The following is a 132,341-nucleotide window of genomic DNA, read 5'->3' as shown; positions in this document are numbered from 1 at the left end:
ATGTAAATGTGATACACACAAATATTGCTGAGCTCTTTCCATTAGGAGAGTCAAGAAACAATGACACCTGTGTAGCAAATAACACACCTAAATGCTCAGGTAATGGTTTCTATGACCATTTTCCGCTAAAGGAGACCAACAGAACATGGAAGCCAGCTTGAAGGGCTCCCGCTGGCTCAGTCTGGCACATTTGAACATTAAAATATATATTGATAGTAATGAGTTAAAATTCACTAACGAGAGACCCATGAGTCTATACTGGTTTGAATAAATACTTGTGGAAGAAGAGAAATCCCCTCATTACAGTAGAATGTCAACTGATCAGTAGTGATAGGGTAAGAAAAATCCCCATTTAGCAGTCATTATAATAATTAATTCAGGCCAAACTAACTAATTAAAATTGTTTCAAATTAAAAAGTAATCACACACACACATACACACTGTACTTGAAAAAAAATTAAGTTTAAAAAATATATTTGCATGAGATGGTGTGCCAGGCCTTGCTTGTTCTGGGCTACATCGCAGAACCCCTCAGATACATGGCACTGTCTTTCCCTGCCCTGAATGGTCACAGGCTCCTTTTTAAAATTTTCTTTTCATCGATTTTTGTGGTTCTGCATTCTTTCTTCTGTGTGTCTTGGTTGCTTCTTCAGAAAACAGGTGGGCTGGGCTGGTAGCCGGCTGCGTGGACCTGCACGGCCGGGTCTGAGCGTGTGCGTGCAAGCTGATGCTGGGCATCAATGAGTGGGGGCTTCCTGGGGCCTCCCCTCCCCTTTTCATGATGGTTGTAGAACTGCAAACAGAGTGGACAAGTGAACCTTTTACATGGGGTGCTGTGCAAGGGCACAGGACTGTGGTGTGGTTGGAGCTGGGGGCGAAGGGGGCTGCCAAGGCTCTGTCTTCTTTAAAGTTGGCTTCCAGAGCCTCTGGAGTGTGGCCACTTGGGGTTGAGAACAGGTGTGTGCATGGAGGGGGCTCGGCTGTGAGGCCGCATCTGGACCTCAGTGGAGAAACTTGCTGCCGTGTTGAGTGGCTCCCAAATGCTCACCAGCCAGGAGCCACCTGGCCCAGGGCTCTCAGGTGTGTCTTTTTAGATTGGCATTCATTCCCAGAATACAGCTTTATCACACGGGTCTGGACTTCACTCTTCCCCACCCAGTGGTTGTCGTTGTTCATGCTGACCGGAGGCCATGGTGCTGGTTGCATTGGCTCTACTCTGAGCGGCGAGGGAAAGCCCAAGAGACGGAGCCCAATAGCCCAGGGCATCAGTGTAGAAACAGATGCTGCGATTGGCGAGGGGGTGGCCCTCCAGCCCTGGGGGGAGGGCATCTGGAAGGCAGAGAGGGGTAAGCAAGTGGTTGAGGGGCGAGGGTGCTCCCCACAGCTTCCTCAAGGAGCCTGGCCTGAATAGAAAGCCAGTACTGTGGTGGGATCTGTGTGCTTTCTTCAGAAATACCTCTGGCTTTGGTGCACTCAGAGAGCAAGTGCTAAATTAACATCTTCACCGAGTCTACAGGGAGACAGCGTACGATGGGCAACCAGCTGTGTTGAGAGCAGCTGTCAGGCAGCGGTGATGGATGAAGGTGGGCGATGGGGCCGTCAGCTCTGGTGTTTGCTTGTTCTAAGGCTCAGGAATCTTCCATGAACAGGGCAGCCTCTGCTCGTGGTGGGCCTCCTCCCAGAGCCTGATCAACCCACATATCCCCGGACATCTGAACAACTTAGAAAAGCACATCAGCTCTTTATTCAGCACAGACAACTACCGTGGGGTCTGGGCATTTCAAGGCTGTTGTAAAGGAGGGCGAGGCAAAGACAGAGAGGCAGACAGACAGAGACAATGACGCTTGCCTTCCCAGCAGTGATACGAGCCCTGTAACTGGCTCTGGAGCTGTCCCTCTGCAGCTGGGCCTTGGTCTCTCCATCTGCTACGGAGGTGTTCCCCGTGGTCCATCCACTTCTGACTTGTACCACTGCTTGATTCCAGGCTTAAATATCTCCCCAGACCTGTTCTTTGCATGACTTCGCAGTGAGGAGTTCTTGATCCATTCAGAAACAAGGAGAAACTATTCAATGAATGATTGTAAAAAGTTCTCCTAGAAAGCAAGAACTCCACAAGGCAGATAGGCCTTCTGAATTTGCAAAGAGATATTAATCTTCCGGATAATTCCAGACCAGGATGTGGCTGAGAGATGCTAGTTCTTTGAGGGGGCTGCCTTTACTGCTGCCTACAGCTCCTCCTGGCCCACCCTCCCTGGGTGCACAGCCGAAGGGTTTCCATCGGCCTGGCCTCTGTTGGCTCGGATGCCACAGGGCGTGGCCTCTGTTGGCTCGGATGCCACAGGGCGTGGCACTTGGGAGCCATAGTCAGTTACCTACAGATAATAAATTGGCCACATGCACTAGACCAACTCCCCAGAGTACAGGAAACATAATACCAACCCCTCTCTACTATCACTAACTCAAACTAAGAAACAAACCATGATGCTGAGATTAAAATAATTCCTTTGGAGATCTGCTCATTGCAAAATTTTAGGTAAGTTTATTGACACTGAGCTTTTTTCACTGATGTAGGGGCCTGCTTTGCTCCCAGGCTTAGGGCTTTGAGTCTGAAGGAACTGAGATTTAAACCCAGTCCTGTCTCCCTCTTCCATGTGACTTTGGCTGAGTCATTTAACCTTCTCAGTCCCCTTGTTTACAAAAAGGGGAGAATGGTATCTTTCTCACAGAGTTGCTAGGCTCTGGGCTACTGTTTACTGAGGATTCACTGTCTGTGGGCACGTGTGCCATGTGGTTTAACCTTCCCAGCAACCTCATGGTGTGTGGGTGGGGTGGGGGGGTTATTGTTCCTATTTTATTATTTTTCTTTCTTTATTGATTTTAGAGAGAGAGGAAGGGAGAGAGAGATAGAAACATCGATGAGAGAGAACATCGATTGGCTGCCTCCTGTATGCCCCCCACTGGGGATTGGGCCGACAACCTGGCATGTGCCCTGACCAAGAATCAAACTGGCGACCTCTTGGTGCATGGGTTGATGCTCAACCACTGAGCCACACTGGCCGGGCTATTGTTTTTCTTTTATAGGTAAGTTACAGATTCAGAGAAACTAAGTGACCCACTCAAAAATCACAGCTAGTAGTAAGTGTCACAGCTGGGACTCAAACCCAGATACTGATTCAATTGTCTGCCTTCTTAACCACTGAGGTAATGCCCACCAAGCACCCAATCAGCAATGACTGTGTTTTGCACACAGCAGGTGCTCAGTACAAATGAGGGAGTGAAGAGAGAGCTGTGGACGATGTTTGCAAACCTGACCCTGAAGAGCATCAGGTCTCAAGCATGCAAGCTTGACGACTGTGACCTCGGCATGAAGGCAGCCCGGTAGATGGCGTCCTTGGCGATTGTTCCAAGGCGAGGCTGGGCAGGAGAAGCCCTCTGGGTGCCAGAGCAGTCTCTTCCTCTTCCTCCTGGGTGGGCAGGCATCTCTGCAGTTTGAGCCCGGATCTGGATCCTGGAGGCGGACACAGGTTGCTTAGATTTAAGGGGTAAGTTCAGAGCAGAAAGGAAGCTCTCTTAAAAATGAAGGGCAGCATGAGTGTTGGGGCCAAAGGAGGATGGTTGGGAATTCCTAGTAAAACTTTACAGCTTCCGCCTTTCCCCTCCTCTAAATCTTCCCATGAAAATCATGTGGCTGGGGGCTGTCTCGGCTGAGTGAGGACAGGAGCCACCCATTAGTTCAGCCAGGGGAGGACTTTCTGGCTTCATGGGTGCCTGCCCATGGCCCTGGCGGACAGTGACCTGCTCACGGGGGGCCCCGCTCCAGGCCCATAGGTGATGAGAAGCGGCCACAGGTGCCCACGGGAGCTGGGAGGGCACCTACGCTGCCCTCTAGCCATGCTGGACCACATCTGGGCAGAGGAAGCTCAGCTGTTGTCCCTTTTATGCGTATTGACTTAGTGGAGTGTAAACATGTTAAAAGTTCACTTTCTCCTTTATAGGAGTCTATAAAAAGGCTCTTAAATTGGAGTCCTAGGGCTTCAGCAAGACAAATGTAGAATGGGCCTGAGGGAGGGCGCAGTCCGTCCCTCCGCCTTCAGCACGGAGGTGTGAGCCCATTTAGGATGTGGCTTCAGCTGGCAGCTTGGCACTCTGGCTTGGCCGGCATGACCACAGGGGACTCATGCCAGCAGGCAGAAGGTTCCTTCCGGACGCAGGGTGCCCGAGGCCTGCAGGCTGTTTTGGTGAATCCCTGGTGAGGCCTGGGTGGCCTGCATGGCCCTCAGGGCTGAGAGATTGGGAGCGTTCCCCTGGCCCAGAAACATTTCCCTGGCCCGTGAGGTGCATGAGACCCCGGGGTCTCCAAATAAGGAGGTGCCGGTGAGATGAAGTGCCCCGGGTCCCCAGTATGTGGCCAAGTGAGCCCAGCAATCCTCTCCGGTGACTTGGAGTGGCCTGAGGGGCAGAGGGAGAGAATTCGAGGCCTGGGATGGAGAGGAGGGCACCTAACGTTGCCTCTCTGGTGTCCTGGTTTGGCCTATCGAGCCACAGAGCCCAGGGTGTGCCTTGCCCATGTGAAATGCTCCTTTTAAAGAGTGAATTGGTGCCCGGATGGTGCGGCTCAGTGGTTGAGCTTTGACCCATGCACCAAGAAACTGCCAGTTTGATTCCTGGTCAGGGCACATGCCCAGGTTGTGGGCCTGATCCCCAGTGGGGGGCGTGCAGGAGGCGGCCAGGCAGTGTCCTCTCTCACCGAAGTTTCTGTTTCCCTCCCTCCTTCTCTGAAATCAATGAGGAAAACACTGAAGAGTGACTTGGTGAGCAGGTGCCAGCCCTGTGGGCAAGCCCCTGGGGCACTGTGCTGGCTTTGGGAAACTGCATTTGCTTTACAAGCCTTGGTTTCCCCATCTGTTAAGTTGGGAGGCTGTCCCTGCCCTGCCTGCAAGTCTCTCGAGGTTGTCGCAAGGGTTCAGTGAGAGAGAGGATTTGGGGTGGTGGGAGCGGCATTCTGCAGCCCAGAGGGATCTGCTCAGTAGACGGCGACCTGGCACCGAACCCAGGGCCTGGTGCTCACTGGCTTAATGAACGGCTGATGGATGGACGAGTGAATGAAGGTACTAGGGGTTCTCTCCAAGGGCCTGGCACGTTCGCCCTGTCCTGCTCTCTGTGCCTCGGTGCGGCTTTGAGCAGGAACACGAGGGCTGACACCTGGCGTCCCTGCAGAAGGCCACGTTCCTTCTGAAGGGGTTTGGCAGCACAGCTGTGACCTCCATCCTTCAACTCCCTGTGGTACCTGGCCCAGGGTGGGCCCAGTGAGCAGCTCCCTCTGAGAACTAAAAGTGGGGCCAGGGCAGCCCCAGGGGCCAGCAGCGGCCCTCACAGGCCTGTCCAGGGCATGGAATTCCACACAGCAACCAAGAATTTGAGTGGCCCCCAGCCCAGGCTCAGTCCATCTGAGCTTTCCGGAGAAGAGAAGGTGTTTAAAACCAAGTGAAAGGCAGGGAAGGAGATGGACACCTTCGGGGAAGTACCCCTCCGGGTGCACGTCAGTCAGAGCACAGGACAAGGTCAGACTGCGCTCAGCACCCGAGCGGCAGGCTGGTGTGAAGCCGGAGCTGGTCTTGCCCCTCCAGCTGCCTGGAGTTCCTCAGCCTCCTTGTGTCCATTCTGTTGTGAGTAAAAGGAGACCGGTCACTAATTATAGGGTATTAGAGGGGAGGAGTCAAATACAGTAATGAGTGTGAGGCACCCGCACAGAGCCAGGAGCACACACGTGTTCAGTATGTGGGTTATTGTTTCCACCATCCTGAGCGTCAGTCACGGCCATTGTCACCGCTGGTAGCAGGGTTTTTGCTCCACACACGAGAGCAAGTGGCATGTAAGGCTTGTCTCTCTGAAGGGCTCCATGGGCTGGTGTCTCTCTGAAGGGCTTCATGTGGCTACTGAGCACTTAAAATGTGACTAGTAAAAATGAGAAACTGAATTCTTAATTATATTTACTGTTTTCAAAATCCTCACCTGAGGATATGTTTTTATTGATTTTAGAGAGAGAGGAAAGGAGAAAGAGAGAAACATTGATCGATGCACCCCAGCCTGGAATTGAACCTGCAACCTTTTAGTGCATAGGACGACACTCCAATCAACGGAGCCACCCAGCCAGGGCACTTCCATTTAATTTTAATCTAAATAGCCACATGTGGCTAATGGCTCATACTGGACAGCAGAATTCTAGAAGTTTCCCTCCAAACTGGATCTTGGCCAGCTCCTCTCTGCGCCGTGAGCACCAGGTGGGGAAGGGTGGCTGAGGGCCCCAGCACCCTCGGCGACAGAGGCCGCTCTGGGATGACGCCGGGAGCTGCTAACCCCCTGGCTGGGTCTGCGTGAACTTCATCTGCGTGGAGACGAGCTGGCTAATCTCAAACACTGACTGTAGCTGGATTTCAATTACAGCAGGTCCATGGCTTCTAACCTTGATGAGAATCAGAGAAATAGAAAGGAATAGCTCACATTTTTAAAAACTTATTTTTCTTCTTTATTGATTTTAGAGAGTGAGGAAGGGAGAAGGAGAGAGAGAAACGTCGATGAGAGAGAACATTGACCGGCCGCCTCCTGCATGCCCCCCCTCCCCCCACCACGGGGATCAGGCCCACAACCTGGGCATGTGCCCTGACCAGGAATCGAATTGGCGACCTCTTGGTGCATGGGTCGATGCTCAACCACTGAGCCACACCAGCCAGGCAGGAATAACTCACATTTATTGAGCATCTGTCCCCGACAATGTGCTATTTTACAGACGAGGAGGCACCCTCACGAAGTGGGGTGACATGCCTAACTCTCCATTTCCTACCAATCCCTCCACCCACAAACACAGGACCAGCCGGATCTCATGCTGATGGATGCCAGGGTCACAGGCTGCAGAGCAGGGCTTTTTCAGCCTGGGCCCCTCTCTCTGTCTGGCCTCCTCCATGGTGCTTCCCTGATTATGAGACACCTGCCTCTGTCCTGTCATTTGTTCCTGACAATGAGTGGCTAAGGCAGGGGACACTGCACTTCACAACTGTGGAAATGAGGCTCCGAGGCATCAAAAGACCTGCCCAGATCCCACAGGGCATTGGTCAGTGTCCAGGAGCCAGGACAGTGCTCAGGGCTGCTGTCTCTAAGCCGCCCACGTCTCCTGCCAGCCACGTCCTCCCTGCCTCACGTGGACTTCCTGTGGCCACTCTCTGAGAGGACAGGCCACACCCGCAGGGCACACCCACAAGGACTGGAGGTTGGGCAGGGCCCAGAGGGGGGTGGTCCTGACTCAGTGGGGCGGGGTGTATTGGTGAGGGGCTGACAGTCTTAATAGGCACATTGTCCCCTTGCTGCTGAGAGCGCTGCCCGGCCACTTCCTCACACGCCGCGTGCTGGATGAGCTCATGTCTGAGGCACGGCGGCTGGCCGGCTGCGGGGAGGCGGCCGGCCCACGAGGCCCGGGCGGGCTGGGCCTGGCGGAGTTGTGAAGCGGAACGTTGTAATGAGCGACGCCGGCTGGATTTATGGGGCTGCGCACGTGGGCCTGGCCTTCCTGCGAGGGCCTCCGCATGGGAACACAAACAAGTCCTGGCCCAAGAACGGCGCGACTGGGTCTTAACAAGGGCCCACTAATTACTGGAAGGCCCGGCCAGGTCCCCAGCCCATGGAGGAGCAGAGCTGGGGGTTGGTTCCTGTGTCTGTTTAGGCTTCGCTGGATTCCTCCGCCTCCCAGGAGCCCGGGAGCAGTCTGGGGCGTGCCTTCCCAGCTCTATAGCATTGCTAAGGCACCGATCCTCTCCTCACCTTTCCTCATCTGCAAAATGGGATAATGCAACTGTGGAGGCCCTTGGGAGGCAGCACACCAGAATGCACGAGTTGACCTCAGTCACCCATTCCTGGCTTTGAATCCTGGTCCTGCCAGGTTCTGGCTGTGTGACCTGGACAAGTCACTTCACCTCTCTGATTGAAGCTCCCTCACAAAGAGAGCAGGGATACTGATGTTCATTCTGTGGGGTTGTGGGAGGATCTGATGAGAGACTGCGAGCAGACTCCTTGGTCTGCTGAGTGCTCACACCACTGCTGCTGTTGGTGCTCGACCACAGCTCTGACTGTTGTCACCGTCATTTTCCACCCTAGCATGGAGGTGGCCGATGGTGTGTCAAGGCCCTGTACCACTGTGACTCTGCCCCTGTGCTGTGCTGGTCTAGGCAACAGAGGGTTGCGCACACAACCCATCAGAGGCATGTTAGAAATTGTCAAGGGCCATCTGTCCACCCTTGTGACAACAGGCCTCTTTCTGCTGGTGTAGGAGCTGATGGGACCAGGACGCAGGCCTTGGACTGTGTGGGCAGCAGAACCTGGTCCTCCTAGCCCGGGCTGGGACTGTGAGCAAAAATGTTCTGACTCCGGCTGTGTGTTGCATCACCAGGAGGTGCTGCTAGTAGCCCCCCAAGGACACCTGCCTGTGGCCAATGCCCTTGCCTGTAAAATGTGTGCACCAAGCTCTCTGGCACAGAGACAAGAGCTCGCCAGCTGCCCTAACCCACAGGTCTCTCTTGCAAACATTTCCCAGTTTTTCTTGTTTATTGATACTGTAGATTTAGCCTGTAGCCAGAAAGGTCCCATGTCCACACCCTTTTCCAGTGGAGGGCCAAGGACAGCAGAAGCACCAGATGCCCTGAAAGCCAGGCTGTGGTTAGCAATGTGGCAAGAGGGTGCTGAGCAGGGGCCTCGTGCCAACGTCAGACTTCACTCTGAAGCCTCCGTGTGTGCACATGGAGCCAGCGAGCCAGCGGGACGTCACCCCTGGCTGACTTCTGCGGGGCTGGAGTGTTAGGAATGGCCGCATTCTCTCTAACTTTCCTGCTGCCGTCTGAGTCAGGCACTCTGCCTGGTGCTTGGTCTGCAAGGTCCTGGCAGGCGCAACTTGGCTAGTGATTCATGCAGCCACAGAGAGAGCTCTTCTCCTGCCCAGGCTCTCTGGACGAGGTGCCAAGGGTGCTGCCGAGTGCAAGAACCGTGGGTCCTGGCCTGGTGGAGGGCAGGGTCTCTGCTTGCTCACTGCTGTCTGCCCAGAGGGCTCAGGGAATGTGTGTGAACGAATGACATTGACTGTCTGTGGGGAGACAGCCATGTCAGCACACGACAGCGTCCAGGAGGCACAGTACTATGACGTGGATGTGCAGGGTGCACCAATAGAGGGCACATAGCCTGGACAGCAGGGTCATCGGGGAAGGCTCCCTGGAGGAGGTGGAAGGGAAGTCTCAGAGTGGACACCTGAGGGGTTGGGCAGGACTGCAAGTAAGTGGTGGCAGTATCATGTTCCAGGCTGAGGAACGGACACATGCAAAGGCCTGAAAGCAAGACAAGAATGGCCACACACAGAGATGGGGCGAGTAGAGAGACAGGCGGAAGGGAAGATGCGGCCGGAGAGAAATGACCAGCCTGCCTCGAGCCCCAGGCCTATGAAGACCTCAGAAGGCAGCTTCTGAACTTCCATAAGCCCGGTTTGCTTATCCATTTTATAAACGGAGACACAGCACTTGTGCCGGGCAGTTGTGAGGACTGAACTGCAGTGCGCGTGCGTGTCTCACACACGCGAAGGGCGAGTGGGGTGTGGTGATGGTTTGGGGTGCTGCCCCTGAGAGGCCCTGGGGTGACTGGGGACCCATGAGGAGGCACAGGAGGGTTTAGGCAAGGGCTCCCCGGGAAGAGATGTCCCTGGGGTGTCATCTTAAAAGAAGTCATCAACATTCTATCAGTTGTTTGGATTTGCCCATAATTAAACCCTGGAGGGGCTGTCCGTGCCTGTTGACAAATATATCATAAGCACCTTGGTCAGTGAAGTTCCTCAAAGCAGCCCAGCCCTGGCCCAAGGTGGCATTTCCCTTCGGAGGATGTGCCACGGGGCCAAGGGCAGTCTCTGCTGGGGTGCGGAGGCCGCCGAAGGTGGGAATCTGCAGCCAGGACCTGCATGGGGCCTAATGAGGAGCTGCCAGGGTTCAATTATGCGCCTGGCCTGGGCTCTGTGCTGTCTGACTGACAGCTCATTACCCTGCTGCCATTTTGGGGCCCTGGAATTTAATCTCCCAGACGGGAAGCAAATCAATTTGCCCATCTGCCGCAGCTGTGCCTACGTGCGCTTGGCTCTGATTTATTCTCTGAAGCTTAGGAAGCTTCACCGTTTTTAGGCACAGAAATATCAGGTTTTCCAGCCAGCCTGGCCAGGGCATGCTCATGGAGAAGGTTGAGCCCTGCTGGTCAGCAAGGAGGTGCCAACGGCCTGGCTCAGAGGAAGCTGGGTTCTTGCCCAGGAGGTTGGGCTCGTTGATAGGAAGTTTGTATGTGGGAAAAGGTGGGTGCATGACACCCCATGTTGTTGAGATCAAAGTCACCTGCCCAAGGACTTCTGCCAGCAAGGCACACATGACCAGCTTGCATGTGCCGAGGGCTGCATCATGCTGCGCTGTGGTCATGGCTCTGTTTCTAGTCTTTGGACACAAGATTTGGAGGGTGTTGTTCTGCCCTCCATAAAGTGTGGTCATCACCTGCAGCCAAGGCAGTGACCTTTAATTTGTGACACTGGACAGTCTGCAGGGCAATCTGAAGTTGCTTCTCCAGTGATCACATGACCTAGGGCACATGACCCTGCAGTGGGTGTGGGGCCCCTACAGACTGGAAGGTGGTCCGGGCTCCCCCTCTAAGCATTCTCAAGGAGGCTGTTAGCAGATCCACATTCACAGGGCAAAACACGCCAATGAGAGCATCTCCCAGAAGAAATGTCAGCTGTTTGGTAGGCAACAGAGTTTGGGCTGATTCTGCTCAAGTTGGAAGGATATTACTTTGCATGCCCCTCAGCTGTGCACTCTGCAGACACAGAGGGCTCAGGAGTCTCTTTAGATGTACATGGGTGAATGTGCATGTGTGCTTGTGAACATGAGTGAACGGGTATGTGTGAGCATGGATGTGCATGGGTGTGGGAGGTGTGTATGTGTGCATAAATATGGGTGTGCATGGGAGTGTGTGTACGTGAGCATGCTGTACATATGTACGAGTGTGGGAGGGGTATGTGTGTGAGTATGGGTGTGCATGAGCATGGCTGCGGGAGGGGTGTGTGTGCATGAGCATGGCTGCGGGAGGGGTGTGTGTGCATGAGCATGGCTGCGGGAGGGGTGTGTGTGCATGAGCATGGCAGCGGGAGGGGTGTGTGTGCATGAGCATGGCTGCGGGAGGGGTGTGTGTGCATGAGCATGGCTGCGGGAGGGGTGTGTGTGCATGAGCATGGCTGCGGGAGGGGTGTGTGTGCATGAGCATGGCTGCGGGAGGGGTGTGTGTGCATGAGCATGGCTGCGGGAGGGGTGTGTGTGCATGAGCATGGCTGCGGGAGGGGTGTGTGTGCATGAGCATGGCTGCGGGAGGGGTGTGTGTGCATGAGCATGGCTGTGGGAGGGGTGTGTGTGCATGAGCATGGCTGTGGGAGGGGGGTGGCTGTGCATGAGCATGGCTGCGGGAGGGGTGTGTGTGCATGAGCATGGCTGTGGGAGGGGTGTGTGTGCATGAGCATGGCTGTGGGAGGGGGGTGGCTGTGCATGAGCATGGCTGCGGGAGGGGGGTGGCTGTGCATGAGCATGGCTGCGGGAGGGGTGTGTGTGCATGAGCATGGCTGTGGGAGGGGTGTGTGTGCATGAGCATGGCTGCGGGAGGGGTGTGTGTGCATGAGCATGGCTGCGGGAGGGGTGTGTGTGCATGAGCATGGCTGCGGGAGGGGTGTGTGTGCATGAGCATGGCTGCGGGAGGGGTGTGTGTGCATGAGCATGGCTGCGGGAGGGGTGTGTGTGCATGAGCATGGCTGTGGGAGGGGTGTGTGTGCATGAGCATGGCTGTGGGAGGGGTGTGTGTGCATGAGCATGGCTGTGGGAGGGGTGTGTGTGCATGAGCATGGCTGTGGGAGGGGGGTGGCTGTGCATGAGCATGGCTGCGGGAGGGGGGTGGCTGTGCATGAGCATGGCTGCGGGAGGGGTGTGTGTGCATGAGCATGGCTGCGGGAGGGGTGTGTGTGCATGAGCATGGCTGCGGGAGGGGGGTGGCTGTGCATGAGCATGGCTGCGGGAGGGGTGTGTGTGCATGAGCATGGCTGCGGGAGGGGTGTGTGTGCATGAGCATGGCTGCGGGAGGGGTGTGTGTGCATGAGCATGGCTGCGGGAGGGGTGTGTGTGCATGAGCATGGCTGCGGGAGGGGTGTGTGTGCATGAGCATGGCTGCGGGAGGGGTGTGTGTGCATGAGCATGGCTGCGGGAGGGGTGTGTGTGCATGAGCATGGCTGTGGGAGGGGTGTGTGTGCATGAGCATGGCTGCGGGAGGGGTGTGTGTGCATGAGCATGGCTGCGGGAGGGGTGTGTGTGCATGAGCATGGCTGCGGGAGGGGTGTGTGTGCATGAGCATGGCTGTGGGAGGGGTGTGTGTGCATGAGCATGGCTGTGGGAGGGGTGTGTGTGCATGAGCATGGCTGTGGGAGGGGGGTGGCTGTGCATGAGCATGGCTGCGGGAGGGGTGTGTGTGCATGAGCATGGCTGTGGGAGGGGTGTGTGTGCATGAGCATGGCTGCGGGAGGGGGGTGGCTGTGCATGAGCATGGCTGCGGGAGGGGTGTGTGTGCATGAGCATGGCTGCGGGAGGGGGGTGGCTGTGCATGAGCATGGCTGCGGGAGGGGGGTGGCTGTGCATGAGCATGGCTGTGGGAGGGGTGTGTGTGCATGAGCATGGCTGTGGGAGGGGGGTGGCTGTGCATGAGCATGGCTGTGGGAGGGGGGTGGCTGTGCATGAGCATGGCTGCGGGAGGGGTGTGTGTGCATGAGCATGGCTGCGGGAGGGGTGTGTGTGCATGAGCATGGCTGCGGGAGCGGTGTGTGTGCATGAGCATGGCTGCGGGAGGGGTGTGTGTGCATGAGCATGGCTGTGGGAGGGGTGTGTGTGCATGAGCATGGCTGTGGGAGGGGGGTGGCTGTGCATGAGCATGGCTGCGGGAGGGGTGTGTGTGCATGAGCATGGCTGTGGGAGGGGTGTGTGTGCATGAGCATGGCTGTGGGAGGGGTGTGTGTGCATGAGCATGGCTGTGGGAGGGGTGTGTGTGCATGAGCATGGCTGTGGGAGGGGGGTGGCTGTGCATGAGCATGGCTGCGGGAGGGGTGTGTGTGCATGAGCATGGCTGCGGGAGGGGTGTGTGTGCATGAGCATGGCTGCGGGAGGGGTGTGTGTGCATGAGCATGACTACGGGAGGGGTGTGTGTGCATGAGCATGGCTGTGGGAAGGGTGGGTGTGCATGAGCATGGCTGTGGGAGGGGTGTGTGTGCATGAGCATGGCTGTGGGAGGGGTGTGTGTGCATGAGCATGGCTGTGGGAAGGGTGTGTGTGCATGAGCATGGCTGCGGGAGGGGTGTATGTGCATGAGCATGGCTGTGGGAGGGGGGTGGCTGTGCATGAGCATGGCTGCGGGAGGGGTGTGTGTGCATGAGCATGGCTGTGGGAGGGGTGTGTGTGCATGAGCATGGCTGTGGGAGGGGTGTGTGTGCATGAGCATGGCTGTGGGAGGGGTGTGTGTGCATGAGCATGGCTGTGGGAAGGGTGTGTGTGCATGAGCATGGCTGCGGGAGGGGTGTATGTGCATGAGCATGGCTACGGGAGGGGTGTGTGTGCATGAGCATGGCTGTGGGAAGGGTGGGTGTGCATGAGCATGGCTGCGGGAGGGGTGGCTGTGCATGAGCATGGGTGGGCTGTATATGGGTGGGTATGGGTCTGGGTGTGGGAGTCACTTCGGTGCAAGAAGAGTAAGGAGGAAAGTACCTTCTGTGGAGAGCGTTTCTGAGACTCCTTTTCAGAGTTGACAAAGCAGCCCCGGCCGGGTTGGTTTTTAGGGGTCAGGGGAAGGCCAATCTATTTACACATCTTTGCTGTAAATAGATTGTGTGGTGTATGGAGGGGCGGTGATGGGGGCTGGGATTGAGCAGTTTTATTGCCTTGCCTTTCAGGAGGGTCATGTGATATTATTTTGATATGGGGCCTCCAAAAGCAAACACAACAGGCCAGGTTATAAATAGAAGAAAAGGGGCCTCACCCCTGGCCATGGAGCATTTCCCTTTTTTCAGCCCCTGGCGGGCCCAGAACCCTCCCCACTGCCAGTGCCTGCAGGCTGATCACTCCGAGGCGGCACCAAGGCCAGCTCCTAAGATAACCTTGGCCTGTGGCACCTGGCAGTGAACATTTAACATAGAAGTTGCTAATGAGTAAGCCGGCCAGGCCACCCCCAGCCTCCGATGAGAGAGAGCAGACTGCTCAGGGCAACTGCTGTGCAGCTCCAGTGACAAATCAGGGGCCCAGAGGCGTGCCTGCTGCTGGCACTGACTGGCCGAGCGGCTCTTCCACCCTCTGGGAAAGGCCTGTGCGAGCACAGAGCATCCCGGGGCCCTGGCACTGGGAGGGGTGGCACTGGATGAGAGAGAAATTACTGCCCATCTCCAGTTTCTTTTCTTGTTTTGCCTTCTTTTCTCTGTCAGGGCTAATGAGAGCTGTGACCAAACAGCTACCTGACCCTGAACAGGAGGGAGGATTTCTGCCAGGTAAACAGGTCCACGGGTGGACAGCTCCACACATGCTGGGGACAAGGCTGGGGAGCAGAGGCCAGGACAGTGCGTGAGACCTGGGTTCTCAGACAGGGGAAGCTCCCCCGGCAGGGCTGAGATGCCTGGGTGCCATCTTGCCACGTATCTCCTATCACCTTGCTCTTTTAGTCTAGAACATTCCAACCTTTCCTGCAAAGTCCAGCTCTTGGTTATCTGCTCCAAGAAACCCACCCTGAGCACGCTAGCTGGTGGGCACACTCCCTCCTCTGGGCGCCCATTCAGCAGGACTTCTCTGAGTTCCCATTCTGCTGGACAGAGGCTGTATCTCACCAGTCTTTGTAAGAGGCCCTGATCTGAGGCTGCATTCATAGGAAGACCCAATAAATCCTTGTGGCCACTGGATTGCTTTAAATACACTTTCTGTTTGCCTCTCTTCCAACAGGTTCTGTTTATGCTGCCAGGGCCAACCACACAGGACACCTATCAGTGAATAGACAAGAGGCCCTGCCTAACTGGAGCAAAGGTTAGGGGTGTACACCAAAGGAGAAGCCAGCCCCAGGGTGAGGGAGTGGGAGAGCTGTTTATAGTCAGAGAGCTAGGTTCAAATCCTAGCTCCACCGATAGCTGTGTGATCTTGAAGTTTATGCTTCCCCGTGTTGTCGTTTTTATCTATAAAATAGGGATCGTGTGGCCGACTGCATAGAGCTGCCGTAAGTAGATGAAATGATGGGTGCAGAAGACTGCTGTGTGTATGCGCACACACAGTTGTTACTGTCAGTTTAGTCCTAGTTAGAGCCATGGCGCATGTCAGACCTCGGATGTCCTTCACAGGGGTTCATGGAGGAGCAGTAATCATCTGGATTACTCAGGGCAGAGCCCAGCTGCCGAGGGCAAGGCTTGCCTCTTAGAAGCAAGTGCAGAGTGGAGGCGGGAGGGAGATGCTGTCTGCCTTGTGCCGCGGTGGGATGCCAGGGTTGCATGACCCAAGGTCGGGGCTGGGGGACGGGAACACTGGCAGTGCAGTAGGACGAGTGCCTCGGCTGCATGGTACTCACCACAAGTCTCCTCTGAAACAGCTCAAAGCACAGGGGAGGCAGGCGACAACCTGCAGGCTTCCCCCTCAAAGAATCATTTCATTTTTGGTAAATTCTACTAACTGCAAGCTTGTCTTTTGATTACAGTGAGGCATGTGTGCATTTCAAGTGGTTCCTTGCAGCTACACTAGTTTTTAAAGTAATGAGCTGTTTTCTTTTTCCCATAAACATGAAGCTGACATCAGAGAACAATTTTTGATCCCAGTTTCAAAACGAACTGGGTGGTTTGGAGATGATGGGAATCCCAGGCAGCTGGTTGGCTCTCTCCCTCGGTTTCATTGAAAAGAATTTCTTCAAGGAGCCCACAGCTCAGAGGCACAATGCACATTGGATTATTGAAAGTTTAGAAACATTTAGGTGATTGTGGTGAATAATTCACGCAGACCCTGACCAACGCAATTTATTCTTTTGTGCGAACACCAGGAAGAGCAGAAACTAGCCAGCGTCCTTTTTGTACTTCTCAATCCTTTTGGCGCCATCTAGTGGAGACACGCTAGACACAGGATTTGCTTCCCTGGTGTTCCTTCTCCAGAACTAAGGGAAACCACTCACCTAGAAGCCACTTAAAACCTCAGTGTCATCTGTGTTTCTGCCTCCGAGTTAGAAGTACCACCAAGGGCAAATGGACTCTCTTTTGTTGCTGACTAGAGTACCCCCAGGGCCCTGCATCACAGGTCAGCATCTCTGTGTTTGAATCTGGTGGTCCCTGATTAGTAGTGTCACTTCTGATACACAGGCTAGTCACTTCACCTCTCCTGGCCTCTGTGTACTCAGCTGTGAAATGGCTCCAATAACAGGACCTGTCCTGTGGGGTTATCACAAAGACAAGATGAAGGGATGCCCATGAGGGACTCAACACAGTCCAGGGATGCAGTAAAATACCAGATTTCTAATGAAGACATAGATATATGTAATCTAATCCCAGAAAAGATCTTGGTAAAAACATTTTTAAGTCTTAGCACCTTGCATTTAGGAGAAACCTGGGAAATCATCTTTCAGGTTTGAGTTAGAAGTAGTCCAAGAATATTTTTTACATTGATTTTTAGAGAGAGTGGAAGGGAGGGAGGGAGGGAGGGAGGGAGGGAGAGAGAGACATACACACTAATGTGAGAGAGACATGACCGGGGCCATGGATCAAACTGCAACCCAGGTATATGCCCTTGACCAGGAATCAAACCTGTGACCCTTTGGTCTGTGGGTCAATGCTGTAACCACTGAGCCACACCAGCCAGGGCAGGAGTAGTAGCCTTTTCACTGACGAGGTCGGTTGTGTTGAGTTCCTCAGGCACAGTCTGGACAGGAAAATGACCCTTTGCACACCCCCGGCATGTTTGGAAGCAGGCATGTTTCTTTCTAAACAGACAGAAGCAGTCTTCTGTGCATTTTGGGCAAATCTAGATGAAGGCAAACGTACATTTTGAAGCAGACTGTTTTGCTGAGTTTAGGTAATAGAGTTGAGCTACTCTGGACTCTTTCTCCACAACCCACATCCCTAAACACCCACAGCTGGGGGAAGGCATGCACAAGCACATCTTCGGGATCTTGGTGGTGGCACCTTGCCCTTGGAAAGCTCCTGACACCAGGGACCCCGACCTATAGGAATAACAGGCCCAGCACAGCTGTGGCAGAGGTCTTGAGGCTGCTGTAACCCCATCTGGCAAGTGGCCAGGGGCACTGGGCTCAGCCATGAGCCAGAGACGGGCAGGAGTGGGTGGGTGGCAGCAGAGAGCTGGGCTCCTAGTCTGAACACCTGGACCCTGGTACCAGCCTCCCACTTGCCACCCTTTCAGTGTATCTGCTTCCTCACCCCTGAAATGGGGATAACACCACTGCCCGTGACCCAAGGATGAAAGGAGAGACTTCACATGAACTCCCTCTACCAGCCGTTAGGGACGCCCCTTCCTCCACCCTGCCCCCACCGCAGTGGCCACTGAGATGTTGCCTGGGGGTGGGCTGCTCCTCTCAAGACCCCATCCTGTGATGAGAAAAGCAGACTTCGGGCCCAAGGGCATAATAACTTGAAACATGCCAAACAACAGTTTAACATTTTACTAAATCAACTCACACAAATTCCAAATTGCAAATATAATTAAGGACAACAGATTCTGCTCTGCCTTTTAAATCTTTCATTTTGAAATCCATCATTAAGACAACAAGTAAACAAAAATTAAGTCTGCGGCACAGTCATGATTCTTCTTCTTGAGGGGAGAAAAGGAACATCGTAGTAAAAAGAACGCCACTGGTGTACAGTAAAGCACCACGACACACGGTTACACACGGGCTTCCTGGCCCCGCCCCGTGGCGGACACGGCTCTCCCTGCTGTCTGCGTCAAGCAGGAGTTCATTAAAATAAAACAATAAAATCTCCTAGGTTACACTAAAGTCAGACACAGTCTGGAACACAGTGCTTAACAACAGTAATGCCAACTATCAGTGCTAACGTAAAAACATTTTAGAAGATCGAAAACAATTAAACTGGAAACCAAAACCTTATTTTCCCTAGATGAGCAAAATTGAAAATGAAAGGGTTCCCGCCTCCCAGAAGGAGTGAAGGGTATTTTTTCTTTTCTTTTCTTTCTTTCTTTCTTTCAAATTGGAGGCAGGGGGACGATGCGGCCAGTTGTAGTTCTTCAGCCTAGTTGGTGTCCAGCTTGGCCATTTCCTGCACGTAGATGCCTATACTCTCACTGTCGAAAAGCACGAAATACACTGTTTTGATGGAAGAGGACATCGTTGACACAAAGTAATTGGAAATGGCCTTCAGAATCAGCTGAGCTGCTGTCTGCTTCGGGAAACCGTTCCTGTCAGACAGAGAACGAGGGTTCAGCACTAGGGAGACCACAGCGGGACTGGGACCTCTGCTGCCCACCCCCCTCCACCCTCCAGGATGCCTCGTGTTGGGCCCTGTGGCTGCTCGTGCGCAGGCAGGATCAGAGGAGGCAAGGACAAGTGGGCGCAGAGCTGCGACCCGCAGGGCAGTCTCTGCGCGGGAGGAATGCCAGAGGTCTTCTGAGAAGCAGTGAGCTAGTGGGCAGGGTCTGGGTTCTGTTCTGTAGTGTGCATTAAGCCCCCCAAGGCAGTGGGGGCCCCCGTGTTTCCTTTCCCAGCATCACTGTGACTAGCATGTGGCTTGCGACACAGTCCAGGCACTCAAGGTCTGCCTGTGGCTTTCAGCCCCCGAGGACGACTGGAGGCTGGAGCTTCTCCAGGAAGCTCTTGCCTCCATCCACACAAGTAGATAGGTCATGCCCTTCACACTGGCCACTAGGTTCACGGGTGCTGGGCTGCTGACTAGGAACCTGCTCCTAGCACACAGTAGCCTGTGCCACCCCTAAGGGCCAGGGCATCAGGGAGCTGTGGGTGCAGGGAAACAACTCTGGGCAAGTGGGTTCTTCAACTCCAGGAACAGCATCCAAGTCCCCAAGCCAGACTGGTGTGAATCCACATGCATTTCCACTGAAAGTAAATGTCATGTGGCAATTTGGGGGGAGGGGGGAGGCAGAACTTAATCAAGGATTGAAATCGGGGTCCTTGCTTTATGGGAGTTGAGGCTGTTTTTGGTCAACACTGCAGATGCAGGGCCCAGGGCCCTGGGGGGCAGTGGCAGTAATGTAGCAACTAGCGTAGTCTAGAGGAAGGAACACGTTGGAGCCTTTGGTCCTGGATTCACATCCCTTACCCTGGTGTGTGAAGGATACTGAGAGTAAGAGTGTGGGGCTGGTTTTCATGAGGATTTCTCTGTTCATCAGCAGATCTAGTCTTCAATCTGCCTGGGCCTATGGATCTGCTGGTACCCACAGTGCTGGGCCAGCTTCCAGTTTAAGCTGAATGCTCCCTCAGACTGGGTACCTGCCACCAGGTGAGACTTTCCTGGAGCACTCCTAGCCTCACCCACTGAGTGACCCCCTCAGCTGCTTCCCTTGGGGAGTCACACTCATGCTACAGTCAGTGCTTGGAGCATTTTGGATGCACAGGAGAAAACCATTCTTGTGACTTGCTTTTATTCAAACAGGGCTTCATCCAGCTTGATGACAGAACCCTAGTAACTTCTGGGTGCTTTAGGGGTGACACTTATTCTTACAAGACAGAGGCCTCACCCACTGCATGCTCCCAGTGTCACCCAGTCAGAGCTCCTCCACACACAGGTGGCTGCCCTCAGCCACGAGGCACACCGCAACAGCCGGCACACGACTGCGGTGGGACGGGTCGGAGGCTGCACAGACCGAGCTGTTCGGGCACAGTGTCAGACAGGCACAGCTTTCCCTCGAGACCCTGGGGACTCTCTACCACCAGAGTCAGGTGACCAACAGCTGGGCTGGGATGAAGGGTGGTGGGGACAGCGCAGGAAGTGAGGAGAGGTGGGCACCCCATGTGGCATGTCATTTCCCCTCATCCTTCCCCACTCCGGGATTGTCAAGCTGAAGCTGTTCTCTCCATACCTGGCACAGGTGCCTTGCCTATTCTCACAGGAGTCGAGCACAGGGGACAGGTTTTCTGGAACAAAACCCATGGTGGGGCCCTGGTGGGGCTCAGCAGTTAGAGCGTCGGCCTGCGGTCCAGAGAGACCCGGGTTCAGTTCCTGCTAAGGGCATGTACCTCGGTTGCAGTTTGTCCCTGGCCCTGGTTGGGTCGTGTGGGTGGCAACCACTCGATGTGTCCCTTTCACGTCGATGTTTCTCTTTCTCTCCCTCCCACTCTATCCGAACAACAACAACAACAAAAAAAAAAAGGAAAAATGTCCTCAGTTGAGGATAAAAAAAAAACAAAACCCATGGTGGGCAGTCACCTCAGCCTTCTGTGTTTGGGGAGTATCTCTGTGGTGAGCGTGTTCTCAGGGGCATGCGTGCAAATGAGTGTTATGGGGAGCCCAACTCCCCCCTGTGGAGTACATGGGAGTATAGGGGCTTCCCTCCCTAACCCAGCCCCACTCCTGACAGGGGGCCCAGGCCAGCTTTTGGGGGGCGGTGTGCAGACACAAGGTCACAGCGTCATTGGAATAAGGGCTCATTTTAAGTGTCTCACAAACAGCAAATGTTTATTTTCCTGCTGTAAATACAGCTGTTGCCTGAAGGCCTGGTCAGATGACAGTGATCCCGTTAGTTCATCCTGGTGAGAAAAGCCTGAGGAAGAGGCAGCCAGTGGCCAGACAGGAGTGGGGTGTGTCCGGAGGCTGCAGCAGCACAGGAGCTCGGCCCATCCTGGAAGCAGCCTGTGCTGGTCCCAGGTCTCTGAGGCCTTTGGACCCGCCCTAGCTGTCTGTGGACACGGCCTGGCGGGTGGCTAGGGGAGCTGTGAGGCACTGCTCTCTGCACTGGAAGCCCAAGACCATGCTCCCCAGCTCCACGCTCCCTAGTGAGGGTGCCCTCCTGCCTCATACCTGCACAGGTGAGCTGGCTGAAGTGAGGGCCTGTGGACCTGCCCTGAGGAGCAGTCTGGTGTGTGGCCTCTGGTGTCCACTGATAAGGTCTCCCTGGGGCAACACACACATGCCAATCCCCCCGCCTGTACCCAGAACTTGCAGACAGACTTTCTCCTACAGCTTTCTATTCCTCTGCCTGGGACCCTTGGGAAGGGCTGTGCAACTCTCAGCAAGGAGATGCCTTTCCTGTCCCCTCTGTCAATGGTCTTCAACATCAGCCCATCAGCCCGTGTCAGGATGGAGGGGGGCCTATGGAGATGAAGGTTGCTGGGCTCTGCCCAGCAGGTGTGGAGACCACCCTCCGGGAGCCACTGTTCCACCCGGAGCCAGCATGGACTTTACTACTGAGCTCGCAGGGTGGGCCAAAAGGCGAAAAGCCTGCAAATGGGGAGACAGGAAGGGTCAAAGGATGTAGAGGCACAGTGCCCACACCTGCACGCCCTACTATCAGGGGAGTGTGGGCTGGTCTGGCCTTGTTCTTCAGGGTGGCTGTTGGGGGACTGTGAGTCTGACTTGTTTGCAGGAAACGTCCTGTCGATGAACCTGTTCCTCTGCTACAGAGCCGCAGCCCAGGAAGAATCCCAGCAGTGGACACTGCCTGCCAGGGATGGAGGTGCAGCTTTCCCAACATTTTCAGGCGAGGCCCCAAACTGCTTCCCAGCGGCCACAGTTAGTGTGTGTAACAAATGGAGTGTGCACGTAGATGTCCTCAGAGTGCTTCACACAGAGCCCTGCGCCCTCGAGCTGGGACAGCTGTGGCACATGGCTGGCCTGGAGCCACACAGGGTTTGAGCTTGGGCCCTGTCTCTGGGCCTTGTTGCCCCGTCTGGCGAAGGGGGCTCAGTAATCTAGGAGGCTGTGAGGACTGAACACGATGATGCACCGAGTCCTTGATCAATAGTGATCTCTGTCAAGGGGGGCGGGGGGTGTCTTGAAGGTCTTTCTAAAGGCACGCAGTAGAAAACTGCCTCCCCACCAGGCCCTGGGACAGCTGTGACTGGGTGACCGCTGCTGTCACTGTAGTTACCCTGTGCTGAAAATGTGGCATCAGGCCCCCAGAGAGCTGCCGTCCAGGTCTACGATACCAGTCCTCTGGGAGGGCTGCTGGCCGTGCCTGCTGGCACGCCAAGGCAGGGCCAGGGCCCAGGCAGGGCTCCCTGATGTGGCACTGCCCAGCTTCCGAGAGCTGCTCGCCTACAGCGTCTCCCTCCCAGGCCTGCTGCCTCTGGGACAGTTGCTCTGTCCTCTGCCGCATGTCTGCCTTCTGGGTGAGGCCCGATGCCACCTCCTCTGAAACACAGCAGAGCAAGTGAGAACACGGGCTTACAGCCCAGGGTCAGACCCAGGTCTGAATCTGACTTGACAGGGGTGTTGGCCTCTTTAAGCAATAGTCTTCTCTACTGGAAAACAGGTACCTCAATGGTACACATGGTGATGACCATGATGGCGGTGATGACCATGATGGCGGTGATGTGGACGCCGCTGCCCCCGAGAGGCACCCCTTCATCTTCCCCCTCAGCCTGACCCAGCAGCTGTGGCTCCGGCATGTGTCTTAGGTTCTCTGCGGCCGAGTGCTTCACACCCTGCACAGAGCTGACCTTAACTCGGACCTTTTTTTCTTGGCCTCGCCTTGAGCAGACTAAGGAGAGATGTCCGAGCTTCCCCTGAAGTCCCTCCCGCTATGTCCGAGACAGCCTTTCCTACGTGTCTTGGAGCCTTAGTTCCCCTAGACTGGGACAAGGGGACCCCATGGGCTCTGTCTGGTGCCCTCTGGGGTCAGCCTGCTCAGTGATGGCTGGGGACACACTGGCTGCTCATCTCACCATCCCATCTGGACGGCAGACACTTGGGTTTGTAGGCCACTTCACAGAAGACCCCGCTCCTTGTGTCGGGCGTCACCAAGGACCCCTGCTCCTGGTGGGCTTACCCTCCAGGGCTGGGCAAGGCAGGCCCAGGGGAATCCAGGCCCAGAGCTGTGTTGAGCAGGCCAATCAGGCACCTGTGGGGAGAGGCTGTACCTGGGGTAAATCCACATGGATTCCTGGGTGAGACAGACTGGGAGCTTGCCCTTGAAGGCTGGGCAGGAGAAACGTGAATTTTAGATGGAATCTAGTCTTCTTGCTGGGCCAGTCCACCTGTCTACTTGTCTTAGCTATTTGGGAGATGGTAGATCTGTAAATCTTGAAAGCTTGGATGATGTGGGGAAAATGTCACCCTGTGTGGACACTCTTCTGCTAGGATTAGGTGTCTCTCACACTGAGATCCCGAGTCCCCCCATTTTTCCATGTTCTGTCTGGCTTTGAGTAACTGCCTATGTGAAGTTGCCCCAGCCAGAGGCCACTCCAGGCAGAGGTAAAGACCAGGCCATCAGGGTCCTCAGCTAGGAGCAGGAGATGATGGGGCCTCTGTCCCCCAAAGCTAGAGAGTGGCCCAGGCAGCACAACCCCACGAGTCCTTTACCTTCTCTCACTCCAGGACTCATGTGATTGGGATTAACAAGTAATTCTTCCTAATTCAGTTGGTTTCTGTCCTTTATATTTCTCCTCTGAGGCTCATGCCTGAGCAGGTCAGGGGATTCCCAGTGGTGAGACCCACTCACACAGAGGGCAGGCCGTGGGGCAACTCCAGCAGGTCGCGAGGAGGTGGGTCTGTGGACCAATGGGGCCAGGAGGCAGGGGCTCCGCGTGCCTAACACCACGAGCACTGCAACCAACGGCCTCCAGGCAGTGTGGCCCCACCAGGTGCCATCTGTGTGACTGCACGTGAGTGACTTAACCCTGCAAAGCTCCCGTTCTTGGCCTGTGAGTGGAATGAATGGAAACAGTGCGCACCTTGCAGGCTGTTGTGAGAATGCAGGGAAGGGTTAGCACAGTGCCCAGGGCTCCGTGAATACCATAAACAGTAGCTTGAAAAGACAAACTGGCTTTCCTTTCAGGCTCATAAACCTAAGGAGAGTTTAATCAAAGCCCCAAACTAGCTATTCCCTACAGATTGCCCCTCCGGAAAGGGGTCGCTCCCTAATGTCAAACAGAGCTGAGGGAGTGGAGGGATCCATAAATATTGTGACCAAATGCCCAAGGACAGGATGTCCAGATGCCAGAGGTGGCTTCCCGAGGCTGGGATTACACCCCTAGCTCTCATTTATATCCAGTGGCTTTGAGATTGGTCTGGGGGCTGATGGGCTGGAGGAAGGGAGTATAGGTCATTGTCATCCTCCATCTGCCTGGGACACTGGGCCCAGGTTGAGAGAAAGTGAGCCCACTTTACCAACATGTTTGCATTTATATTATTTTAATTCCAACATGAATTTTATGCCAGAGACACTGGATGCTACAAACAAGCTGTTTTATTTCCCCTCCTAAAACCCACTGTGATTACTGGCCGGCTCTGGGGTAATCCCATTCTTCACTCATGAAAGAGAGGGCGGCTGTGTGCACGGTGCTGTGGGGCAGGTCTGCCTGGCAGATGTGGCCGGGCGGCTGTGCACATGTGCTTACCTTAGGAATTCCACCCTCTTAAAAGCTTTCAATTGATTATTTCTTAAAACTTTTACTCCATGAAAAATGTAAATAAGTTTGTAATAACAGATGCTCTTTTATGAGAATTACTTTTATGCTTCAATTAGAAATTTCCCAATAGCCATATGAAAGAACATGAAATTATTACCTCCAATAATGGCTCCTATTGCTTCTCTCTCCAGAAGCACCTTTCATCAGAGTAGATCAAAGTGCCTCTGAAGCACTAATTAACTGAACCTCAGAACTGCCTGTAAGGAAGGGCAGTCCTCATAGCCTCGTTGATAAGGCAGGCTAGGGACAGAGAGGGTGATTCATTTACTGAAGGTCACACAGCAGTGCAGTGTCAAAGAACAGATCTTCTGTGGAAGGTGGGAAGGTTGGAGAAGCTGGCTGTTTATGCTCTGATACAAAAACATTTTGTGTAAAAAAAAAAAATAAGGTCTGAATTGACGCTGGTACCTGATGGCAGCCGACTGCCTCTGCAGAGCCCTGACTTCCTTTGCTCAATGCCCAGCCAAACAGCAAACCTTCCAGAGCCTTCGCCTCTGCAGGGAGGACCCTGGTGACGTGGGTTCTCAAGGCCCTCTCCCTCATTTCCAGAGCAGGCCTAGGATGCCACGTGATGGGTTACTATACCTGTTTTTCAGAGTAGGGATTTGGACTCAGAGTAGGGGTCAATTTATGTACCATTACTCAGGTGGTCAGTGGCGAAGCCAGAACTCGATTCCAGACCTGACCCCACCCCAGAGTGTAGTGTTGCTCTGAGAGCAGGAACCTGATGACCACTTGCTGGCATGTGGGGTGTACAACCTGGGAGGTGGGGTGGTTTGGTTGTTGCTACCATGCCTGCACCATCAGCTGTTCAAGAATGACACCCTTCTGGTGCTGGCTCTCTGAGTTGTGTGACGTCTGAGGGGCAGTTGTGCTGCTGCTCACAGCCTCGGTGAGCCACCTGGGGATAAGGCGGGGCTGGGAGGAGGGGTAGGCCCACCCTGTTTCACTCTCAGAAGCTGCCACTCAGTTCCATCAGGCCCTGTGACCTCCAGGGCAATGAGGCAGAGCAAGCAGGGCTGGGAGGTGAAGGACTCTTGAGAAAAGATAGAAAGCTTTGCCCAGAGTGCTGTGGTTTGGGGACAAAACTGTAACAGCCAGACTGGCTCTGGGAGGGCACTCCTTCAATCAGATCCCTGTACCCACACCTACTCTGTCCTCCCACCCACCTCAGTCTTCGTGTCCTCCACGAGTCACTCTGTGAGCCACCGTCTCTGACGGCCCCTGTACGCTCTGAGGTTACCCTCTATGATGACACCTGCTATCCGAACAGAAGTTCTATATTGTCCTCAGCCTTCCTCTCTCACTGTCCCTCACCAGTACTCGATATCTGTATTCTTCCCCATTTCTTACTTCTGTTGCCCTAGATTACAGCCAGTGCTTGAAAGCAGCCTCGGGTGACCTTGTACATAGTCAGAGCGCCACAATGATGGGCTAAATATGTGGAGAAATACACCCATGACTGCCATGGTAACAAGTTGGTGCCCTTACCTGCCACTGCCAATGGAGGGAAATGCAATGGACTTCAGCTTCTTATCATCTGCCAGGGCCAAGCAGTTCTTCACTGTCTTTTCCAGAAGCTCCTCACACTTGTCTGCACCCCAGACCGGACTGTTACAGTGGATCACAAACTTGGCGGGGAGGCCATGTCCTGCACTGACAGCAGCTGGAGGGGACAAGACAGGAACAGTGAGTTTGGCACGCGGCAAAGTGCACAGCACTGGACGCCAAACACAGACCTACTCTCCAGCTACAGCGCATCTTCCCGGGCCTTCTGCAGGCCCGTGTCCAGGGAGTGCTGCAGCTGCCTGCCAAGCTGGGATTCCAACTAAGCTCGAGCTGGGAATTGCTCATCCGTTAGTGTTCTCACTGGGGGAGGCCAAGCCAAGACCCAGCCTTGGAAAGCTGGCACTGGCTGCATCACCACCAGGAATTCTAGCCAAGATTGTAGTAAGCCCTTCCTCCACCGTCCCAGAAGGCAGAGCTTAACCATCTAACTTGACCAACTGTGTCTGAATGTCTGCAGCCTCAAAGTAATTGCCCTTAGGGTCTTGAACCCCTTTTCGTCTGCATATATAATTAGAATGTACCTGTAAGGGTCCCAGACACAGTTCAGGAAAACTTATGAGGAAAGCAACCTAACTAGCAGGGCTGCTGCCCTATTCTTCTCCCTGACTATTAAGTTTTGACAGAATTAGGCTGTTTCTAGGATGGAACTATTTTCTTTTGCGTGAAGAGGGGCCTCTTTCCAGCTACACATTTCCACAACAAACCTGCTCTCTATCTCTGCCCCTTGTCAGATCCAGACACCAGCCTTGGGTCTGCTACCCATCAGGAAATGGAACAAGCCAGCCGGTGTCTCCCAGCACACGTTTCAGGATTCCTGTCCCCACAGATGCAATGCAGAGAAGGTGGTTCTAGGTCCCAAGGGCTGGTGAGCGCTGCCTGCTGTGCTTCTGCACAGGAGCACATGCGTCCCCACACCGCATGGCAGAAAGACAGCCACACCTGGGGGTTTGATCGAGTGTTTCCTGAACCAATTCTGTGAGGCATGCATCAGCACCATCCAAGGGGTATGGGTTGTTAGGTTGTGTCACTAGTAGATACTGGAAAATAGTGAATTGTGGGTTGGGCCTGACAGTGCAATAGAAACGGCTCTGAACCAAGAGGCACGGGTGTGTTTGTGTCTTGGCGCTACTAACTGGGCTGAAGTGTTGACCTACAGAAACCTCAGATGGGGTGTTTCATTGGTCTGTCCACGTGAGACGTCACAGCTAAATTACCGCTGGAGAGAAACATGTTAACAATGATTATCTTTGGACAGTGGGGCAGGGGTATGTTTTATCTTTCTAATTTAAAACCTTTCCTAAAAAATTTTTTTTTTTTCATTAATCTTTACCTGAGGATATTTTTCCATTGATTTGTAGACAGAGTAGGAAGGAGGGACGGGGACAGAGAAACACTGATGTGAGAGACACACTGACTGGTTACCTCCCACACAACCCCGACCAGCTGAGGATGGAACCTGCAACCCAGGCATGTGCCCCTGAAAGACCCTTCAGGCCATAGGCTGACGCTCTGACCACTGAGTAAAACTGAATCTTAAAATCAAGAACAAAGTGTGTTTTTGTTATTAAAACAAGCAAATATACTTTTAGCCATGCTAAATGTAGTGGGTTTGCTGAGTCTGGAGCAGGCAGCACCCGTGGGAGGGCCCAGGCTGGTTCGGAGAAGTGCCGGGATGGGGCTGCGGAAAGGCCCGGCCCAGCCGCGCGGGTGGTGCTGTGTGTGCCCTCCCTTGTTTCCGGTAGAGCTTGATAACTGTGCCCCCACGCAATGCCATGTCCCTTGTAAGCAAAACAACTGGCAGAACAGAGGTGAAGGCACAAAGCAGCAGAGGGACTGACACCCTCTTATCCCTACCAGCCCCAGGACCAGCCCAGGCTGGCAGGTCATATGCAGTCACTGGGGAAAAAGGGATATGACTGCTAGACCTCTGAGAAAGGACTTGTGTGGACACAGTGATTGTTGATGCCAGTATTTAATTAAGATTCATTTTAAAAACAGGACTTGAAGACAAAAGGGGCACTGAGGACCATCTGGTGAGAGGGGAAACCAGAACCCAAAAGAGAAAGGGAACGGCCTCCCCTTGTACAGCTACGGGCTGAGCCAGGCCTTCGGGAGGCCTTCCATCTACCTGCAATTCCAAAATCCAGGCTGGCAACAGTGGCAGGTACTCTGCCTCCAAAGTTCCTAGCACTGCTTCCCCCCACATCAGACGCCCCCTGTATCAGGAAAGGTGTCACTGGCGGTGAGAAACGTGCATTTATATTTTCCCATTAAAAACACAGATGGCTGACTAACTTGCATCTCTCAACAGCAGTTTTGCAGATGGCTTGGTAGCACTCTCTCTAATTCTCAGATCTTCACTTTGCCAAACTTGGCTTCTATAATTCCTTAAAATTTGACATCAAGCTATTTTAAGTAATAAAGAAAAAACAATGGGCAGGCAATTTTCACAACTCTTAAGCTCCCCTGACAATTTGCATGTGACAAAGTCTAAGCTGTAAAGCCAACGGGCTTCCCCAACTCCATCTCAGACACGCGTGTGTACTGACTCCCAAGCTGTCTCATAAAATGGTCTCCCTGAATCTGCATGGCCACCCAAACATGCCCAAGCCCCTGACCTTACCTCCAGCTACTTCCAAGGGCCCGTTCTTTTTCCGGAGTTCCAGAACAGCTTCCACAAACTCCTTGCCACCTTTCTTCTCCAGCGTGTTTCCTAGACAAGGACAGGGCAAGCTCAGGTTGCCATTCGGATGCCTCAGGGCACACACAGACACTTAGCATGTCAGGCGACTACATACTTTATGTGATCTGACCAGCTAATTTTCATATGGCTGCAAAACAGGAGCTAAGCCTCCGCTGAGTCACAAGAGTGAGATTCAGAAGGGGTTCACCATCGACCAGTTACCACTCTGGCACGCAAACCCTTATTTGGGGATGACTAAGGAGATCCTGGACGAGCCAGAGATGTGAGAGAAATGAGAGATGCCTGCTCTTTGTGAGCACGCCTCTCCTACGTGCTTTTTGTTGGCGCGAGAAACCAGATGGCTTCCAAGGCTGATACCTCCCCTGAATTTTCTTCTCTATCTCTGGGGAGAACCCCCAAATAAGGAGGTTTTAGAAGAAGCAGACCATGCTTCCATCAGCAAGCTCCCTCTTGGCAGCAGGCCCAGAAGAACGCGTTCCGATTTGGCCACCTTTGGACCAGCATTATTGCCATGCTTAGTTCCTATTTTGCAGCTTTGATGTATGTGAATACAAAAAAAAAAAAAAAAAAGAATGGCCTCAGACAGAATTTCCTTAATCACACTTATGACTTAGAGTCATTTCAGGTAAAGGAGAGAGCAACATCAGAAGCAGAGCTTAGAGATGAACGTGTGCTATGTAAAAGTCTGGAGAGGAGGATGACATGCTGTTCAGGATCAGAAGCTTTTCTTTTATCCAATAGGGGCGGAAGCACTTTTTCTTGTGCATTAGGGTACTTGATAATTAATCAGTTTGTGCTATGAAAGCCAAGCTCTCAAACAAGATCCCAACACCAATAAGGTCTGTGAGTTAAATGTCTCGTGTGGGATAGCAAGCAGCCAGAATGGGGTCTCGGTCTTCCTTAAGCTCTGATTCCTCAGTTTTGTACATTTTAAAGTACTTTTCCTCACAAGAGGACAAAATACTCCCCTTAAGATTCACCATTTGTCTTGGAAAATTCAAAGCACATCTCACGCATTCTGGGGGTCGGTCAGGGTGCATCAGAATGCACCAGCCCAAATTCTCTCTGGGTTTGCCCTGGAATGACTAGGGCTGATTTTCTTAAAGAAATATGCCTCATTTGAATACTTGTTCTGGAGGGGTGAACTAACCCCAGGAGGTGTCTAAAAGGAAAATCAGGTGTCTTATGGGCACTGTCACCAATAAGACCACCCCAGGGTTAATGGCAGACACTGACTAGGAAGTCTGGGGTGTGTAAACGAACGTGACCAGCAGGCTGTCACCCATGGGAGCTCTCAGCTGTCTAGGAGGAGGCCTGGCTTTCAGAGAGATTAACTGTGGATCCTTGAAGTGGGATCCAGCGTCCCTCCTCATTAGCCCAGACGTCCCCCAAGCCTTCCCGTTTTGGAAAGCTGTGAAGTAGGCGTCAGAGGTGGCAACTGCTGTGTGTTTCTGACAAAGCTCAGCATCAGAGACAGTGGCTGAACGGGCTTGAGGGAGCAGGTTTGGCCCTGTGGCTCAAGACCCCACCCACCAAGAAGTGGAGGCTTTGAGGATACAACCCAGGTGAGGGAGGCTCGCTTACAGGTTCACCTGAAATATCCATGCAACTGAGATAAATGAATCCACTGGTCCCAAATGCTGCTGCCTGGCTGTACCTGGGCTAGCCTTCCTTCCCAACCCAGTCTCCTGCTCGAGGGAGAGAACAAATGCGCTCTAGGCAGGACTATTGCAGGTCCTCACTCTCCATCCTATCTGCTCTTTGGAGAGAGCTGAGAAATTTGGAAGGGAAAATAAAATCAGTACTGTATTCATTAATACTACCAACTCCTTTCTAAAATACAAAATATTTCTTAAGAAAATGGGCTGATTTACTATTAAAGGTGTTTTATCTTAGGAAGAGTGTTTACTTTAAAATTTTTACTTGTAATTAAATCTTACTTTAATTAGAAGTGAAATTTGCAAGTTAAAATACACTTAATGCCCAAACTTAAAAACGGAACCCTAGATTGCAGGCAATCCACCCGTCAGGACTCAACTCCTACACACACACGTATGCACATGTTCATGTAGACACACAGGTACTTTTTAACAAGAAACAGGCCCATTGCAGCTATATTGTCAACACTCTTAATGTAAGACTCTTGCTTTTTAGGCTTAACTTCAGGGTTAATCATAAAGCAATTGGCTTATTTGCCCCCAAGCATAAACATGTGTTACTCCCATGAGAACAAGAACATTATTTCATGCTTAGAAAGCAGGCATAAGTATCAGTGTTCAAAACAGCCTAAGCGAAAATTTAGGCTTGGACAAATGTCAGGCTAAGCCTGTGGTCTATTTCACTGTTAGAAAGAACTTTGATGGGTCAAGTTAATCACTGGGGCTAAGCATTCCTGCACTCGCATTCCTTCTTCCAGCAGTCTTGGGGCTCAGGAGTTCACACCAAATGTGAGAAGTGGAGTGATTACATCCTAGCTTCCTCATTTCCCCTCTCACACATCAAAGTGGGAGCTGGAACCAATTGAGAGCACACATGAATCTGGTTGATCATTGGTTTGGTATTATAAAGGAAATCTGGGTTCAGTACTAGTTTGGACTGGTTCGCTGAGAAAAAGCACTGAGGTGGCTTTCAAAGACCTGGGTTTGGATCCTGGCACAGTCTTTCCTCCTCAGGCCTCAGCCAGGCAGGATGTCTGGACCTTCTGAGGTTCTTTTCCAGCTGTGACAGTGTCAGTGAGTGACATGACCTTGGGCAAGCTCTTGAACCCTAGTTACTTACATGTCACTGTGGCTACCATGTGTTTCCTCTGTGCGTATCAGTAGGCTGAGGACAAGCAGGCAGAGTGGAAAGGATTGCCACTGTCATTGTTTAGGAAGGGCTGGGGTGGGGTGACAGCTGACAGCCTGTGACCTTCTCAAAGCCTCCAGCTCTACCCCCGGTGTGGCTCATCCTGCTGAGCAAAGAGCTTTCACTGCCCAGCGGGTCAGCAACTCTCCTCTCCCCAGGCCAAGGCGAGATCCTTCTACCAAGGAAGTTTCATAATTTCCATTTCACTAAAAGTCCTGGATGGCAGGATGAGCCCAGGCCTTAGTCACTCCTGGCTGAAAGGTAAGTTCTTAGCTGCTTATTTCTTTTCCTCCAAATAAGTATTTCCCTCCCACCAAGTATTCATTTGGTTAAGAAAGAAGTATCTCTTTCCTAAGCTGCCTGACTTAGGAGCTCTTAAACTACTCCAACATCTTGTCAAAGGGAAGTTTAATTACCTACAGCCTGGTTTCATTTTGGCCTGCCGACTTGGCGAATCCTGACTTTCTGTCCAGTTTGTCTTTCCATCCATGTCAGAAATTCAAAACGCCCAGGAGAGCAATTAGCCCAAAGCACAGTGGCTAGGGCAGACTGTGACCAGCAAGGCTGACACGAGACAGCTGGACCGCCAGACTGCTACACTGCTGCACCTCATGTCCAGGACACTGACTAACACCGAGCCTCCCACGTCCTCCAGGATGACCTCACCTCTGCCCTTACTAGAAACATCTCCATCCTCTCTGGAAGCTGGTGTTAGAATCTACACTCAGAATGCTCCTCTCGGGACCAATACATCTACTGTAAAATCACACGAGAGTGAGACCAGAGGCCAGCACCAATCATGAGCCAGGCACAAAACACGGTGCTTTGCTTACTATGTTATTTAACATAATTCTCATTCTGCCACTATTTTTAAGATCGGGAAACTGAGGCATCAAGGAGTTGAGTGATGTGCCCAGGCCCCAGAACCAGAAATGGCGAGGTTAGGAGCCAAGCCCCTGAGCCTGCTCCAAAGGTGCTGCCGCTTTTCTGCCATCCTGCTGATGCCTCAGTGCATTTTCAAAGCAGGGCACTATCTGAGCCACTGTGGCAGCAAGTCGGCAGCGGGAGGCTTGGCACCCAAGTGCTCTCTGCCTCACCCCACCCTCAGCTATTCAGCACCAGAACCAACTGAGGATGTGTGTCAGCTGCTGGGGAGAGGACGGGGCCTTCAGGGTCTAGGAGAGTGTTTCTCAAGACATCACATCAGAATGAGGTGAGAACCCCTGAGGAGAGGAGAGTGTTCTGGAACTGCCCCAGTGGGGACCTCAGCCTTTAAGGCCATTTTCAGCAATAAGTGTTCTTCTGACACAGAGAGAACGGGGGCAGGGGGAGGCCTGTGCACAGCCGTTCCTGTGTGTCTGGTCCACACAGGGCACAGAAGTGGTCTTGGATGCCCATTAGCCAATCTGGTTGCACTGCCCTTGCAGCTGAAGTCATGTGTGAACCCAGTCTCCGTCAAAGCTGGCCTCGTGAAGCGAATGAAGAAATGAGGTTGCTGAACCAGTTTCCAAACCAGAAGCGTGCCCGTCTGCGAGCTGCATGATGCACCTGGCTGACAGCTAGCTGTACTTCTCATGTTCACGACCCAGGGATGGGAGACCTTGGGAAGGTCAGGACAGCTGGAAGTGTGAAATGAATGCAGCCCTGCATAGCTGTCAAAGGATCAAGCTGTCTGCGGCGGCCGACTGACCATGCACACACACACTCGGCAGCACCCAGCTAGGCATTACCTACTTCACCACCGGTGTAGAAGTCAGTGTTTGTCGGGTGAACGACAGCATCACTGTCAATCGAGGCAATGTCAGCCTGTACAACTTGCAACTATAACAGGTAAACAAATGTATATCAACTGTGTTGGACCGAGACCCACGCACAGGCACATTCACTAACGCCCCATGGCAGGGCTGGCCTACCTGGTCGATTCCAACATAGGAGCCCAAGGGGCACAGTCCACGAAGTGTGCGCACATGTGGATGGGGGTGAGGAGGAGGAATATCAAATGTGACATGTTGAAATTAAACATTTGAATGACAAGTCCCCAAAAGAGAGAAACACACACATGAGATCATTTCAAAGGTTAAAAGAAATAACAAAACAACGAATGCCCCATTTCACTTCGCAAAAGCCTGTATAACTGGAACCCCACTGAAAAGGCTACTGAAACATGGCATCTGTTTTTTAAAAAGTGGACTGTCAGGCCAGCCAAAACAATAAGTTTCTCCATTTTATCAGCAGCAGTCAACTTTCCGGGTTTGGTATTCATTCTTGTGACATTCACCAGTTTGTCTACCTTCAAAGGACATCTCTTGAAAACGGAGAAAACAGTATAGGTGTGTATGTATAAAGGACTGCCTTTATTGTTCCCCTTCAATGAGTAAAAATAGTTTTCTAGGTCTACCTCTTCTTCTGGGTAATCTTATTTTATGCATTAGTACATGTAACAGGATAGGATCTCTGCTTTTTATAGCTTGTGGCTTTTTTTTTTAAGAGTGTATCTGATAAGGCAGTTGGAAAACAAGTTCGAGCAGGGCATTCTTGAGTCCCAGTTCACATGTCTTCAGCCCACTACCAGTTTCTGTGGGTGGGGCCTGAGCAATGGAACAAGCATCTCTCCCAGCTAGAAAACCTGCTTTCTTACAAGCACCCCAAAGTGGGAGCTGAAGGCACACACAATGCACACAAGACCGCATAAGGCACAATGCTCCTTGGTGTGGACGTACACTAGCCTGCTGCCCCTGGCAAGGCTCACGGCTGAGAAGGCAGGAGCTTTATGGGGCCCCTGAGCTGACAGCTCCTCTGTGCCATGATGAAGCCACAGCATGGGACACTTGAGGGGTCATTCTCAGCCGGCTCTGAACCCTCCACCCTCCTGAGCAGAGACCTGTGGCTGCGTGGAGGAGGGCAGAACTTTCCCCGTAGGAACTTGCTCGGATAGAGATATTGTCCTTCTATTTAATATCATCTTCTAGCCAAATAGTTTGTGATTGTAGCACTCAGCCATATACTGTTTTCTGTTGTAAAAAAAATTGAAGTGACAAAAGGCGGTAAATTCACTGGTGGATTAAAGACAGTTTAATTTTGTACTGATGCAGTTTGTCTCCCTTTTCAGGTGCTTTCAAGCTTTGTTTGAATGTCATTTCTAATTAAGGCTTAAATGGAGAAACTATCATTTTGTAGTTACCTGAGATTTTTCTGTTCTAAAAAAAAAAAAAACAACAAAAGAAAAACCACATTAAAAAAAAAATCCCCCCCAAGTAACCAGCAGTCAGTATGATCATTATGGAAGAGAATTTAGATGGCAATATATTTACAATCAAGGGGAGAACACAGCCAATCGCACTTAATGAAACACCATCAGAGCATTCCCATTTGGAACGGCTCGCAGGAAGTGGACATTCAGTGTCCACACTCACACGTTCATCTTGGATTTGGGAATTTGGCTTGACCATCGAAATGTGAAAAGATGAAGAGTCTAAATTCTGGGTTCCATAACTTTTCATCTGACAGCTGGTGGCACCAAACCCCATCCCCAATTACCTAGGTCATCTTTAAGGTCAATGTCAGCATTGGTAGGATTGATTATGGCCTCCACCTCAAAGCCGGCTAAATTACTGATTTCACTGTGAATAAGGTTCAGCTGAAAAGAAAAGCATGAGGTGGGAAATAACAGGACAGCCGGGAAGTCACAGAGAAGTGAGCCTTGGGACACAGATGAAAGGCAGTGAACACACTTCAAGGGCACTGGGCACGCAGGGGAACAGGGAGTTACTGGCTAAAACAAATCCATTTCAAATGTCACTCAGGATGCTGAAAGGAAGCAAGCTAGCCTGAGATTTCAGAACCTGTTGGGTGATGCTTAGGGTAAAAGAGAGGCATAAGCCATATCGGACTGGTGGATCCACTTCCCATTAACAGAACTTGTGATCTAGGGGCCAAAGAAAAGCAGCTGTCAGGACCTAGAAGCAGAGTCCTCAGTGCTGGGTGGAGGTGCTGTATGTGGCTGTCCTCCTCCAAGCACTGTGGTGATACGGAAGTCCTGGCAAGTCTGGGCAAACCCCTAGCAGCTCTGCCATTCTCCTCCAAGTGGCCATGGGTCTTTATGGCTGTCCCCATCACCATAACTCATGGCTGGCTGGCTCTCCTGGTGGCGAGGGAGAATGGTCTGTTGCGCGGTAACAGCTAATTTGACATGTCCATTAGATGTAATGATGAAGGCTGGTGAAACCCAGAAAGAAGACAGCGGTTCTCCAGGAAGACAGTGTGTCTTTTAAATGGTCTTCACCTTGTTGGCCAGGTTACTCTGAGGCCCAACGGGCCGAGCATTTTCCTTGGGTGAGTTTTATGAGTAGCCAACCTACTGGCTCTTTCTTAAGAGTTGCTGACTGTCCCCTTCCCCACTGTTACTGTGTTGCCATAGAAAACTCAGCATGAGAGGAACCCCAAATTCTAGATTCAGCAGTGAAAGGGGCAAAGGGAATTACAGTAGCTGGCTCAGGACTACTATCCTGCATATCCTCTTCCTCTTCCTGTTCTTAGGTACAAGTGCCTGCTGCAAAGCTAGCTCATGGTGGGTGGGTGAGTGGGTATGTAAGTAAGATGCTCATTTTTCAGTGACATAAGTTCCTAACAGCTGCAGCAAAGATCAATGCCTAAGAGCCCCCAAAGTAGCTGATGCCCCAGGCTGGCTGAGTCTAGGCCAGGAGAGCTAGCTACAGCCCGAAGGGCCCAGCAGGGCAGGAGTCTTTGACCAGGCTCTCACTCCAGTGACACTTGACAGGAGGGAGACTCTCGGCAATTGAGCTCCAAGTCACTGAATTTCTGGGGCCAAACATTTTGCTGAAAACGAAACCAAACAAAATACCTGAAATTCTATAAGCATCAGAAATATAAATCCACACTGCTGATTCCCAGAAGCAGTCAGTAGATTCTCAAAAAAGGGGCCAGCTTAGACTACAAGTCAACATCCTTTGTGAGAAAGCAGTTGTGGAAGTAAATTTGGTCATATGGCCAAAGAAGGACTCTGGCTGGGCCCTGACACAAGGCAGTGGTCTGAAATTTTAATTTGGGCTCAAAAAGAAAAACAGGAACAAAATTTCTCCACTTGGACTTTCCATGGTATGGTACCCAGGGTGATTTAGGGGCCACCCCATTCCTGGAACCAAAGGAAGCCCACTGAGGGTGATATCACACAGCTAAGTTCTCAGAAGCCCAGGGCCCTGGCAGCAGGACAGAGGGACAAGCACCAGGGCCAGGCACTCAATGCTGCACTCAGGTATGGGTGGACTCAGGGTAAAGTGAGTAAACATTTAGGATTCACGACAAGGTAAGAGGTTTGATTATGATATCATGTCAGTATTACATTTGACATTAAGCAAATGCTATTTATAAAAACTCAAATTAAGCCAAACACTCCATCCCCTCCATCAAAAAAACCCACACTGTGAAAGTGGCAGGGGGTTTCTAAGGGGAGGAGGAGGAGAAAAAACAAACACTTCACTTGGTATGGTATGGATGAGTATACATCTACGAAATTTCTTTTTCTGTTTGTTTTTAAAATAGTACATGTTCATATCCTCAAATCCTCACACTATTTTTTCCTAAGCATATAGATGCTTCTGGATTTGTATTCAGAAATGCCTCACTGGAAAATCAGCTATTTCCATGAGCTCCGACTCAACTTGCCGGGCAGACCCCAGTAGCCTGTCTCTGACACTGCCTGGGGAAGCATCCCTTTGTCTCAGGGAACGGGTCCCTGGGGAAACTGGAGGGCTTCATGGCTTTGCTGAAGCAAGGCAGTGGTTGCAAATAGAACTCAAGTTCTTCGGAGAATTCCCAGTGCACTCCGACTCGCCTTCCCTCCTGACCAGCAGCAGCCCTGCTCTTGGGAGCACAGAGTACTGCATTTCATGGAGTCACTACACCCAGCATCGAAGATTCCTAGCTAATCAGGGTGCTAGTTCACACACCACACCTTGATTTTCCAACTAGGCTGTGCTATGCACTAGGCTCAGCAAAGTCCTTAGGGGCTAAGCCACAAGACAGTTTTGCTGTTATTAAATGTGTGTGTGTGTGTGTGTGTGTGTGTGTGTGTGTGTATTTTAAATCCTCTTAAATATTAAGCATGTGCTTGGGAGAGAGGATGGTGTGTGTGGGTGTTTGCCTGGAAGAGGACAGACTTTCAGGCACTATGGAAAGATTATGGGGTAATCAGCTGGGCTGGGGCAGGCTGGACCAGTGGGCAACATCCAATGGTGAGATCTCATGAACAAATACAGTAGCTCCCCTAGACAGAAGAAAACTCATAGACATGGGGTACAAATGGGCCATGTATGCATGTCTGAAAATTCTGCATGTCCAGTGGACACACATGAATAGGCTAGGTAGGGGCAGGACAGATGTCCAGTCCTAGGAGCCCACCCCACCACCACCCAGGGTCACATCCAACTGGGCCTCTCAAAGGGGCAGGTGGCTGTCTGAAGCACATGACAGAGCACTGGCACTTGTGAGCTGGTAAGTCAGATTTCTGGAGTATTGTAAGAATTCCCAAGTTTAGTCTGATTTTCTGGGAGGGAAGAGGTCATTAATTATTTTAGAATTTAAATAAAGAGATAATTCTTTGTCTCAGCATTAAGGACAGAAAACTGTTTTAAACCATAGCATGGGGAATTTAAAATATCTGTGAAGATTTCTGGCCACTGGAGAGAGTCACCAAAAGGTATTGCCAGTTATAGAGCAGAAGGGGGTCCCACTGTGGAGTTGGGAGGAGGGGACTTAACCAAGTGTCCTTCAAGATCTCTTCCACAACTGGGACCTTATTGCCCTAACCTCCGTGGCTCTGCTGTAGCCACCTCTAATGCTCACAGCTCTCAGTCTTCCCTCCAAGTATTTATGCCCACTTTAACCCCTGTGCTCTGCTCATGCTGTGAATTTGTCAGAGGATAAGCTCCTTGAAGGCAGAGAGAGGTTGCCTGCTGCCCCAAGTGCCATACAGTGCCCAAGACAGTGCTCAGGTTTCTGCAGGCACACAGAGTTGGAATTCAGCACCCAACATCATGACATAACTCTGAGATGAAATGAACATCCCCTTCCCTTAAAGCAGGGCTAATGGAAATGCCTGCCTTGGACCTGAGGTGGCCAGAGCCTACCTGGCCATCCTGAAAGGGAGGTTGGCATCCACTATTCAGAAAATGTCAGGAAGTGGCCTGCCTTTGACAGGGAAGGAGCTGGTGGCATGGAGCCCCTGGATAGACACCCAAGATGCCTTGACATGACCTACGTGGCTACAGGAAATAGTACAATCCACCCCCCCCCCTTTTTTTTTACATAGTAAGATCAGAAATTCAATTTTAGAAAATCAAAGTGATTGTTAAAGATTATATGGGTGGCATGTTTAGTCTAGACTGTAATTGTCAATTTTGGGTGTCTCTCCATCACAATGGACAAGAAAGAAGAAGGCTGGTCTTCTTTCCCTGTGCTAGTCACATGAAATGCAACTGTCTTTCTGTCCCCAAAGTCTGCTTAAACTAAGGAAAAAGGAAGGGGCAATGTCTTCCATAGAACTGCTTCTAAATTCCTCATGGAGATCCATGTTTTCCTGTGGCCCACTCTCGGGCTCACTCTCCTACCCCTGCCCCTGGGATGAAAGGACTACTTCCTCTGGTCTATGCTGTCCACCTACACACATCCCGGCCTGAGTTTCCCCAGAAGCCTCAGGTCTAGTGGTGGCATCTGGTGTGTTTCAGGCTAGAATGTGTCACACAAAGATCAGGACACATGTGGGCACTGCTGGAGACCCAGGAGCTGAGTCACCACTCTTCATGGCTTCATCAGTTTCCTAAACTGTCTCAGAAGCCAACTGCCAGCCACAATGTAGAAAGGGTTAACAGCCCTTTCTTCCTCATTACTGCTTCAAGAGCGCCTTCTCTCCTTACAGTTTTCCAGCCCCAGGAGTAGAGTGCTTGATGTGAGGGAGAAAGCCCATGGAACCCACCCCTGCCCGTGTGGCCTACGCGCTGCAGCAGCCATGCCGATAGCTATGGCCGGGGTGGGTTCCATGGGTTTCCAGATCTCTAAAGCATCAGGTCTTTATATCTCTAGAAAGGGGCTGCAAATCTCCACTGAACAACAAAAGAAAAACTTTTAGCTGGTTCAGATTCACAGCACTGTTTTCTCTTTGAAAACAGTTCAACAATGTGTGTGAACATTGGGTAAAATCATAAAAGTAGTAAGGACGATGACTTCTGAGACTTCAGTATGTGAAACTCCTCATCAATAACAATTAGATCCCAGCCTCCAAACCCCAGCTGGCTTCCCCTGTGGGTAGCTTAGCAACCACATCTTACACAGCTGCAGGGAGCACAGTATCACCTTTCTCCACCGTAGCTTGCTCACAATAGTCAAGCCTTGGTTTAATTGCCACAGGAGGAAAAATAAGACTCATAGGACAGGGGGTACCCTAGAGTCATTGTTCTCAAGTACCCTTTTTGAAACATATCCTAAAATCCAAGTCAAAATTAATGTTTGTAATAACATTTTAACATGCTATTGCATAAAATGCTATTGTGCTTTGTGTAAACGTTCAAGTCAGTTTTGTGACTCTTGCCTCTTTTGCGCTATACGCTGTGACTTTCACCTGACAGTAATAGCCAACAAAGGGCCAAAAGTACTGCTTCAAAATAATGCTCTAAATGAGAAGTTCTCCACCTCCTCCTGCAGGGAGGGGCACCGCGGTCCAGGAAGGGTTGCTAGCACACGTTTCCAACACTGGTGCAAGGCTGACTGGAAGTGCCACTTTATTCTGTGACACCACATTTTGGGGGGACAGTTTACTCTGCTAAAGGGCATCTGTGGTGGAGTTGGGGGTCCCTTGTCCTGGATGTGGGAGTCTTGAGTCATTAAGCACATTTAATATAAAAGGCAGTCTCATGGTGTTTTGTTCTCATCACTAACACTTGAGAAAGAAGCAGTGGTCGTCTGGTTCTGCACTCAGCCCCTTCTCTTATAGTTGACCATTCTACACTGAGCCAGCTGAACCAATCCTTTTAGGGTCTCTCTTCAAAAGTCAAGCTATCAAACAGGAATATTAGTTTCATTTGTCAAACCTACATCTTCCATTTTCCTCCATATCTCCATTTACAGATGACATGTCTATAAATAATTACAGAGTATCGATACTTTATAGCTTTTGGACCTCTCCCCAGCCCTGAGTTGGGTACAGTCAGTATAAGCTGATTTGTACTTTTTGGTACTTTTGTGCCTGAGGCCTGAGACCAGGTGTGCCCAGATGGAGGAGAAGATGACACTGCTTGGTCACAAGGAGCTAGCAGGCTGTCTATAGCCTTTGCTGCCTCCTTTCCAGGGCTCATGTGCAGCAGAGCCCAGACAAGACCCTGATTCCAAGACCCAGAAGGGCATCTCCATTTGTAGGGCTGAATGCTGCAATTCTGGAAATATTTGAGTTCATCTAGCAAAGGATGTGGCAAGTTCTGACCTGAGGTTGGCTTTGGGATAGTCGACAGGAGGTAGCAGCCCAAGTGTCCATCAACAGATCAGTGGATAAAACAGCTATGGTACATTTACACAATGGAATACTACTTGGCCATAAAAAGGAAGAAAAATTTTGCCCTTTACAACAGCAGGGATGGATGGGGAGAACATTATGCTGAAATAAGCCAGTCAGAGAGAGACAATCACCATATGATCTCACTCATATATGGAATTTAATGAACAAACTGAACTAACAAGCAGAATACAGACACTCATAAATAGAGAGCAGGCAGACAGCTCTGCTGGGGGGAGTGCTGAGTGGGGTGGAGGAATTGAGAAAAAAAAGAGAGAGAAAAAACGAATGGACACGGACAATAGTATGGTGATTGCAGGTGAAGGTGGAAGAGGGTATGGGGGGATAAACGGTGATAGAAAAAGAAAAAAACAAAGAGAAGAACATGGGAAAAGGAGAGGGGTCAGGGTACCCAAGGGTTGTATGGGGGAAGGAGTGAGGGAGAGGGTACCTCCAGGGGCTGAACTATCCTACCTGCTCACCAGGCTTCCAAGTCCTGGCTAGCTGTCTGGATCAGAGAGCTGAAGTGCACATGAGCTAGTCCTAAGTAACAGGGGTTTTCACGCTTCCATTCAAACCAGAGCAATCTGGATGACAGGTCACATTAACTTTCAATATATTACCCAAAGGATGTGCAAGGAGACCCAGGTGGTTGCCTTCACTGCTGAGTTAAAATTTTTTAAATAAAAAATATTTTAAACAAAAACTTTCAAAGCCCCAGACCTTAAGATGACAACTAGTGCTACTTATTTTTTCCTTTAAAAAATGCATACAAAATACAGATAATGGTTATAAAATATAAGCTGAAAAGGTTATTTGCTGGAACACAGCGTCCACCACAGGAACTGCACCATGAGAGCTGAGTGCACTTAGTGACAGGAGGGGAAGGGAAGAAGGAGCACTGGCAATGAATGACGTGAGCAGGAGGACTGTGTCACTGAGATGCAAAAGAAAATTGACAGTAAGGTTTTAAAAATGATGCAGCTTCAGAAACAAGTTGTTAACCACATTCAAACTAAACACAATTTAATAAAAGGCCAAATTCATGCTTTTAATTTTTTTAAATGTAGGATTTAACGAAGAAAAATTTAATTCCCTCTCTCTCCACCCCCTTTTTAGTGTTAATAGAGAAAGATTAATTAACTCTTATTCTCAAGTCTTAGAAACCTATGCATCATTTTTATTTGCAACAGCACTAAATCATCTTTTACAAAACCATGGCAACCTGGCAAAGTTGCATCTCTGGGGCAGCTGAAAATATATTGCCCTTGGTTAACAACACCAAACAATTGGTTCAAGGAGTTGTCAGGTAGCTCTGTGTACCCCTTACGTACCTCTAGAAACAATCCCACCCTCTAGATCAAGGCCTCTACCTTCAGTGCCCACCATAGCCAGTGGGCTGCCTGCTAGAGCTTTTATGTTCCAAGACCCAGTTTTAACTTCTGGCTATTTACGTGGCCAGAGCTATATAACGACCAGGTTATCCCACATAAGCAGTTCCTTCCGAAGACTAACCCAGGTGTCCCGACACCCCCAAAGGAACCTCTCCCTCTTCTTTACCACCAGCTTCTCTTCTGCCTGCCAGTCTCCTCCCAGCAATCCTGCCATGGTCTTCCCGAGGCCACTCTGAAAGACCCCCACCCCCATTCTCTCCACCCACACCCACAGAACAGGAGTGGCCTCTGGGAATACCCAGGCCTTCCTGCCAGTGGAGGTGGCCTGCTCCCTTTTCCCAGGGCCTGAGAGCAGACAAAGGCCACATGTTTGCCTACCTTCTGGCCAAGGAAGAGGCTCTTGGTGGAGAGAACCGTGAAGCCGTCGGCGGGCGTGCCCTCGGTCGTGCTGTCAGCACTGGCTGCCTTGCTGACTTCTCCCTGCTTCTTCTTGCACAAAAGAAGAGTCAGTATGTAGCCTGCGCAGGCAGAGACTGCATGAATCTGGGTTTTTCTAACAAAAGGGCAGATCACAGGCCATGCTTATAATACTCAAAAGAAAATAGGAAACTAAACCACCAGCACATCTCAGCTTTTCTCAAAGTGGGGGCTGCAGGCTTATTTTGAAGTCCAAGAATTCAATGAAAAATGTTAAATTTTATTTTTAGCACTTTATAATCTAAAAAAAAATTTGGCTAGTCAAAGGCAAAGCTTAACTGTGATAATTTAGAACAAAACCATTTTCATAGGTTTAGACCAACTAACGATCTCTTAATTAAGGGTCTTCACTTTCTAGATGCTAGTACACTATTCAAGTTTGAGGAGTAAAAACAAATTGTTCTAGGTCATGAGTTCTAAAAGAGCCAAAAAGCAGACCAAGGACCCTAATCTTCCAATGCTCCCTAGCCCAGGAGGTAAGACTTTCCCCAATTCTCCTTCATTAAAACCAGCCTTGGAGAAGGATCCATATGGTAGCTTTGGGTGAACCCTGGAGATACCCCCCACCCCTCGTAGTGGGCGTGGATCTTGACATGTTCACCATCATTCAAAATGAAATATGTGTACCCTGGGGTTACCAAAGCCTTTCCAGGGGTGTGTTGCATGGAGAGGTTTTATCAGTTTCCAGATCCTCAACTTTCTTTTTTTTTTTTTTTTTAATCCTCACCCAAGGACATTCTTCCATCTTTTGTTCAGGTAGAGTGGGAGGGAGAGAGAGGAACAGAGAGAGAGAAACATCGACGTGAAAGGGACACATCGAGTGGCTGCCATCCTCACGACCAACCAGGGTCGGGGACAAACCGCAACTGAGGTACGTGCCCTTAGGGGAAACTGAACCCGGGTCTCTCGGGACCGCAGGCCAATGCTCCAACCACTGAGCCAAACTGACCAGGGTTAGATCCCCAACTTTCAAATGTACTGTTCCTAAAACTAAGCTGCCCAAAGAGAGAGCTATGCCTGTGGTCAAGGTTTCAAGTTGGGTCTCCTTGCACCACCAACCTTCTCCCAGTTCCCAGACTAACCAGTAGCATGGTACACCCCTGGAGAAGGAATGCATGTCATTATATATTTTGGTTAAGGACATAAAAATGAATATTTTGAGTCAGTTGGGGATTTTCTGCATTCAGATTATTGTAGAGTGAGGATACAGGGAACAATGGCAATTTTTGTTTAGACATTAAACCTTTTCCTTTCCCCTAATTATTATTAAAAAAAGTACATCACTCCGAGGGAGGGTCCAGTGGGAACAAATTAATAAAGTAGAATTTCTCTGCTTTAGTCACATCCAGTTCTCACAATCGTCAGATTGAGGCTCAATTCCACCCACTTACATGCCAACAGCAATAAAGGCTCAACTACTACAACTGGAGGGCATATGAAACCCACACAAGGGACACCTGGCTCAGGTGCCCCTGGGCCCCACAGGACAACTACTATATCAGGCCACTCTGCCAAGACTGGGAGGTGTAGCAGATCTACTTAACACAGAAACAAACAAAGGAAGCAGCCAATATGAGAAGACAAAGAAATATGTCAAATGAAAAAACAGGAAAAAAACTCCAGAAAAAGAGCTAAATAAAATGAAGGCAAGCAACCTACCAGATATAGAGTTCAAAACACTGGTTGTAAGGATGTTTAAAGAACTTAGGAGAAATATATACGAATTCAGTGAAAACTTACACAAAGAGATAGAAACCATAAAAAAAGAACCAGTTAGAAATGAGGAATACAATAACCAAAATGAAAACTCCATTAGATGATCTTGGCTGGTTTGGTTCAGCTGTTAAGAGCATTGGCCCTAACCCTTTGTTTCACAAGTTTGATTCCAGTCAAGGGCATGTACCTGGGTTGCAGGTTGGATCCCCAGTCCCAGTAGGGGTCATGCGGGAGGCAACCAATTGATGTGTGTCTTTCATATCGATGTTTTCTCTCTCTCCCCCCCGCCACCCCTCCCTCTCTACCTAAAAATCAATAAAAAAATATCCTTGGTTGAGTATTTAAAAAAATGAGGATAGTTTAAGGGACAACATCAAGCATACCAACATTTGCATCACAGGGGTACCTGAAGGAGAAGAGAGAGAACAAGAAATTGAAAAACCTATGTGAGAAGGAGGGGGTCAATGGGGGAAAAGGGGGACTTCTGTAATACTTTAAACAATAAAATAAAGAAAGAAATAAAAACCTATGTGAAAAAAATAATGACTGAAAACTTCCCTAACCTGGTGAAGAAAACAAACATACAAGTCCAGGAAGTGCAGAGTCCCAAACAAGGTGAACCCAAAGAGGCCCACACCAAGACATACCATGATTAAAATGCCAAAGGTTAAAGACACAGAGAGAATCTTAAAAGCGCAAGAGAAAAGCAGTTAGTGATATACAAGGGAGCTCCCATTAGACTGTTACCTGATTTCTTAACAGAAATTTTGCAGGCCAGAAGGGATTGGCACAAAATATACAAAGTCGTGAAAAGCAAGGACCTACAACCAAGATCACTCTATCCAACAAGGCTATCATTTAGAATTGAGAGAGTACAGAGTTTCCTAGACAAAACAAAACAAAACAAAACAAAACAAAACAAAACAAAACAAAACAAAACAAAACAACAACTAAGAGTCCATCACCACTAAATGAGTATTACAAGAAATGTTAAAAAGACTTCTTTAAAAAGATAAAAAATATGAATAACAAAATACAGGAAAGAAAAATCTTCGCAAGAGCAAACATAATAAAAACAGTGGATCAACCAACTATAAAGCTAGTACAAAGACTAAAAGGCAAAAATAGGAAGATCATGTGTAATTACAACAAAGTAAGAGATATACACACACACACAACGTAAAAAATAATGAAAAGAACATACACATGGAGGGGGTAAGTACAAATTGTGGTGCTTATAGATTGTGTTTAAACTTAAACAACCAACAACTTAAAATAGACTGCTATAAACATAGCTTTTTATATAGGAAGCACATGGTAACCACAAACCAAAAATCCACAAGAGATTAAAAAAAGAGAGGAAGACAGGAATCCACACACAACACTATAGAAAGTCATCAGCACACAACAGAAGAGAACAAAAGAATGAAAAGGGAACAGAGAACTTCAAAAACAATAAAATGACAATAACTACCTACTTATCAATTATTATTTAAATATACATGGGCTAAATGTTCTAATCAAAACACATACGTAGGGTAGCCAAATGGATAAAAAGACAAGACCCATGCATATGCTGCCTACAAGAGACCCACACAGAGTGAAAGGGATTAAAAAAGGTATTTCATGCAAATGAAAATGAAAAATCAAGGTGGGCTAGCAATACTTCTATCAGACAAAATTGACTTTAAAACAAGGGCTCTAACAAGAGACAAAGAAGGGCATTTCATAACGATAAAGGGATTAATCGAAAAAGAGGACGTAATTCTCATAAACATTTATGCACTCAACCTAGGAGCACTTATATATAAATAAAGCAAATATGGATGAACATAAAGGGAGAGATTGATAGTAACACAGTCTTAGTAGGGGGCGTTGGTACCCTATTGACATCAATGGACAGATCATCCAGACAGAAAATCAACAAGGAAACAGTAACCTTAAAAGACTCATTAGACCAGGTGGGCAATTGATATTTTTAGGATATTTCACTCAAAAGCAGCAATATATACAATATATATAGTTAAGTTTTCTTAACTATATATAGAACATTTTCCAAGATAGACCACGTGTTAGGCCACAAAACAAGCCTCAGTAAATTTAAGAAGACTGAAATCATATCAAGCATCTTCTCTGATCACAATGGTATGAAACTAGATATCAATTACAAGAAGAAAACAAAAGCACACAAACACATGGAGGTTAAATAACATGCTACTAAAAAATGAACAGGTTAACCACGAGATCAAGGAAGAAATCAAAAGATACCTTGATACAAATGAAAATGAAAACACAATGGCCCCAAAATTTATGGGCCACGGCCAATGCAGTTCTAAGAGGGAAAGGCCTACCTCAAGAATTAAGGAAAATCTCAAATAAATAATCTAATCTTACACCTAAAGGAACCAGAAAAAGTACAACAAACAAAGCAAAAAGTGAGTAGAAGGAAGGAAATAATAAAGATCAGAGTAGAAATAAATGAAATAGAGTCTTAAAAAATAATGGAAAAGATCACTGAAACTAAGAGCTGGTTCTTTAAAAAGATAAAATTGATAAACCTTTAGCCAAACTCATCAAGAAAAAGAAAGAAAGGGCCCAAATATATAAAACCAGAAATAAAAGAGGAGAAGTAACATCCAACACCACAGAAATATAAACGATGATAAGGTAATACCACAAATAATTATATGCTAAGAAACTAGACAACCTAAAAGAAAAGGATAAATTCCTAGAAACATACAATCTTCCAAGGCTGAAATAGGAAGAAACAGAAAATCTGAACAGACCAATAACTGCTAAAGAAACTGAATCAGTAATAAATAAACAAAACTCCCGACAAACAAAAGCCCTGGACTAGGTTGCTTCACAGGTGAATTTTACCAAACACTCAAAAAAGTATATGTATAATTCTCAAATTATTCAAAACATATTCAAGAGGGGGGAAGGGCCCTGGCCAGTTTGGCCCAGTGGTTAGAGCGTCAGCCTGCAGTCCAGAGAGACCCGGGTTTGGTTCCTGCTAAGGGCATGTACTTCGGTTGCAGTTTGTCCCTGGCCCTGGTTGGTCGTGTGGGTGGCAGCCATTCGATGTGTCCCTTTCACGTCGATCTCTCTCTCTCTCTCTCTCTTTCTCTCTCTCTCCATCTCACTCTATCTGAACAAAAAATGGAAAAAAAGTGTCCTCGGGTGAGGATAAAAAAAAAAAAGAGGGGGGAAGGTTCCCAAAGTCATTTTACAAGGCCAGTGTTACCCTGATACCAAAACTGGACAGACACATTCGAAAGAAACTGGATCATTTTTTTACACCACATACAAGAATAAACTCTAAATGGATGAAAGACTTAAATGTGAGACCCCAAACCATAAAACTTCTAGAAGAAACTGTAACCTATAAACTCTTTGACACTGTTCTTAGCAATATATTTTTTAACATGTCTCCTCAGGCAAGGGAAACAAAAGAAAAAATAAATAAATGGGACTACATAAAACTAAAGAGTTTTGTACAGTAAAGGAAAGCATCACAAAATGAAAGGACAACCTACTGAATGGTAGAAGATATTTGCCAATGATATAAGGAACTCATACAATTTAACACCAAAAAACCCCTAACAATCCAATTAAAAAATAGGCAGAGGATCTGAATAGCTATTTCTCCAAAGAGGAATGGCCAACAGACATGAAAAGATATTCAACATCACTAATCATCAAAGAAGTGCAAATTAAAACCACAATGAGATATCACCTCATACCTGTCAGAAACGCTATCACTGAAAATCCACAAACAACAGTGTTGGCGAGGAGAAAAGGGAGCCTTGTACATTGTAGGTTGGATTGTAAATTGGTGCAGCCACTGAAGAAAACAGTATAGAGGAACTTCAAAAAAAATTAAAACTAGAACTACTATATGACCCAGCAATTCCACTTCTGGGAAGAAATCCAAAACACTAATTCAAAAAGATATATGCTCCCTATGTTCACTGCAGCATTATTTACAATAGCCAAGATATGGAAGCAACCCAAGTGTCTATCAACAGATGACTGGATAAAGAAGATGTGTTACATATATACAAAGAAATATTGCTCAACCATAAAAAAAAAAAAAAGAAATCTTGGACATTTGCAACAACATGAATGAACATAAAGGGTATTATGCTAAGTGAAACAAGTCAGACACAAAAAGAAAAATACCATATAATTTCACTTATACGTAGAATCTAAAAAACAGAATAAAGAAATAAATGAGCCCTGGCCGGTTTGGTTCAGTGTTGGAGTGTTGGCCCTCGGACTAGAGGGTTCCGGGTTTGGTTCCCGCTAAGGGCATGTACCTCGGTTGCAGTATGTCCCCAGCCCTGGTTGGGGTTGTGTGGGTGGCAACCATTCAATGTGTCCCTTTCAGGTCAATGTTTCTCTTTCTCTCTCTCTTTCCCTCCCACTCTATCTGAACAAAAAAATGGAAAAATGTCCTCGGGTGAGGATAAAAAAAAAAAAGAAAAATGAAACAAACAAACTCATAGATACAGAGAACAATTTGATGGTTGTCCGTTGGGAGCAGGGGTAAAGGGATGGGTGAAAATGCTGAAGGTGCTAAGAAGCACAAATAGTCAGTTATAAAAACAAGTCATAGGGATGTAAAGTATAGCATAGGGAATATAGTCAGTAATATTTTAATAATGATGTATGGTGTTAGATGGCTACCAAACTTCTCTGGATCATCATTTCATAAGTTATATAAACGTCTAATCACTACACTGTACACCTGAAACTAATATAATATTGTATGTCAACTGTAATTGAAAATTCTTTTTAAAAGGAAGTAGGGGGTGCGCTGGCCCATGGTTAGAGCATTGGCTCAAGCACAGATGGGTCATGGGTTTGATTCATAGTCAAGGGAACATACCTGTTCAATTTCAGGTTCAATTGCCAGCCCTGGTCGGGGTGCATGTGGGAGGCAACCAGTTAATGTCTCTCTCTCACATCGATGCTTCTCTCTCTAACCCTCCCTCCCTCTCTTCCAATCTCTCTTAAAAAATATCAGTGGAAAAAATATCCTAGGGTGAGGAGTAAAAAAAGAAAGTAGGAGGTGAATAATATTACAGATGGCCATGCCTTCCTGCAGGATGAATCTGAACTCAGGGCTGTACCCTATCAATTTGCCCATTTAGAATTAAAATTAATTAACACGTTAACATTTTTACTTATATTGAAAAATAGGTCTAATTTTGCTGAATTCTTTAACAATGAGGACACTTTGGCATGTAGGTCATATGGTTAACCTGGGACATTTTCCATAAATTAAATGAGCTAAGTCAGAAGCTCCAAAGTTTTCATATAAACGATTGGGCAAAAAGTATTTTATCAAGAAATATAGTACCGTAGTAGCAAAGATATATTAAAGTTATTACTAGGTTGGTTTTCCTAATACTTTGAGTGTATCACATTTGACATGTGAAAGAGAAATAGGTATAATCAACAATTACATGGTTAAGTCTTGGTAAAACTTTTCTGATATACTTCCCAGGAAATAAGAAAGGGAAAGGCTGAATGACAAATCCTTTTGCAAGTCAGATGTTTCTAATTCTATGCTTTCAACAAAACTGAAGAAAGACCAAATTGAGTTAACAGCTGATAGATCATTAAAGAACAGATTGATGGAGTTTAGTTAACCGTAATGTACCAATGCTGGTTTCTTAGCTGTGACAGGGTTATGTAAGATGTTAACAAGGAAACTGGGTGAGGGACATTCAGAAACTCTCTATACTGTCTTTGTAACTTTTCTGTAATTTAAAACGATTCTAAAATAAAACGTTTATTAAAACAAATTGATGACAGATTACTATGTGATTGTTGGCATGTAACTCAGAGAGTTCAGAGGATTGAGTGGTGTTGCTATTACAAAATCTTTTCCATTCCTATTAAATTATTTTTGTGAATAAGATTTTCCAGGCACTTATACCTATAAATATAAAAATATAGGATGCTGAACCCTGTCTCATGTTAGCAATAAGTAACATTCATCTTATAATACTTGAGTTAATTGAAAAACTGTCTCCATCTATCCTATACAGTTCCAAGAAAATTTTACTTTTTCCTTAAGTTATTAAAATTTGTAATGTATCTGTCAGTTTGATCGATTGTGTATTATTAATGTGATAATTATCCAAGCCTATAAAATCCATAACCTTCAATGTTTCTATGAAATATTTAAAAAATAAATTTAAATTTATATACATTATTTTTGTTGTGAAGATCAATAAAATACTAGAAGCATAAACATGTGTTACATTAGGACAAAATCTGTGGGGTAAGGAAAGGAAAATAATGGCTCAAGGAGAAAAGTAATGTTAAATTACCAACAGCAAAAAAAAAAAAAGCCTGTTTGGGTATTTTTAAAAATGATGATGGCCTCCGGCCAGTGTGCCTCAGTGGTTGAGCATCGACCCATGCATCAAGAGCTTGCCAGTTCGATTCCCGGTCAGGGCACATGCCCAGGTTGTGGGCCAAATCCCCAGTGGGGGGCATGCAGGAGGTGGTCAGTCGATGTTCTCTCTCATCAATGTTTTTATTTCTCTCTCCCTCTCCCTTCCTCTCTCTCTCTTAAATCAATAAAGAAAAATTTTATATATAAAAACAATGATCATGGTGTATCAAATCATCACTTGTATTTAGCCTTAGTATTTACTTGTAGTTAGTATTTAGCTTTCTTTGGATACATTTTAATGAGTGATGAAACAGTTTCCTTTTTAAATGTCAATTTTATTATATACCCAAAATTATACCCTTTGCAGATATTTAAATTGATTATGAAACGCTTAGCTGTCAATTGTTGTGAGATACAATAATTTTCATAACTATTTATAGAGGTATGCAAGCAAAAAAGTTTAAAAATCACTGTTCTACCAAGTAAACACCAGACATACAGGAGGTGCTCAGTAAACACTGAGGGATGTGATGAAGTTATTAAGTGGATAAGGATTTAGCACTTCTGCCCAAGGACATTTGGACTTTAAAAGGTGAAAAAGCTGCCCTGGCCATTGTGGCTAAGTGGTTAAAGCATCAGCCTGAACACCAAAGGGTCACAATTTGATTCCCGGTCAAGGACACATACCTAGGTTGCAGGTTTGATCCCCAACCCTGGTCAGAGCTTGTGCGAGAGGCAACTAATCCTGTATCTCTCTCTCACATCAATGTTTCTCTCTCTCTCTCTCTCTCTCTCTCTCTCTCTCTCTTCATCTCCTTCCCCTTCTACTCTTTCTAAAAATCAATAGAAAAATATCCTCAGATGAGGATTAACAAAAAGAAAAAAGAAAAATAGACCTACCACATGATTCAACAATTCCACCTCAGGATATTTATTGGAAGAAAATGAAAACACTAACTTGAAAGGATGTATGCACACCCATGTTCATTGTAGCATTATTTAATAATAGCTAAAATATGGAAACAACCTAAGTGTCATTGATGGATAAATGGATAAAGAAAATGTGGCATATAGTACATATAAACATATAAATTATATATATGTTATACGGTGTATATATTACAAATACAGGGTGGGTTTACAGTTGTTCATATGGAAAATAAGACAATAATTAATAAATAATACAAAAATAAAGTCTCTCTATATATAATGGAATATTATTCAACCATAAAAAAAAGAAAATCCTGCCATTTGAAGCAACATGGATGGACCTTGAGGGCATTATGCTAAGTGAAATAAGTTAGTTAGATAAAGACAAATACCATATGATCTCACTTAAATGTGGAATTTTTTTAATTGATTTTTTAGAGAGGAAGGGAGAGAGAGAAATAGAAACATCAATGTGAGAGAGAAACATCAACCAGCTGCCTCCTCCATGCCCCCTACTTGGGATTGAGCCTGCAACCCGGGCATGTGCCCTGACTGGCAATCGAACTGGGACTTCTCAGTCCATAGGACAACACTCAATCCACTGAGCCACACTGGCCAGGCTAAGTGTAGAATCTTACAAAAAACAAAAAACAAAAAACTAAACTCGTAGGCACAGAGAACAGATTGGTGACTTTATAACTTCCCATTATAAAGCCAGTCAGTCAGTCATAGGGATGTAACATACAACATGGTGACTACAGTTAGTAACAATGTATTGCATATTTTAAAATTTCTAAGAGATCAGGTCTTAAAAGTTCTCATCACAGGGGAAAAAATGTATTACTATGTATGGTGATGGATGTTAACTAGACTATGGTGATCATTTCACAATAAAGTAGGCCCTCACTTAATATCATCAACAGGTTCTGGAACTGCAATGAAATGACATATAAGAGAACAATTTTACTGTAGACTATATATAAACAAGAGTTAAGTTCCTGCCCTGGCCGGTTTGGCTCAGCGGTTAGAGTGTCTACCTGCGGTCCGGAGAGACCCGGGTTCGGTTCCCGCTAAGGGCATGTGCCTCGGTTGCAGTTTGTCCCCGGCCCTGGTTGGTCGTGCGGGTGGCAGCCACTCGATGTGTCCCTTTCACATCGATGTTTCTCTCTCTCTCTCTCTCTCTCCCTCCCACTCTATCTGTGCAAAAAATGGAAAAAAAAATGTCCTCGGGTGAGGATAAATTAAAAAAAAAAAAAAAAAAATTAAAAAAAATAAATAAATAAAGTTCAAAAAAAAAAAAAGAGTTAAGTTCCTATGGCATCCCTCAATGTTACAATTAAACATTCAAGTACCTGCTGTATATACAAATATCAAGTCATTATGTTTTATAACTAAAACAAATATAATCTTTTTTTCATTGATTTTTTTCTTTTTCTAGAGAGAGAGGAAGGGAGAGATAGAAACATAGATCTGAGAGAAACATTGATCAACTGCCTCCTGAACACCCCCTACAACCCAGCATGTGCCCTGACTGGGAATCGAACCTCCCAGTCCATGGGACAATGCTCAATACACTGAGCTTCACCAGTCCGGCAAAAAATATAATCTTATATGTCAATTATATCACAATAAAAAAAGAATTCGTCCATAATATAAAAAGAACTATAAGTCATTAAAATGGACAGGTACCTCAATTTTTCGTAAATGCATAAAACACTTGCACAAAAGAAAATATCCAAAGGGCGAAAATTCATTTGAAAATATACTAAAGCTAACTAGTCACCAAGGCAACACACATTCACCAGAAAGGCCAAAATTTAAGTCTCAAAGTACCCTGTTTGGGCAACAATGTCAAACTAGAACTCCCATATGCTGCTTTGGGACTGTATATGTTTACCACTGAAAATTATTTGGCACTGTCTACTAAAGCTGAACATATAAATACTCAAGATACCACAATTCCACTCATAGGTATACTACCAACACAATGCAACATGTGCACACCAAAGGGCATGTACTTTTGCAGCAAGAATATTGGCAGGAGCCCCAAACTGGAAACAACAAATATTTCTCAAGAGTAGAATGAGCATATTGTGGTAAATTCAAACAATGAAACATGCACAGATTTCATGCTATCTACTACATACAACAACCTAGATGAATCTCTCAAACATGATATTAAGTGAGAGAGCAAGACAAAAAAAGAAAAACATGCACCCTTGCAGAATTGAATTTACAATGAAGATAATAATAAAGGTCCCTTTAGTTGTGCAGATTCTATCTAAGGCTCTGTACCTAATTTTACATTAATCATTTTGTATTTTATTTAAATGGGGTCCTCCAAGTTGTTTAAGCTTCAGACCCCCGTGAAGCTTCTCTTTCTGTACAAAAATAAAAATTTTTAAAAAATTTGTGATGTATAAATATATACAATAGAATATTATTCAGCCATAAAAATTAAGGAAATCCTGCCATTTGTGACAACATGGATGGATCTTGAGAGAATTATACTAAGTGAAATAAGTCAGACAGAAAGACAAATACTGTATGGTCTCACTTTTATGTGGAATCTTAAAAAAAAGAACCAACACATTAAAAAACTCAAACATAGAAAAAGAAATCCTTACCAGAGGTGAGGAGTTGGGAGAAGGAGAACTAGATGAAGGTGGTCAAAGATACAAACTTCTACTTATAAAATAACTAAGGATATAATGTAGAAGATGATGACTGTAGTTAACATTGCTATATATTTTAAAGTTTAGAGAGTAGATCCTAAGAGTGCTCCTCACAAGGAAAAACACTTTTTTTTTTCTTTTTTAAATGGTTTCCTTTGAATCTTTGGTATTTTATGCATTTGAAACCTTATCCTAAGAAAGATCCCAGGCTTCTCTGACTGCAAAAGGCGTCCATTATAGACATGTGAGGGATCCCACATACAAATTCTGTTGAGTTCTCTCTGGGAGGAGCCAGGCATGCTCCCACCTCGGGCCTACTTGCTGGTCCTCTGCCAGGAGCTCTCTTCCCCTAGTCACCTGGATGCCCAATACCTCATTCCAGTCAGGTCTCCATTCAGTGTCACCTTACCAGAGAAGGCTCACCTGACCACCTATGTAAAATTACACTGCCCATATGCCATTGCTCCACTTTATTTTTGTCCTTGCACCACCTGCTCTGCCCCGCCCCCGCCCCCGCCCCCTGAACCTTCTATAATGACTCTGCCCCCTTCACTAGACCAAAGCTCACTGAACATGGAGGGGAGGGCTAGGGCCTTTCATTTACTTCTATACCCCACTACTGAGAACAGTAATGAGCACATGAAGACCTGATTAATATCAATCACATGAATGTGTCTTCTTTAAACATCCCAGTGTTGAAAGCTAAAGAATGAGACAGCTTTTGAAATTTCTTAATGGGATAAAATGCTCCATATATGAGCAATCACCATCAAATTAAAAAAAAAAAAACACTGCCTAAGCAAGGTGATCTTGAGGACTTTATCCTATAGATATTCTTGCACATGAGCACAGAGACCCACATACAGTGATGGTCACTGTGGTACTATGCCAGAATGAACACTGATGTGGGTACACTGGTGTTGCACACTACATACGGAACTAGAGTCATGCATGAAACACTAAAGCAGCGTTACATGCAGCAATACAGAAGCACTGTCAACTAACATTTGTGCCACACTGTTATTGGCACTTTACATGAATTCTCTTTTAAGTCTCACAACCATCCATTTTATAGATGAGGAAACTGAGATACCAGAGAGAGGTCAAGTCACTTTCCAAGAACACACAACCAGAAAATGGCAGAATTGAAAAACAAAGCCAGGTGAGCTGGCACACTTAACCACTAAACAACACTGCCAAATAGTGGGTAACATGACCTATACATATATTCATTAAAGACAGATAGAATATTTTTTAAAGGTACAGTAGGGTGGGGAAGGCTTGACATGCATAGACTTTCTGAAAGTATACATAAAAATTAATTACAGAGACCTGTCTGGGGGGATATGGGGAAACTGGTGGGAGTTAGATTCTATTACTGAATACTCTTTTTTTTTTTTTTCCTAATATATTTTTATTGATTTTTAGAAAGAGAGGAAGGGAGAGGGAGAGAGAGATAGAAACATTGAGATAGAAAGACACATCGATTGGCTGCCTCCTGCACACCCCCAATGGCAATTGAGCCTACAACCCAGGCATGTGCCTTGACCAGTAATCGAACCAAGGACCTCTTGGTCCATGGATCGATGCTCAACCACTAAGCCACACTGGCTACACCTACTACTGAATACTCTTGCACCATCCTAATTCTTACACATATTACCTAGTTAAAAACACATTATGCAAATATTCATTGAGTCACTGAAATCTAAGTCTGGATTGGACCCCATCATTTTCTTGGAGGGGGTGTAAACTGAGTCAAAGACTTGCCTGAGGCCACCCAAGTAGGAAGGAGAAGGCCTAAGGCACTTCCAGGGCTCCAGACTTCTAGTCCCTGGTAAGTTCTTTTGCCTTCTCTATTCTCTCACCGTTTCCACTATAGCTGACTCAGCTGTCACAACTGGAGACTTTCAAAAACTTCCAATTACATAGAATTGGGGGGAAATTATGATTTGGAATTCAAGTGTTGACACTTGAAAAATACCAACTCCCTTTCACTGCAAGTACTTTAGCATGTTACTAAGGCTCTCTCTGGAAAGGTTATTTTCAGAACATTCCACTTAAACCTAGAGATGCAGGGTTCTCCACTGTTTCTGGGAGCTGACACCACAATTTACATTAAACAAATGTTTTGAAAATTAGCTGTTCACGGTTCCAATTTCAGCTTCCCCCAGGGTTTAGTGCTAGCCAAAGACTCGTACAGTAAGCAGACAATGTGTTTTATTGTGTGGAAGAAAAACAGACCACCATAACAGACTTCCTGCTTTTGTAATCAAGGAAAAAGTGGAGTGTTCAAGTGATTATTGGCATATGGTTATTAGAAACACTGAGTTCCAAATATAGCTACTAGGAGCTAAAGACACACACACATACCCCTTGATATTTCAAGTCTAAAAAGAAAGAAAAAAACCCTTCCTAGTGTTTGGTCAATTGGAAAGTTCAGAAAGTCATGGGCAAAACTATTAGAGGAGGAATCGGGGTGACAGGCGGCAAGGTTCAGCCCAGGGTTGCTGGACACACTGGAGTCCGAGAGGCTGCTCAATGTGCAGCAGGCCGACAGGAACAGAGGCCTGGCTCTGGCCACAGCCAGAAGACAGTTAGGTCGAGGGATGCAGTCCTGCCCTGCTGGTCCTCAGCGCCCAGTACCAAGGGTCCTGCACTGTGGGCAGCCAGCTCCTTGGGGCCCATTATCAAGAGATGATGGATTTGGCACTTTTGTCTTATTTTTTTAACATTTAAAAAGGGTCACATGGCCCTAGCAGGTGTGGCTCAGTTGATTGGAGCATTGTTTACCAAAAGGTTGCAGGTTCGATTCCTGGTCAGGACACACACAGAAGGCAACTAATTAATGTTCTTTCTCACATCAAACTCCCTCTCTCCCTCCCTCCCTCTTCCCTGCTCTCTGAATCAATAAGCATACCTTTGGGTGAGGATTTAAATACATAAATAAAAACATAAATACATAAATAGGGTTGCAGTGGCACTTTTCCCCTGCCTTCCCCATCTTGCTCCTCCCCTCAACTACAAATATTGACAGAGGGAAGAGAAACAGTTCAATCTGCTAATTTTATAGTTAGCAGGAATGAGAATGGAGCATGCTGTGCCTTCCCTGCCTGCCTCCAAGCCTCTTTCAGGACTAGTGAGCAAGGTGAAGAGCAAGCATCTGGAAATAAATTTACGGGATGCTCTTCAATATTGGGTTTCTCTCTCAAAGACCTGGGAGTGATTCAGAGCCTGGTGGGGTGAGATTGTGGGGGTGGGAGTGGGATGGGTGGTCTGTTGGAAAGAAAAATTTAGATTCTCATGTCTTCAAGGAAGCATTTATTTGTACCTAGAAGCATGTACTAAACATATAGCCTCTTCTACCTCAACTAAAGAAGGCCTATGGAGGGAATGGATGGGAGGTTAGAGGTCAGAGAAGGTGCCCCTGTGTGGCGAAAGCCAGTCTTTCTGAGGCACAGACAGGCCAGGGACCCGATCTTTGGACAAGATCAGAGGAGGGGACATGCTGGGAGCCCATCCTGGGAGGTGACCTCACCATCTCACTCTGGTGGGAGGCTCCAGGCTCCAGTAGGAAGAATGTTCTGACACCTCATCATTAGACCTCACAGGTCATTTCCAAAGAGTTCTTTTTTTTTTTTTTTTTAATTTCTTTTTCTTGATTTTAGAGAGAGAGAAACATTGATGAGAGGGAACACCGACTGGCTGCCTCCTGCATGCCCCGCACTGGGCATGTGCCCTGACTGGAAATCAAACTGGCAACTTCTTGGTGCCTGGGTCCATGCTCAACCACCGAGCCACACCAGCTGGACCATTTCCAAGGAGTTCTTATTGAGGGTCTTAGAAAACAGGAGATCACCTTCTGCCAGAGGTATTTCCTCTAGTCTGGCTGTGGGCCAGAAGGATGACCCCTGAGGGGGTGCCACAGACCAGCACAGCCTTAAGATTCCATTGTTAAAGACAGAGCTTTAACTGCATTGTACCTACTTGGTTGGCCCTGGAGCCAACTGCTGAGAGGCAGGGCCCAGCGAAAAAGGAACACATTACAAAGATCAGCACCTAGGACCTAGTCTCAGTCCAAGTTGGGTCTAGAGGAAGGGTCTGAATAATGTGTCTGTCTTACTCCTTAATGAGGCAATCATTCTAAAAAGCAAACTGTCTGGACTGTTTGGAACATGCTCAGAGTAAGCCACACAAATGGCAATGCAACATCAGTTCTGAGAGTGTCAGGGGCAAGTGGGCAGGTGGCATTTCTGAGCAGGACTAATGGTAGCTGTTGGCAGCATGAGGAAACTCCCGTACACACAGGCCACTTCCCACAGGCACGGGCATCCCCCTGAAAGGCCAGGCACGAGGTCCTGATAGGGGGAAAGGTACGTAATAGGAACAGATTGTTCACCTTACTAACTATAGATAAGAGGTTTTCTTACAGACCCTGGGAAACTGAAAGATGTGTTACAAGAAGTAAAACAGGGCTGTAAAAAGATAAGATGCCTCAGAGTACGGATAGCTCCATTACTCAGAAAATACATTTTGAGAACAGGCCAGGGACAGGACACACTTTGACCAGGTTGCTGTGCCTGGAATCTGACCCCTCTAGGAGTTTGCCTCAGGAATGCTGACCATTCTCTGGTCCCAGGAATGGGTGGAACTGTTTTTTGTATCATAGAAAATTAAATACCTTGTTATCGTACTTCAAGATCCTGGAAGGAGACACACGGACTACAGACACTGCAGCCCTCATGCTGCCCCTCATCCCCTTGCTTGGAGCCCTTCCTCCTTATCCCTATATCATCAGCCAGCTAATAGGAGAGGGCAGAGCAGAATTTTCAGGACAACCTACTGCTCTCCCTACACTGCCAGCATCATTGGAATAAGTGCTCATATGATTCAACCTGTCTCTGCTTAATTTGGCTCAAATAGTGACAGGCAGCCTCAGACCCGTTTTATGTCTGGTTTCAGTCCTTCCATCCTGATCTTCCTGGTACCCACCCTACATCTCCCTTGCCTGCAGAAATCCAGTCCCCAACTGTGCCCAGACTTTGGCCACTTGAGCAGGACTAGCCCCTCTGTAACCATTCCCACATGTCCCTCTGTAGTGCTGTACCCCATCAGTGGGATGAATGCTCGGCAGGAAGGAGGCTTTCCTGACCTCACCTATCTGCACTGGCCTGCCCTACCCCACACACCCCTACCAAATCACATACCTTGGATTTCCGGGCCCCTTTCTTGCCTCCTGCTTTCTTAGACACGGGCTTCTTCTGGGATGGAGACTTGGCCTTTTTGGCTGGGGGTGGCGTGATGATGGCTTCCAACTTTCCTTTGGATCCTCGTTTCTTTGCTAGCAACTCTGGGTGGATGTTTGGTAACACCCCACCACTGGCTATGGTGACTCCTTTTAGCAGCTTGCAGGAAAACCAAAGTAGCAGATGGTGAGCCAGGCCTGCCTTCCCCTGACCTTTAAGAAGTTAGCCCTTCCCATCCATGCTTTCCATTTTGGCTGGTAGAGCTCCTCCCTCCACGATATCTACAAGGATGCTGACAGGACCCAGGCTCACTGCACAGGGAACAAGTCCTCAGAGTCCCTCATTCAGGGGGAATTTAGATATTTTTCCTCTAGGGAGAGCCAAATACCTTGTTTCATCCCTGCCCCCTGCCCCCAATAAGGCCTTTGAGAAAAACTGCCACATGGGGCAGGGAAGCCGCTAACAGTCCTAAATGCAGTCCACACCTTTGATAGCCGGCCAAACACCAACCTCCCTCTGCAGAGACAACTCAGTCTCTCGGGCAGCAAGACTGGTTGCTCAAGTGTCCAGGGTAGAGTGACTAGGAAAGCGCCATACCTGATTTAGCTCTTCATCATTGGCCACAGCCAGCAGGATATGACGGGGGGTGACTCGTCCCTTCTTGTTGTCTCTCGCTGCGTTGCCAGCCAGCTCCAGAATCTCCGCTGTGGGGAACACAGGAAAGAACACGTGGTCACGTTAAAACATCAGAGGCTCACATGCATCCTCCTGGCCCCCACTCACGGTGCTGGGAGTGGGCGCAGGCATCAGTTCACAAAGCAGCTACCCTGAGGTGAGAAGATGCAGGTGGTTTGCCTGGCGCACTCTAAGCCAAGTCACAGAGGCGTTGAATCAAAGCCCTGGTCCAACGTCTTTGTCCTGGAGATGAAGACACTGAGGCTTACAGAGGAGAAGCAACCTGTCAAAGGTCCCTCAGTAAGAAGTGGTAGAACTGGGATGTGAACTTATTTGATTTTCCAGAACAGAGCTGCCTGCAGTCAGCATCCAAATGTCACCAGGACCAACCCTGAGGAGCCAACGGTGTGGTCCGAGAATGATCCGTGCATGCATGGAACTGAGCAGTGGGTCATGCATGGGTTCATGGGGCTTTGAGGCATGGTGGCATATTACAGGTGCTTAGTAAGTCTCTGTTGATGGAGTCAATGTTGACCGCCTGCACACTCAGATTCAAAACCAGAAGGAGATGACTGGACTCTTTACAAAGTTTATGTCATAAAAATATCTATAAAACGAAAGACATGGGGTGTATATAGTAGATTAAAAAGAGGCTGAAGAGACATACCAACCAGATACAATGTGTGAATCCCCATGGGATCCTGATTACAAAAACAGCTAGAAAATTCACTTAGGAGATAGCTGAGGAGATCTGAATGTAGACTAGCTATTAGACACTAGGGAATTATTAATTTTCTTGGTTATAATAATGATATCACCACTCTGCAGGAACATCTTGTTCTTAGGAGATACATGTTGAAGTATTTAGGGGTGAAAGGTCCTGATGTCTGCAATTTACTCTCACATAATTCTGAAAAATCTAGAGAGTAAAGCAATTGCGGTGAAATGTTAACAGTTGTTAAATCTAGGCAAGAATGTAACAGTGTTCCTCTTTCAGCGTTCTATAAATTTGATATTTTTCAAAATTTAAAAAAAAGCTAGAGGGATATGAGCCTGACCCATGGCTAGTGCCAGGTTAAGGTGTATTTACCTGTCTTTTGGGTCAGGCTCTCACCAGACAAGACACCACAGCACCGAAGATGGAGAAATGGGGAAGTGTCCTTTGTTGCCTCCTTGGCGGCACAGTTCTCTTGGTAACTGTCAACTTCATCACCTCACTTCTTAATGAAAAACGCAGACTACCTCAAAATGTGTCTTGCACCCTCACTTCTGCATGCCCCAGTCCTATCAGGATGTCCTTCAAGCCCACACTTCTGGGCTCAACTTAAGTCTGACCTTTTCCTGGTACTAAAGCATTTCTAGCCTTGGTCATTGTGGCTCAGTAGTTAGAGCATTGGCCCATGCACCAAAGGAACATAGGTTCAATTTCTGATCAAGGGCACATACCTGAGTTACAGGTTCAATCCCCAGACCTGGTCAGGGTGCATGCAGGAGACAACCAATCAATGTGTCTCTCTCACATGGATGTTTCACTCTCTCCCCCTTCCTCCCTCCCTTCCATTCTCTCTAAAAGTTAATGGAGCCCTGGCCGGTTTGGCTCAGTGGTTAGAGCGTCGGCCTGCGGTCCAGAGAGACCAGGGTTTGGTTCCCACTAAGGGCACGTATCTCGGTTGCAGTTTGTCCCTGGCCCTGGTTGGGTCTTGCGGGTGGCAACCACTCGATGTGTCCCTTTCACATCAATGTTTTCTCTCTCTCTCTCTCTCTCTCTCTCTCTCTCCCTCCCTCCCTCCCTCCCTCCCACTCTATTTGAACAAAAAATGGAAAAATGTCCTCGGGTGAGGATTAAAAAAAAAAAAAGTTAATGGAAAAAATATCCTTGGGTGAGGAGTAACAACAAAAAATAATAATTTCTAGCATTTTCTAGCATTCTAGGTTATGTTTTAAACACTAGATGTTTCTGGCAAAATCAAAACTCAGAATCTTTATAAAATAACTAGGGAAAAATTCTAGCTACAAGAAAATTGTGTGTTTAAAATTTACAATATTACATATTTGTTGTTAAAAGGCACTAACAGCTGAACTAAATGCAAAAACTGCTCTGTGTCTAAAGCTGAAAAGCTGCTCGGCTACTTCTGTAAACTCTCATATTGGTGGGGATGAAAAATCAGTCACACCTGGAACAGCAGGTTCCCCCTAAATCCACACAGGATTCACTTACCGATAATCAGTGCACTGATGACACAGAACACCAGAGGCACCTGCCTGCTTGATGCTCCCAGGCCAGAGACCTCACCTTGAATTTCACAGGTGACAGTCACTCGTGGGAGAGAATCAGTACATCTCCCACACTCACCCACCAGTCTCAGCAGCGCTGTTCCCCATACAGTCTGTCCAGGGGGGAGCTGGCCCACCTAGCTACATATGGCAGTGTGCCCCAATGCCCAGGGGAGATGGGCTGATCTTAGCCAAGCAGAGGAAGGTGCATGGGATGCCTAAATGGCCTTAGGCCTCCAGTGCCGTGAATGCAGAAAGGCCTGCCTGGCCAGCCCAGCTTGCCCTTCACTCTCCCATGTTCATGGAGGAGGCATCACATCTGCAGTGCTACTGTCCTGACCATGGCCTGGGAGGGAGCCAAGGCCTGGGAGAGAGCCAAAGCAGTGTCTGACCTGAGCACAGACCCTGAGAGTAAGGGCACAGAAAGGAGAGCCAGTCAGCAGGAGGGCCAGAGAGGGGCAGCTGCGGTGTAGAGATATAGCCCACTTGGCTGGCTTCCTGGCCTCCACCATCCCCTCCCCTCTGCAGCCTGCCCCATCTTCTGAGGCCACAGGGAACCATGGGCCTTCAGTGTCTGCAGAGCCAAATATACAGGAGGCAGGCAGATTACAACCTTTCCCCCATAATGTGCCAAGAATGCTTTACCTGGTCTCAGAAAGAGAGAGAGAAGCACTCTGGTGCCCTAAGCCCACCCCCTTGGCAAGAGGATCATTTGAAATTAAGGCTTCTTAGGAAAGTGGGCCTGTTTCCTCTTCCCGCCTGGAGTGTTACTGCAAGGGTAAGAGAAGGCACAGTGGCCGTTGGTAGGGGGAGGGGAGGAGGGATGTGGTCTTTTTATTTTGGGCAGTGCTACTCTACTTATGCAGGGAAGATGGTGAAGATGAAGGCAAAAACCTGAGAGCGGGGAGGGGGCCACCAGAACAGAGTGTGTTTGGCCCCTGATTTGGGTAGGGGACAGACATTACGTAACACAGGGAAATAAAGCAATGGAGTGACCTATAGTAGCACCCATGACTGAGAAATATGAAGATCAATTCTCCAGGAATTCCCTGACTTCCATGAGCCCCCCTCCCCCAACTCTCACTTTGTGGCTGAAACTTCCAATGGCCTGTGCTTCTACACTTGTAAGGACTGGGCTCAATTACTGCTAACTAAGCGATGGGTTGGGGTGTCAGACGAGATCCACCTGGGAGCAACAGTGAGGTGGAGTGGAGAGGCTGGGGGAGGTGTGTGCAGTGGGATGAGGAGTGTTTCAGCTCCTCAGAAAGAGTTGCCTTCGTATGCTGCCTTCTTCACCAAGGAGCCAGAAAATCCAGGACTCCATCCTTCTTGCAAAACTCCAGCTCACCTGTGAACTCAGCCCTATGGGGCAGGAGGGAAGCTGTGTCAACTGGAGATAACAAAGAGGAGCAGAAATCCACACCCCAACTAGAGTTGAGCAAAAGCCTTATCTTCTCTTTACTCCTGCATGTTTACCAGAGAAATAGTTACCATAGTAACCCCTTCATCAAGGGACACAAAAGACAGAGCACCTGGTAGACACACCTTTTATGAGAAACGTGTGCCCCACCCCACCCCTGCACTGCAGCAGGCATACGGCTGGGTATTTTACAACAGCCAACAAAGATGGAGGAGAAATCTGACTTGCAACAAAAACAGAAATCCAGGTTATGTATTCAGCCCTGCCAAGTATTCAGTAAAATTCACCCTTTCATCCTCAGTCTGATTCCAGAAGCCCAGTGGCAAAGGGCTTTGCTGGCTAAGAGAGGGCTGTCTGCAGCAGGGGAGAGGGAAAGTGCAGAATGACAGCAGCTGGACAAGATGGAACTGTTCCATCTCCCCTCCAGGGCATGTTCTGGGAAGGAGAGAGAGTGCCCACTGCTGAGGAATTAGGACAGGGTGTGCACCACTAGAGATTTCCTGATTAATCCCCTCCTAGTAAGTGATCAGGGCTTTGCAAATGATAGCAAGGGCCAAGTCATGGAAGCCCAGGCTTAGGGCTAGACATGGGTTCCTGCCATTGCACCCCAAACCCACTGGGATGGGCCCCCCAACAGTCGCCTCTGGGCTAGGCCAGAGCCAGCATCAGCTGAACGGACTCCACGCCTTCCCACAGGGGAGGGCTTCCTGTTCTTGATGAGCTCATCATGCTTTGGAAGGTTTTGTGCAACTCTAAAAATGTGTTTCAACCTCTGCCGGTTCAAGAGAAAGGGACTTCTGAGAAAGAACCAGGAAAGCCCCAGATCTACAGATGCAAATCCTCTTCTCCACGGTCTCCAGAGCTCAATGCTTGCATCCTCCCTTGGAGGGAGTTTTCAGGAGCCACAGTCCTTCAGGCTGTAACCAAAACAAATGGAATCCACAAGATACCACAGGAGGAAACTGGAAAGAGCAGTTAAGAAAAGAAACAGACTGCTCACCAGGTTCTCCACCCCTCATGCCAAGTCTTCCTGACCAGTGACAGTCTCATTTTGTTACCAATGACCAACACCAGGCTGGTTTGGGGCCCAAAGCACTTGGGGTCATCTCTGGAGAGAACCCTAAGTGTAGTAAGGTTCCCTAATTATAAACACAGCAAAGGGGCCATGCTGAATGAACAACAGTGGCCAGCTTGCATGCTATTTTTTTAATATTTTTTTCAATTTTTATTAATTTATTTTTGTTACAGATGTTTCTCCTCCCCCCCCCTAGATTCCCTCCTCCCCATCCTGCCCCCCCCCCAGCATTGTTGTCTATGTCCATTGGTTATGCATACATGCATAAGTTACTTTTGTTTGTTTGCTTGAAGATCCAATTTGCAAGACACCCAGTGTCTCTGGCTCCCACTCCACTACTCTGGCAAGGAATGAGCTGCTGACTCCATCCTTTGCGCTGGCCTGGACCAGCAATGTGACCTTATTCTCTCCTCAGAGCAGCAAGCCCTCCAGAGGCACCCCTGGGTCCAACGTTCCCCAGCCTCATTGAGCATGATCATTTTCAGGCCACTTGACAAAATTCTCGTAGCCTGGAATAACGGCATTATCTGGCAGCCTTTCCAGCTACAGACCAGCTGTCTGAATGTGAATGCCTTTGACAGGTCTACTTTCCAAGTTCACCCAGAGACCAAAGGCTTACAGTCTTTTTTTTCCTCCAAACATCTTGAACTGAACCATATCTGTTGTATTGAAGCATTCTGTCTATCTTTCTTTAGGGAGATGAAGTCATGGTTTGCAGAATTAGACTCATAACAGCTAACAGGTGATGCGTGGAGGCTGCCCAAACCCTAAACACAAATCTTGCCTAGCAGCAAGTTGGGGTCTTCTACAGAGTGGTTTTGAAGGATCTCCTTTAACCAAAAAAAAAATATATATATATTAAGAATAACAACTAGAAATCAAAGAAAAGCAAATGTTCACATAATCCCAAGGAGAAAACAGGTATTTGCTACAACGCCAACAACATGACAAGGAATCTGTTTATTGTCATTTCTTTCCAGTCACCAGACTTCCATCAGCAGTTCACTGAGTTCAGAACTGTTTCACACGGTCCCTGAAGGCCTTAACCCCATCAACCTCACTCAGAGAGTGCTGCTAAGATTCCTGCCTCTGACTGCACCAGTTTCCCCCAATTCCCTCAGTGGCCCAAAGTCCACCGGCTCACATCCCACCTTTCCAGGAGGTGAGTGGCAGGGTCTGAAACCTGCTGAGCCATCAACCCGGAGCTCCGGGGCCTCACTCAAGGGCCACAGCAAAGCTCTCCAGCCTGCCTGTCCCAGGAGCCTCAAAAGGAACCAGGGATTCCACAGAGAAACAAAACTTACAGCAGTAATTGAAGGTGGTGTTTTCTATGCAGAGTATAAGGTACTTTATAAGAATTAGTCATTCTGCTGCTTTTCTGCAGATGTTCCAAATCTTATACAAACATGTCCACTGCTGTTAAGCCCACATTACAGGCCCCTCCTAAGGGTCAGGAGTCCAGGGGTCAGCATCTAGTCTAGTCTCACACCGTCCCCACAAAGTCTCCCAATAAGATAGAAACACAGCTTCACTGGGGACTTTTAAAATCAGCTAATGTTTTTCATATTTCAAAGTAAAAAAGTGTGCATTATACACATTAACAAAGAAGAGATATGATTCTTGGCAAACATTACCTTTATCTAACCCACCAATACAGCCCAGTGCATAAATACCTTTCCCTTCTGGAAAGCCTTCCTCTACCTTCCCCAAATCTTGAGAGCTTCTACGCCAGCCTCCACCTAGTCTGTCATTGGCAGAGGGCAGGAGCCACTGGTGAACCATGGTTAGAGCTGGGGTCTGCTGAGTATACACCCCAAGTCCTGCACTGAGCTGTGAGATGCGTCAAGACAAACCTGAGCCTCGGTTTCCCACTCTATAAAAGGGGGATGGTAATTGAGGTAATCTCTAGGTTTGTGAGGATTAAGGAGTTACAAGTTACATGCTGAGAACAATGGGTACATGTAAACTACTATAATTAACGCAACAACCACACACTTGATCTTTTTTTTTTTTTTGGTCCTCACCAGAGGATATTTTTTCATTTACCTTCAGATAGAGTGGGAGGGATACGGAGGGAGGGAGGGTGGAAGGGAGAGGGAGGGAGGGAGGGAGAGGGAGGGAGGGAGGGAGGGAGAGGAGAGATGAGAGAGAGACATTGATTAGTTGCCTTCTAAAAACCCAAACCAGGGCTGGGGACAGAACTGCAAACGGCTCAGCAGTTAGAGACCGTGGACCAATGATTTGCTGGTTCGATTCCAGTCAAGGGCTCGTACCTCAGCTGTGGTTCATCTCCAGCCCAGGTTGCAGTCGTGCAGGAGGCAACCAGTCGATGTGTCTCTCTCACATCGATGTTTCTCTCTCCCTCCCACTCTATCTGAACAAAAATAGAAAAACATCTTCGGGAGAGGATTAAAAAAAAAAGTATAGCAGACTTGATTTCCAGGGGAAGAAAACTAGACTTTCTTTTCCTCGGTTTCCTTTATCAAAATAAACGGCTGGCTGGTTAGCCCCAGGCCAGTGGCTCAATTGGTTGGAATGTCATCCTTTGCACCAAAGTGGTTTTGGGTTTGATTCCTGGTCAGAGCACAAACCTAGGTTTTGGGTTTGATTCCTGGTAGGGGTGTGCAGGAGGTAGCCAATCAATGTTTCTCTCTCACATCGATGGTTCACTCTCTCTCTCAAATCAATGGAACATATCCTTAGGTGAGGATTAAAAAAATAAAAATAAAAATAAATGGCTGGCTGGATAGATGGATATGTGTGAGAGCCAAGCAGAGGAGGAGAAAAGCAACATAGAAAACCTAGTGTTTCCTCCCTCGATAGTTTACTCTTTGCTGTTACACTTAACAGTTTACACGTGTTTAAAAAATGCACTTGAACCCGATTAACCTCGGTGCTGCCAGACTTGCCTTGATAGAATGCAGCACCCAGCGTGGCCCTACAGGCAGTCTCTGCTGTGGGATGGGGTCTAGGGCTTTGGTCTGACCCATCAGGGTGTGCTTTGGCAGGGGCAAGACCAAAGCCAGCTGCTGAGGCAGCACATGTCAAGGCCCTAGGAAGGAAGGTGAGAGGAGGAGGTGCCTGGGGAGGCCCAGAGAAACCTGCTCTAACCCAGGTCCTGGTTGACAGCTGGGCAGGGCCCTCTGCCCCACCAGTCACTTGCTTTTAAAGACTCTAAATTAAAATACAAGGAAATGGTTAATAAGTATGTTTGCTTTGATATGGAAAATCATACCATTTGTTCTTAATTCATCTCAGGAAGGGGTGAACAATCAGAGATGTCCACTGAAATGAAATGATCTGAAGAGTGTAAAGTAAAGAGGAACTCATTTAAAGAACCCTGACATGGTGCCACTTCCCAGGTGGATGTTTAGGGGAAAACAAGCTTCAGAACAGTGTTCCATGGTGGGCTGCCATTGTGTGGGAGCACACCCATTCATCGGGATATGCGATGCTTTGCCTCCTGGAAGTGGATCAGGGGGAACTAGATAGGAGGGGACATTTTGCTCTACCCTCCTGTGTGCTGTTTGAGTTTATCTTATGCAGTTTATCTCATTCAAATGTACAATGAAAATACAGCGTAAATGAGAAAAGGTAGCTGTGCTGTAAGCCATTCCAGTGGCCTTCTCAACCATGTGTCACAGACACCCTCTTGCCCTGACACCTGTCCTGGCCTGCTTTATCCTGCTTCTCTAAAAAAGACTCTGAGTACATGAAGATTTTTAAGGTTCTTTTCATGACTGACTGTTTTTAGAGCAATCTGAGTATGTTATAGTTAGAGAGGCCCCAAAAAGGGGCTGCCACCCCTGGGATCCTCTGTACCAGCCAGCCCAGGACCTGTCTGCTCAAGTGCATTCCCAATGCTGAGGGCCACTTTTTGAAGGATTCACCTAAGCCCTGTCACCCAGGATTTCACCTCTCCTTTGCTAAAAGGACAATGAAGGGACATTAGGCAAAAAGCTTCTGGCTCTGTAGTCCACCCTCAGTACAGTTGAGCGATACAACCCTTCAACATCTGACTGGGCACTGCCCTCCCCTTTCTGAGGCCTCTGTGGCTCCCTGTGCAGCCCTCGGGCCACCTCTGCCCATGAGTGCTTTCCCCCCAGGACCTCACTTGTCTTGTTGCTGCTACAAACAGCACTTCCGATACTAACTAGACTGTCCCTTCCCTATGGCCAGCACATGTCACTCCAACAGCCAGCACCCCTCTTGTGCCCACACCCATCTCATTCCTGCAAGCCCTCGACTTTCCCCCTTTCTGTCAGTGACTGCTTGTCTTTCCAGGCCCATCCTGGCAGGACCCCTGTCCTCTTTGGCCATGCCAGGCCACAGGACTGTCTCCAGCCTTAACAGACCCATACCATGTGCCCTTAGGTGACCATCTGGGACTCTCGGGGCCTGCGCTCTCAGGTATCCATGGCCTACTGAGCCAGGTTGCAGCTCCACCAAAGATAGGAGCCATCCCCTGAGATGTCCACTGAGGACAAAGGAGATCAAAATGGGCTGAGTGATCCTGAGAGCCAGTTCTCTCCTAACTGCTAAGGTTTCAGCTTCACTAGAAAGTCTGAAGGAAATGCTCTTCTAGAGATGGGCTACTGTGCTGAGCGACCTTGGAGAAGTTATTTAAACTCTCAGAGCCTCAATTTCCTCCTAAGCAAAATAGGTGGTTTGAGGGTTCAGTGAATTACCAAAAGTAAAGTACTTGGCCAGTGTCTGGAACGTAGTATGTGCTCGACAGATGGCAGATGTTTTATTAAACTGCTCTGCTTTGCCTAGCCCTCACAGCACTGTCACAAGTATAAGCCACAATATGAATCTGGAATAGAGACCGCCAGGGCCTAGGGTGGAGGGGGGAGGCAAAAAACAAACAAACAAACAAACAAACAAACAAACAAACAAACAAACCAATGCTGGTCAAGATAAGGACCCTCATTTTCTGAATGAACAGTAGATATCGACTTTCAGCAGTCAATATACAGATTTACAGAAGTAACAGAGAAATGTTAATCAAAAGCTACCTCAGTTACCAATTACCACAGGGAGCATCCATCAGGATATCAGTGGCCAGGGAAGCTGATAGATTAGCCTTTTCCAGAGGCCCTGTTTTCCAAATGGTTCCTCCCAGCAAGAAATGTGAGCTCTGGCAGAGAATGAGCCTCCTTCTAGAAAGAGGACATTTACAAATGTCTTCTATAGAGGCCATTTGGCAAATGTCCCCACCTAGACACATGGGGGTGCTGTCAATTCTGTGAAAGGACACCTCAGTGTCAGGTGCCATTGCCAGCCTCTGAAGTGCCAGGAAACACATTTTCTGGACACTAAATGAAAGGTACTTGCTTAAAAAGGACAGTGAGGTGGGAAATGAAGGAAGAAAGGGAGGAGGGAGAAAAGGTGGGAGCCAGAGTCAGAGCTGTAGGCTGACTGAGCAGCCTGACAAATCTGAGGAGAGTCTTTGTCATCTTCTTGGCAACCAGAAACAGTGGGCAGTGGAAGAGACAGGGAGATGGGGAGAGGCCGATTGTCGTTAATACCCTTTGGGTTTGCTTTCTTGCTAGAAGTTATTTATGGCTCCGAGGAGTGGCTTTTTACTTTCATATTTTATTCTGGGTTGACTAGACAGAGAAGACCTTTTCAGTAGGAAAAGAAAGCTAGAAAACTATAAATACATTTTTTTAATTGCTGATATTTTAAAGGGAAAATATTGGGAGAGAAGATATTTGTAGAATTCTTACCCATTTCCTTCTCTCAGTAAGTAAATAGTTTTTTTTAAAGCCATTCTTGATGGTCATCACAGAAGAACCTTGGGATGCATTATCTTAATCGACTGGGCAGCTCCTGGCCTCCTCTGCTTCCCAAGGTATAGTTGAGACATGTCAGTGGCTCTTGTGGCAGAAGTGAGAGATCAGTCCTTGAAACACTTCCAACACCTTCCTGTTTGCCACCAACAATGCCCTTCCACTTGCCTCTCCTCAGGCAGGTCCAGCCCACTCTCCTCTGGTATTAATCCTAATTACACTTCATTTAAAAATCCAGGGTCGCCCTGGCTGGTTTTGCTCAGTGGTTAGAGCGTCAGCCCACGGACCAATGAGTTGCGGGTTCAATTCCAGCCAAGGGCACATACCTTGGTTGCAGTTTGTCCCCAGCCCTGGTCAGGGTTGTGTGGGAGGCAACCAGTTGATGTGTCCCTCGCATGTTGATGTTTTTCTCTTTCTCCCTCCCCACTCTATCTGAAGATAAACAAAAATATCCTCGGGTGAGGATTAAAAAAAACAATCCAGGGTCTGGTTCAGCTCTCACTCTCATCGATTTCCTGGTAGCATCAGGTTAGCAATGTTCCCTCCTCCTAAAACTCATCCTCCTCTAACTGATCTTATTCTTCAGTAAAAAACCATTCACTGAGCAGCTGTATAAGGTCAGTCCTCATGCAAGGAGCTGAGTTCACAGTGATGAGGGAGGGGTGGAGAAAGCACAGTCCCAGCCCTGGGGTCACTGATAGGGCCTCTGATATGTCTGGTTCACCACAGACACTCAATACAAATCTGCTGAAATCAACAATGATCCTTTCAACCCCCAGCATCTGCTTGGCACCTTGGACATAGTCAGAGCTTGGTAACTTTTTCACAAATAGGTCATTACAGGTGCATCTCTAAACAAGTGAACCAAACATTGCAGCATTCAGGCAGTGATGAGAGAGGGATGTGCAGGAACATTCTCTAAGGCATTGGCCTGGTTTCATGTATTAGAACCCTCAGGACCATGGCAGGTGATGTCATCCAAGGCAAAAGCAGCCCCATGATGGCCCAGGATCCAAGTGAGCCTCACCTCATAGTCTCAAGTTGGCAGAGGAGATGGAGTGCTGGGGGTGGGGGCAGTGAGGGGAGGTTAGGGGCAGGTCAATGATCCTCAGATTCTCCCAACCAAGATTCTGGCTCAAATATAAATGTCAGTCTCCACATATCATGTGTACCCATTATTCTGATTTACCTTTTTTTTTTTTATCCTCACCTGAGGACATTTTTCCATTTTTTGTTCAGATAGAGTAGGAGAGAAAGGAAGGGACGGGGGGCGGGGGAGGGAGAGAAACATCGATGTGAAAGGAACACATCGAGTTGCTGCCTCCTGCACGACCCAACCAGGGCTGGGGACAAACTGCAACCTTAGCAGGAACCGAGCCCGGGTCTCTCTGGACCGTAGGCTGGCGTTCTAACCGCTGAGCCAAACCGGCCAGGGCTGATTTACTATTTTTTGAGATTTCATTTTCTAGATCTATTTTGAAGTGAAAAGGGGAAAAAAGAATATCTTTAGAAAGATATACAACATCAGAAGCTAATAATGGTGATTGTCTCCTGATAGGAGGATTGGGTGTGCAAAAGAGCAGGGAAGGAGATGTGTGTCTCACTGTGTATCCTTTGATAACGTGAATTTTACCATTAGTATTATTAAATAAGTTCCATTGGTACTTATTAAAGAAAATAACTACTTTTCACAAAAGTGAAAAGACAACGAAAGACCTACCAGATATGAGAAGCATATTTATATAACAAGACAGACCAATGAAACAGAAAAGAAAGCCCAGAAACAGCCCTAATAAAATCTAGAAATTTCATGTATGGTAAAAATAGCATCTCAGATCACCAGGGAAAAGATGGATTATTCCATCAGTATATTGCTATAGCTGGGTAACCATATGGAACAAAATTAAGTTGATCCCTATCTTAAACTATATATCAGAATAAATTCCAAATGGATCAAAGTAAAAGTGTAAAAATAATCAAACCATAAAAATACTAAGCAAAAGCATAAAGGAATTCCTTTGTATTAGGATTTCTGAACAATGATTCAAAATCCAGCAGAAATTGACTCATAAAAACTTCAGATATTAGAATTACTCAGATAAATTTGGTAATCATTTCATAATGTATATGTACATTAAATCATCACATTGTACACTTTAAATATATACAATTATATTTTTAAATTATTCCCTAGTAAGTTGAAAAAAATTATTGAGATAAATATATGGCTACATATATTTAAAGACAACTTAGAAAATGAAGAGAAAACAAGGGATTATAAAGAATAAGCAGATTCAAAAAAAGAACCAAACAGAACTTCTAGAAATGAAAAGTATCAAAACTGAAAGTAAAAATTCAGTGACTGAATTAAATAGTAGATAAGATACAGCTGAAGAAAGAATTAAACTGGGAGATAGTTCTAAAAGATAAATAAAAAATAATTATTCAGGTTTCCAGTCAAGTTGGTGGCATAGGTAAATATGGTACTCACGTCCTCCTACAACCACATCAAAACTACAACTACAGAACAACCATCATTCAGAATCACCTGAAATCTATCTGAATGGAAGTCCCACAACTAAGGATATAAAGAAGCAGCCACATAGAGACTGGTAGGAGGGGCAGAGACATGGAACAGGCTTGTCCCATATCCATGTGTGGCGGATTAAAATCGAGAGGGATATCTTGGCTGCAGGAGGGGGGGACCTAGGCCCACACCAGGCCCCCCAGCCCAGGGTCTGGCTGTGAAAACCAGCAGGGCTGAATGAGATGGAGGGCAGTTCCTCCTTAAGGGCCTGAGCACAAACACCTGGACTAACTCCCTCTGAGCTCCAGCACTGGGGCAGCAGCTCAAAAGGCACCAGGGACAGATGGGGAGGAACTGAATTGTCTGGCATCAAGGAGAGAGCTGCAAGGGCAGCTTTCTCCCAGAGAGAAGTGCTTGCAGAGGCCACTGTTCCTTTTCTGAGCCTTCCCCTCACAGAGCCTTCAGGCAAATGCCATTATCTGAGTCTCCAGCAATCTGGCTATAACTGTTTGCCCAGCCCTGGTGATTCCCAGAGGCCCTGTACCACCCAACTTTCCAACCCACCCAGGCTGTTTCCAGTGGCCTGTCTCAGCTTATGCCATGGACTTTCCTAAAATTTTTGAAACAAACAGCCTCTGGCCTTGGTGTTCCCTGTACCTCTTGCTAAGTGGCCCCAGGTCCAGCACTTGCAACAGCTGGCCCTGGTTCACAAGATGACCTCTCCTGGGCAATTCGGCCCAGCACAAATAACAGCCATCTGCAGATTACTTGTAGCTCATGCCAGGTGGCCCGGGGCATGAACACAAGCAGTGGCTAACCTTGGCCTGCACCTCCTGGGAGGCCCCAGAGCCAGCACACCCAATGGACAGCTTCAGACCACGTCCAAGCAACACCCAACCACTTTGACAAGCAACACACTCAAGGGGTAGACTCAGTAGGCACCAGAGCCCTGCTGACGGTAAGTCTTGCTCTGAAGGGTTGGCCCCTGAACACAGCTGATTCTCCACAGTGGTTGCAGCCAGTCCTTGCAGTCAATCAGCCTGGAGGTAAATCCCTCCCACTGAGGTACCAAGAGTAATCAAGATTCAACTACAACAGGAGGATGTACACATCCCACATGAGGGGCAAACCTGGACTGCTCAGCTTCGATGAATGGAGAGGCTGTGCCACTGGACCCTACAGAACACTTACTACATTAGTCCACTCTACAAGCCTGGAAGATGTAGCAGCTCCACCAAATACATAAAAACAAACATAGGGAGGCTGCCAAAATGAGGAGACAAACAAATATGTCCCAAATGAAAGAACAGAAAGAAAACTCCAGAAGAAGAACTAAACAAAATGGAGACAAGCAATCTACTAGATACAGAGTTCAAAACACTGGTTATAAGGATGCTCAATGAACTTAGGGGAAGAGTAGATGAACTCAGAACAGCAGCATAAAAAAAGGACATGGAAACCATAAAAAAGAACCACTGATAAATGAAGGATATGCTAACTGAAATGAAGAATAATTTATAGGGAATCAACAGTAGAGCAGAAGCCAAGAATCAAATCAGCAATTTAAAACAGAAGGAAGAAAAACATACCCAGTCAGAACAGCAAACAGAAAAAAGAATTGTAAAAAATGAGAATAGTGTAAGGAAACTCTGCAACAACTTCAAGTGTACCAATAATTGCATCATGTGAGTGCCAGAAGGAAAAGAGAAAAAGCAAGAAATTGAAAACTTACTTAAAAAAATAATGACAAAAAACTTCCCTAATGAAGTTTTGCCAAAGCAAAGAGAGAATCTTTTTTTTTTTTTTGGTATGTGCCCTTAGCAGGAATTGAACCCTGGACTCTCTGGTCTACAGGCCGACACTCCAACCGCTTGGCCAAACCGCTTGGCCAAACCGGCCAGGGCAAAGACAGAATCTTAAAAGTAGCAAGAGAGCCCTGGCCAGTTTTCTCAGTGGTTAGAGCATCAGCCTGCAGACCAATGAGTCATGGATTGGATTCTGGTCAAGGGCATGTACCTCTGTTGCAGTTCGGTCCTCGACCCTGGTCAGGGTTGTGCGGAAGGCAACCAGTTGATGTGTCCCTCTCACATCGATGTTTCTCTCTCTCCCTCCCTCCCACTCTATCTGAAGATAAATAGAAGAATATCCTTGGGTGAGGATTAAAAAAATAAAATCAGCAAGAGAAAAGCAGTCAGTTACCTACAAGGGAGCTCCCATAAGACTGTCAGCTGACTTCTCAACAGAAACTTTGAAGGCTATAAGAGATTGGCAAGAAATATTCAAAGTGATGAAAAGCAAGGACCTGCAAACAAGATTCCTCTAACCAGCAAAGATATCATTTAGAATTGAAGGACAGATAACAGATAAAGAGCTTCCCAGACAAAAAAAAAAAAGGTAAAGGAGTTCATAACCACCAAATTGGTATTAGATGAAATGTATGGGTTTTCTATAAAAAAGCAGAAGAAAATAAGATTTAAAAAAAGATTAAAAAATATGAATAAAAGGATAATAAATACATATCTATTAACAATTTAACCTAAAAAACAAAATAAACAAACAAGCAGAAGAGAAACACGCATAGATACAAGAACATTTTGACAGTTGCTAGATGGGAATGGAGTTGGGAGATTGGGTGAAAAGGTGAAGGGATTAAGCAGTACAAACTGGTAGTTACAGAATAGTTATAGGATATAAAGTATGGTATAGGGAATATAGTCAATAATATTCTAATAACTATGATGGGTGCAAAATTTATCAGGATGATCACTTAGTAAGTTAAATAATGTCTAATCACTGGGGTGTATACCTGAAACTGACATAATATTGTATGTCAACTGTAATTGAAAAATAAAAAATGATTTAAAAAAGAGCAATTAAACCATAAGGAACTTCAGAGGGACAGAAATGAAAAAATATGAATGAGATGAACAGACATGCAAGACAGGCTGAAACACTAACATAAGCTTGTGTTCCATATGGAGAAAGACTAGAATAGACTCAGAGATACTGAAGAAATAATAGCTTAAAACATTAGGTTGAGATAAAGACATGTTCAAAACCAAAGCCTGAGAAAGTTTATCACCAAAAGACTCACTAAGTAAAATTCTAAAGGATATACTTCAGTTGGAAGTAAAGTGATCCCAGATGGAAGGTCGGAGATAAAAGAGGCATACTTAGTTTTGGTCACACCTTTTTCCTTTCCTAAATCCAGAAGCAGGTTTTATAGTGCTGTGTGCTGTTCCACTGGGCCAAGCAAAAACAGAACTCTTGATATGGAACTTGTCTATACATGTGCAGACCCCAACGGCAGAAAGGAAGTTGCATATTACCCTTCAAAGGGAAATCGTGAAGCAATAGAGAGACTCCTTGACCACTGAGGATTCCAAGGCAACACAGTTTATTTTCTAGAAAGCAGAGAGGTTTTCACCAAATGGTGCTGAAACAACTGGACATCCACATGCAAACACATCAATGTAGACCCAGATCTTATACCATTTGCAAAAATTAACTTAAGATGAATCATACATGTAAATGTAAAATGAAAAACTATAAAAACTTCTTGGAGATGACAGAGGAGAAAATCTGGATGACCTTCCGTTTTGTGATGACTTTTTAGATACACTACAGGCTCAATACATGAAATAAAGAATTGGTAAGTTAGACTTTGTTCAAATTAAAAACTTCTGCTCTGTGAAAGACACTATTAAGAGAATAAGATGACAAGTCACAGACTGGGAGAAAATATTTGCCAAAGAAAGCAATGAGGCCTTCAGTTTCTCTGATCCAAGTGCTATAGTGCAACCCCAGCCCTGGGAGCAGGGAGAGCAGGGCCACTGTTTCATGAAGTGGGCCCAGGTCACAGGTACACTGTGGGCTTTTCAGAAGGACTGCATGAAGACTAGATAAAAATTGAGCTTTTGAGCTCTGCAGCAGATTTTTGTGCCCTGGGAGAAGTGCCCCTTGAGCTGTGCTGCCACCTCCACATCTCGGGTGGGGGGTGAAGTACTGGGGAGTCCACTGTTAGGTGGTTTCCATGATCAAGCCTCAAGCCCTGACACCTGACCCACCTGGGTTTGCTAACTGGATGGCCATCTGACATCATACCATCAGGGAAATGTTAAAGGCACTTCATGCTAAACTGCTGCTTTTTCAAGCACTCCCTGAACGTCCATCTACCATGGAGTCATCTCTTCCTCATGGAAGACTGAAGGAGGATGGACAATGTAAAGTATGTGGAGAGCACCTCCTTAATAAGATCATGATTTGCTTTGACGGTGATGATTTTCTGTGATTGGCTATCAATGAAGATCATCAATAGCATGTATTAATAAAAGTAATAATTACATTAAAATCTAACTCTGTTTCATGAATGTACGCAGACACACACAAGGCATTCTGTGCCAGCTGTTCTATCTCTGGGCAGTGAGATTATAACGAGTTCTAGCTTCTTTAAATTTTCAAACACAAATTACTTCTATAACCACAAAAGGGAATATGCATTTAAATACAGTGTGTACACACTCAGTACCCAGCACACTGTTTTAAAAGTTTCCTTATCCAATTTTTTTCTAGTTGCAACCCTCTGGCTCATTAAAATCTTTAGCCCTCCCTTTCCTGTAGTTTTTATTTTTAAAAGAAAATGAAGCTGGGGAAGGGTTCTGCAGAACAATGAGCACTGTAGGGTGCTGAAGGCCCCAGAGGAGCATGAATGCCCAAGAAGATGCCAGCAAGAGTCAGCTGGGTTCTGACCTGAAGTGTTAGTCACACAAATTAGCAAGAGATGAAGGAATTCAGAGGGCCTCAAAGCATTAAGGAACTGATACTTTTGTAATTAACTAGTTATTAATAACAGAGAAGGCCAAATATTATAGGCATATTATTTGGGCAACTTCACCATAGAGCTAAAGCTTTACACTCCTCTGGGAGCCACTAGTCTATTCCCCACTGATTGCTGGAGAAAGGGAGTAGACAGAGAGGAGAACAGATGCATGCCCAGTAAAGTTGGGGTGATGTCAGAAAGGTACTTGCCTGTCAGTCACACTTGGGAACAGGTCACTGGCCAGAATGGGCGTGGCTACTGTAAGGGCATAAATTTGAACTATTTAATCCCCTAAACAAAGGAGTTCCCTTTCTGTTCTTCCTGCTGCTCTTGGGATTTGTGTCACTCTAGGATTGTGGGGTTTTCCTGCACTCACCCACATGGCCTACAGCCCTGTGCACCCCTACACACAATGGACTAATGGACTGCGGGTAGCCTGAACTAGACCTTGCTGCCACATGGAAAGAAAACTCTGGATATTGGCTTTGCTTCTAGCTCTAGTGAAATCCCAGCTATACTTCTTGGACTAAGGGAAATGAGACTTTGGAAACCCAGGAATGCAATTTCACAAAATAAAGCTTTCTACCATATCTTTTCCTCCCATGGGGGCCTATAGGAATGCTTATTTCAACGGTGCCTCAAGAACCCCACTCCCACTAGCAATGGAGAAAGACTACCCACACTTTTCTCCAATAACAGAACCAGCCTGACTGTCCTCCTCATCCTGCCCTATTTTTAGCTGTGTGAGTCCAGGACACACTTGGGTGTCCTGGATAGGAAACTGGTAAAGAGGCCAGGTAAGTGACAGAGCCAACTGCAGGCTCTGCTGCACTTAGAGATGGGGGCAGGATGGAGTGTGACCCAGAGACTAACATTAAAGGGGTATGTAACATCTGACCCCAGTTACAGATCAGAAATCAAACAAGCTGAAACTTGGGATGAAGATGATCCTTTTACTAGCCAAACCAGGCAAGGTGTATTTTTAACAACCACCCTTTTCCTTGGGGTTTTACTGCAGGATGCAGTCAGGCACAAGGGCTAGGCCTCATCCAGTCTGGAAAATGACCATAAGGTCCCCCAGGGGAGCTGGCCTGTTCCCCAGGTCAGGAGCTGGCCCTGTAAACTTCACCAGTTAGTGAAGTACACACAAGCAGCGTCAGACAGGGCTGCCTGATGTGGCAGGATGCCAGGGGTCTGCTAGAAGACCGTGGAGTTTCTGGTCACTCACAAGAGAAAGGAGAGGGAAAACCAAGGTCTGAAACAAGGGGGATGGGCAGGGGCAAGGCTTGGGGAAACTGAAAAGGAGTGGGAAGTTAAGAATACACAAATCCCCCCCAGCCTATTTAGTTCAGTGGACTGAGCATCGTCCCATGGACCGGAATGGTCCCAGTTCAATTCCTGATCAGGGCACATGCCCAGGTTGTGGAGTCAATCCCCAGTAGAGGGTGTACAGGAGGCAGCCGATCAATGTTTCTCTCTGACATGGATGTTTCTCTCTCTCTCTTCTTCTCTCTCTAAAAAGTCAATAAAACATACTAAAAAAAATACACAAACCCCAATGTCATCATCATTTGTGGATTAGGTCCAAAGAAGACAATAAAAAACTCTAGCCAGTCTTATCCTGTGAGAGGTGGAAATGCAGTAACAACCGTGATACCAGGTTTTTAAACAGACCAGAGCTTAGGTATCCAAATCAGTAGACCTCTTACAGTGGTCAGCATATGAGGGCTTATTTACTTTAGTACAAGGTGTCAGACATTCAACCTTAAGAGCTGGCAGCCAGAGCATCTTTCTAATGTTGAGAAATCCTCTGAGAAAGGATTTGATTTTTGCAAACAGGGTTAAGTCCTAGGAGGTAAGTTGAGATAGAATAAGGTGTGTGATCAGACTATGTAACAGGGTTTCTGGACCAAAAAAAAAAAAAAAGAAAAGATATCATCACACATCTTTTGGGATCTGATGAATGGCAACCAGGCCTGTTCTCTCAGGGGTTGAGTAAAATGGCTCCAAAGGCACTTCCTCCCAAGGTAAGTTCCTTGGGCAGGGACTTTTGTCATGTCTTGCAGTATGTAGCACAGGCCTGAAAGGTGGTAGGCCCTCCTCGAGTCAGAGACTGAGAGACTCAGCTTAGCTTCCCCAAGGCACTACCTACCTCACTTAGCAAATACTGAAGTGCCTTCTGTGTCTTGGGCCCTGGATGGAGGAGGAAGGCCTAGGATCCTTATCTATGAGTCAAGCTTTGTACCACAACAAGCCAAACCAAAGTTCATCCTTTATGGTAGCTCTCAATTTTATTTCTTCATTAACACTGCTCATTGTGCAATTCCTCATGGACTTAACCCATAACAGTGTCCCCTATACAGTCGTCCCTCTCCACTTTGCACTTCAACTTTCGCGGCTTCACTCTATCACGGTTTTTTCAAACATAGCATAGTATTTGAAAAAACCGCGATAGAGTGAAGCCAGGAAAGTCAAAGTGTGAAGTAGCGAGGGACAACTGTGTATAAAGAATCCTACTTTGTGGAAATTCATTTATCGCGGTAGAGTCTGGAACTGATTAACTCCATAAATGAGGGCCAACTATACTGTACTGTGCACAATGTTTAAAGGTGTTTCTTGAAAGGCTTTTGTGACATAAATTTGGGAACTATGATGTATCACAGTTCCTTTCCTGGGAGAGTCACAGCGACACCAGTCTGTTAAAGGCTCTGAAAAGCCCTGCAGTAAAAAAAAAAAAAAAAAAGTTTCTCACCCAGCCAGTTATGGTTCAGTGGTTGAGCCAAGACCTGTGCACCAAGAGGTCGCTGGTTCAATTCCCGGTCAGGGCACATGCCCAGGTTGCAGGCTCAATCCCAGGTAGGAGTCGTGCAGGAGGCAGCCCATCAATGTTTCTCTCTCATTGATGTTTCTTTCTATCTATCTCTCCCTCTCCCTTCCTCTCACCTTCTCTCTCTAAAAAACAATTTAAAAAAGGATAATAAACTGTTTTAAAAAAAGAAAAATGTTTCTTGGTGATTCCCAAACTAAAACAAATTCCTTTAATGAGGAACTCATCAAAGTCATTCATATATCCATCTCCATCTCCAAAGAGGGATTGTGAATCTTGCTGTCACCTCACTTCAGCCACAGAGCCCTATTTTTTGGTGTACCACCTCTTCAATTTCACCAAACACCAAGGTTCTGCCGAACACAATTTGAGCAATGCTGACTCAGAGTGCCTTAGACCTGTGACTTGAGAGCATCAGAGCAGGCTTCTCCTTTACCCCTCCCACCCCCTACTGTGCGACTCAAGTACTCCTAACTTATCCCTTAGATCTGCTTATTCCCTTGCTGGTCTAGGGGATTGTATGTCCCGTCATCAATGGAAATTCCACTGAGACAAAAGCCATGCCATGTGTTTCTTAGTTCACGCCTTCTACACCTTCCAGCACTATGCAGTGCTGTGCTAGGCACAGGAGAAAGAGGCCTGAACAAAAGTTGAGTTCCCTTTAAACATTAGTTAAGAAAAAAGTGCCACAGTACTATGGGGGCAAAGATGATGCCTCAAAGAAACTGCCTGTTTTCCCATGATACTTATTTTTATCTATCATTTATTGAGGATTTACTATGAATGCTGGCTAAATTCATGTGATGCAATGTTAATCTGCACAGCAACCCCAAAAGGTGGTGCTACTATAATCCCCCAGGCTAGGTGGTCAAGGGCCAAGGGGGTAGAAAATGGCATGAAGCTGACAGTCCTGGGCCCTGAGAAGACAGCAGACATCACATTCCTCAGAAAGAGCTCTGGGGAAGTCCAGCTCAGCTGCAGAGCCAGGCACACAGAGATTTGAGAAAGCTGTCTGGTCACCAGACTCAAGCTTGCTCCAGATGTGGACTTTTCCTTTTAAGTTCAGCAGATGATTGGGCTCTGGACCCAAGAGGAGAAACACATGCCAGCTTCAAGTTTCAGAGCTAGACACAAGCCCTGACTTCCTTCCCACATCCACCCCAGCCTTAGTAGATCCTAAGGAGGCACACTTTCATGGTCCCCGCCCTGAACACATGCGCTTCACAGGGGAGGGTGCAACTGAGGGCTCTGCCTGTTCAGACACTGTTATGCCTTAGTCTGGCCTTAGCTCTGCCCTAACACAGGCACAGGGCTGAGTATGCTCTGCTCTTGGCTAACTGGAAAATCCTTCAAAGTTTCCACGAGTGTACCATGAGCTCAGGACAGAAGTGGCCTTTGACACAAGACAGCAGAGTTGGTAACAGGACATCTTGGTGGTGAGTCTGATACAGGCTTTAGGAAGGGGAGTCAAGAGACAGCTTGAAGCACACCAGAAGGAGTAGGCCTGAAGCTGCCAAGACATTTTGTAGGTGCCTGGTGAGGCCTGGTAGGTTTTGACCAACTAAAAGGACAACACACATGAGTGGAGTGGACAGTGACAGCTCCCATCACCATCCCTAAGGGAAGTGGGCAACCCCCAGTCACCTCAGCAGCCAGGGTGGGATGACTGGGGACTCCTTTCTCTGCTTTAACCCTGATATAACAGCATGTGGGTATGTACACTGTGCCGGCATGGAAAAGCTCTTCCCTTGCATCTTCATTTTGGCCTCATAATAACCCTGTGAAACAATTACTATCAGCCTCAGTTTACAGATAATGAAACCACAGTTCAGAGATGTAATTTGCCTAAAGCCACAATTAAGAAATGGCAGATCTGACACCAGGGTCCACACTCTTAACACCGAGCACCACTGCCTCTACCTGATTTCCACTGAACATCATGGCACTCCAAGTGTCCCCCAGGGCTGGCCACCAAGGAGATCTCAGCTCTCTACTCTAGAGCCACCTAGGGCTAGGTGGGCCCTGCAGCTCAGCAGTCCTATTAGCAGCCCCCATATCCAGACCCTCACTCATCTCCCCACAGGGGCCTTCTGAAGGCAGGAGTCCTGGCCCAGCATTCCAAAATGGCCTTGTGCTGCACACCCCCATGACTATGACTGCAATTATCTATGCCACCTATAAGGGTCTGGGCCTTACAGACAGGAAAACAATCCCTCCATAACACCGTTCAGGTGACAACTAGACAAACGGGGCACTCTGGTTAACTGGTTAACGTGCATCCTCCAGGAGACATTTCCTGACACCTACTCACAACACATGTGGTCCTGCATCATCACCAAGTTTCTCTTGCCTGTACCTGTCCCTGGATAGAAAGCTCCTTGGGGAGGGAATAAGTCTTATTCTGGCTTATATCCCAGTGCCAAACACATTGCAACTCTCAGAGAGAGCTTGCTAAATGGGTGGTACTTCCCTCACATGCCTTGTGTTAGAGCAAGAGGTCTGGGCCACGTTCTTGACTGACTCTGAGCTACTTAAGGGCTGGTACCCTGGTTTCTCCCTCTTTTGATATTTCCCCCAAGCTCTCAGAAGAGGCTGGGTGGTACCCCGTAGGTACATCCAGCACAGATGAGTAGATGGCAGAGCCCTTCTCCCAGCTCTCGCAGGGCTGGCTGGCAACATTTTCTTCTCTAGGTCTCAAAGAAGCCCTCCTGAGCCAGTTCATCTCCAGGCCCCCAGTTGCCTGGGCCTCCCTTGGCCTGTTTATGCCCTCCATGGCACTTAATCAAAGTCAGTAACCATCTGGGTTGGTTGGTTCTTTTTTCCCAACTAAAATGTGAGGTGCAGGGAGCAGAGACAATTTCTGTCTTCATCATTCCTGTGCTCTCATACAGAGCCTAGCATGGTGCCTGGCACACAGTAAATGCTCAAGGGTCTTCAATGAAACAAAAACAAAGAGCAGAATAGAGAGCTCTTCAACCTTTCCTTTTCACTCAAGGACCAAAACCAAAGTTCTGAGTGGACAGATGCCCAGGACTTCCAAATATCCACGTGCTCTCACGTCCCAGCCTCAGGGGCTCCAGGCAGGTCATCTGCTGAGAGCGGTCAGTGTGGGTGTGCAGCACTGTTTTAGGGGGTGAAAAGGAGCAGTGTTTTTACTAGCCATGGCCCCAGAGATCAGCTCCTATCCCATCATCAGGCCACAGGACAGAAATAATGACAGCAGTGACCAAGCACAGCACTACCAGTTCAGGGTGTCTCCCAAGGTGCCAATCATGCAGGCCCAGCACCATGCTGGGGACATGCCAGTGACTCGGCACTGTGTTCAGACAAAGAAAATGGTGCAGATTCAGCTAACTATAGCTTTGTAGAAGGCCTTGGTAAAATTTAAAAATATGTATAACAGGGACTGACTTGGCTAATAGCAGAGTAAGGATTTGTCATAAGCTACTTTTCCGGCTCTAGTAATGGGCTGCCCTAACCATTCCCACTCCCCTTTGTGACCACTACCATAGAGTGGGACAGGTGTGGGTGCAAACAGGATCAAGGTCTCTGGCCACCATGAGAATGGACTCACTGACAGTGACCTTCTGAGCACTGTGCTCAATTTCAGAGTTAGCCAGGAATAGACGAGGAAAATGTACAGGTCTGCTGTGTGGCACAGACACTAGTCGTCTCAGATATGATGAAGCAATAGTACCCCCCTCCCATGCCGTGCAAACTAAAAATAAAAGAAGCTTGATGAAATAAGTGAAACCAATGTTGTACTTGGCCTGATGACAGTATCTATGAAAACTTCAGTGATAGGAGCACTGTGGCATTTGGAAACAAGAAACATGGGCTGGCAGGGTTTGCACATCGTGCCAGCTTTCCCATTATGATCAAAGCCCCTCTGGCTCTCACAGCAGCCTGGAGTTGGTGGATTGGGACTCTTATGTCCATCTGAGTTATAGGGAAATGGGTCCAGGAGGTTAAGTGACTCACTCTAGGTCACACAGGACATAAATTGCCAAGCTAGAACTAGAAAATGTCCTCTGATTTCTATCTAGTGACTTCATCCCTGGACTCCCTGGATGGCTGCCAGCATGTGTCACAGAAACTCTGGGCCTTTGTTTCCATATCTAATAGTGAGAAGAATCGTGCCTAGCTCATGCTACCAGGCATGCCACCTGGAAGAGTCTCCAACAAGCAGAGGGTCAAAAGTCCCGGAATATGTGCAAACACCTCACAACTATGGCATACCAATTATGACTGTGTTTTTCTTGGGGGAACCCTTGGTCTTGCCTTACTAAGAAACCTGGGAAAGTAAGAAGCGATGTAGCTCTTCTGCTACTTGACTGTAAACTTTGGAAGAGGTACCTTGCGTGGTAAGAATCAACGGCATCCCTTCCTGCCACCAAAGCTGATGGTGTATGGAACAACAAGCAGTAAAAGCATGACTAAAGGGCTGCAGGATATGGGACATTCCTCAAGTCCTTACTGATTATATGCAGGCAAGTCCTTTTATGCTTTGAGGCTGGTTTTCTCATCCCTTAAAATGGGGGTGGTATCCCTGTCCAGCTGGCCTCCCACAAATGCTATGGAGCTACCAATAAGACCAGTAAGATTTTTTTTTAATTTTTATTTTTTATTTTAGAGAGAGAGGAAAGGGAAGGAAGAGCGAGAACACCGATTGGCCGCCTCCTGCATGTCCCCCACTGGGAATTTGGCACACAACCTGGGCGTCCTGAATGGGAATCGAACCAGTGACCTCTTGGTGCATAGGTTGATGTTCAACTATTGAGCCACACCAGCTGGGCAAGACCAATAAGATTTTATCTGTGAAAAGGTCCAAGGACCTCCAGAGAGCTGCCTGATTCCAAGACTGAGGCAGGGAAAGTCCAGGGTGAGACCAGACTATCTCATGATGTCAGAAAGCAAGGAAATGTATAGAAACTGATGGAGACATGGCAAAAGGACACAAGAACCAGCTCGAGGGTCAAAAATTGAGACAATCTGAGCATCATAATGTGTAATGACATGATAGTGCGTAATCCACTAAATTTTAAAAATCCATGAACATTGATAGCACAAAAAATAAAAAGGGATGGGTAGAAGGAAAGCTTTTCTTTACAGATGAATACCAATTAATAAATGCAGGAGAAATGACAGAAATAGAAAAATAATTTTTTTACCACCATGGAAATAACCAATTCAGGTAAGACCATCAGGGAATGCTAAAGCCATTGGGTAAAAGATTATGATTCAGGATGTGATGAAATCTGAAGACACCACCTTAATCAAATGACCAGACTGAACATCACCAATGATGGAACAAAGGCACACCGGGTGCCTTCTGAATGTGACACCAGAGAAGGACTCAACATCACTTACACAATTCTCTTAAACATTTAACCTGGATCCAAGCATAAGACTAACCCAAACTAAAGGACATTCTGCAAAACAAGTGGCCTGGTCCATGTCAAAAAACAAACAAACAAACAAAAACCAAAAAGATCCATGTCATGAAAGAATTTTTAAAAAGCTAAGGAATTGTTTAAGATTATATGAGACTAAAGAAACCAGACAGCCAAGTGCAATGTATGATCCTGAAACAGATCCTGGATCTGGAAAGAAAGCAAAATAAATTTATAAAGGACATTATCAGGACAGTTGAGGGAATTTCAAAATAAATCATGTAATATATGACAGCCAAAAATAAATGTATACATGTGCGTGCGTGCGCGTGCACACACACACGAGGTGGGAGGACAAAATGTTAACTGGTGGATCTAAATGACAATGTTCATTGTACTATTCTTGTAACTTTGCTATAGGTTTGAAAAGTTTCAAAATAAAAGAAACCCAAAAAAAAGTTGTCAGAACTGCCAGTGGTGTTACAGTCAACTTGGGCACTCACCTGTCAGGTACTCCAGGACTGCAGCCATGTACACAGGCGCCCCCACTCCAATCCTGTACTTGGGGTGGCCTTTCTTGATGTACCGCAGCATCCGCCCCACAGGGAAGATGACTCCTGCCTTGGCGGACCGTGAGGTTTTGGTAGACTTCTTCTTCCCACCCCGGCTGGACATGGCGGTGGTCCTGGAGCTGTATCAGTCAGTACACTATGGAAGCAAGAAGCACACCATCAGGATCACTGGGAAAGCACCATTCCCTCCTTCCCTTTACACTCTGGCCCCTGGAAGAAACGGGTCCTGCCAGCATATACCACTACCTATAGCAGCTGAACCCTCCAAGCCCTGTTGATGTTCTCCGCTGAAGCGCTGTGGCCCCTGAAGAGAGAATGCCTCAGCTTCCCACATTTTATACCATGACATCAATTTTATCAGCCTCTTCCATTTAAAGGTTACTCTGAGAGTGACTGTTCTTAAGTGTCTTGCTTTTATGCCACATGATGTAAAATAAAATAGGAATTCTTGGCTACGTTTTATACACTTGTTTAACAATTGTATTCTCATATACTGCAGATAGGGGCTGATAAATTTGCTGGAGTCTTCATAAAAGAAAAGAAAACTATGTCACTTGCCTCTAGAATGAAGCTTTAAAGCCAGATACCTATATATTTTTTTTTTTTTATCCTCACCCGAGGATTTTTTTCCATTTTTTGTACAGATAGAGTGGGAGGGAGAGAGAGGAAGGGCGAGAAAGAGAGAAACATCGACATGAAAGGACACATCGAGTGGCTGCCACCCGCACGACCAACCAGGGCCGGGGACAAACTGCAACCGAGGTACGTGCCCTTAGCGGGAACTGAACCCGGGTCTCTCCAGACCGCAGGCCGACGCTCTAACCGCTGAGCCAAACTGGCCAGGGCCAGATACCTATATTTTTGATGAAAGCAGAGTCTCTACCTTATGACCCTTCATCTGTGAGAGACAGGGATGGCTCACAGAACTCAGTGGGTAGCCAGGTTAGAATAAGGGCCCTGGACCCTTCCAGTCTGCTGGACAGGCCTGCCCTTAGAGTATTTTTCCTTTCCTCCTCTTCTTCCCATTCCCATCCAAAATGCCACTCAGTTCAAAGGATGTCCCCTCTTCAACACCTCTGTAGGGTCCTCTCTTCTCCACCCCAACTGTGACAGGACCCAATTCCTCACTATCTTAACTAAGTGATCACAAATGTCTCCTGAAAAGGTCTCCCACCACTGGCTCCCCTTTCCTCTAATCCACCTGCCCTCCATGGGCAGGGTTATCATTGTACACACAAATCTGAATATGCCGTGGCTCTGATCTTCAAGTGTTCCCTGGCCGTCACAATTCCCGAGATAAAGTCAGGATCCTTGGCCTGGCACACCTATTCAGCTTTACCTTGTGCTTCTTGTGGTTGAACGTCATCTCCCCAAATGCCCTCCTCTGTGGTGGCCGTGCTTTGGCTAGGACCTCCTCCATCCTTCATGCTTGTTTTCTGCCCTCTGCCAACCCTCCCGAGTGCTCAGATCCAGGCACTCCACACTGTGGGCTCCCATGTGCATCACACAATAGCATGATAGGCACATGTCCCGGTCTCTCCCATCAGACTCGAAGTTCTCGAGTCTGACCTGACTGTACTCCTAGTGTAGCACCACACAGTAAGGTCTCAAATGTTTGCTAAAAGCATTCAAGTCACCATGCAGTCACTTCAGGAACAATGCTGGGGAATGGAGACAGCAGTGCATAAGACAGCGTGGTCCCTGTTCTTGCGGAGCAGGTGGGGAAGAGCCACCAAAAGACCCTAGTCAGTTAAATGGTAATGGTGAAAGGCCAGTGCAGGGTGCAGGGAAAGGGGCTGTGAAGAGGCCTCTGCCCGTTCTGGGGTACCAGGCAAGCCTTCCCTAGAGGACATTTATACTCTGACCATTGAACCAAATGGGCAGGTCTCCCATTTACTGGTAAACAGGTTAGGCTACATGGTGTGTAGGCCCCTCCAGCTCCACCAGTCCATGTCTCTATGACTGTGGAAGCCACAGACTTAGAAGTCCTTGTTACTCTGACACCCAACCCTATATTTGGGACATACCATGGACCATACCTAACATCAGTGTGACCGACCCCTAAGATCATTTCAAATTGGCTGCCTGACAGAGATAGCCAAAACAGCAGAGAGCTGCATTCCTGGGCACTGTGGGCAGCTGTGCTGACAGGCCCAACAGAATGAAGGGATTCAAGACCTGGTTCTTGAAGATGCTGAAGTCCCCTGGGAAGAGAACCCTGTATTTCACTCTATCAAAGGGTACCAAATCTTAATTGATCACTGAGTGCTAAAGGGTTCCAGAAGGGTCTGAGCTCTTTAAATCAACTAGTTCACTCCATTTCTTGCTGTAATGAGCTCCATTTAAAAACACTCCCTGCAAACAGGTGCCTGTGCTCACTCTGGGCAGGGAATGGTATGTGTATACATGTGTGCACATGTGTGTTTTCAGGGAAAACTGTCATTGGGTTTTCTAGCAGTTTTTTGCTTTTCTACAAATGCTTCTCAGACCATTTCACAGATCAACTCTATGCTTTTAGACTAAGAGCTTTTCAAATCTGAATGCTTCCCCTCTTTCAGGAGAGGCCTGTGGTCAGTGATAATTAATGCAGCTCAGCCCTGTTCTTATTGGAGCACAGACTTCAGTTCTTTCTCCAGGTGGCCCTGTATGGATATGCTAGGGGCCACCCCTGTCCTGCCCGAGAGCGCAGCCATTAGCACTCAGGAACCGGGTAAGTTCTAAACACACTTATTCCTTAAAAGTGATGCTCCTGGTGCTTCCCTCTGTCTCTAGCCAAAACCCATTACATTATCCACATGCTGGTAACTCCCAGATCTCCAGCCTAGTGCATATCTGGCTGTTGAGCCCCAGAGCTGTTCTGATTACCTGTGGCAAGGGCACACTTGGAAGTCCCATGGGCTCCTTGAACTCTTCTGGGTATCTCAGCCCCATCAGTAGCAACATCATGTATCAAACTACCAAGCCACAATCAACTTGGACCCACTTTTCTGCCCACCTCCACAGCACCCAATCATTAGCCAAGCTCTGTTGAACCCACCACCATAACTTTTCAAGCCTCTTCCCTTCTCTTCACCCCACCCCCACCTTGGTTCAGCTCTACTTCTGACCTACTTACTTCCCCAGCAGTAGTCTCTTTCTATGGATACTAGAGAATTTTTGCCCACTCTGATAATTCCTCATCACCCTGAGCCAGCCACAAACAGCATCCTTCAACTACTTTCGCAGCACTGCTTCCTGACACCCCACCTGGACTCAGATGCCCCGGGCTGGCCCTGACTTCCTGACCTGTGATGCTATGTCCAGAATGTCTTTACACATGTGGTTTCTCTTGTCCATAACACCCTCTGTCCTCCTGCCAACTTGAACTGTGCTTACACAAGCCCTCTTCTTGGACCTGACCATGAACGGGAATCTCTGCCCTGTGTTCCCATAGCACATATCCTGGCACATACCTGTGTGCCTCTCTCTTCAACTGCATTGCAAGCTACTTGATGCCAGGCACTGCAGTTAGCTCATGTTCTTAAATATAAAACTCAGGGACCCTCATGTGCCACTCTAATGAATGAAGAACATCTTCATGCCTCATTTGAGGCTGACTCCTCTCCATTAAACCAGCCCTAAGTCTTTATCCCTTGCCCAAGGAGCCTATACTGCAGAGATTATATTGCTCATCCCTCCCCATGTTATTTTTGCAATTCTAACTACAGATCCCCAAGCTATAGCCACAGCTATGAGTATTCTGACTAAGCCATGCAGCCTCATAACATCCGTAATGTGTGGGAAAATCACCCTGAGGCTTGCAGTCTCCAGATAAACCCTTGAATGTGCAGGTCCATCCTGCTCTTCAAAGGGTCATGCAGATATGAATAGCTATAGGGATATAAGAGGAGGGGCTGTGACAGAGTGTCTGTTGAGTACTGTGGTTAGCAACTCAAATTCCAAAGTCAGACTGACCTGATTCAAGTCATGGCTCTGCCACCTATAGCCTATGTGTTCTTAGGCACCTGATACAGTCCTCTGAGCCTATTTTCTCACCAGTCACGTGGAGATGATGACAGAATAGACCTCAAAGAGTTGAATAAAAGCACGTATATAAGAATATAAGATAATTAGTTAAAAAACATGCATATAAGGACCTGACACTCAACCACTGAGTGCTCAGTAAAGCTAATAAAAATGACAACAATGTGCATAAGATGAAAAAAAAAAAAAAAGGCTGCCTTCTTAAAGAACTGGCATTGGATATTTGTACTGATGAGGAGAGCGCTAGCTGCTATAACAAATAAGCCCCTACAGCTTATTTCTCACTTATGAAAAGTCCAAAGTGGGTTTCCATGGCTGGCCAGTGCTTCTCCACAGCATGATTCATGGATCCACACTCCTATCCTTCCATGCACAATTTCCAGGGTTACCATGGAAGGGAAAAGGCCATGGAGAAAAACACATGGAGGTTTTCTGGGCCCAGACCTGGAAGAGAGGCACACCACTTCTGACCATGATCCATCAACTAGAACTTGGTCGCATGGCCACATCTAATTGCAAGAGAAGTTGAGAAATGTCCTCTACTTATTTGTTCAGAAGAAAAGAGGAAATAGCCAGCCCCTGTCACATGACAAACCAACTTGAAAGCTGACCCTGAAGCCAGGGTCTGGATGACCAGCCGAAGCCTGCTGAGCCCTGTTTTACCCATGTTCTACAGCCAGCCTCTTCTGAGAGATGGACAGTTCTACTTCATAGAAAAAGTGGCTTCTGATGTAGTCAGCTTCTCTTCAGGGCACAGATGTTGCTCAGAGGAGAAACAGCAATATGCTCTTGTCAAACAGACAAAGTTGTGTTCTTCCTTCCTGGACCCATCATCCAGGGGACCACCAGAAGCCCTCATCCCTGTAGAGCAGCGGTTCTCAACCTGTGGGTTGCAACCGCTTTGGGGTCAAACGGCCCTTTCACAGGGGTTGCCTAAGACATAATAGCAGCAAAATTACAGTTATGAAGTAGCAACAAAAATAATTTTATGGTTGGGGGTCACCACAACATGAGGAACTGTATTAAAGGGTCACGGCATTAGGAAGGTTGAGAACCACTGCAGCCCCCATGCTTTGAAGACAGTGATAGGTATTCCGTTCATTGCATTATGTTCATACACATTAGGTTGGCTGCCTTTTCTACTGTTATCAGGCCAGGAAATGAAGATTCTGTGGTTGGTCCTGAAGGGATCTCTGTGGTCTTTATCTCTGCAACTCCTCCAACTATAAATCAATCACAACAGACAGGAACCTTGTTTGCAGAAACCCACAGCTTACTCAGAAACACACTGTTGGAGAGGAGCTGTACAGAGAGATAAGCTAGGCTTGAGGGAGATTCAAGTCTCTGACCACAGGCCCCTCCACAAATGAGACATGACCTGGACAACATGTCTGTCCTCATAGCACAGGACTAGTTAGAAGCCTAACTGTGAAGATCCCGGGAATAAGATGGGCATGAAAACTAAAAGCTCTCGCCCTGGCCAGTTTGGCTCAGCGGTTAGAGCGTCGGCCTGCAGTCCAGAGAGACCCAGGTTCAGTTCCTGTTAAGGGCATGTACCTTGGTTGCAGTTTGTCCCCGGCCTGGTTGGGGTCGTGCGGGTGGCAGCCCCTCGATGTGTACCTTTCACGGCGATGTTTCTCTCTCTCTCTGTTCCCCTCCCTCCCTCCCACTATATCTGAACCAAAAGTGAAAAATGTCCTCGGGTGAGGATAAAAAATAAATAAATAAAAATCTTTAAAAAAAAAAACCCTAAAAGCTCTCTACTACTAGGAGGGGCCATAGAAGTGAAAAGGGCAAAGGGCCATCCTTCCTACCTACTGACCTACCTACCTACCTACCTACCACATCACTCCACTCTTCCCCGACAGGGCACCCTAACAGGCTCCTCACTGCATTGCAAACCACCTTCATTCCCACCTCCAGTCTTTGGCACATGTACTCGCTCAGTATGGAACTCTCTCTCCAGCCTTCTGTCCAGGATAATCCCTCGTCCCAACACCTTCTCTGGTGATGCATGTCTATCAAAAAGCTCTTTCCTCTGCATTCCCGCCTTGTGGACCCCAGTCACAGTCTAGTTTGGGGTAGCCCAGGCCCAGCTCCAGCCTTGTGCACAAGACCGTGCTGACCTCCAGCCCATCCCTCCCTCTTTCCAGTAACCAGGGTTCCACCAGGCTGAGTTGCTCCCAGTTTGCTCAGTAGACATTCCTGCTGTGGTCCCTGAATCCAGCTAAAAATCCCTTATAATGTCCCTAGGCCTACTACCATTCTTTACTATGTTCAACTGCTTTTCTCAATCTTCTATAAAATGCTCTGCAAATGCAATTCTAGAGAATCAACTCTGGGTCAGGCACTGGGGACAATAGCATGATCAAGAAACGCCCAGTTTTTTCCTTGGAACACTGACATGCGGAAAATCTAACCTAACTGTCCCTCTAGATCCAATTTATATAGACATTCTAAAGCCAACTACCACCCTTAACACTTGTTACCTTGTATCATCACTACCTATTTCCTTGTCTTTCTTGATGGAATGGACCAGTCAGCTCTGCTTACCACTATATCTCTGCCTGCTGCCTGGTGGGCTCTCAAATGCTGGCTGGATGATCACTGATGAGTTGGCATTTACTGTGGATGGGATTCTCCTAACAAAGATGAGGGTGGCATTTCCAAAAGCCACAGTACTCAGAGACATGGAAATGGGATACCATTTGGGGACCTTCTCTGGGACCAATCATATACACATACCTGGCTAATCCCAAAGCTCAGACCCTCGAAATCCAAAGAGCTTCTGGAACTACTTTGGGGATTCCCAGGAAAGGAATACCACCACTGTCCTGATACCTGAGGTGGGAGGCACACAGAGGCCTTCCGACTCCCTCACAATTCTATGGCTCCAAAGACCTCTCTTCTTGCCACTAGACCAGCTCAGTAACAGACCAGAGGAAAATACTTACCTTTCTCACATCCGTAAGAGGCTGACCTCTGTTAAAGCTGTAGCAGAAAATACTCTTAAATAAATAGTGCACTCACCAAACCACTGAAATGGTCAACCGTGAAGTCTTTTATTATCTAAGCAATGAATGTGTGCATATTGATCCTGAACGAATATTGACTAAAACTACTGGGGAGCTGCTAATCAGACATCCCTATCTCCAGCTCCTGATGATGAAGGAATTTGAGCTATCAGTGCTCAAGTCACTGTGGCTGAGGGACTACTGCCCTATCCTTTCCCTGCAGCTGGATAAATGCCCATATGTCCACATGCATTTGTCACCTTCCCATCAACTCCAGTCATGAAGGCGAACCTGAGACACTTAATTCTGAAGCGTAGGATATTAATCCTATTCACAACATTCTCCTCTGTTTACTTCTATCATACCAAATGATAAACGGTGCTGCTGCTGTCATGTCCCCAGAGGCATGTGGATATACTACACACAACTATCACTCACAGAGCTGGGGTTCACAAGCTACACTCTGATTGGTTCAGAACAGAGACCTCTGGTACTCTAGCCAATCAGAAAAAAACATCTCTCTCCATTCATAAAACACTACAACATAAAGTGAGCCAGATAATTAAAGATCTTACAGTCTACCCTGAGGGAAGCAAGGGAGTGCAAACAGGGACTGAAGGATAAATTAAGGTAGTAAATAAATCCTAAACCGCATTTTGTTCCAGTAGATGTATCTCCCTCACGTGTTAGATTTTTAGTGGCGGGAAAAAACAAAACCCAAACACAAGTGTTATTCACCACAAGCAGGGAATAGTTTGCAGAAAACTAGTCTGGGATTAAGATTTCATCTCTGCAAACCCTCTCCATGGTGTGCTTCCCCAAATGCACTAAAAGAACCACCACTACACAGGGTGGGACAAAAGTAGGCTTTCAAAAGCTTCTCACTACTGTTAAAGTCTAAATCCCTCAGCGTGTTTCTGATCAGGATCCTCTGTGATTTGGCCCTTTGGGTTCTATAACTTCACCTGACTCCCCTCTTGGATCCAGCTGTCCTGAGCCTCTGGCAGCTCCCCAGCATGACCTCTTTTCTCATTGTTCTAAGATTCTGCACATGTGGTTCCCCAGGCCTCAAATACTTATCTCAACCTGCCCTCCTTTGCCCAGCCAATTCCTAATTGGCCTTTCTGTGCCTGGTAAGGGCTTGTTCCTGGTTAGGTTATCGTCCTGGGGGCCACTATGAGAGAATTGTGGCCTCCTGCGCTGACCTTGCAATGGCCACTTGCCTGTCTTTTCCGCATGTCAGTGTTCCAAGGAAAAAAACTGGGCATTTCTTGATCATGCTATTGTCCCCAGTGCCTGACCCAGAGTTAATTCTCAGGAAATATTTATTGAAAGACATTGATCTGGCAGGCTTGAGCTAAGCAAACAACCTATACAACATTTTGGTATGAAGAGCTGACCACTCAGGCTCCCTCATGAGAGCTAAGGTGAGGTCCAACATATTTCTAATGCTACAGAAAGTGGGGAGAACCCATAGAAACTGTATATACCCCACTCATCCCTGCCCCTTCCCAGCCCATGTGCCAAAAACAGAGCTCTAAAAAACTCAACACAAATCGAAAGGCACACTCAAAGAGAACTAGGGAGTACTGCAATTCTGATGAACACCACAAATTCTTGGGTTTTGTCAACTTAGGGTTTCCAGTGTGTTCTTTTGTTTATTTAAATAAACTCCTTTAAATGACAGGGCAGCATTAGCTCTGCAAGTATGACAGGCAGGTCCCAGAATACATGTATTCCAAGCCTCTCTTGGGATGGAATGAGGGCTCTCAGGATTCTGCCATCTCCAGGGCCAGAAGAAACAGCAGATTGAGATGCACCACTCCCTGGCCCATTTGGTATGGATTGAACCAGTGACTTATAGTTGTATATGTGATGTTCTAGACAACTCTCAAAGTTTGATAAAATGTGAGCTATCCCTTCCTCATTCTAAAGGCCCTGTCTCAAACAACTTTTACTTACTTTAAACTCCTTCCCTCCTCCTTAATACCTTTATTACCATTACAATGAGAACAGGTTAAAACAAAATGACAGACTGGAGAGATTTCCCACTCTCTTAAAACTTTGTTGGGGAAAAATTTAACATCTTGAGGATTTCCCCCCAAGGATAAAACAGGTTTACAAACATATCTATCTATCTATCCATCTATCTATATCTCAAACAGCATCTTGTGCAAGATTGAGATGCCACTGCCCAACTTTGGTAAGTTGTGTACAAGGGGTATTAATTCCAACTGCAGCATGAGGTGTCCATTTCAGACTAATAACTGCTCTGACAGCAGAGAGTACCCTAAAGGTGGCCTGCAGTAGGTGGATTCTACCTAATTTACCATTGGAGCCTCTCACTCAAATCTAAAGCTGTTCAAAATTCCCCTGAGGCCCTGGAGCAGGGAGCCTTGGAACAAAGCACTTCCCCCACCCCCACCCACTTTAACGGTAAAACCTCAAACCACAAAGGTGGAAAAAAAGAGAAGCTAGCAGGAGTGCCTCTCTAATTGTCTATTCTTATGAGCTGTTTATTAAATCATTAAAACCTTACAAGGACTTCATGGGCATTGTAATTATTGAATTCAAGGTTTGTCTCAGCTGTTTCTACAGAAGCCTCTCACTTTCAAACTCAAGAATATTTTCCCTAACATCTTGTCTAAAAGAACCTTTCAAGCAGTCTACTCACAAGATCCTTGAGTGATCTGTGGTCCCTGCAAGAGTGGAGGTGGAGTCCACCACCCACACACCTGTTGTCAGGTGACCTGGCGGCAGTATCTGCGCACTCACCTCGCCTCGCCACCCCACCTCACCCCACCCCCAGCCAGTCTCTTCCCTCCTGGCCTTCTCCACAGCAGGAGACTGCAGCCTTCCGGAGTTACCCTTAAAAAACTCTCAACCGAAAAGCAAACAAAAGACCCATCAAGAGCACGGCGAGTGCAGGGGGGTTCCCGTGGCCCCTCTCCGGCCAGTCTTTGGACTACTCCTTCCCCATCCCAGCCTGGCTCCAGTCCCGAGTGTCCTCTAATATCCCCCACCCCACTCGCCCTCCAGCAGATAGAGCCAGGCTCCTATACCACGACTCCCGGGGTCTCTGCCCGACTTATTGTGCCGGGGCCGGCAACTCGCGGGCCGGTGGGGCCTGACCATGTCCAACTCCACGCACAACCGCTCCCGGGCGCACAGGCCCAGGCCCGCCAGGCAGCGCCGCGGGGCCGCCTCCGGCCTCCAGCCTCCAGCCGAGCCGTCTGCCCGCCCACCTCGGGAAGGGTCGCGGGGAAAGGGGCCGCAACTGTCTCATCCCCACAAAAGCGCCCGTGCGCGGGCAGGAGGACGCGGTTGCGAGAAGTTGGCTTCCGGGTTTGCTTTTTGAACAAAACCAAAGGGAATCCCACGCGGCCCCGGCATGGCCTGGGAAGGCACCGTGCGCGAGGCCCCGGCGTGGGCCACGCCAAGCCCGGCGGCCCGAGCCGGCCAGCGCCTCCCGGTGCGCACCAGGCCGGGCCGCTCCCAGGCACCCGCGGCCGGAAGAGCGCGGCGGCCGGACCCGGGCAGCGGGAACGGGGCGCGCGGCGAGGGGCCCGCGCGGCACTTACGGGCGGCTCGGCGGCGGCGGCGGCAGCAAGGTGTTCGGCCTGTGCCTTCTGGGCCGCTCGCGCCTTTTCTCTCCGCGCTCCTCGCTGGCCCGCCCGCCTCCTCGCTTCCCGCCCGCACGCCCCGCGCTCGCCCCCTCTGCCCGGCTCCGCTGCCGAGTGAACTGGAACCAGTCGCCGCGGCCCGGGATTCCCACAATGCACAGCGCGCCGCTCGTCACATCCCATCCCGTCCCGGCGTGTCCGGCCACCCCTTCCGCGCCGCCCCGGCCTTGACCCCAACCCAGCCGCCACGCACGCGGGGACTCTCCTCGCTCCGCTGGACGGCGTCGGTCTGTCCCCGGCTGCACCGACGCCCTGGCGTCCGGCCCTCTGTCCTTAGGCACCTCGCGCTGAGCTGGACGCCGGACGCCGTGTCCACCAGGGCAGAGATGCCCGGCAGAGCTGCTTCTCCAGCGCGTCCCAGCCTGTGTGTCTCTCTCGAGTGGCCCTTACTGAGCGCCTACTGTGTGCCTAGCCCTCAGCGTGGGTCTTTTGCTGTCTCGTCTCTAGAATCCTTCCCTTTTGCCCAGGGAAAGAGGCACAATTGCTGTTATGTTTCCCTCCCCAACCAATGCAAACCTCCCGCGCACCTCAGAGCCCCCTCCCCCGCCCCCCGCTGTCTTTAGATAAAAGTCCCCAGCAAACCTTTTCTGTCCCAGAACCAACTACTGCACATCCGGCTCCCTTAGGGTGCTTCATCATGACCCCCAGAACTCTGGACCTGCTTTGCACACGAAACCTGTTAGCTCCTTCTACTTAGACTGAGCAAACGTTCACGATTGAACCCAGTTGGGATTCACTAATGTAAAAAGCGATTCTTTATCACCACACACATGTGTAAAAACTGCAGCCAAACAGAAAGAGGAGGGGCCATTTTAAAGACCATCTATGAATCCCTAACTTAGGTTTCTCTCCGCAAAGCGTTAGTGCCCTATCCTGGGTACTTAAATAGGACCCTCCCTCTAATCCCCTCCTCTCTACCTGCCCAAGTGTGGAGGGGAAGGCCACCTGAGCTGCCAGCTATGGACCAAATTTAGATAACAATACCCAGCAGAATTGGTGAGCGGTTTAATGTACCGCCTCCCCTCCCAGGAAACCCCTCCCAGCCCTCAGGCTGCTCGCTAGAGCAGAGGTGGTAACCTCTTCCTTTCACCATGGTGTTTTACACCGGACTTTGCAAAGCAGTATCCAATACATGTCACTTATGCATTCGTTGATTCAATTAAGTACTGAAGTGATACTTTGGGCGATGCACCAATTTGGGTAATTTAAGATAAAGCAGTAAACAGAACAGGCAAAATTCCCTGCCCTCCTGGAGATTGCAGTCTAGGGAGATAAAGAAACACAATCAACAAAAGAGATGATGTGGTAGATGGTATAAATGCTGTGGAGAAAAATAAAGTGGGGAAGGAGGATAGGAAGTGTGAAGTGGGGTAGAGTTTCACATTTTAGAGATCTCCCTGAGAAAGTGACATTTAAGCAAAGACCTGAAGAAATTGAGGGAGCAAGCCATGTGTATATCCCAGGGAGGAGGGTTCCAAGCATGAGGAACAGCAGCAATTGCTAAGGTCCTGAGGCAGAAGTGTCTCTGAGATTCTCAAGGAATAGTGAGTATGTTCTTACCACACACAAAAGATTATAATTATGTGATGGGGTAGCAATGTTAACTAAAGCTAAAGTGATAATCATATTGCAGTACATAAATGTTTCAAGTCAACATGTTGTATACCTTATATTTACACAGTGTTATATGTCAGTAATATTTTTATTTTTAAGAAAGGAATAGTGAGTGTGAAATTGGAGTGGAATGAGTGAAAGGGAGAGTTATAGGAGATGAAACTGGAGAAATGATGTGTCCCAAAATAAAGCATTAAGGATGTGTGAAGAACTTCTCACACCGAAGAAAGCTGCAGAGGGGTGTCATAGGAAGGTGCACAGACCACCTGCCTTGTTGCTCTGTCCTTCCCTGGGTCCTTGTGCAGACCCCTCGGTTCTGCAGGGACCAGCCACCAGGTAAGGTTTCTGTGGGCCACAGCAAGCCAGGAGGATGCCAGGCTTCTTTTATTCACTCACCTGACACTAGCTGAGCACCTACTGTGTGTCAGGCCCATGCCAGACTCCTTCCCAGGAAGAGCAACATTCTAGATGTATTTCCACCTGTATGGAGAGAGGGAGATACCTGAGCCTGCTGGTGCTCTGGTGGTGGAAAGACCTGAAGCTTCTTCTTCCCCAGGTCCTCAGTGATGACCAAGGCCAGACTCAGAGGATGATTGTCCAATAAATGTCAATCTGCAACCCTAGGGGACCAAGAAGTAACTCACTCACCTCCACCCTAGCATTGGTTTCTGATGGTGACTTGGAAGTGGGTAATGTTCAAAAGGTCAATTTTTCTCTCCATCTTATTGCACACGAACCATGTGCCAGGTCATATACATGCCATCATTGCACCCTCACAACAGCCTCAGCAGGCAGACTATTTCTGAGACATTTCTATGTCTCATTTTACAGATGAAGACACCACACACTAGGGAAACCAAGAATTATGCCTGATATCACAGAGAGGGCAAGCTGGCGCTGGGATTCACACCCAGGTTCGTCTGGGAACTGAGCTCTCATGGTTAAGAACTGAAGAGAGCCTTTCCATTTATCCTCCCCACATCCCCCAATTCTGAGTGGGTCTTTTTGTCCCGTTTGTCATGCATCACTGCCCTTGGGTTAGAGTCCACAGTTCTCTAAGAGCTGATCTTGGTGCCATCCGCAACCCCTTATGCCCCTCCTCAGTGTGCCATTCTCATAGAATTCACTAGGAATATTGTCCCCGTGAGTTGTTTAGTGCAGAGGCCTTGTCTCCACCTCTCTTCAGAAAGCTCCACCCTCCTATCCTCAATCCCCACCCCTCAGCACACCTGGGCCTTAGGTATTTTTGCCTTCATGGGTCCCTTCCTCCATTAAACACACACACACACACACACACACACACACACACACACACACACAAATAAACAAACACCCCTGCATTGGTACTGAGGCAAGATAGTAAGAAGCTAGAAAAATTCCTTGGCAAGTAGAATGGGGAGACTGAGACCAATAGCTGAATGAACTGGCCAAGTAATTTACAGCTGATACAGAAGGTCACCTTCCTAAAGATAACATCTAGGCCTCAGTTGTATTTCAGCTCCAGGCCCAGAAAAGCAGCAAAACCAGTCATTAGTCATCTGCAATGACTAATGACCCCCACCCTGGCATTGACCAATCAGTAGAGACCAGGATCCTGAAAGAGCACACCCGGAAAACTGATGAATAATCTGCTGAAACCCTCCCCTGAGACCTCCTCTAAGATTCCCACCTGCAAGAGAGATAAAAACCCTCAAGACAAAGGACCCAGTGCACGCTCTTCCCTCTGGGAAGCATACCCATGCCTTCCCCTTCACCCCCCATTTCCCCCACAGACATCCAGCTCCTAAACTCTAAGGGACCCCATGAGACCTGCAACCAGGGGAGCAATAAGCAGTGGCAGCTTGTCCCAGGTTAACCCTCTGAACCTGTCCCCAAGGCCCCCTTTTCTCTGACTTCCCAGGGAGCTAAGGGAGCCTAGCCCGTGCTCTCCTGTTGCTTCTTCTGTGCTAAGCCCTCCCTTGTTTCATTGTTCCCAGCTTTAATAAATGTACCCTCAAAGTCACCTAGACTTGTGAAATGTGTCCTACATGAAGTTAAGAACCCACACACTATGGGCTGGCCCTAGGCAGACCCGAACAGGGTGAGATTCCCTGTCTGATAACACTATTGCATTGAATAACTTATTTTAATTTAATTAATATATTTATCTTTATACCAGTGCAGTCATAAAGTGTAATTTTTATGTCTTGTTATAGAGGAAGGGGCCCACAAAGGTAAAGGTGTCTAGGGCCCACAAAAGTATTAATGTACTGTTTCAAGAAAAATGATGTTTTGTGAAAAAGGCAGAAACTTTAGCCCAATGCAATAACAACAAATGCTTTTACTCAAGGCAGCCATTCTAGTTTGTCACCTAGCAGAAGCACTTCATGCATACTTACCATGTGGTCACATAGAATACTTAAAGATGTGTCCTGATAGGTGAAGATTGAATAAAACTAATACTTTCTACTGCTTCGTCAAAGACATTCTTAAGTGAAACTGTTAGATTATTTTTCTGCAAGTGCTTGGCAATAAAGAATAACATGATTATTAGTGCCAGTGCTGATCTGTGCCGATCCATCAGCAGTTTTGCCCACTTTTGTTTTTGCACCATTGGGGCAAAGATTAAGATAGTGAAAAAGCTAAGTAATGTCTTAGCATTATTGTGAACATTTTGGACCAGGTGGATCCCTGGAAAGGGTCTGAGTGACCTTGGAGGGTCTGCAGACCCCATTTTGGGAACCACTGTACCAAATATCCTGAGGCTGTACCATCACCTGTTTACCCAGTTCCTTGTTATAGTCGTTTTTTCTTTCAGGCTGTTTTTAATTCTATTATAAAGACCTTATGAATATCCTTATAGTTACACATTTGTGGACATCTGACTGTTGAGAATAAGTTCTTAGAAGTGGAACTCCTGCCCAGCCAGCGTGGCTCAGTGCATTGAGCGTCGTCCCATGAACCGAGAGGTCCCAGTTTGATTCCCAGTCAGGGCACGTGCCCGGGTTTCGGACTTGATGGATCCCCAGGGGGGGGGTGTGCAGGAGGCAGCCAATTGATGTATCTCTCTTACATCAATGTTTTTATCTCTCCTTTCCTCTCTCTCTCTAAAAAAAATCAATAAAAACATATTTTAAAAAAAGAAAGAAAAAAAGAAGTAGAACTCCTGGATCAAAGTTTAAGAGCTTTAACACAGGTAGCCAGTGGCCCTCCAGAGAATTCAGGGCAGAGCAAGGCCAGTGGGCAGGGCGGGCCCGAGTATTCCTGAAATTCCCCGGTACCTCTTTGCCCCACCCCAAGTGTTCTCCAAGTCATTTGATGATCTGAGAGTCAAACAGTGAGGTGTCACCATGTCCCTTGGTTTAGCTTGACCTTGTTTGTGGAAGGGAGAGAGTGGGTCTCCAGTTAATTCCTAAGCTTTTGATCAACACACATCAAGCCAAGAGGAGTGAGTCTGTGCGAGGCAGTGGGGGATCCCAGGAAGGAAAGCCTCTGGTAATCCTCTCCCTACCATTCGCGCCCCCCAAACCAACAGATGCTTTTCCTTTTCCATGGGACAGATGATTGAGTCTTCTCTGCAGGTGCAGCCTTCTTCCAGCCTTGATTACTTCAGAGATAAGTTCTCTCTCTTTGTTCTGCAATGGGCCACAATATCTGACTTCTGACACTTTTCCTCCCTTGAAACAACCCCCAACCCCTCCCTTCTTTGTTAAGCAGTTAGTGCCCTTCTCTGGAGAAATGCAGGTGAGTATTTACCCTTAATGCAGAATAACAAAGGAAACAAGGAAAACCATCCTAGGGTGTATGTAGGAAGCAGGAGGGTCTGTATTAGGATTTTCAGTCCTAGAGGCATCTCTACATTTAAATATTTTTCCCCCTGAAGTTAGAGCTGAACTGAAAATGCAGTTTAAAGGAATTAGGCTACCCGTAGAGCAGTAGCACTCTGAGGACAGCTGTGGGGTCCTTGAGATCCTTTCATGGGGCCTGTGGGTCTAAACAACTTTCATAATAATAATAGTAAGACCGTATTTGCCTTTTTCACTGTGTTGACATTTGCACTGGTGGATAAAACTGTAAAGCACAAAAAACACACACAAAGCTAGTTTCACTTAAGAATTTTTAAATGTCCTTAATGACAAGATTTAAAATTTTTTTGAAAGCTTGTATTTGCCACCATGAGCTTGATAGCTTCCCAATACCTAAAAAAATTTTCCTGATGAGATTGGTGTTAGTTTAACTAAAGTGATTTTTTTGATGTTGTGTAATAAAATTTGTCAACATTTGGAAAGATCTTACATATCTTAGTAATATATATAAGATAGTATAACTTTGTGAACCAGTGTTTTCCAAATGACTAATGTATGATGCTACATCATGCATAGGTTTTAAAAAATCCATTCAAAGTACAAGATAAGCCAATCGATTTAATGTCACAGAGTATGAGACGTTCAGTGATATATTTTAATATTTTACATAACTACTAATATTTAAGAAGTCAACTCTTGTCAATTTGGCATTGTAGAGGAAAAAAAGGGGGGTTCTATGGAAAGTAACCTCACAAGGTAATCTGATCATATATTCCTAATGGGGCACATCATGGTGTATAGTCACACCTCGGGCACGTAACTTCTTTGGTATATGGTTTATCTATGCCTGAAACAAGCCCTGCTCATTGTTTCATGCATCTAGGTTAACACACCTTTGAAATAACCACCTTCATGAGAACACATATTCTTGTTAACCATCCTGTAATCCAATACCCCCAACCTCCACATAATCTTCTTTACATTCTTTCCTAATTTTAAATGCATAAAAGAAGCTACAAACTGTTATTGTTCAGGGCATTTGAGATCTTGCTCCCCAGCATGTCATCAGTTTGGCTCAAATAAACTCTTATAAAATTTGGTTATTTCAATGTTGACTGTGTAGAATCTGAGAACAACGTCCACAGTTATCTGCAAAAGTTATTGTAATGTTCCTACTTTGACTACATTAAAAACAAAACAAAATCTTTTACATGAAAAAAAAAAATACCACAAGAAAGTCAAATGACAAACTGGAAGAAAATATTGGCAAAATATAGCACAGATAAAAGCTATTATCCCTGTCTTAATCTGCCTGGGCTGCCATAACAAAATACCATAGACTGGGTGGCTTAAATAATAGAATTTTCTCACAGTTCTGGAGGTTGGAAAGTCCCAAATCAAGGTTCTGGTACAGTTCAGTCTCTAGTGAAAGCTCTCTTCCAGAGCACATGGCCAGTTGTTGACCTCACATGACTTTTCCTCTGTGTGTGTGTGTGTGTGTGTGTGTGTGTGTGTGTGTAGAGAGAGAGAGAGGAGGGGAGAGAGAAAGATGCTCTGGTGTTTCTTCTTACAAGAACACTTATCTTATTGGATTAGGGCCCCATCCTCATGACCTCATTGGTGGTTAGGTCTTCAATATAAAATTTGGGGACACAACTCAGTCCACAGATATATATTTTTTCAGCATATATATATATTGAATATATGTATTGATTGAATTGAAAATTGAATCTATATAATCCTGAGAATTGAGGGGGATAGATTAAAAATCTCATTTTAAAAAATGCTCAAGAGATATGAATACTTAACAAAAATATCTAAAAATGGTGCTTTAAATGGTGCTTTAGATGTTTAACATCACTCATAAGAAAAGTACAAATAAAACTATGCCTAGTCCTGGCCAGTTTGGCTTGGCTGTTGGAGCATTGGCCTGTGGACCAGAGAGTCCCGGGTTCGGTTCCCGCTAGGGGCACATACAAAAAAAACTATACCTAGATATCATTTCTAATAGCAGACTGGCAGAAGTTCAGAAGCTTGAAACTGCACTCTGTTGGCAAAGCTGTAGGGAAGAGATTCTCACATTACTGGTAGGAGTACAAACTGGTACAGCTCTATGGAGAGGAATTTCACAATATTCAATAAAGCTCTCTGCATGTACTTGTAACCAGGCAATTCTGCTTTTAGAATTTACTCTGAAAATGCACTCCAAAGATCTGAAAATATGTACCCACAAGATTGTTCATTGTTTTGTTATTTGTAATTGCAAAATATTGGCAAGTGCTTAAATATTTAAGCAAAGGAGGTGGTTGAATAAACTTTGATAAATAAACATAATAAGCATGATATGCTGTAAAAATGAATGATGATCTCTAAGAATTGATTATGGAGTGATTTCCAGGAGATATTGTTAAGTGAAAAAGGTAAAGTGCATATGAGCATAGTACGCTACATTTTGTAAAAGAAAGAAGAAAACATAACATACACACATCTCTACAATTAGAAATAAGCCAGAAAACAATGAAGATAGTTACCTATGAGGGATGAGGGGCAGAAAGAAAGGGAGACGATATTTCTCTAAGTGTGTGTGTGTGTGTGTGTGTGTGTGTGTGTGTGTGTGTGTATTGCATATTTTTGGCTATTGGAAGCATGTTAATATTCTATATATTCAAAAAATTGAAATTTCATCTATAAAGATGGGCAGGAAGAAAATTCCTAAAACTGAACTCAAACTGAAACCAGTGAACGCAACTGTATTTCAAATAAATACCATAATATTAGTAAAGGTGGGGGGGAGTAATCTATTTTGCTTATGAACACAGTATTTCATACTCTCAGTCTATGCTGAGAAAGGAAGCCAGGGAAGAATTATCAAACAAATCCTAAACCATATTTATTGAGCTGGGTTTTTTTTTGTAATGCTATGGGAAAATCTATTCTAAAACACTTTTGGATTTATTATAGGATTTAGCAAATAAGTAAATATGCTGATGTTATTGGGAACCAGGGTTCTCCCTGTGGGAAGAAGGGACATATAATATGGAATGGAGGAAGGCAAAAAAGAATGGTATGGGAATGAACTGAGATTGGAGGTATTGGTATGAATTCATTTCTAAAACAGATATATATAAATGGATATACACATACATGTATATACATATGTGTATCTATTTATATGTATGTATGTATGTGTACACATATGTGTATGTATATAGTGTATACATACATACACATATATACATATATACATATACATATATACATATATATATACATATATATATATATTTCCTAGCTCTGCTGAAAGGGCCAGAAGAAAAAACACCCCTGTAACAATAAGCACATCTAGCACCCAGATTTGGTTTCTAATTCCATTTCTTAATCAAAGGAGCCAAGACTCCTTGGAAAAATGGCTAATTCTAAGTCTGGGGTAGGAAGTATACAAGGTGAGCTTGGATATCTTGCTATGCCAGAAAGTAGGGGAACACACACACACACGCACGCATGCACGCACAAAATAATGGGGCATGTCACAAGAACAAAGAAGCCAGTTTGAAGAGGTTCCTATGGGTTCAATCTGGAAAAATTGAGGGATTCATGAGTCCATAATGATAATAAAAGGATAATACATGTATTTACATAAAATACATACATATGTAATATATAAATATATTTTACTTATATACGTGGGGACAGACATTCTCTTCCTTCAGTTGAATGGCAAGTAGTGAAGACAAAGGGAGTGGTGGAGTTGGAAAATCAGCCCATTGCAACCGTCATAGTAAAGAGCAGTTTCTGCAAAAATCATCACTGGTACTATATTAGTTTCTTATTACTGTTGTAACAAATTACCGTAGATATTACAAAATGTGTCCTTGACATTTTACCAAGAAATTACTTTTCCTATCTTTCCAACAATTTCAAGAACTTAGAATCTTTTAACTCTCTCAACTTTTCATTCTCATGAAACTTCTACCTGTATTTTAAACTTCACAACGTTACTAGGATTATTTGCTACCCCACATATTGACCCTTTCTGGTACTCTTCATTCTCCCTCACAGGCCTATGTTTCCATGTGGATAGTCTTTATTTTCCCCCCAAAAAACTACCATTAATGCTTCTTTTAGTCCAGACTTGCTGGCAACTAATTAAGTTTTTTCTTCCTCTTTAAAGAAGGCTCAAAACTTCTTTATTTTCACCTTAATTAACAAATCCAAGTTTTTACAAATTAACTCCCATGTATGCATCACCCAGCTACAATGATCAAATTCTGTCATTTTTGTATCTTTTGTACTCCCAACCACTCCCAAACCTGATGGTGATAAGAATGATGATAATGATTTTCCACACATTTTAGCTGTGCAATTTGGACAAATGGTTCCACCACTTAATTGCCTCCATTATCACGACACAGAACATTTTCATGACTTTAGAAAGTTCCGGAACTTTGAGTCCCTTCTCATTAATCTCCACCCTCAGAAGTAACTGTCTTTTTGTTTTGTTTTGTTTTTATGGTTTTCACCTCAGATTGATTTTGCCTGTTTTAGAACTTCATAGAATTGGAATTATATAGTATGTCTCTTTTGTGTTTAGTTGTTGTTATCCAGCATAACGTTTGCAAGATCAATCTATGTTTCTGTATATATTAATAGTTCATTTATTTTTATTGTTGAAAAGCATTACATTGTATAACTATATTGTGATTTGTTTTTCCATTCTCCTGTTGGTGGATATTTTTCTTTCCTTTTTTTTTTTTTGTCATTGTGAATGGGCACTCTTGTACAAATCAGTTTATGAACATATGATTTTATATCTCATGGATAAACACCTTAAATTGAAATTGCTGGGTCAAAGTGTAAGTGTGTATTTATCTTGATAAGATATTGCCAAGGAGTTTTTCCAAAACAGTTGTACCCTTTTATGTTCCTACCAGCAATATGAGAGTTCGGGTTGCTCTACCTCCTTGCCACCTTCCAGGAGCCTTATAATGCTGAGCACTTTTCCACCAACTTACTACTGGCCATTCAAATATCTTTTTTTTGTGAACTGTCTGTCAAGTCTTTTGCTTATGTTTATGGTTTTGTTTGTCCTTTTGATTATTAAATTGTAGGAGTTTTATGTATTCTGGATATAAATTATTTCTTGATTATATATCTTGCAAATATTTTCACCCAGCTTGTGGTTTCCCTGTTCATTTTCTCTCTCTCTTTTTTAAATATTTTTTTATTTTTCCATCACCATGTTTATTTTCTTTTTTAATCCTCACTAGAGGATATTTTTTCCATTGATTTTTAGAGAGACTGGAAGGGAGGGAGAAAGAAAGAGAGAGAGAGCGATCAATGTGAGAGACACATCGATTGGTTGCCTCCTGCACATGCCCCGACCAGGGCCAGGGATGGAATCTACAATGTGCCCTTGACGGGGAATCAAACCTGTGACCCTTCGGTGTGTGGGCCGACACCCCAACTACTGAACCACACCAGCCAGGGCCATGTTTATTTTCTTTATGGTGTCTTGTGAACAGATGTCTTAATTTTTATAAATTCCATTTTTTAAATGATATCTTTTATAGTTACATCTTTCTATTTTGATGTAAGAAATCTTCACCTAGCCCCAAATCAGGAAGATATTTTTCTTGCTAGCTGTATGGTTGTAGTTTTTACATTTAGGTCTCTAATCCAAGGCAAATTAAATCTTGTGTGTAGTGTGAGGTAGAGAGTTCAAGCTTTGTTTTATCTCATCGGAGATTCAGTTGTTCTGGAACCACTGGAAGCGTGTTGAAAGTACTTCACTTTCCCCATGGGCTCGATTTGGCACCTTTACTGAAAATAAATTGACCATGTAAATGTCTCTTGAAAAAGAATGTGTGTTTTGCAGTCATTTGGTGAAATGTTCTTTCCTTAATGAAATCTTACAACCTTTCATCTTAATCGCCTTGGAAGTTTTTTGGTGCCTTGGAATATACGATTTTTGTAAATTGTCTGATGTGTCTATGTTTTTTTAGTGGAGGTATTGCCTTGCCACAAACTATTCCAACTGCCTGGAAGTGAAACTGTTTTGGTCAGATTTGCTGCTATGATTCTAACTTCCTGGAGCTAGGTGCTCTTTCCTCTTATATGAATTCCAGGATATAAATGTCTCTCTAAATCCAGGTTTACTGCATCCCACAGTGTTTTAGTCAGCTCAGATTGCTATAATAAAATTCCATAGGATGGGTGGCTTAAACAACAACTTGTTTCTCATAGTTCTAGAGACTGGAAATTCCAAGATCAAGGTGCCAGCAGATTTAGTGTCTTCCTGGTCCATACACAGCCACCCACCTTCTTGCTGGGTCCTCACCTGGTTGAAAGAGAGGGAGCTCTGACCTCTTCTTCAAGGGCATTAATCCCATCATGGGTGCCCCACCCACGTTACCTAATCTAAACCTGATTATCTCCCAGAGGCCCCACCTCCAAATCCATCACACTGGGTATTAAAGCTTCGATGTTTCTCTCTCAGAACGATGCTTTTCTCTCTCTCTCTCAAAAAAAAAAATTAATAAAAATATATCCTTGGGTGAGAATTAAAAAAATAATAATAAGCCCTGACCGGTTTGGCTCAGTGGTTGGAGTGTCAGCCCATGGACCAATGAGTGTTGGGTTTGATTCCAGTCAAGGGTACGCACCTCGGTTTCGGTTCATCCTCGGCCCTGGTCAGCGTCATGCAGGAGGCAACCAGTCAAAGTGTCCCTTTCATGTTGATGTTTCTCTCTCGCTCTCTTTTTCTCTCTCCCACTCTATCTGAAGATAAATGAAAAAATATCCTCAAGTGAGAATTAAAAATAATAATAATAATAAAACAAAATAAAAAAGAGTAAACAATTAGATTAGATCAAATTAATTTTCACTTTTGAAAACATCAATAATAATTTCTTGTGGGATGATGACTATCGATTTAGCATACTTATAATTAAAATCAGATACACATTAAATATTAATAATATAGATACAAATATAATTATATTATGTACATAATTAAAACATACAATGACAATAGCACAAAGGCAGGGGACAGGGACAAATAGAGTCAAAGTGTCCTAAAATCCTTATAATGTCTGGGAAATTGTAAAAATATTCATTTATGTTTGATTTTAATATATCAAAAATGCATGTTGTAGTCTCTAGGTTTATCACCAATAGCGTAGTAACTGAATGGGTAACTGACACTTAAAAGAAAAGAAAAATAGAATAATAAAAATACTATAAAAGAGTAAAAAAGGAGATAGAACATAAAAGAGGTGGGACAAATAGAAAATAAATAGTAAGTCACAATACTTAAAGCCAAATATTAAGCATTAAATATAAATGAAGAAAATGCTCCAGTTAAAAGTCTAAGTTAGCCCTGGCCAGTTTGGCTCAGCAGTTAGAGCGTTGGCCTGAGGTCCAGAGAGACCTGGGTTCAGTTTCCGCTAAGGGCATGTACCTCAGTTGCAGTTTGTCCCCGGCCCTGGTTGGGTCGTGTGGGTGGCAGCCACTCGATGTATCCCTTTCACATTGATGTTTCACTCTCTCTCTCTTCCTATCTCTCCCTCCCACTCTATCTGAACAAAGAAATGGAAAAACGTCCTCTGGTGAGGAATAAAAACAAAGTCTAAGAGTAGATTTAGAAACGACAATAACAACATCAACCAAATCATCTTTAAATATATAAATTATTTTAGAATAATGGGATGCGCCTGGCTGGTATGGCTCAGTGGTTCAGCGTCGACCTATGTACAAACAGGTGGCCGGTTCAATTCCCAGTCAGGGGCAAATGCCCAGGTTGTGGGCCAAATCCTCAATGAGGGGTGTGCAGGAGGCGGCCAATCAATGTTCTTTCATTAATGTTTCCATCTCTCTCTCCCTCTCCCTTCCTCTCTCTCTAAAAATCAATAAAGAAAAATTTTTTTTAAATAATGAGATGCGCCATGACTGGGTAGCTCAGTTGGTTAAAGCATTGTCCGGATACCCCAAGGTTGCAGGTTCAATCCCTAGTCAGGGCACAAACAGGAATCAACCAATGAATGCATGAAGAATATTAGAGAAAAACAAATGAGGTCCAAATAGAGTATGGTGTTTAGTTTAGTTTTGTAGCACGTTGGTTCCTTAGTTGTTACAGATGTACCATAGTAATGCAAATTGTTACCAGTAGAGGAAAGTGGATGCAATGTATAAGGAACTCTGTATATCTTTGCAACTTTTCTGCAAATTTAAAAATATTCTAAAATAAAACATTTATTTAAAAAACACAGTGCCCGCCCTGGCCAGTTTGGCTCAGCGGTTGGAGCGTCGGCCTGTGGTCCTGAGAGACCCGGGTTCGGATCCCACTAAGGGCACGTACCTCGGTTGCAGTTTGTCCCCGGCCCTGGTCGGTTGTGCGGGTGGCGGCCACTCGATGTGTCCCTTTCACGTCGATGTTTCTCTCTCTCTCTCTGTTCCTATTTCTGCCCCCCCCCCCCCCCCTCTACCTGAACAAAAAAAAAAAAAGGAAAAATGTCCTCGGGTGAGGATAAAAAACAAAACAAAACAAAACAAAAAAACACACAGTGCCCTGGCTGGTGTGGTTCAGTTGGTTGCAGCATTGTCCCATACACTGAAAGGTCTCAGGTTCGTTCCTGGTCAGGGTATGAATCTAGGTTGCTGACCTTCCTCCTTTCGTACCTGGAGGGATTTCCTGCACATAATGGAGGCCACTCCTATTGCTAAAATGAGGGAGAGTTTTTCCTTTGCTTTGGCAGACAGTAGTAACTTGTGCAGGGAGTACAGAGTCAGAGACGTTGTCTGGAACGGCTCCCGCTGCCTTGTCCCCATGCTGGGTGTTTGGGGAAGAAGCAGGGAGACCTGAGTGAAGGTGCCCTGGCAGGTAAGTGTGCGGGAGTCCCAGGGGTCATTTATTTCTTGCTCTTCCTCCAGGAAGTCCCGCCTGGTTTACTTACTCTGCCGAGTTGGGGCCTTCACGCTGGGGTTCTGAGTAGCAGACACAACTATTCACACATGCCACCCCAGGGGTTGTGCAGTCCCCAGAGGACTTGCTGACTGGGCACTGTCCAGGTCTACCCCCAGTGTGGCTTGTGGGCTACGAGAAGTCTGTCTAAGATGGAACAGCGAGGCCACACCTAGGAGACTCGGTCCTCCCTGCCCCCACTGCTCCCCTGCCACTCTGGGCCGGCTGGAGCAAGACTGGCCCACTGGCTGGGGTCCTGGAGCACAAACCCTTTTCCTCTCCCTGTTTGCTGAGCCTCCTCAAGCTCGGGCCGCTCATTATTCTCTGCCGGTGAGTGGGAGAGGCCACGCCAAGGGGAGGGCCAATTATCAGGGCCTCACCGCCACACACCGCCTTGGATGCATTTTCTCAAATGGAGAAGTCCTCTTTGGGGAGAGGCAATTTGTGGGGAGCTCAGGGCAGCCTAATTTATGGGCCCCCCTCCTCCCCAGATCAGAGGGAGGCAGCTGCGACTTAATCTAATTAGCTGGGTTAGAGCTGGGCACATCACCAGAATGGGTCTGGAATCCTGGTAAACGAGGCACATTTTCTTCTGAGCAGAGCATGGCTGAAGAGGACAAGGTCTAAAGTTACTTCATTCATTTGGATCATCTGGTTAGAGATGTCTTCCAGTTTGAAATTCAAACCCACTTATTTTTCTTAACAAGAATCCAGGCCACCAACTACAGTGTTCTGCTCATACACGGGAATAATTGAACGGAGCTCAAACGATCATAACCTAGTGCTCTCCAAGGCAGATCCAGCCGCCTCACACTCGTCCGCAGGGAAGCGAGTGTGTTCACAGGGCAGGGAGAAGCCGCCAGCCTTGTGCTCTGCTCTGCAGTGCCCTGTGGGCCAAGTTTCAGGGGATGCAGGCCACTGGGCTGGGGACTTTGAGGGGCTTTAAAAAGAAGGGGGTCAGGGCAGCAGATGCTTCCTAGGTGGTACAAAGCTCTCAGCAGGGTTTGGCTCTCTGTTTAATTTAAGGGATGATCAGGGTAAGAGCTGGAAGGGACCATGAAGTACTAATACTTTGGTGGTAGCAACAATCATAATGATAATGAGGACAGATTCTTATTTTTTTTATGCTTACCCGAGGATATGTTTATTGACATATTTATATATATATATTAGAGGAGATGAAGGGAGATAAAGAGAGAGGGAGAGAAACATCAATGTGAAAGAGAAACATCAATCAGTTGCCTCCCATATGCTCCCTGATCTGGGACAAAACCTGCAACCTAGATATGTACCCTGACCAGAAATCGAACCCAAGACCTTTCAATGTACGGGACAATGCTCCAACCAACTGAGCCGCACTGGCCAGGACACTTTGTTTTTTAAATAAATGTTTTATTTTAGAATATTTTTAGATTTGCAGAAAAGTTGCAAAGATATACAGGGTTTCTTATACTTTGCACCCACTTTTCTCTACTGGTAACAATTTGTGTTACTATGGTACATCTGTAACAATTAAGGGACCAATGTGCTACAGAACTATACTAAATACTGTACTCTATTTGGACCTCATTAGTTCTTCCCTAATGTTCTTTTTCTGTTCCAGGATATCACTTCATATTTAGTCATTATGTCTCATCCTCCTCTGGTCTGTGACAGTATCAGATTTTCCTTGTTTTTGATGACCTGGAGAGTCTTGAAGAGTACTGGTATTTTGTAGAGCTCAGTATACCCTTCCTTACATTGGTTCCCCCTTCTACTGTGCCCCACTCCCCTTTCTTCCTCACTCCAGTTTCCCTGCCACTGTATTTCCTAGGAAAGTGACAGCATGCAAGCTTTTGCCTCTGGACCTGCCTTCTAGGAAATATGGGCTAAGGCTCTCTTATTCTAGGTTATAGATCTTTGAGATTCCAACTGGAAACCTGCGCTGCTCATCATAACCTTTCCTGATTGGCAGGCCTCAAACTCTAGTTTTTGTTTCTGCAGCCTGGGAAGAGGTTGTCAAAAGCTCTGCTCAGCTTCTCAGCTGCCACTTTCTGATGAGCTATTCCACTAAAAAGTCTGAATTGACAAACATCTCACGGGGAAAAAAGATGCCAAAGACTGGACTCAAATTCCTGAGTTCTCCTTCACCCTGAGATCTTGCTTCTAGAAATCCTTTAATGTCACCTAACAGTTTAAAGATATGCATTTGTCTTCTTTTTAAGTTATTTTCAGCTAGAAGCTGGGTCTGGAAAAAAGCTAGCTCCCCATTCCAGGAACTCACAACCCTGGGTTTTAATAGGAAACCACAAGGTATTGCTAGAGAAACTGCTGTTTTCCTGTAGACAGTTGCAGGCCCCCAGCCCTACAGAGAACAAAATGGGCTCTGTCCTCTCACTGCCCCTTCCTTCCTTCCTTCCTTCCTTCCTTCCTTCCTTCCTTCCTTCCTTCCTTCCTTCCTTCCTTCCTTCCTTCCTTCCTTCCTTTTATTGTCTTCATTTTCTAATAGCTCTGCATATTTGAATGTTTTTGTGGAAAGTAGTTTCAGCTCAATTTTTCCTTATATCCTGCAGCTGGATCTTTCAGCTGGAGAATTGTATTTTATCCTTGCCCCAGGATATGTTTTTATTGACTTGAGGGGGGGGGGGGATAAGAGAGAACCATCAAGTGGTTGCCTTCCATATGTGTCCCAACCGGGGATCGATCCTGTAACCTTTTGGTGCACAAGACGGCATTCCAACCGAGTCACTCAGCCAGGGCTCAGCTGGAGAATTTTTATACATGTAGGAAAAATACAAGCCAACTTAGCCATTGAAACAATTGCAAGGGAGATGGAGGTGGGGGCATGCCTCTCAAAGGTATTTTCCTCACTAACCTACATCCCATCATTCAGGGACCTTTCCACAGTCCTGGTGTCTGCCTCCTGCCCCTTTCCATCAATGCTGACTCCATATCTCCCTTTCACGAGCATTCAGTTATCATTATGTGCATCAGCTATTATGTAGTATTGCCCTCTGGTGGTCAGAACTGTTAGCCCCTGTATTAAATGGGCCTGGGATGTTGCTGTTATGAACTCTTTGTCAACAAAGGAGAAAGGAAAATTTCTTTAAAAGAACTGTCATCTCCCACATCTTGTAACAATGAGTCTTTCCCCCCGATCTCTTGCCTTAACTCACCTAGGAAACTGGTGAACCGCATCTTAATTAAGAGTCAGTAGGTAACAGGGATTCTGTTATTGGCTTCTCAGATTTTTAAGAATGCTTTGGGGGCTGGCTCTAGGTTGAGAAAGTAGGGGTGATTTAGAGAACAGGATTTGCCTAATTTAAAAATGGCTCTATTCAGGGTAACTTTGGAAACAAATGAGCTTTGCACAATAAAGTTTGTTTCTTTCTTGTGCAACGTCCCATCATAGGTTTTCCTAGTTGGGTAAGTCTCCTACTTAGCTCTCCACCACATGATGTCTCAGGGACCCAGGCTCCTTATTTCCTCCCTTTTCTAGGCTCCCAGAGAACCCTCCAGTTAGCCAGTAGACAGCAAAAGGTAATCAAAGGTTGCACATGGGAGGGTTTATGGGCCAGCCATGGAATTTGTATCCATCACTTCTACCCACTTTGGACATTCCATTGGCCAGAATCCAGTCATATGGCTGCACCTACCTGCAAGGGAGGCTGGGAAGTGTTGCCTAGTGGTTGCCCAGGAGGAATACAGAAACAGTTTGTGAACAGCTACAAGTCTCTGTGTGTGTGTGTTTCTACCTTCTGAAGAGGAAGTAAAGGGAATGTCTTGGCTTTTGCCAAAGGGCCCCCAAACCTGCTCGACTCTTTTATTCCTTAGTTTTTTGCAAACCCTGAATTGATAGCAGCTTTGGATATGGTGTTTCAGCCTCTTACCATTCATTAAAACATGGAATATTTTCCTGGTCCTAAGGGAAGTCTAATTAGCTGACATTATTGCTAATAAGCTTTTTATTGAAGTTTGACATAATGTAAAGAAAAGCAAAAAAAAAAAAAAAAAAGAGCCCATAAGTAATCAGCTTAATGAATTTTCACAGGGTCAATATAGCTATGTGACTACTACACAGATTAAGAAATAAAACATTACCACTATCTCAGAAGCTGACAGGTATGGGTGGGTGGGGAGTTCTCGGTGATGAAGAAGGTTATTAGTGGCATCGAGTTGCTGGCACATCACTTGGGCTATGATGCCTCCTCCTTTAAATGTTAAAGACCTAATAATAACCATTGTAATTATAACTAATAAGAATGCTTAGAATGTGTAGAGTGCTTTTTCTCCTTCATTCCCCTGAAAGTAGTTTGTAAAAACAGGTTTCAGAGTCCTGTAAATTTGGGCACAAGTAATGGCCCCAACGCAATAGCTGTGTGATCTCGTACAAGTGACTTAACCTCTCTGGATGCAACCAAAAAATAGGAATGTGAGGCACTCTTATTCTCAATTTTAACCTCTTTCCTTGGGGAGGCCAGAAAGCTCTACAGACTCTTTTGCAGCTAGAATTCTGAATGGGAAGAAACTCCCACTAGTTGATCGTTTTCATAGGAGGTTTGGAAGGTGGAGCTCAGGGAGCCCTCTTCTGTGGAAGCAAGCTTGGTTGTGGTGAGCTAAGAGGCAGCCAAGCACATGGTCACCAGCTTCAGAGTTAGAGAGATGGTTGTGACAGTAGCTATGGTGGCAGCAATAGCAGTTTCCTGATGGCTCAACTATGTAATGGGTCCTTATATTCAACAGCGCATTGTCACCCCTTGCGTATACTTTTCCAGCCCTTACCATAATCTTGTAAGCATTTCATTTCCTATACAAAAATCCCCTTTTGTTCCAAATACCTAGAATAGGTTCTGTTTCTTGCACTGAATCTCGTTGACACAGATGATGATACTGCTAATTTTTAGGGTCACAGGATTAGGCAAGCTCTGATTCCTGTCACAGAAGAAGCGCTCAGTCAATAGTAGTCACTTATGATCACCATAAAACTAACTGCTGGCTGTTCAAATTGGGGGGAAACTAGTTCTGTAAATTACATCTTTGCTGCCCACCAATGTTAGCAGGATTTTTCCCACTTTGTTTTCCTCCAAGCGTCAGCAGGCATCTATAACAAGAGGAAAAGGATCCTAGCCTAAGTTGCTTTCCCCTTATGTTCTGCCAACAATTCATGTTGCCGTAAGAGATTAGGCCTTTTTATTGCTTGCCTCATTGCCCTGCTGTCTGCACCGAAGTTACGTCGTGGCTGGCTGAGCATGTCCTTCTGATGGAGTCCAGGCCTGTTGCACAGAGAGAAAGGGGGTTATTTGATCTCTTGACTGTGGCTTCTACAAGTCCCACTGAGAGTGTGCTTACCCACAGTGCTCAGCTATGCTAATTGGCTCAGCGTAGCCAGAAAAGCAAAATTCCACCTAAAGCAATGAGTGTTACTTCTGGCAGGATTTGGCATTTGGGAGAGGGGCTCACGGTCCCATCCAACCCTTTTTCAGACACCCAACACTTTTCAGAACCACCACAGCTACTGAGCAGCAGCTTCTTGATCAGAGTGATGGAGGGTCATGAGGGACATCCCCTGCCTCCAAAGAAATTTTCACTCAGCCTGGACTGAAGTCCTGGAACAGGAGAACCCCTCTGATTGGATGTCTGTCAAGATGGATGCAAAGCCAGATACCTTGCCCACCGAGTGCCGTTCCATGGACACTATTGGTGGGAAGGCAAAGTAGTTACTCTCTCTACCCCTGACTCACAGGGTTTTTTATTTGTTTGTTTATTAAAAAGGTGGATGGAACTTTTTCCACTGTGCATTCTCATTACAGCTCTTCCTGAAAGGCAAACTTATCCTATTAAGCCAACTCATAAAATCATTAGACCCTGGAGAGAGGCTTGGACTCAATTTTTCCACTAGCAAAATCTTTATGAGAGTGGAGCCTCTAACTGTAGGCTTCCATAGTATCCCTGTCACCAATGCCAGGCCTCTGCCCCAACTCACATCTTCTCAGATCTCAACCCAGCCCTTGCAGCTCCCAATCACTTCAAATTTACTTCAGGACTACTAGGTGGTCTTGATGGACTATGGAACTCAGCACTAAGAGCCAGTGTTTGTTATGAGGAGGAGGAGGTGGAGGAGACGAAGGAGGAGAACAAGGACATTTACTCTTTGAAATCTCTCTCTCTCTCTCTCTCTCTCTCTCTCTCTCACACACACACACACACACACACACACACACACACACTTCCCTTTACCCAGCATCCCTATCTCTCTCTGTTGACTCTTCTGCCTCTTTTATATACAGCAGAGTTCTCCAACTTTAGTGTACATGAGAATTACCTAAAGAAACCACAGTGAAATACCACTCCACATCTGTTAGGATGGTTATAGTAAAAAACATGGAAAAACGAGAGTTGGCAAGATGAGAATGGAACCCTCATACATGGGAATGTAAAATGGTGTCGCTGGAGGAAAACACTTTGGCGTTTTTCAAAAGTTAAAATATACAATTATCATACAACCCAGCAATTCCAGTGTAGGTATAAACAGCAAAAATCTGAAAACATGGACTTGAACAGATAGTCATACTCCCATGTTCACAACAACCCAGTGTCTGACAAAAGAAGAATGGGTGAACAAAACGTTGTCTATACATACAATGGAATAGCATTCAACCTTGAAAAGAATGGAGTTTTGATGCATACTACAACATGGATAAACCCTGAAAACATGTATGCTAAGTGAAATAAGCCAGATATAAAATAATACATGCTGTAGGATTCTACTTACATGAATTATCTAGAATAGGCAAATTCATGAGACAGAAAGTGGGTTACAGGTTACCAGAGTCTAGGAGAAATGGGGGATTATTGCTCAATTGTTTGGGGCGATGAAAAAGTTTTGGAACTAGATAGTGGTGAGGATTGCACAATAGTGTTGATGTGATTAATGTTTGCACTGAGTTGTATGGTTAAAATGGTTAAATTGGCATATTTTATGTTATATATATATATTTTACCACAATTTAAAAAAATTACCTGAAGAGCTTGCAGAAATTCAGATTCCTGGGATCTGCTCCCAGACTTGATTGAGTAAATCCAGGGTGGGCCTCAAGAAGTGCCTTTCTGACTGGCTTCCCGAGTGTCTCATGTGGGTGATCCAGGGGCCTAGTGTAGAACTGCAGGTACACATAAGCTATGCTAACTGCCTTTCTCGTGAAAAACAGGAGAACAGACAAGAAGTGCTTTCTGCTTTTCTGAGGTTGTCCTGAAAGCAGGACACTCTCACTTGACAGGTCGGGACAAGATAAGGTAGGCTGCTCCGTGGCTCCGTGCGCTGGTGTGCTGGTCTACCCAGGCTGTATCTGAATGTGGCGGTCTTGGGATCAGAGGACTAGCAGGGACACCGTGTGGCCCTGAGATTCAGGACTCTGCGGGGCATTGACCCACCTCTGTGGCAGCACAGTCCTGCATTCTTCTCCAGCCTGCATTTCCCTAAACAGGCTCTTCTGTTGGGCCCAGCAAAGGCTGGGGGTGACTTTGGGTGCTGACCACTTCTTGGAGTGGGTCATGTTGTCTCCTTTATCCCTAATATTCCCAGGTAAGTAAGCAAATTATCAGTAAGGAGAATGACCCTGAGCACTTATAGAACATCCTGGGCTGATATTTAAGAATTTGCACTTGTGTTCTTTTGTTGCCCAGCAACTTGGGTGTTCTTTGAGCTGGTTCATATCTCACCCTGATGCCCAAAGAGTCATTTTCAGAAACTATTCAAATAGGTCCCATCCAGAGTAGAGCATAGGAAAAAGCCCAGCCTGAAAGTAATGTAAGAACTGCTTGTCTTCAAAAGGAAGGGGTAAGGAAGGAAGGAGGCCCACTCTACCATCCCACTGCCTTTTTTTTTTAATCCTCACCCAAGGACATTTTTCCGTTTTTTTTGTTCAGATAGAGTGGGAGGGAAAAAGAGAGAAAGAGAAACATCGATGTGAAAGGCACATATCAAGTGACTACCTCCCACACAACCCAACCAGGGCCGGGGACAAACTGCAACCGAGGTACGTGCCCTTAGCGGGAACCAAACCTGGGTCTCCCTGGACCGTAGGCTGACACTCTAACCGCTGAGCCAAACCGGCCAGGGCCATCCCACTGATCTTTACTGAATCCTGACCAGGTGCTACATCTGCACCAGTCCCTTGGGAAGTGGAAGTGAGCAAGACACTGCTTGTGCCCACAGGGAGCCAGTCCTGTTGTGTAGGGGGCACAGTGGAGAACAAATGAAAACTGGCAACTATAAAATAGTTGGTCAGTGGGCAGGGCAGGGGTGTGAAGGGAAGGCCAGTGGCTTGGTCTGAGGGGTTAGAGATGGGAGGACTCGGGGAAGAGTTCAGAAATGAGGGGACACTCTGAACAGATTCTAAAGCTGAATAAGGTCTTGCAGGTAGAGAGGTTGGGTTCCTCTGCTTTTCTTTTTTCTTTTTTTTGGTACGTGCCCCTAGCGGAAACTGAACCCGGGACTCTCTGGTCCGCAGGTCAAGTTCCAACTGCTGAGCCAAACTGGCCAGGGCTCCTCTGCTTTTCAAGCAGAGTGAAGATGATGGTTTACAGAGGGAGGACAGCGGAGAAGGGGAGGGAGAGGGGAGGCTGGACAGTGGATGGTGACCAGGCCCTGGGGGGCAGGGGCTGAGGCTGGTATGACATATTTACGAGTCTGGACTGAATACTCAAGGAAGTAGGGAATACCACAGTATTCCCAGCAGAAGAGCAGTGTGATCAGATTTGTGAGGGTTTTGAATGTCTGCATAATTTTTTAAAAAGTCAACCTCCATGAACCCAAGATTAAATTAAATAACTGTTAATGTTTTTCAAGTTTGTTTAATGTATTTCTTCCTATCTAAAAAATTTTAAGGCAAATCTAGACATCCTAACCATTTCCCTCTAAAACTTAAGGGTACATCTTTACAAACAAGGATTCCTTTTTTACATAACTATACTACCATTAACTATACTACCACCCCTCACAATTCATAGAAATTTCTTAACCTCTAACACCAAGTTGATATTGAAATTTTCCTGGTCATCCCCCAAATGCATTTTCTTCAAGGTCAATTTGTATGAATCAAGATTCAAATCAAGTTTATATACTGAATTTGTAATTTTTGTTTCAGGAAGAGCACCCAGAGAAGGTGAAATTTGCAAGTCTCAAGTCTCCTTGGCTTTGGAGAGAAGGCAAGTTGCATTGTTTCAGTTGGAAACTCAGGACTGGAATTCAGGAAAGTGGGCTGGGCTCCAGTCATCTCTGTCTTCCTGGGTGAGAAAAGGATGAGGTCTGACCCCGGGGTGACGATCCCCAGGGGGTGGCAGCACGGAGGTCTGTGGCAGCCTTGTAGGAGAAACGGGGCTCGCCTGTGGCAGGTGTGGCTGAGGGCAGGTCAGGCACTGAAAACAGCCTTGAAGTTTCGTTCAGGGGATCCTGTAGCACAGTGGTTCTCAACCTTCCTGATGCCGTGACCCTTTAATACACTTCCTCATGTTGTGGTGACCCCCAACCATAAAATTATTTTTGTTGCTACTTCATAACTGTAACTTTGCTACTGTTATGTCTTAGGGGACCCCTGTGAAAGGGTCGTTCGACCCACAAAGGGGTCACAACCCACAGGTTGAGAACCACTGCATAGCAGCTCTGAGGCCAGTGTCAGTGGAGCAGTGGGACTCCTGCAGGGGCCCAAGCGAAGGACAGGGAAGGGTGAGGGGAGAGGGATGGGGACAGGTCTTTCAGGAAGCTCCACTGAGAAAGCAAAAGAGAGGGAGTCTGGGTAAAGAAGGGTATCTTTTTTTTTAATTTTTTTTTTATCCTCACCATTTTTCGATATTTTGTTGATAGAGTAGGAGGGAGAGAGACAGAGAGGAACATCGACGTGAAAGGGACACATAGAGTGGTTGCCACCCACATGACCCAACCAGGGCCGGGGACAAACTGCAACCTAGGTACATGCCCCTAGCGGGAACCGAACCCAGGTCTCTCGGACCGCAAGCCGATGCTCCAACTGCTGAGCCAAACTGGCCAGGGCAAGAAGGGTATCTTCAGAGATGGGAGGTCCTTGAGCTTCTAAAAGGCTGAGGGGCCAGAGCCTGTCACTAGAGAATGGGGAGAGGAGGGAGGGCCAGGGTGGTGAGGGTAAACCCTGACCACTATTTGGAAGACAGTTTAGCTGTACATAAAAGTTTTAGCCCAGCTGGTGTGGCTCAGTGGTTGAGCATTGACCCATGCACCAAGAGGTCGCCAGTTGGATTCCCGGTCAGGGCACATGCCCAGGTTGTGGGCCTGATCCCCAGTGGGGGGCATGCAGGAGGCAGCCAATCGATGTTCTCTCCCATTGATGTTTCTATCTCTCTCTCCCTCTCCCTCTCCCTTCCTCTCTCTCTAAAATCAATAAAGAAAAAAATACTAAAAGATGGCAGATGGCAGCTATTAAAAACCCGGACGCTTTCCATTTCTCCATTTCCCAATGTGTGAAGTGGGGCTGTGGTGTCCAGAATAGGGTCAGGTCCTCCTGAAGCAAGGGTCTTCACCTTTTGTCTCCTGAAGGGAGGATTGTCCTGTGGTGACGGTCACTGACATACCACTGGCAGAAAAACAGAAGTTTCCTCCAAAAGATTTCCTCATCTGGTCCCCTGGTTGTCACATTCCCCAGTATAATCACCACATAGACCCTTGTTTATTCTTCATAGCATCCTTATAAAGGAAAGGGCTTCATGGTTTCCCATTTTAAGCACCACGAGACAGAGACTGAGAGAAGTTAATTTGGATAAGGACATAAGCTGGGCTTTGAGCCCTGATCTCTATGACCCTTGATATTGCCTCTCAAGGCCACCTCCCTGCCCCTCCCATTGCTGGCTGATGTGGGGAGGTGGGGTCACGACTCAGTCTCCAGTGAGGGACTCACTCCTCTGTGTGGTCAAGTAAGTCATTGTCTCAGGATACCTCAGGTAGTTTGACCAGAAAATGGGCATTTCAGTATTCTTCTTCTTTTTGCTCTAAGCCCCACCTCCTCTAACCAGCAGGAATCTCTGAAAAAAAAATGTTCTGGCATTTTTACGACTCTCTCCTCACCTAAACCTGCTGGGCCAGGACAGAGCGCAGACCCTGGAGCTCTGACCGTTTTCCTACACTTTGGACCCAGGCGCCCCCGGCTTTGATGTTGTCTTGGTAAATGTCCCTGAGTCACCGATGGGCTCTGATCTCTCCAGCACCTAATAATTCAAGCAGCTGGGGTAGTGAGCAGCTAATCAGCTGGGCAGTCCTTGCAGCTGCACAATGAGGTTGAAGGGAAAGGGATCCCTTTTATTCTTAGGGTCTCACTCCACAATCTGATGGCCAAGGCAGATACCACCATCCCCTGGCCCAGTGGGGAGGTTAATTCCTGCAAGAACCTGGGTGGGGATCAGCCTGGCCAAGGCGGCCAGTTGCACTTTTTGAATCATGGCTGTCCGGGCCAGGCCATCGGGTGGGAATTAAAATTTAATTTAGAAAGTCCTGTCTCTGCGGCCCTGGTGGCCGTCGTCTGGGTGATTGACTGGCTGGTTTCTTTCACCTTCACACGCCTTGGGTTTTTACTGGCGGAGGAAATGAAGGCTGAACTGGGGCAGGAAATTCCATGTACACAGGTGTTTCTGGTTAGCCCATGCACCTCGCCCAGGGGCACAACTGGGGGCCAGGGATGCCTGTGTGAGCACGGGGCCTCTCTGGCCCTGCAGCTGCCAAGGCTTTGCATCTAGAAAATGCTGGGCAGGGCACTCAGGCCACCGCAGGGCAGAGGTACCAGCAAATGGCCCTTTGCCTGGCCCCAGGAGCCCAGTGAGCACCTGCCACTGACATAAGATCATGTAGGCAACTTGGCGAGAGTCACCCCAGCCTCCGTGTCTGCAGTGGGCAGCTGGTGGCACCAGGGCCTGACCTGGGAGATTAGCAGCACCCTGAGGTGGTGTTTACACATTGCAGCCGGCACTTCATGTGGCTGACCTGCCCCCATTTTCACATCTTCTGAAGGGCTTAGAGATCTAGAAAGCATGTCCTCCCTTGCTTAAAGGGTCTCTGGAGGGGTTCGCCTTGGGTTGGTCTGAGATGGCCATCTGCAGGGCTTGTTTCAGAGGCTAAAGACGCAGCTTTCCTCACCCCATAATATCCCCATGCTATCAATGGGGCATTTCTACCACTTGTCATTCACTGCCTTAGGTAAAGGCACCCTGGGCTCCTGTTAAACCCATAGTGTACCTGGAGGGAGGGGCATGCTGAGAAACGGCACAGGGAGACATACAGGGGGGCTCTGGGCAAATATCTACCCCTACTCCACCCACCTCAATTTTCTCAGCTATAAAATGGGAATCATGGGAATGAATACTACTGAGTCGGCACACGGATGAATGGGGTACCATCCCTAAAGCACTGCGTCCCACAATAGGTGATTAGAACACAGAGAATCTTCACACAGCTTTCAACTGGGCATCCAGCTCCTGGGAACATCCCCAAGGGAACTGCTCAAAAGAAAAATTACTTTATGAATAGTTTAGGGTATACATTTAAACACAGCAATAAAAGAAAAAAAAATTGTAACTAAATGAAAATGCCCATCAATTGGTTATAGACAGATGTGTCATTGAGGTGGCAGTAAATAACCGCTCTGATCAATACAAGTTTAATGCCCAGGAAATAACTGGAGAAATCGGTTCTATAGACCCTGATCACAACTGTGGGGAAATGTGTACCCTGATGAAGACTGGAGGGAGATGGAGGTAATTGTTTATTTTAATATATTTGAGTCATTTCATATTTAAATACATAATTAAAAATGAAAATTCAATAAGAAGAGAGATACAGATGAATATATCTAAGTTACCAAGTTCTTGCTAGGATGAGAGAGAATGCGTGTCATCCCTCTGGGATAAGATATATGTAATCCCAAAGGCTAGAGAAAAACCTGTGGTAGGACCCTGCCCCTGAGGGGACATGGAAGCATGGTCATCAGAATGAGTATGGCTACCCCAGTGAGGTTCCAGGGTATTGTAGAATGTCCTGGGAATCCTGGAGGAAAATGGGGCTGAACCCCAGACAAAGCCCCACATACTCCTTCTGTCCCAGCAGCCTGGAGAGGGGCTGGGCCCCTGAGGAGGGGTCCTTGTCCTTGGGGCTCTGACCAGAACATGGCTGCCCCTAGCTGTAGGGTGAGAGAACTGTTTTCATTGCGGCTAGGAGTTCCAAGGCTGGGCACCTGAAGAGCACTGAAGAATTGACCTCTTGCTCTGGGCGAAGCACAAATGAGTGGCGCTGTGTAGGTTGGGAGGTGGAGGGGGTCAAAACTGAGACCCCTGAGAGGAGGTTGACTTGTCGTCAGACCCCTGCCTTGGGCAGCAAGGCATAGAGGGCGGGCGTCCTTCTTCCTCAACAGACTTCCCATCAGTCAAGGCACAGCTTCGTCCTCCTCCTACCAGAAACTTCTTCTGACCAGCCCAGCCCCTGCTGCTCTGAGCTCAGAGTCCCTCTAGAATCTGGATGTAGTCCTGAGTCCTTGGAGAGCAGCGACCAGGCCTCACCCTTTCTCTGCTGCACCTCCCCCTCCTCCCAGACTTTCAATTCCTCTTCTGAAATGACTTGCAGATATTTCTGCTGCATTCCTCCCCACTCCTGCCAAACAGGAATTATGAGACAGTAACTCACATCCCTACCATTGTATCTCCTGCTCCTTGTATGGTTATCAGTATGGTTACTTCCGGCTAAGCCTGGCTCTGACCCACCTCCCAGGCCCCCAAGCCCGACAAACATATCAGATAGGGGGCTTGTCATCCTGAAGGGAGGGGCAAAGGAAGATAACTTCCAAACAGTGAGCCCTTGCTGTAGGTCATCTGTGCTAAGTACTGCACATGCGTCATCCCGTTTCATCCTCCCAAACACCCTACAAGACAGGCAATATCCCTGCTTTACAGATGGAAGAAACCGAGGCTGGGAGAGGTTGGTCTCTTGCCTATGGTCACGAGCTAGTAAGTGGTAGAGCCGGGATCCAGACTTCAGCTGTCTGAATCTAAAGTCTACGCTTTTCTTTGCTCTAAATCCTTCCACTCAACCTTCTCTTTTGTCTGCGGAATATGGAAGTGTTGGTTCTGTTTCTCATCAGCTGGGCCTCATGCTCCCCATGGAGCAGGGTCTCTGGGCATTTGCACATCATCCCTAGAGGCAAAGCTTGGGTGTGCAGAGCCTTGTCTCAGGGTCCAGGATGTCCAGAACCAGCTGGAATCAGAGGCACTCTGGCCTCTTTCCCTGCCACATGGAAATGTCATTTGTAGTCAGCCGGCTGTAGTTGGAGGGCTGCCTTTTAGGTTCAATGAGTCAAAGGACCACATGGAAACACTTTAGCCTGAGCCAGCACTAGAGAAGCCCTGGCTCATAGCCATGAATGGCGGCAGGTCCAATAACACTGAGCTCCAGGCATGCGTATTGCCAAGAAGCCAGAGGGGTTTGGAGGCAGACCAGCTCTCCCAGTGCTGGGTGTGTGAGTGCTTAGAAATGTGGGTTCCTATTCCTGGTGAGAGAAGGACCTCCGTCATTTGTTCAGGCTGAATGTCTGAGTGATGAAATGCTCTGTGCTATGGCTATCTTGTGGGGGAAGGGGGAGGGTCTAAATCAGGGGACCATGAACCTCTAAGATTGTATGCAAGTTTATGTCCGTTCCTGTGTCCAAAGATTTGGAGCCATAGCTTTCTTTGCATTTCAGAGGCGTCCAAGACTCGCAAAAGTCAAAAGACCCCACCATCCAAGAGTCTGCAGCAGGAACCAGGGGATTAAGCCATTCAGCAGGTCCAAACATACCAGATTATGACTGGGACTGCTGGATGGGGGAGACGTGCCAGGCTGGTGCAAGTATGTGAGGGTGAGGAATGGGTACTCAGGTCAGGCTGGCTCTTGAAGCAGAAGGGAGCTCCTCTGGATTCCCTTCCCACCCTGACCACACAGGCTGCAGAGAGCAGCCCCCCAGGCCTTCGGGGAAGATGGCTTCCCCACCATCATCTGTGAACCTCATCTCCAAGCTTAGAGCTTCCTCCCCAGGTGGGGGTGCCCCTCTCTGAGCTCCAATTTCCCCGTCAGCCTAGGGCCGTATATCTTTTCCTCTTTTCTCCTGGCTGCTTTATAGCTTGCTGGAAACACCTTCCCTTAGCACTTCGAAATGTATCACTTGAAAGCATCTTAACGTTAACCAATGTGATTCTTTTTTAATTTGAAGGGGCTTATTTCTCCGAATGGCTTTCCTGATCATATAGGAGGGCATGCTCCCTAATATTAAACTTTTTCTTTAAAAAGAGCAAAAAAAATGACTCACATCTGTTTGATATTTAATTCAAATTGAATGGCAGGACAGAAACAAAATTACACTGCAAAAGGCCATAAAGCGTGATGTTTAAAAGAGCCAAGCATACCAAACCTATACACCAGAAAATTTGAAATGACACAGCATTGAGGGGATGTGGCCTGGGCAATGGGATGTCTCCTACCCACCAGCCAGAGGGGTAGTCTCCAAGTTGGGACTCACTGGGAAGTGGGAGAGGGGCTTTCTTTGCACTGGAGAATTTTCTAGAGACTGGTTTCTAGCCACATGTGAGTTTGGGGTCTGGGATCCAAGCCTCAAGCAGGGGTCCTACTCTTGCCTGGAATCCAATGCCAGTTGCTCCGGGCTGTGGGAAGGTGGCCTATTTGGGGCTTTCCGAGGGGCTTCTGGTTAATGCTCACACACAGCCTGGGTGGTCAACCAGGTACTGCTCTGTTCTCAGTGTCTAGGAAGCCTTGGGGTTTGACTGCGGCTCAGAGATTAAGTTACAAGCCTGTCTGCTCCCAGTTTATCAGAGACTCCAACACCAACATCCTGTGTCCAAGAGGGCAGAGGGATGGGGTGGGGCCCAGAGAGCTGTGCTTTCCTCCCTTATGAGAAGGAAGGTGGCTTCTAAATGCCAGGTGACCTATCACTGCCCCGAGCTCTGCAAGAGAGGTCCCAGGAAAAAGGTGAGTGTGATCTCTTACTTAACTCCCCTGTTGCATGTTTTAAGCCAGAGGACTGATTCCAGGGACCAAGCACAGGCACTCCAACTGTGAACTGTTATCTGGCAACGTCCATAATGGGCACTGACAGTGAGGCTCCACAGCCCACGGTTAGCCACAGTCAGTGGACTACTCCTCGCCAGGTGTGCACAGAGGGAAGGAGCGAGGAGAAGAGCAAGGATCCAGCATAAATCAAATGCTGGGTCCCCCACTTCCAGGCTCAGTGAATCTGGGCATGCTTTCCCTCTCTAAGCCTTGGTTTCCTCATCTGTAGTATGGGATGGTTTAAGGTTATTTTGAATACCTGATGTTATAAATATAAATATATTCACTTCTAAATAGCAAAATATTTTACGTGTTTTGTGTGTGTGCACAGGTACAAGTTTCTTAGAATGGTTACTCTGACCCCTCCAGGGCTTCATTTCCACATTGGTTATTTTACAACTTTTTCCATGTAGTTATGTGCTGGAGCTACCTCCCACTGTCTTGTAAGAACTGATCGCTAAATAAGCCAATATTAAAATGAAATTGTATAAATGTATAATTAAATAAATTATATGAAGTACAAAGTTAATAAATAATCAAAACTCACAGCTTCCTAATTATTTTCCCACATCTGAGGTCATTCCATATTTATATGCATATCTGTATGGTGGAAATGCTCTGCAGTGGTGTGCTCACTGTGCATCTCTTTCCAACTCCAAGTTCAGTGACATCATTTTGGTACCTTGGAATTGACATGGTGGAAGAATTTACACCACCGAAATCGGAAATCGGTCAACACTGCAGTGAGAACTGCTCCAGTATGACCAGGATCTTATTTCCAGGGTGTATGGTGTTTCTTTATCCAGAACACTCTGGCCCCCTCCACATGCCCCCCACCATTCCTCTAATGAGATCTCTCCTTGCTTCTATTTTCCCCTGAGCTGAGCCAAAACATTCCCTCTGGTTTGTAAAACGTGATGAGAATCTCAAGTGGAGCTATTTTCTTTCTGCAACTGAGGAGCAAATCTCACAGCTCATAATTACCCTGTGGTTTTCTAGCTGACACTTTACCTGGGGTGCTTGACAGAGCCTAGAGGCCTGCCTGTGTGTGTGTACGCGCGCGCGCGTGTGTGTGTGCATGTGCGTGTGTGTGTGTGCATGTGCATGTGCGTATGTGTGTTGAGAAAATGGGGTAGGGAAGGAGAAGTCAGACCACATGAGGCTTTCCTGATGTTTCAACTTGAAATCTGCATGGCAACCACAGGCCCAGGGGAAGAGGAACATAAAACTGAAAGATGGAGCCCCCTGATTATTAACTTCCCTGCTTGGCCTCCAATGAGTGTCCACTGGGGACCATGTGTTCCTCAGTAATGAGGCCCACGCTGGCTGTGGAAACCTCGGATGCCAAGCCTCCAGCCTGCCTGCTCCCAGTGCTCCCAGGGCAGAGCTCCAAGTCTGAGAGCTCTGTACTCGTGTGTGTGTTTCTGAGCGGTGAAGGGCTGGGTGGTCATGTTGCATCATGAAGGCAGGACACGTCTGGAAACAGGAAAACCTTTTGGCAAATGGTGAATCAGAAGTGTGGGTCTTGCATGGCCCTGCTGGGATTTGTCCTTGGCTTCTGGGTTCAGGGTCCTGTGCATATAGTGAGTCCATTCACTGAGCAAACCACTCACTCTGGCCTCTTCTCACCCAGAGCAATTAGTTGTTTGAAGTGCATTTTAACCAGGAGTTTTGTTGTGGTTTGAGTTTCTTCCCAAAGCCTCTTTCCTAAAGGTCTGCTATCACCCCACCCAAATTCTTTCTCTTAGCTCAGTCTCTTGTGATTCAGTCAACAGACCCTTACTGAGGACCTACTGGATGCTAAGAGGCTGCTCGATCCAAATTCAAAAGGGACATGTCCAAACATGTCCACGACAGCTTCTTCCTCCCAGAGGCTCTGCTGGTGGGAGGTTCCAGCGTGGCCCAGAGCACACAGCAAATACACAAATTCGCAGCTAAGGGAACACTTTTGTCCCATGGATCACTGCCTAGAAATCCCTCAGTGTCCCAACACTGTCTTGGAGCTAGGAGGGAGCGGTTCCTTTGTGGAAAAAGTCAGGGAAGCATCCTGGAGGGAGGAATATTTAGGGATGAGCAGTGGTTAACATGAATGGCTGGCATTTCTTGAGTATTTCCAAGGTGCCTGCATGATGTTCTTTCATGCGAGGTGTTTCAGTCTTCACGGCAGTGAGGCAGGCACCAGTACGGTCTCCACTGAATACACGAGGAGAAGGGCTCAAGAGGTGAAGGCTGTTTCTTAGTCAGGAAGTGGAGGGCAGAAGGATGCAGGTCCTGCTCTGCTGTCCCACCTTTGAGGTGGGTAGAGAGGGCATTTCAAGACAGGTGTCCCGGGGGTGGGGTTGTGTGGGCCCGGCCAGACTGCACCCAGCTCTTCTCTGTACCTCACTGTATGCCACTTGTCCTTTGTGTCCTTCTCTTTTCTTTCTTACAGACATTGAAGTTCACATGGGTTTGGGTATCCTTGGTGGAAGGTGGGGTCTGTGTAGGCCTATTGCCTTCAGGAGGCCCCAGAGCTGTGGAGTCCTCTATACTGTGCCCCCCTCTCCATTTGGGCGGCCACCCCAGGGCCCAGGCGGGTTGAAAGGCACTGAAGTGCGCATATTCCCTGTGCTGACTGTGACTGTGTGGACTGTGTGCCCTTCCCTTCCCTGCTCTGGGCTGTAGCGGATCCACCTGCAGGCTGCGTTCCCTGGGCTGCTTGTTAGCTGCCTTCTGGCTGGCTTCAGCCGATGGGAGCCACTGGGGTGTGGGTAAGGGGACAAGCCAGGGTATTTCGCCCCTCTCTCTCAGTGCCGCAGAAGGCCAGCCTCTGCCTCCAAGGGACACGGCCTCTCTCAGTTATCCCTGCATCCCCAGGGGTGGGAATGGCAGGGGTAGCAACTTCCTGCTCTGGCTGATCTCAATTGCATCGCCTGTGTGGCTTCAGTGGCACCATCACCTGAGTACCTAATTTCCTGAATTAAATGTTTGAAATATTTAGAGTGGCTTTTGTTTTCCTGAGTGGATCCTGACTGATACACTCCCAAACAACCCCTCCCCCGCCCCCAAGCAAGGTGACATAATAGAGTCCATTTTCTTAGCTCAGAAAACTGCAGGTAAATGGAAGAATGCCGCCAGGCTTGGAGCAGCGTTTGCGGAAACTGCAGGGCTTGGCTGCCTGACTGAGCTCTCGCTGCAAAGGCCCTAGTCTCTGCTTTCTTCGGAAGGTTCTCCACAGCACCCCTGCCTCTGCACCTTTAAAGGAAAGCAGGCAGACCTCTCTGCTCTGTGTAAGCTTCGGGTTAGGGAACACAGAAATAACAGAGGAGGAAAGAAAGCCCCTCCAGAAACACAAAGGCCAGGGTCTCTTCCTCCTTCCCGGACTGTGATTTCATTTGAATTCAAATCTGTCTTTTCTCTGACTTCTTGGTGGTCTTTGAAAATGCCTGGAACTGGGCACTGTGGCTGCAAGCGGCCCTCCCCAGCCCCCCGAGAAGCGGGTGTTGTGGGGAAACGGAGGCCACGTCCCCTGGGGAAGGCAGAGAAGAGTCGTTGCTCAGGAGTGCTGGCATCACACAGGAGCACA

General features: G+C 46.9%; 1 protein-coding gene across 10 annotated transcripts; it reads right to left on the bottom strand.

The window, feature by feature from the left end:
* Positions 1–17,751: 17,751 nt before the first annotated feature.
* LOC118616024 (core histone macro-H2A.1) lies at positions 17,752–98,935 on the bottom strand. Of its 10 annotated transcripts, none has more exons than XR_004956518.1 (9): positions 98,233–98,341; positions 87,546–87,750; positions 60,835–60,941; positions 60,199–60,396; positions 43,157–43,267; positions 33,560–33,646; positions 28,898–28,987; positions 26,197–26,371; positions 17,752–18,518 (listed from the first exon to the last, which is right to left on the bottom strand). XR_004956518.1 is itself a non-coding variant. In XM_036241358.1 (9 exons), exons 2-9 carry the CDS (start codon positions 87,715–87,717, stop codon positions 18,353–18,355), a joined length of 1,116 nt encoding a protein of 371 aa, XP_036097251.1. In that variant the 5' UTR covers positions 87,718–87,750; positions 98,233–98,399; the 3' UTR covers positions 17,752–18,352. The 10 variants fall into 10 exon arrangements, 9 of the variants coding, with proteins under 9 accessions (XP_036097251.1, XP_036097248.1, XP_036097252.1 ...); XM_036241358.1 differs by lacking the exon at positions 33,560–33,646 and adding an exon at positions 35,363–35,462 and having other exon boundaries at positions 43,157–43,264; positions 98,233–98,399; XM_036241355.1 differs by lacking the exon at positions 33,560–33,646 and adding an exon at positions 35,363–35,462 and having other exon boundaries at positions 98,233–98,392.
* Between the last annotated feature and the right edge of the window lie 33,406 nt (positions 98,936–132,341).

This window comes from Molossus molossus, unplaced genomic scaffold, assembly GCF_014108415.1.
Source record: "Molossus molossus isolate mMolMol1 unplaced genomic scaffold, mMolMol1.p scaffold_m16_p_4, whole genome shotgun sequence".
Classification (NCBI taxonomy): Eukaryota; Metazoa; Chordata; class Mammalia; order Chiroptera; family Molossidae; genus Molossus; species Molossus molossus.
The sequence above is the reverse complement of the archived record's forward strand: the minus strand, read 5'-3'. Positions and strand labels throughout refer to the sequence as shown.

What these genes read in the sequence shown, in the direction of transcription:
- LOC118616024 (XM_036241356.1), bottom strand. Translation starts at nt 87,717, where the DNA reads ATGTCCAGCCGGGGTGGGAAGAAGAAGTCTACCAAAACCTCACGGTCC. An exon ending in AGTCCTGGAGTACCTGACAG is followed by an intron (nt 60,942 to 87,545) that starts GTGAGTGCCCAA and finishes TGTTCCCCACAG; the next exon opens with CGGAGATTCTGGAGCTGGCT. An exon ending in TGACCTTAAAGATGACCTAG is followed by an intron (nt 28,988 to 35,362) that starts GTAATTGGGGAT and finishes GTCCTTGTCTAG; the next exon opens with GAAACACGCTGGAGAAGAAA.